Consider the following 102500-nt stretch of genomic DNA (forward strand, 5'->3'; position numbering starts at 1 on the left):
AACTTTAATTTACAAATTTTCTACTCAAACAGAAGTAGCTGAATTACCTGTCTGAATCTAAACATTTAAGTCCTTCCTCTGACTTTAATTCAACTCACTGTGCAACATTGTCACAACCCTAACTAGAGACAATAAGTTATTTGAAAAAGAGATGACCTTTGAAAGTCTAAAAACTCTTACACCAATTAAGAAATTTTACTCTTAATACATCAGGCTAGTTATCATAGTCTGACATATCAACACTTTGCCTCCCCAAAACTGGCATAGTGGTTTCCAGAAGAGGAGGCAATTTGCAAGAAAAAATGGGAAATTTTTAATTTTGGGTATAAATCAACACAGCTTTGAGTATAAACAATATGAACAACAAATTTTTCTACCATCTCACAAAACTAAAATTCTAATGAGTTTAAATAATGTAATTAACTAAAATAATACAGTATAAGCACAATTATAAGGCCACTGATAGGAAATTTCATTTCCCCCCTACAATTTCAACATTTTTATACAATGATAACACCAACAAAACTTTATGCTTTAATTATATCCTATTACCATAATACTGTACTTTAAAGGCCATATCTTTAGTATACAGTAGTAGTAATATGTTTAAAATCAAATTCAAAACTAGTTAAGCAGTTGTCAGAAGACATATTGCCATCTACCACCATAAATTTACTACTACTATTACTATATCCTTAAAACCAAAACCAGTGTTGGGAGGAGGGTACACCTATGTAAATATTAACCCTTTTACCCCCAAAGGACGTACTGGTACGTTTCACAAAAGCCATCCCTTTACCCCCATGGACGTACCGGTACGTCCATACAAAAAAATTCTATAAAAATTTATTTTTTCATATTTTTGATAATTTTTTAAGAAAATTCAGGCATTTTCCAAGAGAATGAGACCAACCGGACCTCTCTATGACAAAAATTAAGGCTGTTAGAGCAATTTAAAGAAAATATGTTGCAAAATGTGCTGGGGAAAAAATAACCCCTTGGTGGTTAAGGGTTGGAAATTTCCAAAGAGCCTGGGGGTAAAAGGGTTAAGTTTACACCAATGAAGGATACATTATCTCTAAAACTTTTGCATTGTTTTTACGAAACACGAAATAACTCATTAGTTTAATGCTGGCAAATAGGTCAAGTCTTAACAATATTAATATTAAACTTCCAAGTCTTCATATAATAATAATTTTTTTTCTTAGAAATTTTGGGGATGTCAGTTAGGACCAGATATTTTATTAATTTGATTTCCTCTGTCTTGAGCTAGATTAGTCTCTTCACATATTGTATAAGCAGTCTATTAAGTGAGGAATCTGCAGAATAATCATTTGCCTTTTTTGGCTTATTTATTTGGGAGCACATATTTATGGTTTACAATAAAAAAAAAAATGCCATTTGAACTATTGTAGCACAAATTAACTGATTTCATGACTATTAAACATTGCATATTAGAACTAAGATATTTCTGATTTGAGTCTTGCAGCATTGGAAGAAAAATTTTCCCCATTGCCTGTTGGTGGGTACCAAAAAGAAAAAAAAAATTGACAAGAGAAAGGAGAAAATAGAGACTGAGTTATTGTAAGTTACATTATTTCAAAAACAATTATTTCAATACTTACCTGATATTTCTTCGATTTTTCTCCACAATAGGAAGAGGTTTGACATAAAACCTTAAACAACAAGATTTCTCCCTGGTATGATAACACAATTCCCCATCAATACTAGAGGATGCATTATATACTATTTCCTATACATGAAGAGTGAAGTGTTCCTAAAAGAATTCTTTTTTTACTGTTTACTAACACACACTGCCATTCCTATTTTTAAAACAGAAAGCTTAAAAATAGGTATTCTGAAAACCTGGCAAGAAGCATATTGTCATACAGATCCAAAATGAAAATTTTTTATTGCAGCCCCCAAAAGTAAGACTTGCAAGATCCAACCACTGCAGCTCTAGAGGACTCGTCACTTGATGGGTACCTAAACACTGATCAACTAGAAAAGTATTCTGAGAGTGCAGACCTCTGCCATGGCAGCTTATTTCTCAAAATCAGCATGCCCTTCCCTGAATCAATTTAGACCATAGGCATATTTGAGGTTTATGTGACAACTACAGTATGTGCAAACTTGGGGTCAAGGTTAGGGTTAATTCAGTCGAACTTCTCTTAGACCTTGATTTTAGAATTTCAAAATTGAATCACTTCCACGTTTCGACATAACAATTAATCCCTGAAAATTTCACTACTCTGAAAAAAATTGTGAGCAGGAAGTTGTTCACAAAAACAAACAAAAGGGTGCAAAAACATAACCTCCACCCGACTTCGTTGACAGAGGTAATGAACAGAGACCCACCTGTTGCAGGGACTGTTGTCACCAAATTAAGTTTGTTATACTTCCAAATGAGTGCATGGGCCTCCAAAAAAAAAAAAAAAAAAAAAAAAAAAAAAAAGAGAGCACTCCAACTCTGTTGGTACAGAAAAAAGGTCCAGTGCCACTAAGGTCATCAAATCCTGACCACTTTAGTCCAATGCCAGGGCTGAAAGCTTGGCAGGCTGCTCCACAGATTTATCCCACTCCCATGAATTAAGTGTGTTTACAGTCAAAGTCAGAACCATCAACATTATCAGGAACTGATGAAGGACCAGGCCAAGACTAGCTGCAGTTAACATTAGTGAGTGTGGCACCATCAAAGCAGAGACAAATCTGTAGCTTGTATCCTTCCTTCTGTTGATCATAGTTGGGGACCAGCTATGGCCTGATACACACCAACCCAAGGTAGCCTCCTGCAAGCAAGCATGCAACCACCACCTCTGAAAATGCTAACTTTTCTATCTGGAGTAAGGAAGAGGAGGGAGCAGAACTCTTTCTGTCCAAGTAGGAATGGTGAAGGAGGGCGATAAAACTCCTTCAACACCTGGTTGCCAGGAAGTATATGCACCTATAGCAAGCCTGGCTATCCTGCTGCGGGCCTGCAAATGTCCTGGCTTCTGCGGTGAGTAACCATACTGATCATCTGGGTCATGACTTGGCTGGGAGCCACAGCTCAAGTCCCAACACACATAGGACTATAGGACTGGGTACAATGGTCATACCGTACACCTCTCGAAGAAGAGAGGCGAAATCACTAGGAGTCTTACAAATCCTCTTGCAATTGGCCTTCGAGGACTTCTTGAAAGAAGCACCAGAATAAGAAGGAAGAGAAAAAACTGGAAGAGGACGATGAGCGCAATCATTTCTTCCCCCTACCAGCCTTCCTCATAGGATCTGTAAGCATAAGAATCAAGGTCCAAGTAATCACGGAAGACGACATTCCCACAGTTGGAGGAACCACAGGGATTTCTCAGACAGGAACCCCAATAGTGGCGGTCCCTTACCCTTTGGAAAGGGCATCACTGGTACAGTACTATGGTCACTAGTACAGGGGTCATGAGTATAGGGGCTGGCAGTTGGATCATCATCTTGGGACTTGAAACCATTGATCTTACTGGCAGAAGAACAAGTATTTGAGGTACCTTTCAAGGCCTTACAGACACATGTCATACTAGCATTTGAGTCACTAGGACAGGTGCAATCACTGGAGGCTTCCTTTTCCTCAGCCTCCCAAATACCAGCATAACTGGTAGTAGATTACCGGCACAGGAACAGCATTGTGGACATCAGAAATGAAGTTGCCTTAGCTACCAGCACTCTTAAAAACTTCCTGGAATGCCTATCTGAAAGGCCTTAAGAAGGCCATGCCTTCTTAAGGTAAAATTCATTGGTAGTGATTAGCACTTTACCTGGGGAGCTCACTACATGCAAGTGCTGTACTAACTGGTGGAAAGCCACCAAACCATGAAAACTTGCTTACGTAGATAAGAGTTTTCATGGCTCTTGACATGTATTCGCCAGGGTACTAACCCGGGCATAATGCAGAAGATTCAGTGGCCTGCTCTCTCTATGAAGAGAGAAAAAAGCTACTGTATAGAACTTGTTTGGCATCAGATTGGGCATTGCCAAGAACAATGCCTATGAGGCCCTAGCTTTCCTTTTCTTCTTCACAGCTAATGCTTGCCTCAGAGCAGGAGGCACGATCTACACTTGGCACATGGGAATGATTGTGAACAATCATCCTACATACAAAAAGCACAGCGTATGTGTGGATTAATTGTTGGCTTAGCCACATACACGGGTACATCATTTACCTGTACTCTCATCCCATCCACGCCTTTGTAACAACAATCGAAGCCAGTAAGCAACCATTCAACTGAAAGAATGGGAAAGAATTAATAGCCTTGGTTATTAGGAACAAGGGAACAATAGTATTTATGTACTCGTTTGGGTTAAGTCAAAAGGGAATGTCTTTGACAGGAGAGTGGGCAGGGTTACTTGCCAGTCCTCACCCCCTTTTGTAAGTACCTTGTTGACAAAATTAATGGCTATTCCAAATCCACTGAAGCCATTCCCTATTCACTGGGACAAAAGGTGTGTGAATATATAAAAACAACCCTTTTTTAACTTTTTTGGTTACAAAATTAGGCTTCAAGAACAATGCTCACATATACATATCTCCTTTAGTAAATAATAAAGGCAATTATAATTGATGTCTTTTTACAGGAACTGTGCACACCATAACATAAAACATATCTAATTGAATCAGCTGAGTGACCTAAAAGACCTATAATAACAGCTTAATTCACCTTAATATTTTCTCATTTATATAAAACTGCTTGTGTATTTTAATAATTCTATATGAAAATTTTAATACTTGTATAACATTTACCCATTTTTTATGAAAATTTTGGTTATTACAACATTTGTTTACACAACCATTTAACAAATTTCACTGCTAGTAGGACCTTGATTTTTTACCTTGATTGTCCCATATCCTAAGAGCCTGACTGTATTGAAAAAAAAGGGTTATCATAATTTCCATGGTTTTTCTTCACTGAAAGAGACTAAAAGGATGATAACATATATAGTGATGCATATGTGTGAAAGAACCAATGGAATAATGTTAACGTTTCAAGCTACATTTTTCTTCAGCAGTGCAAAGTAAAGCATTGCTATTACATTGGGGACAAACTAGACTGTAAAACAGGTGTTAAGAAGGTATTGATAAAAGAGTAACTGATGCAGGAATGAAAGATTACTTCCATTAGAAAAGAGAGAGAGAGAGAGAGAGAGCAAAGACTAGTGACGAGTACAGGATATAAGGCGTGTACTACTATATAAAGCAGAAACGAGCACTAAAAGGAAGAAAGTGCTATTTTAAAACATTTTGACGATAGGATGTTAAGATTCCTCTTAAGAGAATGTTTGGAAGATTGTATATACATGTGGAAGTGCCAAAGATGTTGTTTTAAGAAATTAAAAAAAAAAACAATATCTCAAAACACTGAAATGGTTAAGACATGGGATGAGAAGGGATGGAAAACAATAGTAAAGATGACTAAAATGCACAGAACAGAAGAAAACTCAAGATACTAACTCATTTCACATCTAACCCCATGGAGGAACAACAACTGATAAAATGTTTACTATTATGATGATTAGGCAAGACCCAATTGTGTAGACATTGTAGGGTTTAACTTATAATTTCTGGCTTGCCTTCAGTTACCATTGTTCTAAGAGAAGATAGTTTAACATAAGAATATAACTTTAGCAATTAAGAAGCAAAACCTAATGGGGCTCTCAACCTTCAATAAAATGGTACAGTACTAATGTACATTGATAGTATTATAACTTTTCTTAGCCTACCTTTTCAACACTTATTGCTATTTCATATTGTAAGTATTTAAGTTAACCAACATATACCTATAATCATTAATATTAAGTGTACATTACAGTGAGTTCACAAATTTATCATCTGCTTTCAAACAGGTTTATATGTACTACACTTGTTATCTATAGGTTACTTCTAAAGTTTTCTAAACTATAAATACTCTGTTCCACATTTTTGTATGCATTTTTCAACATTATACTTGAATACAACATGAATGCAGTTTACTAACCTTTGTATCAGCATTTTTGTTTATATCATTAGAATATTATTTCTTATAAACGTTCTTCAAAGTTCTTATCCTTTTAAATTCAATGCATATTTGTGCATTAACCATTGATCCTATTGTGCACTACCCTTATGTCATGTACAGTGTTTTACAACTGAGTTTTCAATGGATTTCTAAAATATGATGAACATCTATACTTTTTTAACCTAAAGAGTTGGGGCTGTTTCTGACTTTTCCAATTCATTTGCCAGTTTTCCTGTACACTACAAACAAGCAATACAATACTGTACTCTCTCTCACACAAAACTGATATATTTCACTTTATAGGCATGTAAATAATAGTACTGTACTAATATCTTGAGGAAAAGCAACATTAAAACATATTTGACAGTTGATAACAATAATAAAAAGAACAAATTTTCTGAAGCCACATAAATGAAAATTAACCATCTGATAACTCGATCAGGGACGTTAATTAATTGGTAGGAATACAGTCAAGTATAACAAACACAGATGATGGTGTTAATTTATTTGATTAACTATGCTCTTCGTATCCCTCCAGAAGAAAGGTTAAATGCCCACTCTAAATGTTTGGACTACTCTGCAGATGTAAAATATTGCAAATGAAATGTACAAGGTTTCATTAAACAATAAGTAAACCAACCATTAGCCTTTCACCTTGCTTTTAAGTAGCTTCCCTCTTTCAGAAATATATTAGAATTAATGAGTTATTTATAAAAGCTGACATATGTAAAAAAAAAAACTATAAAATTCTGTATTGTTTCTGCTTACATGAATGACATAGATATACATTAAAATTTAGTTTACAATTAAATATGTTATTTTCATTAGTAAAATAAATTTTTGAATATACTTACCCGATGATCATATAGCTGGCAGCAGAGCTGACAGCTATATGATCATCGGGTAAGTTTAATATTGAAAAAAGCAGTTATTTTACCTGCCACTGCTTATAAAAGATGTAATAATAAAAAAATATTTAGATTCATAGAGAAAAAATGAACATTAGAATTTCAATGCAATAAAGTTTTATTTCTCTACTCTCCAATCTTAAGCAATTGCAACTAGAATAAATAAAAAACATATTTTCTCTAAGATTATGGAAAGATTTACTTTGGGCTCAATCTGCTAGTGTCTATGCTTTCTAAGTATGGAGGTGAGCATGATATAAGAAATATATGTATAGAATACTAATAAAAGATCACTGCAGCTCACATACTTTTTCCAAGTTATCAAGGAAACTAAAAAAATATATATATTTATCTTTTCTAAACCAAAGTTTCATAATAGTAATAGGAATAATAGTTTCATATCAAATAAAAATATGGTCTTAAGCCTAAAAGTACTGGCAACAATTCATCAAATGAAAACTTGCAAAAAAGTGGCATAATTTCTCAACTGGACATAATTGGCTGTACTGTTTCTAGTTAAGTGATGACATCATATGGATTTACGGAATTTGAGCCATACGGCACCAAATTGCATGAGGGGAAAATTTTGCTGTTACACTATGATATAAAAGTTAGATGAGGATGGATACCATAACGGAAGACAGTAAGCAGGAACAGATGTGAAGACTAAAATGTGATTGCAGCTAGAGACTAAAGGTATGATGTAAATACCCTTAGTAATGCCTACACTAACTGCACTAACCCTCTTGGGTTTAAGTCACATTGTTTCTTAGATTAAAGCCATACTATGCAAGGACAACTGATGTCATTAAGATTTTGTACTAAATATAGTATATATTATCATAGCATTTTAAAACTTCATTTATTTCACAGGATATATTACTAACAGTAAGCCCATTTTATGGTCATGAAATCACTACAGAGGCCTCAGTACTTCAAATGAGTGGGAAGATCCCAGCGTGCCAAGGTGGTACTGTAAAAACTTAATGCTTCAAGTATTTGACTGTCAGTTCACTCTGCTCTTGAATTTCCTTCATGATATGTGTGCTGTACAGTAATTTTATTTGAGTATTAAAGTGAATTTCCTTCAATTCTCTATACAAGTGAATACTGTAAACTGTATTTCATTACAAAATAAATGCTACATATAAATTTTACAGTTATTGGAGGTCGGGTGTGAAATTGGTTTGCTAGCTTTCCTTTGGTTAAAAGAGAAGAGCAACTAATGCTGGAATGCTTCAGATGCTTAGTTTGCTTTTTCCATTCCTTGTTTAGTGCTATTTATTTTCTTTTTTTAGCATTTTTGTTTGGTTCCATGTTTTAATTTTCAATTAAAGAATTTGTCTACTAAGCATTGTTACTTTTAAGAAATTTTTTCTTTCTTTCCTCTTTGTTGGATTTCCTTAATTGTATATTAATCATTTGCTGTATATAATTAAACTAATTTTAATGTTTGCAGTATGTTAATGCTCGAGAGCTTGGTCGAGGATTGAAACTGATAGACGAGAGTGGTCATGAATGGGAGGTAAATCAGTTGTTGTTGGCAGATGATACTGTACTGGTTGCAAACTCGGAAGAGAAATTTGGTCGATTAGGGACAGAGTTTGGAAGGGTATATGAGAGAAGGAAGTTGAGAGTTAATGAGGGTAAGAGTATGGTTATGAGATGCACGAGAAGGGAGGGTGGTGCGAGGTTGAATGTCATATTGAATGGAGAGTTACTTGAAGTAGATCAGTTTAAGTACTTGGTGTCTGTTGTTGCAGCAAATGGTGGTGTGGAAGCAGATGTACGTCAGAGTGAATGAAGGATGCAAAGTGTTGGGGGCAGTGAAAGGAGTAGTAAAGAATAGAGGGTTAGGCATGAATGTGAAGAGAGTTCTGTATGAGAGTGATTGTACCAACCGTGTTGTCCGGATAAGATTTGTGGGGAATAAAAGTAACTGAGAGACAGAATTTGAATGTGTTTTAGATGCAGTGTCTGAGGGGTATGGCTGGTGGATCTCATTAAGATAGGGTTAGGAACGAAGTAGTGAGGGTGAGAACGGGTGTAAGAAATTATATGACAATGTTGAGGTGGTTTGGCCATGATGAGAGAATGAAAAGTGGCTGTCTGCTATAGAAGGTGACTAATGCAAGAGTTGACAGGAGAAGTACGAGAGGAAGGCCAAGGTTTGGGTGGATGGATGGAGTAAAGAAAGCGCTGAGTGACAGGAGGATAGATGTGAGAGAGGTAAGAGTGTGTGCTAGAAATAGGAATGAATGGCAAGCGATTGTGACAGTTCCCGTAGGCCCTGCTGCTTCCTCCAGTCGCCTTGGTGGCTGCAGAGGTAGCAGCAGTAAGGGATTAAGTGTGTGAAGCTTCAATTGTGGTCGATAACGGAGTAGGGTGGGCTGTGGTACCCTAGCAGTACTAGCCAAACTCGGCTGAATCCCTCGTCAGGGTAGGAGGAGCGGAGAGAGGAAAGGTCCCCTTTGTTCCCTTGTTTTGATTGCTGGCCACTCCCCAAAAATTGGGGGAAGTGCCTTGGTAAATAGAAATAGATAGATTTGTGCAATCAAACTACTGTATACTGTAATGCCTGCTGACATTTATTTGAAATAATTAACACTGTGTGTCTCAAAAATTTTGAATTTGACTCTACTATACCTTTTCACATTGCTGTTGCCTTATCAAGGTGTCTCGTTTTTTTTTCTGTTTTCTTTCTTTATTTTGAAGACATTGAAGCTTTCTACACAATTCTATGAGTATGAAATGGGCTAGTTATAAGTAATAGGTTTAAATGGTAATAGTGAATTTTTCCTTTCATAAAATATTTTTTTTTTTTTTTGTACAATACAGTAATTTCCAGTAATGACACAAACTATGCAGTATGTTTCAAGATTATGACCTTTAACATTGGAACACCAGTTAAATGAATATAGAGCATTTGTTTCAAATCTACGAAACAGTAATCTTGGGTTTTATATCTTTATGAAAATTTGTACATATTTTTCTAGAAAGTTACTTTTAGTCCACATTTGTATTGTATACAGGGAATATATGCGTACTGTAAAGAATACTGTAAAGGTAAATATGGATAAAAGTAGTCAACTTGGCTGAACATGGGGCTAGAGCAGTTAGCATGGTCTACTACAGGCTAAGCTAGTTTAAAAATTTCACAGAGGGTTTAACCAGACTTTAAAACCCCTAATCAGGTTCGAGTTACCACTGTACCATTCGAAACTTATCATTAATTATATTCATGGTGATAAATTAATCAAATATAAGTAAAATACTAATATAGCAAATAATATGCCCTACTCTTCCTGATACCTTACGATGCTACGCTCGGTTATCTAATTTTCTTAATTTAACATCTGAAGCCCTTGGATAACAGAAACTTGATACATTCAACTCACTTGCTTAACAGAGTTAAGCGACAGGTCTAATACAAAGTTGAATCCATAACTTGTTGGAATATAATCCTCTTGCGGAACAAATATAAGGTCTAGAGATTAGTTCATTTATCCAAAATTAAATAGAATAATTAAAAATTGCCTTACACCAGGTGTTAATGTAAACCAGTGATATGATCTTATTTTTATGTGTAGATGAATATCTTTCTTGTGTAAAATGTATGAGTGAACTTGAACAGAACAGTTATCTCACCTCACATTGTTTTCCCTAAAGTTCAAAATCAATAATCAAATTTTGCCTACTATAAACTCAAAGAAGATCAATACTCCATGTATTTCACCTATGCCAACACCCAACTTAAAAACAAATATTGATTAAAAGTTACATTTATGAGGTGAAAAACTGATGTAATGACTTGTACAGAGACCTATAAACAAGTAGAATCAATATTAATACTGTAAAATGCAGAAAGGGACTAGAATATGAAGTTATGCTCATTTCAACAAGAATAAGTATTCTCTTATTGTGAAAATCAATGATGTGGGAACTAAAATAATTGAGATTGGACTCCCTTGACTGACTGCTAAAAACTGATAGCCAGTTTTGAAAAAGATTTAGGATTTCTGCCTGACTGCCAATTATGACTTTAGTAAAGTAATAAGTTTCCTTTCCATGTATGCATACCTGCTATTTGAATATTTTTGGTGTTAACAATGGATTCTTTCAGCACTGAAATTTCTTACTACACAGCCATAATCACTTTCAATACCTCTCTATCAATATACATCACAATGTATGCAATGTGTATATCCTCAACTAATAATCAGATATAACTTTAAAAAGGCTACAGTTAAGTATCCCACCATGAAAATCTCTTTAACTGCTGTGAAAGTCTGCATCTTTTGCTCATAAAATGCAGTACAGTATATGCAATGAAATCACTATACCAGAGTAGATGTCACAGCTACAAGCTAACGAAACTTTTAATACTTTTATTTATCATTTATAAGGCAAAAAATAAGATTGCATATCTGATTCTAAATATGAATTAGATACAGCTGCATGCTTGTACTGTACTTCTAGCACCCAACACCAAAGTGAATATTATACTGTAATAAGCAGTAACTGCACTATGACAACATAAAGGAACTTCATATGAAATGCAGTAGTAACAGCTGACTAGACAGTTTCAATACCCTTATCCCTTTGAGAAATTCACATCAGAATGAGCACAAAATTGCCTCACTTGGAAAGCATCTATTGGGGAGCAAAAAACTTCAAGTGCATTATAACAACTAGTAACAAGGCTACGTAGTCTACAGTATATTCAGTCTTCACCAAGAAAAGTTGCAGGATATGATGGCAATGTGCATCCTTTCTGTTGTAATAGCTGTTGAGCTGTCCAAGTGCCACAGTCTAGACACTGCTCTAAGGGTAATCCTCTGCTCATGGCAGCAAGGAACCCCCCAACGAAAGAATCACCAGCACCTGTTGTATCTATAATCTTTTTGGGAGAGATAGGGGGCACCAACTGTTCTCGAGCAATATTGTTGCTGATATATAGAAGAGGTTTGGGTCCATTTGTTACAACAACCAGCTTCTTCTGCAATATCTTATTTTCCGAAAATTCATTAGTAGTATCACAACACTCACTGTCTTTGCCATTTGAGATGCCATTACATAATTCTTCAATTATGCCATTAGAGCTTACACCATTACAATGGCTAAACTGGCCATCATGAGATATCTGATGAGTTCTATTCATTAATATGTTTCCATCATCAATGGAACAACTCTTCTTGTCCCTTTTTATTTTTTCTTCACCCTTAAGAACCCTGAGAGCCTTCCAAAGATCAGGAATAATATCTTGCCCACTTGTATGCTGCAATGTCAACTTTTCAACATCAACAAATCTGTCCAATGTCTTGTATTCCTCTGCATATCCAAAAAGTATATCTACAAATGGCAAAAGTTCGGCAAGCTCATTGGGATGGTTTTCACATACGTAGCTTCCACACAGGTTAAACACAAACTTTTTATCATGCTGCTTGGCATATTTGGCAATCTAGAAGAAAGAAAATTGAAAATAGTTTTTTATTTCTTCAGCAGTCAAATTCAGTTCTAACTTACAATATTCCTCTGAAACTTAAAAAGGTTGTTGAAGATCCTAATGAAAAAATACACAAGCATTAAGAGGGAGAAAAATTATTGCAATTGAAGTTTCTTAAAAATTACCAGGTGAAAAGAAATTTCTATTCCCAACTCTTAATAACTAGACACTAGTACAAAAAACCAGCACCACAAACAATTGCACAACACCTGGACAAGAATACATGTACTTGCTACTTGTTACCTTACTGAGAGTAAAACTATACATTTTGGGAATGTAAGGGAAGTTATAAAAAAAGAAGAAAATTTTCAGATATAAAAAAAACTATTTATTTGACTTATGCTTGTTACCTAAAGATACATATGAGCCACTTGTAATGTTTTTGACTACACAGACAAGAATTTCTTGACAATGGGATGCTCTTTATCTTCATTTGTCCATACATTATTCAATATCTTAGTGAGCTCAAATAATTGTTATATTTTGGCAACTGGAGGGAATGAGATTAATGGAAACCCCTCTAAATTTTAAGTTCAAATTTAGGGAACAATTAAAGGAATTAGAATTTAATGTCCTTAAATAAGATAATTTTCTTATTTTACTAATATTATGTATAGCCAGCAAATCATGCCAAACACTCTTACCAGTGTTAGGGAATGTATGACAATCAAACAACTAAAATTTAATGAAAATAAAACTTAGTTTAGGGTGATTGGAAAGAAAAAGTGTAAGAAACATGTTATTTTGATAATAAAATAAATTTTTGAATATACTTACCCGGTGATTATAATAGCTGCAACTCTGTTGCTCGACAGAAAAACTCTACGGAAAAATTCGCCAGCGATCGCTACACAGGTAAGGGGTGTACTCAACAGCGCCATCTGTCGTTCAGATACCCAGTACTCATTGTAAACAAAGAACTCAATTTTCTCCTCGGTCCACTGTGTCTCTATTGGGGAGGAAGGGAGGGTCCTTTAATTTATAATCACCGGGTAAGTATATTCAAAAATTTATTTTATTATCAAAATAACATTTTTCAATATTTAACTTAGCCGGTGATTATAATAGCTGATTCACACCCAGGGGGGTGGGTAGAGACCAGCAAAATATGTTTACATCATATGAGCTAAGAATTTTTATTTCATTTTAGAAGTTATCAAAATAACTAAACAAAATAAATAGGTACCTGGTAAGGAAGTCGACTTGAACAATTACTCTGCCTTTTTAAGTACGTCTTCCTTACGGAGCCTCGCGATCCTCTTAGGATGCTGAGCGACCCCTAGGAGCTGAAGTATCAAGGGTTGCAACCCATACAACAGGACCTCATCAAAACCTCTAATCTAGGCGCTTCTCAAGAAATGACTTTGACCACCCGCCAAATCAACTAGGATGCGAAAGGCTTCTTAGCCTTCCGGACAACCCAAAAACAACAATAAAAACATTTCAAGAGAAAGATTAAAAAGGTTATGGAATTAGGGAATTGTAGTGGTTGAGCCCTCACCCACTACTGCACTCGCTGTTACGAATGGTCCCAGAGTGTAGCAGTTCTCGTAAAGAGACTGGACATCCTTAAGATAAAAAGACGCGAACACTGACTTGCTTTTCCAATAGGTTGCGTCGATTATACTTCGCAGAGATCTATTTTGTTTAAAGGCCACGGAAGTTGCGACAGCTCTAACTTCGTGTGTCCTTACCTTCAGCAAAGCTTGGTCTTCCTCATTCAGATGGGAATGAGCTTCTCGTATTAACAGTCTGATAAAATAGGATAAAGCATTCTTTGACATAGGCAAAGATGGTTTCTTAACTGAACACCATAAAGCTTCAGACGGGCCTCGTGAAGGTTTAGTTCGTTTTAAATAGAACTTAAGAGCTCTTACAGGGCATAAGACTCTTTCTAGTTCATTTCCAACCATACGATAAGCTTGGAATATCGAACGATTTTGGCCAAGGTCAAGAAGGCAGCTCGTTTTTGGCTAGAAAACCAAGTTGTAGAGAACATGTAGCCGTTTCAGATGAGAATCCGATGTTCTTGCTGAAGGCATGAATCTCACTGACTCTTTTAGCTGTGGCTAAGCATACCAGGAAAAGAGTCTTTAAGGTGAGATCTTTCAGGGAGGCTGATTGTAGCGGCTCAAACCTGTCTGACATAAGGAATCTTAGTACCACGTCTAAATTCCAACCAGGTGTAACCAAACGACGCTCCTTCGTGGTCTCAAAAGACTTAAGGAGGTCCTGTAGATCTTTATTGTTGGAAAGATCTAAGCCTCTGTGACGGAAGACTGATGCCAACATGCTTCTGTAACCCTTGATAGTGGGAGCTGAAAGAGATCGTTCTTTCCTCAGATATAAGAGGAAGTCAGCTATTTGAGTTACAGAGGTACTGGTCGAGGATACGGATACTGACTTGCACCAGTTTCGGAAGATTTCCCACTTCGATTGGTAGACTCTAAGGGTGGATGTTCTCCTTGCTCTAGCAATCGCTCTGGCTGCCTCCTTCGAAAAGCCTCTAGCTCTCGAGTCTTTCGATAGTCTGAAGGCAGTCAGACGAAGAGCGTGGAGGCCTTGGTGTACCTTCTTTACTTGTGGCTGACGTAGAAGGTCCACCCTTAGGGGAAGTGTTCTGGGAACGTCTACTAGCCATCGAAGTACCTCGGTGAACCATTCTCTCGCGGGCCAGAGGGGAGCAACTAGCGTCAACCTTGTCCCTTCGTGAGAGGCGAACTTCTGCAGTACCTTGTTGACAATCTTGAACGGAGGGAATGCATATAGATCTAGATGTGACCAATCTAGGAGAAAGGCATCTATATGAACTGCTGCTGGGTCCGGGATTGGTGAGCAAAATATTGGGAGCCTCTTGGTCATCGAGGTTGCGAAGAGATCTATGGTTGGCTGGCCCCAGGTGGCCCAAAGTCTCTTGCATACATCCTTGTGGAGGGTCCATTCTGTTGGAATTATTTGTCCCTTCCGACTGAGACAATCTGCCATGACATTCAAGTTGTCTTGGATGAACCTCGTTACTAGTGATATGTTTAGACCTTTTGACCAGGTGAGGAGGTCCCTTGCGATCTCGTACAACGTCAGAGAGTAGGTCCCTCCTTGCTTGGAGATGTACGCCAAAGCCGTGGTGTTGTCCGAGTTCACCTCCACCACTTTGCCTTGAAGGAGAGACCTGAAGCTTTTCCAGGCCAGACGTACTGCCAGTAGCTCCTTGCAGTTGAAATGCATTGTCCTTTGACTCGAGTTCCATATTCCCGAGCATTCCCGACCGTCTAATGTCGCACCCCAGCCTACGTCTGATGCGTCCGAGAAGAGAACGTGGTTGGGAGTCTGAACAGCCAGGGGAAGACCCTCTCTTAGGTTGATATTGTCCTTTCACCAAGTCAGACAAGACTTTATCTTTTCGGAAACCGGGATCGAGACCGCTTCTAGCGTCTTGTCCTTTTTCCAGTGAAAAGCTAGATGGTATTGAAGAGGACGGAGGTGTAGTCTTCCTAGTGACACAAATTGATCCACGGATGACAGCGTCCCTACCAGACTCATCCACAGCCTGACTGAGCAGCGTTCCTTCTTCAGCATCTTCTGGATGGATAGCAGGGCTGGGGGCTGATCGTCTTGTTGTTCAGCAACGTCCTCATCAGAGGGTTCCTCATCCGAAACTGATGAGGAAACGGCAACGGAGTGGGCAACGTCTGGCTCGCTGAATCCGGTCGCACTGGTGGATGCGTGACGGAGCCGGACGCAATATCATGGAACTGCTGCACAGTCTGTGAACTGTCAACAACCATGGGTGCGCGAGGAAGCACAGCGTCAACCCGAGACTGTCTAGACCGTCTGGGTTGTGCAGTCAACACCCTACCGGGTTGCTGAGGTTGACGCACTGCGTCAAAACAAGTCACCTCTGCTGGTTGTTGAACGTCCTGAACGTCAACAACCACCTCCGAGCATCGCTTAACGTCAACGTGCGGCTGGCAACCCACACTGGGTCGCATCGGTGGAGGAACCACCTCAACTGGCAGACGCGAGTAGGTTACCTCAGCGTCAACAGGGCGCACAACCGACCGGTTGGAAGGTTGTTGGCCAGAAGGTTCTTCTCCGCATTTAAGTCCTCTATCAAGGACGCAAGCTTGGACTGCATGTCTTGCAGCAAAGCCCATTTAGGGTCTACAGGAGCAGGTGTGGCAACAGACGGGGTTAGCGACTGAGGCGGAACCGTTTACCATCCCTGAAAGCCTTGTTATGCGTGACATAATAGTACAGCAAAACTTCAAAGGCTCGACAACAGCTGTGAAGTTGACCTGTAAACAACTTGGAGCGTCCCCTGGCTAGGCGCCAGGGAGAGTCTACCAGAATTGAGAAGTCTATCTGGGCAGAGGCATGAACTCCCAAGCCGAGAACTTCTCTCGTGTCATATCAGACTCTCGCTCTATAAACCAGTTTAAAAGAAGGGAAAGCAAAGGCTGTATCCCCCAAACTCCTCCTGGTGAAAAACCAGTCGCCTAGCCAACGTAACGCTCTCTAGGAGAGCGAGAGAGCACTAGCTTAAAAACAACGGCTTCGAAGTAGCTAGGCCTAGTGTAAGCTCTGACGTTTAGGCGAACGAGGAGCAGCAGTTACAAAAAGATCCGGACGAAGATCCTTAAAAAAATCATCATGATTTAATTAAAGTCCATAGGAGGCTAAGCAGCTTTAGGCTCCTCTCCATCTGACAGAGTCCTCAAGGGAATATCAGTAGGAGGGAGAACAGCAACTTCCTCATCTACAGGAACCTTGTCCGATAAAAGCTGAGTCTCTCACTGGTGCATAGTAGCGGACCAGAACGCAACGTCATGTAACTGCTTGACAGTCTGTGAACTGTCAACAACTGAACTGTCAACCACAACAGGTGCGTGAGGACGCACAGCGTCCACTCGAGACTACTTTGACTGCCTAGACTGAGCAGTCAAAACAACTCTAGAATGCGGAGGTTGACGCACAGCGTCAAAACAAGTCAACTCCGATTGTTAGTGAACATCTTGAACGTCAACAGGAGCATCAGCCAGTGACCTAACATCCAAATGCGGCTGAAAAACCACACGAGACCGCATCGAGTGTGGTTCTAAACAACCTGACTGACGTGACTAAGCTACGCCAACGTCAACAGTAAGCACAAAGGAACGTTAGGTTGGCTGAAAGCCAGGATATCGATGAGATAAACGGCTAGACTCAACGGACTAATCGGCAGAATAGTCTTCCATAAGGGAGGCAAGCATATACTGCATGTTTTGCCATACAACCCCTTAAGGATCAACGGAAATGGTTGTGGTAATAGACGAGGGTAACGTCTGTGACCGCAACACTTTGCCTACAAAAAAAGACTCTCGGAGTCTGTGTTACGCTTTTGTTAGGAGGCAAGCAGTTATCCGATGACTGCATAGGGTCAGAGCTGTCCTAATGGCTGTAACCAGGACGCTGGACCTGTCCTGAAAGGACTGACTTTCGCTTAAGGGCTTCGAAACCTTGTGACAGGTTTCTTATGCGAAAAGCCTACGGATGGCGAGGAGAAACAACGTCTCTCTCGTCTTATGGTAGGGGAGATCTTGGTAAGATACACCCGATACCATAGAGGGAAAACGTCTGTTCGTTGGTCAAGGCCTCTCGAACCCATAAGTCGTTTGACATTACTTCTCCCCTGGGCTTGGGAGCATGTAAGAGGTCCCGGACTAGGTGAACGACAGGTACGAACAGACGAACCCTCGGACGCATCACTGTAACACTTTGCGCCTCGGACGCAACACTGTAACACTTTGCGCATATCACTTTATCACTTCGATTTTCTGTTTTGCACTTATTTCTACCTGAAACACGCAATTCTACCCTTCATTAAAAGGTAGTAATTGCGAAATTAGTCGTATAATGCAAGCTCATAATACCAGCAAAAAACAGAAAACATATTTTAAGATAAAAAGAAAAATCAGTGGCTGGGAAAGAGACTAAACACTAGTTCATATAACTACGTTTTCAATCTCTCACCGCACATAGCCTGGGGACGAGAATAAAAACCTAAAAACGTTTTATCCTTCCTCCCCGTACAGCGACTAGGGACGTGAGTAACACGAGAACAACGTTACCCGCTTGAACGGAACGTTTTCTCTCCTCTCTCTCCCTCCGTCTCTATCTCTCTCTCTCTTTCTCTCTTGATTTCGCACCTAAGAGAAGAGCCCAATTATATATCGTCAAAAAAACATGTTATTTGACTAAAGGAAAAAACTGAAAGGTTTTTCAAATAAAAAGTTCCTTTAAATTAGAATTTAAAACATTTAAGCTAAGAAAGAATGAACAAAACGTCAGAATCGATTTACTCTTACTGCAAAGTGAAACCGTGATACACTCTCTCTCTATCGTAACGATAGAGCGCATGTTGAACGTCCTGAACGTCAACAACTGCGTAGCATAAAAAAATAAACGTTAGTTCATCTTTGAAAACAGTACGAAGACTATCAAAGAAATTCTTTCATAAAATATTACATTTAAAAAGTTTTAAATCCTTAGCTCTTTAAAAGCTAAAGACGATATAAAGGGCTCAACGTTAATTAACTTCGGTTTCCAAGTTAGGACCGCCTACTCTCAGGAAAGGTCTATATAAACAAAGCATTAAAATTTATTTTTATATGTTTATAAAAAATGGAAAGTTAATCGAAGAGGCCTAATAAAGGCGGAGAGATATAAAATATATAGAGGAAAATCTATAACGTGATAAGATAATTACTAAAAGCCTAAACACACTTCCGTCTAAGGAAAGGGTCGGCCATTTAAAAGTGAAAGAAAGTCCATACTCTCTTTGTCACCATAATTAAATCTATCCAAAACGAGTTCAAGTTTTAAGATGAAGATAAAACACCTGCATAGCGAAAGCTCAAAACTAGAATAGTGTACTTCACCAAATAGTTGTGAAAACAAATCCAGTTAGCAACAGCGAATTAGTAGGTCTTGCCGGTAGCCCGACAGAGAGAAAAATGAGTTCTTTGTTTACAATGAGTACTGGGTATCTGAACGACAGATGGCGCTGTTGAGTACACCCCCTACCTGTGTAGCGATCGCTGGCGAATTTTTCCGTAGAGTTTTTCTGTCGAGCAACAGAGTTGCAGCTATTATAATCACCGGCTAAGTTAAATATTGAAAATAGGGTGATATTCAGATAAACCTAAATAACAACTCTGCCCCGATATCTAGTAAAATTTGCGATCTAGGCGTATCTGTTGACTGTAATTAGTCTTTCAATGCCCAAGTGAATAATGTAGTAAAAACTGCTGGCTATCATCTTAGAAACATTCCTTTTATAAAGTACCTAGATGAACATTCTGTAAAGTAACTTGAAGTAAACTATATTACCAGGATTTACTACTACTGTAATTCCATTTACTACAATTTATCAAAAGTGCAACTTAAGGAATTACAAAACATAATAAACAGAGGAGCAGGACTGATAAAAGGTGTCCTACCCCAAGAAAGGATCACCCCTACACTACAGTAATTGATTTACAATGGCTGTCTATTAAAGCAAGAGTAGAGTTTAAAATACTTAAGATAACCCATCAAGTTATCAAAACTGGACACCCAAAATACTAAAGAGAATTACTACATACTGTGCAGCCAATAAATAGTACTGACACGAGAATAGTTACAGATGGTTTCAAATTATTGGAACCTAGATATATGTCTACTGTAGACTCTAGATCCTTTAAATATGCAGCTCCAAGACTATACAATAAGCTCCCATTAGACATCTGAAAGACTGAATATATTAAGGCTTTCATAAGGAAACTAAAGACTTTCTTGTTCTCTAAGCGCCTCGATAGTGTGGATTTGCCAATAATCGAGCAGTATGCTGTGTGAAATGCTGACTGCCTTGGAATGAATACGATAAAATGACTGTGAAGGTTCTATTAAGAGAAGGGTTCCCCTGCTATATTGGACAAGAAAAGCAGCCCTTCAAGTAAAGTAAATAGTTGATTTAACTAAATTGACTGTATTGAAGAGAGTACCAGTAATCAGATTTAGGTAGTTGCTCTTTGCTTCCATAAACAACATTGTTAAGATTTTTCATAATTCTGATCATCCTTTACATTCAGATCTTCCTGGACAGTTCCATCCTGTTCGTAATACTAGTCATACAATTAATTCTAATAGTCAGGCCTTCTCCATCCTAAGCTTAAATACTACACAGCATTCTAGAAATTTTATTCCAGCTGTGACCAAGTAGTGGCATAATCTTCCTAGGTAGTAGGTTGGCCAGGCCATCAGCCACCCATTGAGATAATACCGTTAAAGAGTGTTACGGGGTCCTTCTCTCTGGTTACGGTTCATTTTCTCTTTGCCTACACACACCGAATAGCCTGACCTATTCTTTACATATTCTCCTCTCTCCTTATACATCTGACAGCACTGAGACCACCAAACACTTCTTCTTCACACAAGGGGTTACTGGCCTATCATTGTTCAGTGGCCACTTTCCTCTAGGTAAGGGTAGAAGAGACTCTCTAGCTATGGTAAGCAGCTCTCCTAGGAGAAGGAAACTCCCAAATCAAACCATTGTTCTCTACTTTTGAGTTGTGCCATAGCCTCTGTACTATGGTCTTCCAATGTCTTGGGTTTGAGTTCTCTTGCCTGAGGGTACACTCAGGCACACAATCTTATTTCTCTTCCTCTTATTTGGTTGAAGTTTTTAGAGTTTATAGAGGAAATATTTATTTCAATGTTGTTACTGTTCTTAAAATATTTTATTTTTCCTTGTTTCCTTTCCTCACTGGGCTATATTCCCTGTTGGAGCCCCTGGGCTTATAGCATTCTGCCTCTCCAACTAGGGTTGTAGCTTAGCAAATAATAATAATAATAATAATAAATAATAATAATAATAATAATAATCAGGTAGTTGAATCGATTGAACTTCAAAAGTTCATACTTGCAGCAAATACTTTCATGTTGAGCAGGTTGACGTATGTCTATTTATAGTAATTTATAAAATATCTGTTTTGATATTGTTACTGTTATTAAAATATTTTAATTTATCATTATTTCTCAGATTGTTTATTAATTTCCTTATTCCCTTTCCTCACTGGGCTATTTTTTCCCTGTTGGAACCTGTGGGCTTATAGTATTTTGTTTTTCCAACTAGGGTTATAGTTTAGCTAATAATAATAATAATAATAATAATAATAATAATAATAATGATAATAATAATAATAATGATAATAATAATAAGAGACTATGATAATGATAATAATAATAAGAGACTATGATAATAATAATAATAATAATAACAGACTATGAGTCTGGATTTTTATTCAACAAGTAAATATATATATATTTATTCACATACCTGTAATGCAGTGTTGAAACTGTGGGTAATAAAATACCCTTCAACATAAATAAAATCGGTTTCTTCTAGAACTGGAAGAAACTGGGAAGTGAAGATGTGCTCAGGTTCACAAACATTGGCAGCACCAATATCTGCACACAAACATCGACAAGCACCTAGGACAAGGGCTAAACATGTTCCTGTAGGTTGGTCATCAACTTCAACAAATCTGTGGACAAGAGACTAATTATAATCACCCTGATGTATTTCCTTTCATCATAATGCATATTACTAAAGTAGACAAAAGCTGCAGCTTCTTTCTAGATATTTGTAAGATAAAACTAACAAATAACAATTAAACAAAAAAACATTATAGCCAAACTGTATAACTAAAAAATTACAACTGGGAAAAATAGTTTCAGCTAACCCATAGAAACCCCTGTCAACATAGGACAAATTAAAATAAACTCTTCACTCAATATCATATAAGGAAAAGTGTTTGTAACATAAAACAGATTCCATGAATTCTGATGCAAGGAAATTGAATAAGATTTCATATTCTGATCTGGCTATCGAGATGCTGGTAGACCAGATCAAACCAGATTCAGTAGAGGTTCTTGCCATTATTTGAGGAGTAAAATTTTCTTTTTAAATATTGGACAACTATGCAAAGTTTGGCGAAAAAATTGACCCGTTAAATTAATATTAAAACTGCAAATAAACACATACAGTACTGATAACCTGTCTCAATAATGACAATGAAACTCCTTGAAGACTTTAAATGATTTTCAATCATAAAATATATAAAAATGAATAACAAATCACACAATATCAAACCTTATATAGTCGACCTCAATTCAACATCAAGATGATCAGTGGCCTAGTCATGGAATTTTTAATTAGGATATAATAAATTATATTCTCATATCTGTCTGCAGGAGCATTTTTGTCATTCCTCTTATGCTAGCATACATGTTACATATACATACATACAAACACACATGTACAGTGTGTGTGTGTATATATATATATATATATACACTATATATATATATATATATATATACACTATATATATATATATATATATATATATATATACAGTATATATATATATATATATATATATATATATATATATATATATATATATATATATATATGTGTGTGTGTGTCAGTATTTATACATACATATATACAGAATATATATATATATATATATATATATATATATATATATATATATATATATAATATATATATATATATATATATATATATATATAATATATATATATATATATATATATATATATATACATAACTTTTGTTATATATAACAAAATTATTATGTATTTACAATTAATTTTATATCAATAAGTACATGTGAATGGTGGAAAGAAGAAGTGAAGGTAAAAGTGGAAGAGAATAAGAGAGCTTTTGAAGAATGGCTGAAGAGTAATAATGTAGAAAAGTATGAAAGATATAGAGAGAAAAATGTGGAAGTAAAGCGCAAGGTAAGTGAGGCAAAAAGGGCAGCTGACCTGAGGTGGGGTCAGGGATTGGATCATGCAAATGAAGAGAATAAGAAGTTTTGGAGAGAACTGAAGAGAGTAAGGAAGGTTGATTCAAGAATTGAAGAAAGTAAGGAAGGCTGATTCAAGAATTGAAGAGACAGTGAAAGATGGAAATGAAAGGTTGTTAAAAGGAGAGGACGCAAGGAAAAGGTGGGCGGAATATTTTGAAAGTTTACTGAATGTTGAGGATAATAGGGAGGCAGATATAATTGCTGTTGCAGGTGTTGAGGTGCTGGTGATGGGAGATGAGAATGAGAGAGAGATTACAAGAGAGGAAGTGAGGAGAGCACTAGATGAAATGAGAGCAGGAAAAGCATCAAGTATGGATGGTATGAGAGCTAAGATGTTGAAGGAAGGGGTGTGACTGTATTTGGTTGGTGAGATTGATTAATATGTGTTTTGTGTTGTCAATGGTACCAGTAGATTGGGTTTGTGCATGTATTGTACCACTATATAAGGGTAAGGGAGATGTGCATGAGTGTTGTAATTTAAGGGGTATTAGTTTGTTGAGTGTAGTTGGAAAAGTCTCTGCTGACCTGCGGGGGAGATGGGACACTGCAGGAGGAGGAACTGCATTGCACTGCATTGAAAGGCATTCTTTTCTTGGCACTACCTCAACAGGGGGGAAACCAGAACGAGTCCGTATAGGAGATTGTCCTGTCTTCCTTAAAATTAGATGGTCACATTCTCTTCCTCCTGGCTTTGGGTTTGGCCTGTGGTAACTTGAACTGCAGGGAACTCCCCTGTGGTTCTGAAGCACACTCTTCCTGGGCCCTTTTGTACAGAGATGGGTTTATCCTTGCATGGAGGCTCCGGCAGGACGGGGTTTACTGAACTCCCTCTGGCGTCAGCAGGAGAGGAGCCTGGAACTAGAGGGGGCAACACTGGAATCCCGGGAATGTCACCCAAAGACTGGGAATGGGGAATGACTCCTGTCATAACTTGCCACATTATGTTACATGATACTCGAAGCCATGGGGGGTCGCTGGCTCCCGATGTGCTGGGAGGGAGGTCCTTGGGGCGGTATGGATCCCTAGGCTTTGAAAACACTGCTAGAATCTTAGCCCTCTTACCTGGAGGCAAGATCGGCACAAGTCTTCCCTTTGGAGGAGGATCTAGGCGTTGTCGTGTGGGCAACAATTGTCTTGGGGGAGATCGAGACACTCTGATGGGATTCTATCCAAGCAAGTGGTTTGCTCAGGGTAAAAAAAACACTCTCTGCAGCTAAAAAACCTGAAGGGATCTCGTCTGAGGATGAGGAGAACACCAAAGCGGGGCAAGACCGGTGTCGTGAGGATGGATAATTGCGAGACCTAGTTCTATCACGAGACACTACTACGTCACAAGATATTGACACGTCATGCGACGCTGATCTGCTGCATAATGCAGCAAGAGACCGAGCATGAGCAAGGGAACAAAAACCAGGGGGAGGAGTTACCACGGAACTTGATTCTAGGTCACACGACCCTAGCGGATCGTCATGACGAGAACCCGAAGGAACTATTTCACCAACATCTAATGGAAGATGGAATCCCTCACAAAATTTCGTCGTGTGAGACTACAGGTTTCACACAATGAGGAATATGAGGAGAACCAGAAGGAGCTACGTCATCAAAACCTGATAGGTGATGGGATCCCTCAGGAACCACGTACACATGACGAGAACCAGAAGGAGCTACGTCATGGAAACCTGACGGGAGATGGAATCCCTCAGGAATAGTGTCGCGTGTGACCACAGGGTTCATGCGACGAGGAACATGACGACACCCCGAAGGAACTACGTCATTGAAACCTAAAGGGAGATGGAATCCCTCCTGACTGCACGAGGAGGAGCACGTCCCGGATGGAAAGGGGTCACAAACTCCTCTACCCGACGGAGCCCCGAAAGGAAATGCCTGCAGAGACCGCCCAGGGGGGAGGGGGGGAGGGGAGGAGTCTGCTCTAGCTCTAGATCTACCTTTTCTGAGGGGGAGGATGGTTCACTCGGAGGAGAGTCACGCTAAAGGCAACGCTCTACCTATGCCCTTGGATAAGAAGTATAAGCATATCGTTTCCGCAGCCTGCAAGCGGTTTTCTCTCGGGAATGAGACGTGTTCTCCCGAAGGGGAACCCTGTCTTGGACTCTTCTGCCACTGCCACTGGTGGGTCCTCTCCACTCCCAAATGAATGAGTTCCAAGAGAAAGTCATTCGAAAGGGGACCATCAACACCCAGTGATGGCCACAAAGACAAAGTCAGAAATTGAGCTGGTGTTCCCAAGGGGAAAGGGGAGGAGCCATCCCCTTGCCTACAAGGTTGACTGGAGTAACTAGGCCTGCGCTGCTACTCGTACGATTCCCGGAAGGGACCAGCGGAGGAGCAGCTTTGGAAAGAGATCGGGGGATAGAAGAAGAATGCAGTTTCTTTGACTTCGAGGAAGACACCGAAGGAAAAGAAACCCGCTTGGCCTTTCAACGCCCAAACCCCTCCCACTGGGACACAAACCACTCCCTACACTCAGTACATATCATCCCTAGAACACCAGCGGCCCCGGCAAGCCGGACACAGCAAGTGAGAGTCCGTCTCTAAGGAGGACATGAAGGTACCGCAGGAGCAGCCTTCGGAACCAGGACAAGTATACACACACACCATCTGCAAAAAAAAAGAGATAAAGGTTAATATAAAGCAAAGTCAAAAGTAGGAGAGAGCAACAGAGTGCCTGTTCTCTACCGAGCCAGAAAGCAAAGTGGTTGCTCAGCCCAGGTGTGTGAGTGAACGGGGTGGATGGGCTAACCTTTACCCCGCCCACCCTTTAACTAGCGGTTGGAGTAGTTATCCCTCAATAAAATCATCATGGCTGATCTGTCAGCTTCGTTGAAAGTAATATAGTACCCCTATAAATAGCGAAGGGTTTGTATTTGCGCAGGAAAAACTAAGATTTTATCTATTAGAGGAGAGAGGTAGGTATGAAAATGTAGAGAGAAAAGCTATGAAGAGAGAGAGGCTTTTATATACCCTGTACTACACAAAAATAAATCTTTGTAAAAAAAATCTACACTGTTTAAAATATACGACAGAGAAAATATTGCCCACTCATTACTGAAAGTTTGTGCATGTATTGTACCACTATATAAGGGTAAGGGAGATGTGCATGAGTGTAGTAATTCAAGAGGTATTAGTTTGTTCAGTGTAGTTGGAAAAGTGTATGGTAGAGTAATGATTAATGGGATTAAGGATAAAACAGAGAATGCAATCTTAGAAATACAGGGTGGTTTTAGAAGAGGTAGGGGTTGTATGAATCAGATTTTTACAGTTAGGCAGATATGCGAGAAATATTTAGCAAAAGGTAAGGAGGTGTATGTTGCGTTTATGGATCTGGAGAAAGCGTATGATAGAGTTGATAGGGAAGCAATGTGGAATGTGATGAGGTTATATGGAGTTGGTAAAAGGTTGTTGCAAGCAGTGAAAAGTTTCTACAAAGGTAGTAAAGCATGTGTTAGAATAGGAAATGGAGTGAGTGATTGGTTTCCGGTGAGAGTGGGGCTGAGACAGGGATGTGTGATGTCGCCGTGGTTGTTTAACTTGTATGTTGATGGAGTGGTGAGAGAGGTGAATGTTCGAGTGCTTGGACGAGGATTAAAACTGGTAGAGGAGAATGACCATGAATGGGAGGTAAATCAGTTGTTGTTTGCGGATGATACTGTACTGGTTGCAGACACAGAAGAGAAGCTTGACCGACTAGTGACAGAATCTGGAAGGGTGTGTGAGAGAAGGAAGTTGAGACTTAATGTGGGTAAGAGTAAGGTTATGAGATGTACGAGAAGGGAAGGTGGTGCAAGGTTGAATGTCATGTTGAATGGAGAGTTACTTGAGGAGGTGGATCAGTTTAAGTACTTGGGGTCTGTTGTTGCAGCAAATGGTGGAGTGGAAGCAGATGTACGTCAGAGTGAGTGAAGGTTGCAAAGTGTTGGGGGCAGTTAAGGGAGTAGTAAAAAATAGAGGGTTGGGCATGAATGCAAAGAGAGTTCTATATGAGAAAATGATTGTACCAACTGTGATGTATGGATCGGAGTTGTGGGGAATGAAAGTGATGGAGAGACAGAAAATGAATGTGTTTGAGATGAAGTGTCTAAGGAGTATGGCTGGTGTATCTCGAGAAGATAGGGTTAGGAACGAAGTGGTGAGGGTGAGAACGGGTGTAAGAAATGAGTTAGCAGCTAGAGTGGATATGAATGTGTTGAGGTGGTTTGGCCATGTTGAGAGAATGGAAAATGGCTGTCTGCTAAAGAAGGTGATGAATGCAAGAGTTGATGGGAGAAGTACAAGAGGAAGGCCAAGGTTTGGGTGGATGGATGGAGTGAAGAAAGCTCTGGGTGATAGGAGGATAGATGTGAGAGAGGCAAGAGAGCGTGCTAGAAATAGGAATGAATGGCGAGCGATTGTGACGCAGTTCCGGTAGGCCCTGCTGCTGCCTCCGATGCCTTAGATGACCGCGGAGGTAGCAGCAGTAGGGGATTCAGCATTATGAAGCTTCATCTGTGGTGGATAACGGGGGAGGGTGGGCTGTGGCACCCTAGCAGTACCAGCTGAACTCGGTTGAGTCCCTTGTCAGGCTGGGAGGAACGTAGAGAGTAGAGGTCCCCTTTTTGTTTTGTTTCATTTGTTGATGTTGGCTACCCCCCAAAATTGGGGAAGTGCCTTGGTATATGTATGTATGTATGTATTACTGAAAGTTAGGCTCTTCACTGTCTATAAACAAACCTAGCATGGGTGTGAAAACATTAAAAACTCACAGGGAAAATGAAAAGTAAAGCCTTAATTCATCCTGTACTAAACAAAATTAATGCTTTAATATACCTTTTAATTTGTATAGAAAAGCTATACTGTTTCAAATATATGACTGAAAAATACTGCGGACTTGTTACCGAAAAAGAGGCTATTCATTGCCGATAAACGAACCTTTCATTGCCGATAAACGAACCATTTCTATGTGAAAATCTTCAAAATCCACAGGTAAAATGAAAAATAAGGCTTTAATATACCCTCTACTTTGTTAAAACAAATAATAAGACTTTAATATACCATCTACTTCGTTAAAACCAAAAATAAAGCTTTATTATACACCTTACTTTGTAAAGAAAAGCTGTACAGGTATTTGAGTATAATACCATGACTGAAAGTTAAGGCTCCCAATCCAAATAAGAAAGTATAATTTCATTAACGACCAATTCAATCAACGTCGGCTTTTTCAGTCCCCATCTCGTCATTGTACAAGGAATACCTGTAGCTAAGTAGATTTTTACAATTTATGTAAGACATTTCTTCCACTATAAACTACAACTTTTGCGAGAGAAGAGATCTTCTCCAACACTCCCTTCTGAAGGGCAGCTCCCTCGTCCGTGAGGCGATGCGCCAGAGGAAGGAGGTGTTTATCACTCCTCTCTTGCAAGAGGAGAGATCTTCTCCAACAGACCCTTCTGAGCGGCAGCTCCCTCGTCCGCGAGGCGATGCGCCATAGGAAGGAGGAGTTGATGAATCCTCTCGCGAAAGGAGAGATGTTCAACACTCCCTTCTGAGTGGCAGCTCCCTCGTACGCGAGGCGATGCGCCATAGGAAGAAAGAGGTTTGGTTAGCAAGAAGAGAAATTTTCTCCTGAGTCGTACCCTCAGGGGATGACATAAGACTACTCACCTACCCCTTTTTTAAGGGGGTTGGAGTACTAAGAGGAGGTGAGGGATGTCTTGCTTCGTGTGAGACCCTCGCCTCGCGCAATACTCTTGCTTCGCGCGAGACTCTCGCCTTGTATGTGCTTGCCAGCGTTTGCTAGTATCAGATGGCATTCACCGATTCTCGCAAGCATTTGTGAGCCCTTGCCAATGTTTGTAAATGCTGGAAACCCTGTACGAAAGCTTTCCGAGACAACAACCCTTTCATGTAAGACTTCGCTTTTGCATGGGTATCTCTCAGCCCTGGACACAACGAGTTCTTGTTAGACACCATGTTTCATGAAATATAATCCTTCTGGGTTATTTTCTCTGGCTTTGTTGCCCGACGAAATGGAGAGCTTACGATTATACTCTTACAAGGTTATAATCTTAAGCCTATAGTCCCTAGATTTTTAGTTTCTGCTCACGTTTACGAATGATAGCAAGTTCTGTACACAAGGTGGCCAGAAGAGTGTTGCCAGCTTTTAATTACATTTACGAAAGTTAAGAAGCCCCACCCACAAGGTAACCAGACAATTTTGTCAGCTACTCATTACATTTATGAACGATAGCAAGCCCCGCCACCCACAAGGCAGGCAGACAAACAACGAAGTTATAAGCGCCAAACTAGCTGTAGGTGTTGTTTTACACATCTTAATAATACTACAGCTAGTCGATGATCAAATTCCTTTGGCAATAATGTTGCAATTCCTCGCACATACATTATTCCCTCAAGCACTCTCTAACTCGTTGCCAAACATTTACCCGGAGGCAAAGAGGTTACGCATACGCGGCTGCAGACAGACATGCGCATATGGAGGCAAGCAATCTTGCTGCCGACGAGAACTACAGACCATCTTACAATTAGAACTCCGTTCTAATAAATCATTAGTGTTGATGGCTATATTCCTTATGGGGAACTAGGTTATGCATTACTCTTTTTCCTTCCCGTAACCAGACACTGTATATGAGGTCTCCCTTCATCCCAGGCAGTCCTTCCTAACTTACAATCAGAGGTCTTAGTTTAAAAATAATAATACTGAGACCAGACACTTCACATAAATGAATCAGTTTCCTGAAAGGGAAAATTTCAAACTTATTCCAGTTTTGCCGATAGAAGACGAAGAAATACAAACGTTTTCATCGTTCATAGGAAGAGGTCTCAATTACGAACGTTTATCAGCGTTCTCCACCCGAGTTCCGTACAGTGCTAATAATTCGGGCTACGGCCATATGTTCGTCCACCTTCTTGGTGTGTTACGAGTTCATAGATGGACTTATGCATACATTACCTGTAAAACAATAGATTGGAGATACATCTCAATATTACCTTTCGGAACTAGTTGTGTGCGATCGGTCGTTACCAACCAGTCTCTTGCCCATAAGCGATCACTGGGAGATTCGCTGTAATAACATCTTCCTCTAAGGAGTACTGGCTACTACTTGACCAACTCCCATTGCGTTGGTGGCAGTTGGAGGGGTGTATAAACTGTTGCACTTCCTGACATCAACTTGAGATGTTACTTGCTACGCAATCTCTATACCCCTCACGATTAACCGAGGAGTACTGACTTTGCGCTGGAAGGTCTAGGTCGCTTGTTCCACTCGATGGAACTTGCTAACCTTGGGGGGGGGGGGGGGGAATAGGGACAATCCTGAGGTATTGTTGACATCCTACTGGGTATTGGTTGACCAGGTAGCTCAGAGCCCTTCCCATTATCCGATGATGGGGAGGAATTCTTCCTCACAGGTGTTGGTACAACCTGTCTCCTGCTGTATGAACAAATGCCTCCTCCTGGAGGAGAGCATAACGCTACACTATTTTCCCAAGGAAATCTTGCACGGTGTTGCGCACATATTCATTGAGTAAGGTGGGCAGACAAGCTTGTCTGCTCGACTAAGAGAGGCACTTCACTTCTGCTATATGCAATGCTCTCTTGGGCGAATCTTTAAATCAAGAACCGCAAACACAAGAAGGATGGTCCGGTACAAAGCCGAGTCCTGCGTCACGGTACCTGGGCGAGCTGAGAAAGGCATGCACGGGTAGATCTGTTGCCCTTGAGACCTGGGGAAAAGTGCACAAACCGGTGCGCAATTCCAGTTCTCATCTTGCGGTTGGGCAAACTGGAAGGTGCACGTTATACCAGTTTTGCCTCACAATCATGGACTCGCCCCTCGCAATTGCACACAGATAGCAATCACATTTAAGAGTTGGAAGGTTCTGTTTTTCCAGCTCTCATTTTGCAAGCATCACTCCCAGCAGGACAAACTGGAAGAAGTGCCCAAGCCAGAGCACCTTACTAACCCTGTCCTTGCCAACGCTCGCCCTTGTGAAGAGGGATGGCAGGTAGTCTCCCCTTCACAGACCGACCATCCTCAGACTGTTCCACCTTTGGTCAAGACCATACTAGGTAAGGTCTTTCAGTCAAGGGATCAAGTACCAGCAGAGCTTTCTCCCGAGAGGCAAATTGCTAGCACCAATGGCAAAATGGCTTGGGCATATAGCATTCCTCGAGAAGTTAGTGCCCCACGGCTGGCTCCACAAACTGTCCTTGAGTATCCTAGTACCAGTGTGACCCGAAGAGAACAGAGGCTTGAGTTGGTTGGTGCTAGACATCAATCTCCTCAGAGGAGTAGATCTCTCTCCTTCCCTGGATGTGTTGGTCATCACAGATGCATTAAAAGAAAGGGGGTCATCTGTTACACCTGACAGCATCTGGGCTTTGGTCCGAATCCGAAAGGCGGTGCCACATAACCTACAGGAAACGAGGACAACCTGCCTGACCCTAAAATACTTCCATTAACTCCTTTCAGTGCATTATGTAGTGCTGATGAGCATCAACACTACAGTAGTGCCCCACTTCAACAAAAAAGGAGAGACCTTGTCACAGCGCCTATGCCTGCTAGCTGTGAAAATTCTCCTGTGGAGGGGAGGGAATTTGGTAGCCTTAACAGCACTCTTCATCCCGCACAAGAAGAACGTGCTAGTGAACGAACTGAGCAGGAGTAGTCAGATAGTTGGCTCGGAATGGGCAATCGACCTGTCCACAACGTCCCTAAACCGGAACTTACGATGTACTTCTCACCAGTACCCGTACCACAAGCGTTCTTGAAGGAAGCTTTTTAACACCTGTGGGACAAAATGGACGTCCATGAGTTCCCTTCCTCCTGCCTAGTAAGGAGGTTATTGAGCAGGGTAAGGGCATTGCAGATTGACCCTCTTAGCTCTGCTGTGACAGCATGCACAATGGTTTCTGGACCTTCTACATTTGTTCATAAAGGTACTGAGAGAGCTCCCTCTACTTTTCAAGCTACTCAGACAACCACATGTGAAGATTTTCCCCCAAGCGATACCCTTGCTATGTCTTTACACCTGGAGGCTATCCAGCAACTACTTGCAAGAGAGGCTTTTTGAAGCCGGTTGCTAGGCACATGGCAAGATACCTCCGGGAGTCGTCGTCTGTGGTGTATCACGCGAAGTGGTCCGTCTTTTGTGGTGGAGATTATGGACGGGGTATCTGTCCACTCAGTGCCTGTAATCCAGCAGTAGCAGAGTTTTTACTGTTCCTCAGGGGGAAAAACTCACTCAGTGTCGGTGGGGAATGGCTTACGTTCATCCTTGAACATTGTCTTCGAACTGAATTGAGTTAACATTTCCTCCTTGACAGAATTGTCACTCATACAGAACTTCGAGCGTTCCTGCCCTCGATCAAAAGTTAGACCGCCTCTTTGGAACGTTATCAGGGTATTACGTTCACGAAAAGGAGCCCCTTATGAGCCTCTACGCCAAGCCTTGGATAAAGACTTGACCTTGAAGACAGTTTTCATTTGGCCCCGACTCCTGCAGGAAGAGTCAGCGAGCTACAAGGTCTTCCATTTAACATCACCCATTCAGGGGGATGGATGGCAAATCACACTCAGTTTTGCACGAGTTTGTTGCAGACTCAAAATCCGTCCTTAGTGAATCCTAGCTGTGGGACCTTTCGGATTGGGAGTCTCAGATTAGTAACAGACGATACTGATCAACTGTTACTGTGCCCTGTAAGGACGATAAGGTTATATCTCATAAGGATGAGAAGAACTCGACCCCAGATCATCAAGCTGTTCGTCAGCACGGGGAGGACAAGAGGAGAATCATGAAGAACTCTATCTCCTTTGGATCAAACAAGTAATAGAAAGGGTACGGGCCTCAGACACCTTGACGACAGGTAGACGTCCCCGTACCCATGATGTCAGGGGAGTAATACTTCACAGGCATTCCAAAGAATTTTTCTGTTCAGTCAGCAGGTACTGCAAATAGGCAGGTGGAAACATCAAACAGTGTTCACCTCCTGCTACCTGCAAGACATAACCCACAGGAGCCTAGACACAACCTCAATGGGTCCTGTGGTGGTTGCTCATAATGTGATCGAAACACCTCAGCTCCTTTATGGGACAAGTATCAGATGTTGGAGGGCAGAGGTTACCCGCAAAGTAAGTCTAGGATGAATGTGGTAGTGACTGGCAACTTCCTACGTCATCTTCCCGTTTTGGGGTGCAGCATTTGGGGAACCATTCACAGCTGACCTCGTTCTTCTGTGGATGATTTTCATGCTCTTTGGACAACTTCATATACATGTATATATGTGTTATGTCCCCGTCCTCGTCAGGGGGAGGTGGGAAGAAATATACATTAGTAGAGGGCACGGCCCGAATAGCTACGATGAATGTTCCAACAGATTAATTCCTTATTCTCCAACAATGATTGCCCAGGCCGTTATCCTGCAAGGATAACGTGGTACAGGATCCCTCAAGGTATCACTATACATACAGAGGCCGTCCCGGGACAGTTGCCAGCCAGTTGGTTTGGACTTCCACCCACCTAAAGGCGAGTCTCCTCAGTAAAGAGCAGAAGGTTTGTATTTTGTAAAGGAACAAATGCCAAATTTTGAAGTAATTTCTATTTTTCCTAGCAATACAAACCTGGAGCTCTTTACACATACTGACTCGCCAGCACCAACCGCCTGAAAGTCCTGCCGCAATTACAAAAGTGACAGTTAGTCGCTAGTGCTGGTGTGAGCGGGAGGGTTAACCTATCCCGCTCCACCCTCCGCTAACTAGCGGTGGGTAGTTACAACCTGACAAAGTTTATAGGCTGCTTTTAGCTTTCACCGAGACAATACTCCTCAGTAAAGAGCTCCAGGTTTGTATTGCTAGGAAAAATACAAATTACTTCCAAATTTGTCAAGTTAACCCAAAGAACCACCTATATGGAATAAACATCAACTGTTTGAGTGACATAAAAAACTGAAAATAGCATGTGAGGCAAAGCCTTACCTCGTGTTGCTATTAGTCACCAGATGTCGCCATGGTGGGTGAGAGGCGTTGCCTTTTGAAGGAAAGAACGGGAATTTTTTTGATTGTTCGGGTTAATGTTGCTGTTGGGTCGGCTTGGTGGACAAAGCAATATGAACATCAGGGGAAGTTCATAGAAATAAAACTTCATACTAAATCCTTGCCATATTAAACTATGACAGGTAGCAATTGTATAAAGGACTGTACACTAATTACCTGTTGACTACGCCACTACTCTGTGTTATAGCTTTTAGCTTTTGAGCTTCATCATCCTTCCCAATGCCTCCTACAAAAACAACCCTTTCGGGTTCTCCCAATACCCAGCAAAAGACCCGGGATGAATTCAGGGCACATCCTCCAGCTGTATATTCTACAGGATACCTGGAAAGAACAATATTTATGCAATAATTATAAATGATGAGAAGTAACTGATCATTATTAACTGTGTGAGAGAGAGAGAGAGAGAGAGAGAGAGAGAGAGAGAGAGAGAGAGAGAGAGAGAGAGAGAGAGAGAGAGAGAGAAATGTCTGTTTGTATATCTAAATAATGTGTATCTACACTATGGTGTGCATTAATAATATCAATAATAAAATTTTGTATCACAGTTTTAATTCTATTTTACAGTATAAGATAAATGGACAATCATATTCTACAATTTCTGTAAAAGCATCATATCTTCATAATCCTTTATTAAATTAGGCTCTACAAATAAATATTATACCAAACAATTCTTCTTCACCCAAGGGGGTTAACTACTGCACTGAAATTGTTCAGTGGCTACTTTCCTCTTGGTATGGGTCAAAGGGACTCTTAGCTATGGCAAGCAACTCTTCTAGGAGAAGGACACTCCAAAATCAAACCATTGTTCTCTAGTCTTGGGTAGTGCCATAGCCTCTATACCATGGTCTTCCATATTCTTGGGTTAGAGTTCTTTTGCTTAAGGGTACACTCGGCCACACTATTCTGTCTTATCCAGGAGTCAAATCTAGGATCCGAAAACCCCGGATTCTGAGTTTTGGCAACAAACTCAGGGATGGAGCTGAAGATTACCTCTCCCCATCCCTTTGAATGGGCAATGTCATATGAGAGACCATAAAGTTCGCTGACTTGTTTGGCAGAGACCAAGGCGAGAAGGAACAGTCTTCCAAATTAAGAGGCGATCTGTTGCCTGGCGTGATGGTTTAAATGGAGGGTCCTTTAAGGACCAAAGAACCCGTACCACTTTCCAAGGGGAAGATCTCACTTTTGACAAAGGTCAGGTAACTTCATAACTCGGTATGAGTAGGAAAGTTCTAGCAATGAAGAAACGTCCATTCTTTTCAGTTTCAAGGTGAGACTCATGGCTGAGCGATAGCCTTTAACCTCTGAAACATAAAGAAGCATTTCTTCCCGCAATTACATGAAGAACTCCGCTATTGCTGGAATGGTGACATCGAGTGGAGAGATATCCCTTTCACGACACCAACCACAGAAGACGTTCCACTTCGCCTGGTAGAGTGAGGCTGAAGATTTCTGTAGGTATCCAGACATCCTCTTCGCAACTTGTTGCGAAAATCCTTTCTGCACGAGATGCTGGATAGTCTCCAGGCGTAAAGATGTAGCAAAGCTACTCTCTGGTGGAAAATGATGGCATGTGGTTGTTTCAGTAGATCGTGTCATGGAGGAAGTTCTCTCGGCAGGTCCATAAACCATTCTGCGTGATGCCATAGAGGAGCTATGAGAGTCATAGAAAGATTGACTGATGTTCTGGCCTCGTTGAGTACTGTTCTCATCAGACAACGATGGGAAGGCGTAGATGTCGATGTTGTCCCACCCCTATTGGAACGCATCTTGCCAGAGAGCCTTTGGGTCTGGGACTGGGGAGCACTATAGCGGGAGCCTGAAGTTCAGGGCCGTTACGAACAGGTCCACAGTCGGCAAACATCACAAAGTCCAGACTTTGTTGGCTACTAAATGATCCAAAGACCACTCAGAACCCACTATCTGTGATGCCCTGCTCAGATTGTCGGCAAGCACATTCCTCTTGCCAGGAATGAAGCACGCTGATAGTGAGACCGAGTGGACTTCCGCCCATCTCAGTATCTCTACTGCTAGATGGGATAGGGGCTGCAAAAAAGTACCTCCTTGCTTTTTTATGTAAGCCACTACCGTAGTGTTGTCGCTTGTCACCACCATAGAGTGACCCGCCAGGAACTGGTGGATTTCTTGAAGGGCCAGGTACACAGCCTTCATCTCAAGGAGATTTATGTAATGGTTCTTTTCGGACTCTGATCAGAGGCCTGAGGCCGTGTGGTGCAGCACACGGGTCCCCCACCCTTCCTTTGATGTGTCCGAAAACAGCATCAAATTGGGTGGAAGGACGAGAAGGTCGACACCCTTCAGCAGATTCTCGTCTGCCAACCACCATCCGAAGTACGTCCTTTCCTCTGGTCCCATGGGGATCAGAATGTCCGGGGAATCTAAGGCCTGATTCCAAGTGGACTTCAGTCGCCACTGGAGGGACTGTATCCTGAGGACGGGAATTCTGGTCTGATGGGAAGGCTTTGTATAGTTTGGTACCTAGAATCATGCCCAGGTATACCAATTTTTGAGTGTGCAGCAGGGATGACTTGAGGTTTACCATGATCCCCAGATCTTGGCAAAGCCTCAGAAGTTTGTCTCGGTGCTGAGGAAGGGTTGCCACAGAGTCTGCTAGGATCAGCCAGTCATCTAGATAATGAATGGAGAAGACGGATGCTGATCCTGTGGGCCAAAGATGATACGGGCAAACAGTCTTGTGAAGACCCGAGGTGTTATAGAAAGACTGAAACACAGCACCTTGAACTGGTATATTTTGTTGTCGGTGTTGAACCGTAGATACTCCCTTGAAGACGGATGGACTGGGATCTGCAAGTATGCGTCCTTTAGACCCAGTGTACACACGAAGTCCTGTGATCTTACTGCTTGTCTGACTGTGTCTGCCATCTCCATGCTGAAGTCTGTTTGACAAACTTGTTCAGATCTGAGAAATCGATGACTGGTCTCCAGCCTCCAGATGCGTTTTTCACACGAAAGTCGACTGAAGAAGCCTGGGAACTCGTCGAGGACCTCCTGATGAGTGCCCTTCTCCTACATAGTTTGGACTTCGGCCCAAAGGGCCTGCACCTTTGCTGATCCCATTGCAAAGGAGTTTCAAGTTTCAATTGGCTGGGCTTCGGAGGAGCTGGTGGTCTACAGGACCGTGATGTCAGGGCCCTAAGTAGGAAGGAGTCCAGGTGATATTTCCTCCACCTCTCCGCAGCCTGCTTGACGTCCTTTAGCTCGTACAGCAAGGAACCCTATTGAGAGGAGTTCCGGAGCCTCGCAATCTCTGCATTAGGGACCTGTTGGTGGAATCTCTCAGCCACCGTATCCTTTCATTTCAAGATGGTATTGGCCCTTAGGTTAAAAAACCTGGTGGGCCAAAAATTCATTGGTGTGGGTGCCTGAGAAAAGGAAGGTCTCCATAGCATTCCTGGTCCTTTCCTTTGAGAAATCTTTGGTCCACCTGTTTCAGCAGCTTTGTAGGCATCCCCCCACTGGTGGACAAGCCGGGGGATCGCCTATCCTAGCGCTTGCGGCTTCTGTCGCCACCTCTCTGCTGTTTGCCTCCATAGGAGGACTTGGGCCTTTCCGGTCCTTGATAGGAAAGGGCTTCTTTTGTTGCCGCCTTGATGGTAGAGGGTTTCAATTGGCTGGGCTTCGGGGAGCTAGTGGTCTACAGGACCACAATGTCAGGGCCATATGTAGGAGAGAGTCCAGGTGGGATTTCCTCCACCTCTCCGCAGCCTGCTTGACGTCCTTTGGCTCGTACAGCGAGGAACCCTATTGAGAGGAGTTCTGGAGCCTTGCAATCTCTGCATTAGGGACCTGTTGGTGGAATATCTCAGCCACCATATCCGTTTGTTTCAAGATGGTATTGGCCCATAGGTTCACAAACCTGGTTCAAGATTTCTGATGCCGAGAATGTGACCTGACGAGATGAGAGCCTCTCAATAGAGATTCCCTTAGTTAGATCCTTATGAGAGTGGTGGAGAGGTAATGTCGAGCATAGTCCATTCAGGTCCTCATAGTACCTCCTCTGGTGGACACACGAAGGTGAGAGGAGTTTGGTGGACGATCCTGAATGATAAAACCCAGAGTAGTCAGCAAGCTGGGAGGCAATCTTACGCTGAGCACCCCTCAACCCTCGAGACCAGAGCAGAGCCGCAAAGGACTTTGGGGGTTTCTGGTGCCCAAGACACAGTCAAGGACCATATCCTTGCCTTCCTGAGGGGCCATCTCTGGGTCTGACAACCTGTTGAGGGCCCTCATACAAGCCAGAACCTGCCAGAAGGCATGCTCTGACTCACTCTGGTCGTCGTCCGAAGTTGGGCTGGCAGCAATGTCATCATCATCCACTGCCAGGATCTCGTCCCGCGGTAGGTCGTGGTCGATACCTGTAAGCTAATGAAGCTCTTGAACCTCTCTGCGGGTCTTTGTATCCTAGAAGACTTTGGAGCTGTCATGGAATCCTTGACTCCCTTTTCGATGGGTGAAAAAAGGTTTATAAGACCAAAAGTCTGGGTGGGATGACCGTGACAGGGAGAGGACTAAGAACCTCTACAGGATCAGCAGAGAAAGTCTTCTCTGAAAGCTTCTTCCTAAGGGAACAGTTGCGGAGAGTCCGAAAATGACTCTTCCCTGTCAGCACTTCCCAGACGGGAAGAGGAGACATTGCTGGGTATAGGTGGAGATGGCTTCTCAGGAATAACCTCTGACCTCGTAGCTCTCGTAGGCCTCAGCTTGACTCTGGACAACGGTAACTTGTCGGGAACCTCTCTCTTCCTCTTCAGGTGAGACGCAGCTGTAGTTTGTTGCTTTGAGTCGGACAAAACGGTGGAGACTCCCCGGAAGCCTCCGCAGGGCGAAGAAGCTTGATACAGGGCCCGAATGTTTGGGCTACAGCCCTGACTCAGGCGCTGAACCAGGGCTGTTTGCTTATGGATATGCTATCCGACATTTCGCCAGATGGGAAAGAGGCCGACGGGTCCTTTCAAGGAGTCCTCATCTCGGACGAAGAAGGGAGCGGAGACACAGGTTCCTTCCTCGGTGCAGGAATCTTTGGGATCTTGAAACCCTTAAGCATGCCCTCTTCCTCATTCCCTGACGGTCGTGCTTTTATGCGTTTGCGGGCAAGGGAATGGGGCAATGGTAAATGGTGGGACCTGGAAAGGGTCTTACCTTCCTGCTGCTTGGAGGATGGTTACTCACCTTCGTGGTTAACCCCTGGTGGTTGCTGAACAGCCCCTGGATGCTGGGCTAAAGAACATGGTGATCGCTAATGAATTGCTTGAGGTTGGTGTGTCGTCAAGGTTTGTTGATGAGTCGGTGAGTGATGACAGGTTGACAAGCATTGCTGCGAAACTTCAGGTACAACTGCCGCAGCCTGATGAGAGGACTGGTAATGAACCGACAAATGTTGAGGCAGCCATTTGCACGCTGTAGGGGAGCGACACGATTGACGCACAGGCGAACGAGGCTTATGGGAACCCTGGGAAAAGCTTCGGTCAGCAGTCGGGTAAGAATGGTATGCTGGGTAGTGAGTCAGCGATTGGCGAGCAGGCAGTTTACGAGGTGCATGGCTCAACGAAGAGGTCTGGTGAGTGGGCGAACGCTGTCGAACAGGCTATTGAAGGTCCCAACGCTGGTCAGCAGGCGATCTGCGATTTGACGGCTCAGCAGGCGATTGACAAGTCGTCGGCTGGACAGATGATTTACGAGTCGTCAGCCGGACAGGCGATTTACGAGTTGCCAGCCAGACAGGCGATTTACGAGTCATCAGCTGGACAGGCGACTGATGAGCTGTCGCCCGGACAGACAATTCACGAGCTGCAGGTCAGCGGGAGTCTGGACGTCAAACTTGATGAGCAGGCGAACGGTGGACAGGAGCCTGCCGAGATGGAGATCGCTGTACAGGAACTCGGCAAGCAAGTGAACAGCGTGTACATGGTCGGCGAACACCTGCTGGACGCTCTGGCAACGAGATGTGACCCATGGAAGGGAGCACCTACTCCGGAGGAAATCGCGAACAATCCCTTAAAGGAGGAGAATAAACCACAGTTCGTTGAAAAGATGACAAGTCCACAGAGCCAGGCAAGAGTTGGGAACCAGAAGAGGCAAGCTGAGCAGGTTCCTCTGAAGAGGAGAGTTGCGGAGAAGAAGAATCAAAAAGACGTCTCTTGACAGAAGGTGAAGGGGCACCCCAAAGGCACTTCTCTCTGGGAATAATGAAAAGGCTGCAACATTCACGTCTGAGGTGTCAAGTATTTAACAATTGAAAAGGAGATACCTCATAAAAGTATGATTCTTCTTCTGTCTCATCCTCATGTCCGTGCCAACTGGCTTCTTCGCATTAACCCAGGGTTTTCCCGTACGTGCTCTACACGTAACTAGCGGAAACTTTACACCTCACTAAAACCATGCTATGCACGGCCGGCAGCCTAAGCAAGCTGTGTGTTTGTGATACTAGCAATGTGATTGTTTAGGTAAGAGTTCTCAGACTCATAGGATTCTTCCCAGGGTATCATAGACATTGCCCAATACCCCACTCAATCAGGGTAAGGGGACTCAACAAGTATTATTTCAATACCAGGCTACACAAGGGAAATGGTTTTATCTGCAGATAGGGGAGGCCAGCCTTTGCAGAGGATCCCGGGTGCCAATTCACCAAGAGCGGGGAACATGTAGGAAAGAAAGAGCCAGTCATTCTTATACAATCATCCCAGGCTATTCCCAGGTAACCTTTGCCTTCAACCCTCTGCTACTTGTCCATCAAGGAGATTAAGGTGTTTAAGCCACCTGTTGTGTAGCCACCACAGGACCCATGGAGAAAGCCTCCATGTTCCTTCACCGTCCACTACCTGCAAGACGTTACACGTCTTGCAGGTAGTGGACGGTGAAGGTCGTCTGAAGCTTCCACATGGCTGCTTGGAATACATGCGTAACAGATTAGTTTCTTTGGAACGACAGGGACTCTGCAATGATCGATATTATGAGCTCTGGGTCGTCGTGTTAGAGGAGGATTGGGATTCAGGACCAGGTCAATGACCCTGCGTATCCAAGCAGAAATGGTGTGGTTTGTGACCCTCCTCTTGACCTTTCCCATGCTGACAAAGAGTGCTGACACTCGGGGGAAAGCTGATGAACTCCTTACTAGGCATAGTAACAGTTGACCTGGATCATCGGTTACAGTACGAAGACTCCCAATACGGAAGGGCCCAAATCTATGGTCCGCTACTCCCGCAATTTGAGTCTTGATAATAAACTCAGAGACGAAGTCGAGAATTACCTCTCCCCATCCCCTTGAATGGGCAATGTCACAGGAAAAGACCATGCAGTTCACCAACTCTTTTGGCCAAAACCAAGGCAAGTAAGAACACCGGCTTCACGGTGAGGTGGCGATCTGTTGCCTGTCATAATGCTTTGTAAGGAGCACCCTTCAGAGACTAAGGACAGGAACCATGTTCCAAGGGGTAGGTCTAACTTCTACCTGGGGACAGGTAAGCTCGTAGCTTCGTATGGGAAGAGAAAAGTTCCATAGAGGAAGAAATATCAACTCCTTTCAGTTTAAAGGCAAGGCTCAAGGCTGAGCGGCAACCTTCCACTGCCAAAACCGAGAAAAGTATTTCCTCCCGAAGGTGCATAGGAACTCCGCTATTGTTGGAATAGTTGCATCAAGAGGAGAGATACCCCTTCCATGACACCAACACAGAAGACAGTCCACTTAGCCTGGTAGATTGAAGATGAGGATCATCGAAGGTATCCAGCCATCATTCTAGCAACTTGCTGCAAAATTCCTCTCTGAGTGAGGAGGTGCTGGATAGTCTCCAGGCGTAAAGTCGTAGCGAAGCTACAGCTTTGTGAAAGATGTTCACATGTGACTGTTTGAGTAGAGTGTGTAGTGGAAGGAGCTTCTCAGAAGCTCTGTTAGGAGTTGCAGAAGGTCTGGTAACCACTGCATGATGCCATAGCCTAGCTATGAGAGTCATGAAAGATTATCGGATGCTCTGCTCTTGTTGAGTACTCTTCTCATCTGACAAATCAGGGAAAAGGCGTAGACGTCGATGTTATCCCACCATTGTAGGAATGCATCTTGCCAGAGAGCCTAGGGATGTGGGACTGGGGAGCAGTAAAGGGGGAGCCTAAAATTCAGGGACATAGCGAACTAGTCCACAGTCGGGGAACCGCACAAAGTCAGGACTTCTTTGGCTACTAGATGATTCAAAGACCACTCGGAGCCTGGAGCCTATTATCTGAGTCGCACTGCTCGGATTGACTGCGGGCACATTCCTCTTGCCCAGAATGGAGTGGGCCAATAAGGACACCAAGTTGTCTTCTGCTCATCTCCTCTCTTCTGCTATATAGCACAGGGGCTGCAAAAGGGTACACCATGTTTGATGTAAGCAACTACTGTGGTGTTGACACTCAATAACACCACCAAGTGACCAGCCAGGAACTGATAGAACTCCTGGAGGGGTAGAAAGACTGCCCTCATCTCCAAGACACTCATGTGCTGGTACCTTTTGGACTCTGATCAAAGGCCTGGGGCCATGTAGTGCAGCACATAGGCCCTTACCGTTCTTTTGATGCATCAGATTCCACCTGAACTTCAGCCACCATTTGAGTGATCGGATCCGGAGGCGGCCGTTGGGTACTAGACGAGCCAGGGATGATAGGTGACCTATGAGACATCACCATTGCTGGACTAGAAGCTCTTCTCGTCTGAGGAAGGGTCTTGCTACCTTCCTCAGCCTCTGTTCCCTGTCGTCTAATGGGAAGCCGACTTTTTGTTGATCGGTGCTGTTCTGACTCAAGTTGTATTTACACATCAATCGTTGAATGCATTTTCCTAAATCCACACTGGATAGGTGATGAAATAACTTTCTTCTCCAGGTGTGACACCAGTCTTGCATTGCCCATTTTCTCCATGATCTTACATAAACAACATGCCAATGCAACTGTTCGGTAGTTTGCTGCTAAAAACTTAATTCTTACCAAGTTTTAAAAAGGCTAAAACAATGGCTAGTTCCCAAACACTTGGATAGCTAGGATCATGCCAAATTTTGTTAACAATGCTTAAAATAAATAACTTGGTATTAACAGGTACATGTTTAATCATTGCATATGGTATTCCATCAGGACCAGGGGCTGTATCGTTGCAATTAGCAAGTGCGGAATCAAATTCCCTTTCGGTAAAAGGATTTCTGGGCTCCGACCTGTGTCGCCCAGTGAAATGCTCCTTTAGCACACCATTTCTAAGGTATATAACTGCTATATATTACCAGAAAAAAAATTGCATAGGGATGCCAGGTTGAACCCAGCTCGCTCACCTATAAAAGGTGTCGATATATAATACTGGGGCGTGATAAATCACAACCAGAGGCCTCGCACCATTTAGATATCTCCTGTCAAAATCCCCGAACAGCGAAGTGCCGTTCCACCTCCCACCGCTACAGTACCAACAATCCCACGCCAGTGACGTCACTCCTTTTTTAGCACGCAATTATGATAACCTTATTTACCTTGTGTGTGTATTTACCGGGTTTTTTTCTGGATTTACCTCAAGATGTCGGACTCCACTGTCCCTCCATCCAAGTTAAGTACCAGATCTATGAGTTTTGAGATTTTGGAGGGAGCCTTGCCCTTTTTGATTATAGTATTCAGTTTTATTATTCACAACCTTTCGTAGAGAGGGGTCTCTCTCTCTCTCTCTCTCTCTCTCTCTCTCTCTCTCTCTCTCTCTCTCTCTCTCTCTCTCTCTCTGACCATCCAAGACTGGAAGATGCAAAATACACCGGAAGATGTATTAGCAACTCTCTGGTGGATATACGAGGTGCCTCACACTGAGGGACCTGGGGGAACCCAAACAAAAAATAAGGCAATAAGGCTCTCTCTCTCTCTCTCTCTCTCTCTCTCTCTCTCTCGTTCGTTCTTAGCGATTTTCAATAAGTCCTTCATACTGATTGTTTCTCGTTATGAACCTTACGGATATCCACGGTTTACACACCGTTTTAATTTTTATTGCCTGGTTTTTAGGATAACAGTAATTACATATACGTGTGCGTATTTTCGGTAGGTTGGCATGCCTGATCACCTTCGGCGTTCTATTTCACATTTTATTACAGTACTTAGTTTACTTACGTTCGCACGGCACGGACTTGCTTATCTTTTTAACGTCATTCGTTTGCTTGCATTAGCTCGAGGGGCTTTCATGAGTCAGATATTACATTTTAGTTTTCATTTTGTTAGAACTTCACTGACCCTATGTTATGTTGGTAGCCCTGCCTACTCCCAGCGGCTCTATGTTACGTTGGTAGCCCTGCCTACTCCCAGCGCCGTCAGGCTTGATTTCTCCTGTCTCGTGTTTGCTCCCTCATTTGTTTTACGATTGATGTTTAACTATGTTATTATTATCATCATCCAGCATGCCTTCCTACCTTATTTTACCCTACGTTATGTTTATTATAGTGTTATTAGTCCTTCCGAGTGATCATATCAATCGTGGGTCTGGCAGGTTGGTATACCTGCTATCGCCCCACTCCTAGCCTCCTCCCGCCGTTACCCCACCCCAGGGTTCCCCCCCTCTCTCTCTCCGATCGAGTTTGAGTCGCTTTATAGCGCAATGTACCCCTCCCGGGGGCATCCGCTTTACACGGGCAGTTCCAGTTGTTCTGTGAGGCATATTATTCATTAACGTACATTACTTTTCCCCACTACTCTACCCGGTCGTAGTCGTTTTCTTTCCGTCGCTCGTTTGGCCGACGATCGGCGGGGAGTTTTCGATTCGTTCCGTGGTACCTTGTTATGTTATTTAATATTAAGTTGTGTACGGGCTTCTCCCTCTTGGTCCCGCACTTCACGGACCCTTTTAAGATCACCCCCCCCCTCTGTCATGCACCTCACGGACCTCATATAGATATATATATATATATATATGTTTAAAGACTTCCTTTACGGGATCCCCGGGAGTAGCTTTTATTCATTACCATTCGGTCGAGTTTTTTAGTTGAGCCCCGGAGCCAAAGTTATTCATTATTACTTGGATTCCCTTTATATTTTAGTCACGTTTATCTATTATATACGATCCTAGTTCTCAACCTTGCCTTCCATGATATGATCACGACTACGGTTTGACTTAATTTAATTCATTAATTTAATTTTGTTTAATAATTCTATAATCAAGTAAAGCTGTTATTTGATTTTTTAAACACCGGGGTCCCCTGGGGGTCCCCTAATTTGCCTTCTTCAATTTTTGAGGCACTTACATATGAATAGTTTTTATCATTTATTTGATATATAAAGAAGATTTATATCATTATTTTGGTATTGATATTTAAGCAATCCGGATCTCACGGTCCCGATTTGCTTACATTCAATATACAGTACTTTGTGGCTATATATAAAAGATTTATATCATTATTTTGGTATTGATACTTAAGCAATCCGGACCCCACGGTCCCGATTTGCTTACATTCAAGACACTTTATGGCTATATATAAAAGACATGATATTGATATATAAATCTTCTATCATGATATTGATATCACTTAAGCACCCGAGGCTGAGCCCCTATTTGCTTTCCTTCAGGATTCCTAATGTATATATGGAAAACATTTTTATCATGATATTGAAAGATAAATCTTTATCATGATCTTGATATCATTCAAGCACCTGGGGCCCCCGAGCCCCTATTTGCTTTCATTCAGGACTCCTGATGTATATATATACAAAAATTTTTATCATCAGGATTCCTGATGTATATATATAAAACATTTTTCCCTCTCATTCAGGACTCCTGATTTATGTATATGGGTATAGAGAGATATATATATATATATATATAAAAAACATTTCTATCATGATATTGATGTAAATTTTTTAGCACGATATGGCTATAATTTAGGAATTCGGGGCCCCGAGCCCCTATTTGCTTTAATTCAGGATTCCTGATGAATACATATAAAACATTTTTATCATGATAGATTATATATATATATATATATATATACTGTATATATATATATATATTAAGCACCGGGGCCTCCAGGCCCCTAATTTGCTTTCCTTTAAGATACTCATGTATCTTTTATTTTACAGACTGTATGCTGTGCATTGACGGCATGTGCCGCTGTCATCTTCCAACCCTGCGGCCATGACATGTGTCATTCACACGCCCACTGTTCTGTCCGAGTGGATGACTTAGCTGTATGGCATCCAGACGCTTGTGTAGTCTGCTACACAATGACCTCCACTCTAACATCTGACTCGGTGAGTACATTTTCATTAATACAGACTTTCGGGAGTTAACATTAATTTTAAACATTAATTTTAAGGCCACTAGTCCTCTGGACTTCCCACATGCCTTTCACTTAGTGTCTACGAAGTCCTTGGACTTCTTCAGTTTCTTTGGCACAAATATCCCTCGCTAATAGTCTGTTCTCTTTCAGTGGTCCCAACTTGAGAAAGATACAGCTCGGGCTACCCTCAAGATCTGGATTGACGGGTTCGCCCGCAACCTGAAGGCCACACAGCCTTATATCCTCCTGGGAATGGTGTTCCCGTCTCTACCACATGCTAAAACTTCACCTGCGGTCCCCGAAGAATTGGCGAATCCTTTCATCGAGAGGTTCGAATCCCTTCTTCCAGCCCCGAACCAAGAAGAGACAGGCGGCACCCTAACTGAAGACGTCTCTACCCTCAACCTCGATGTGGAATCCATGGCTCTTGACGATCCCGACGCAGGTAGGGACGTAGGCGAGTCAAGTGGTTCTCGGGCTAAGATTCCTATCCCTAGCCCGGCTTTCTCTTCTCCTTCAGAACACTCCTCTTTTCGAGGTTTTCCAGGGACAACCGGGACTGGTCTCAATCCCCGGTCTTTTATCCCCAAGGTGAAGGCTCATCGTAAGAATTTATATACGACCCACAAGTCTTCCAAGGAACACAGCTCTTTGAAATCATCAGCTTAGAAGGCTAAATCTCCCTCCACCAGAGTCTCTTAAGACCCAATTGCTGTGCCTTCAACCTCTCACGGAGTATCTCCGTTCTGGCACCTGTTTCCCCCCCAGCGGAATCATCTGGCCGGTTTACTTTCTGAGAAGATGTTTGCTCGTTTTGAGTCGATACTATCGTCTCATACGCGACAATCACAAGAGAGAATAGTTTCTATGAAGAGCCTAGTTAAGGGACTCATGCGCTCGGGGCTGCCACCGCCACAGCAGCAATACCCCATCCCCGACGCCTCCAAGCTTCCCCCTTTCAATAAGAATAACCCTTGGAGGTTGGCAGTGCATGCCCCCTTCTCGGAGGGTATGTTGTCCATCGGAGATTTCGGTACCCGGCTTTTTGTGGATTATGAATTCTACCCGCCGGGTCTTGAATTCCCCTTCCTCGGCTACGCTCGCCTCAAGGAAGAGGCTCTGATTAGATTGGTTAAGGGCCCAGAGGAAACTGTAAAATTTCCTAAAGAACAGGCACAGTCTGTCTTGGTCGGCGTGTTCAATGAGTGGGATTGCTTGAACACTATGATTACGGCCTACAAACGTTCATATACTAAGTTTGTGGCCGACGACCAGACCCCTACCCCATGTGCGACCAAGATCATAGAGACGGTCTTTCAGCCTGTCAAGGAAGAGAAGCCTTTACCTCACCTCAGGGAGACCGACTTACCCTCCCTTCTCTTTCCGGGAGACAGTGAATGTTGGCGGAACGTCCCAGCTACCTTCTCGGTAGGTAAGTTGAGCCCGGACTGTGCCTCGACGCAGTTCAGCGAACGGCTCCCCAACTTCCCGGAGTCTCTCATTAAATTGGAATATGAATCGAGGTGTTGATTCAGCTGATCCCTTAATTCAGTTGCCCTTTCGGAATTGACTGTCGCCACTTACAACGAGGAGGACCTCCTTAAGGTCCTCACTAAGTCACTTTTGCAAAACTTTATGGCTGACGCCTATGATTTTGCAAATGCCAGGACCCATCGTCGACGACACGTTCTATCCGAAGCCACAATTAGGGACGAACCTAATAGGCTCATCAAAGCTCCAGTCTGGGGTGCGGATCTTTTCAACCAGGGGACTTAGGTAACTCCGTCCTTAGCGAGGCAGCTAGAGCCAACCAAAACCTCAAGGTTAGGTGGGGCCTGGTTTCAAAGAGGAGATATGAGCCTACTTGTACCCCTATTCAAGGTAGGAAGAGATTGAGACCCTTCCAATCTTCCCAATTCAGGCAACCTCTGCAAGTGGTTCAACCAGTCTCAGTTCACGAAAGAACTGCGTTCCTTCACAAAAGATCTGCTACTAAAGAATGCAATCCAAAGTATACGTCGCTTGAGATTTCACGGACGCTTGTTCAGCGTGCTAAAGAAAGCCTCAGACAAACGGAGAGTAATCCGGGATCTGTCTCGTTTAAATTCCTTCATTCGTTGCGACAAATTCCATATGCTTACCGTCTCGCAGGTGTGGACCTTACTTCCCCGTGGGGCCGTCACCACCTCCATCGATCTTACAGATGCCTACTATCACGTTCCAATAGCAAGGCATTTTCGTCCTTTCTGGCTTCAAGCTAGGCAAACAAGCCCATGCATTCAAACTGATGCTATTGAGGCTCAACATACCACGCAGAATCTTCACCAAATTAGCAGAGACAGTAATTCAAGAGCTCCGGACTCAGGGGATACAGGTAGTGGCCTATCTAGACGATTGGCTAATCTGGTCAGACAATGACCAGATTTCCCGCCTAGCAACGACAAAGTCCTCACCTTCCTTCGGCAACTGGGATCCCAAGTCAACCTCAGGAAATCCCGCCTGGTCCCGGAGACCAAGTTTCAATGGCTGGGACTACAAGGGGACCTGTGCTCCCATACGCTGTGCCTCCCCAAAGCCAAAAGGAAGGTGATAGGGAGGAATACAAACAAATTTCTCAGGGGAAAGTTGGCCTTCCGAAGAAGCCGAGAGTAGATCCTACGTTCTTTACACTTCGCCTCCATGACAGACATCATCCTGAGGTCCAAACTCAGGGACATAAACAGGGTGTGGCGCTCCAGAGCAACCGCAATACGCTGAGACAGACGTGCTCGCCTTTCCCCACCCCTGAGAAAAAGTCTGCAGACTTGGAAAGATCAAGAATCTTCCCAAGTCGGTTCCTTTACAACACAAGAAAGTTCAAGGGTTATGGTCACCGGTCTTTCAACAAATACACATCAACGTCCTAGAAATCATGGCAGTCTTCCTCACTTTAAAACGTCTCAACCCAGCCAGGAATCTCCATATCAGACTGGTTCTCGACAGTGCAGGCATAGTACACTGCCTCAACAGAGAGGGCTCCTGATCAGCCCAGATAAACCACATCATGTTGAAGTTTTTTCCCTTGGCGGCAATGCACAAGTGGCACCTGTCACCTGGACCCTCAGGCTTATGCCACGGACCCTATGATTCTAGACTGGAATACCTGGAAGACGATTTATCTGTTTGCTCCGGTGAATCTCCCGCTGAAAGTTCTGCACAAACTCAGATCCGTCAAAGGTCGAGTGGCTCTCGTAGCCCCCAACTGGCCCAAGAGCACTTGGTTCCCCTTGTTGCTAGAACTAGGTCTCCGCCCCCAGCGGATTCCCAATCCGGTGATAACAAAGACAGTGCAAACTCGCAACGTGTTCGTTTCCTCAAGGATTCTGAATGCCCTAACTTTATGGAGTTCATGAAGTTCGCAGCCCAACGTGGTACAAATATAGATTCTTTGAATACTATTTTCCTGGAATCTGACAAAAGGGACTCTACTCTCCGTCAATATGACTCAGCTATCATGAAATTAGATGAATTTTTGAAAGATTCCCAAGTTGAGACAATGACGCTGAACCGAACTCTGACATTTTTCAGAACTCTCTTCGAATCTGGCTTGGCAGCCAATACCATTACTACAATCAAGTCAGACTTGGGAAAGATCTTCCATATTGGTTTTGACATTGATCTAACGGATTCATATTTCTCATACATTCCGAGAGCTTGTGCCAGGCTAAAACATTCAACTCGCCCTAGCGCAGTTTCCTGGTTTTTGAACGCTGTTCTTAAGCTAGCCTCTGACACCCAAATTGGATCCTGTAACTATAGGGCATTATTAAGAAAGTCACTTTTTCTTTTGAGCCTCGCCTCGAGCTCCAGAATCTCAGAATTGTCAGCCTTATCTAGTGACCCTGGTCATATAAAGTTTCTCTCTTCGGGTGAGGTTCCTCTCTCCTAACAGTTTTCCTGGCTACAAATGAAGAACCCCCAAAACAGGTGGTCTCCCTGGAAGATTGTTCCACTTCCTCGGGATCCATCCCTGTGTCCAGTTACCACCCTGAAAGCCTACTTAGGCAGAACTTCCACTACAACCACAGGGCCCTTATTTATTAGAGAACACGGAGGAACTATTACCCTTAAGGGAATCATACAAATTCTTTATTTCATTAAACAAACTGATCCTGCATCATTCCCACTTGTCCATGATATTAGAGTTGTGGCTACCTCATTTAAATTTTTCCACCTTATGAAATTTGATGAGCTCTCAAAATATACGAGTTGGAGGTCCCCTAAAGTTTTCAAGCGCCACTACCTAAAACCTTTAGAAGCTCTTAGATTTGCCACAGTAGCTGCAGGGAATATAGTTCCTCCTGAAGGTACTGAGTCCTAATCACGTCTTGCTCTGTCCTCTTTCCCTCCTGCCTGGCTTACCTGTTGTTCCTACCTGTTTTGTTACTAGACACCCTTATGGTGTATTATTTTATTATTCAATTGTTCAATTTCACGAAATGTTTTCATTACACTTGTTCTTAATCCCCGAGCTGATTTTATTTTGCGTTTTTGATTACCAAGCTGGATTCCCACTATTCATATCTGTTGCATTTTCCCTACAGGTTTCATTATTGATTGTTTCCCATGTCTTTTTATCACTGTCATATACATGTTGATCTAATTTTACGGGTTTCCACATCCCTCTTTTTTTATATTAAACTCATCAGCTCTGTTATTTTGTGTTATTCTCTCTTCAGGTAGTTAGCCATATTGAGTCCCCATTCTCTGGTAAGATTTCACTGGGCGACACGGGTCGGAGCCCCGAAAAGGGATTTTGACGAAGGAAAAATCTATTTCTGGGCGAGAGACCCGTGTCGCCCAGTGAACCCACCCGTCCCTCCCTAATTGGGCCCCAATCTGGGGTGCTATAAGGAGAGACGTCACTGGCGTGGGATTGTTGGTACTGTAGTGGTGGGAGGTGGAACGGCACCTCGCTGTTCGGGGATTTTGACAGGAGATATCTAAATGGTGCGAGGCCTCTGGTTGTGATTTATCACGCCCCAGTATTATATATCGACACCTTTTATAGGTGAGCGAGCTGGGTTCAACCTGGCATCCCTATGCAATTTTTTCTCTGGTAATATATAGCAGTTATATACCTTAGAAATGGTGTGCTAAAGGAGCATTTCACTGGGCGACACAGGTCTCTCGCCCAGAAATAGATTTTTCCTTCGTCAAAATCCCTTTATTGAAGGATTCCTCCTTTTCCGTTGCAAAATTTAGCATTTTCCGTTCTTCATAGCTTTTATACTGGTAACCAGGAGCTACTTTGCACTTACTTGATACATTGGAAAATGGTATTTTCATTATAAAATAAATTTTTGAACATACTTACCCGGTAGTTATATATATAGCTTACGTCCCTGACGTCACGGCAGAAAATTCAAAACTCACGCCAATCGCCAATTGGATAGCCAGGTGTACCACCCCTGTGCCCTAGCGAGGTACCTGGGAACCATTCCAGGAACCCTCATATATTCCATGTCTCTTGTCTCTTAGAGGGGAGGAGGGTGGGACTTAAATTATATATAACTACCGGGTAAGTATGTTCAAAAATTTATTTTATATTGAAAATACCATTTTTAAACATAAGACTTACCCGATAGTTATATATATACTGTATAGCTGATTAACACCTTTGGTGGAGGGTTAGAGACAGCTAGTATATCTGGAGTCCTGCTTAAGAGTTAAGGGTTCGTACCTGATAAGGAAGCTGACTTCAATGATACTCAGCCTCATTATGTCTGCTAGCCTTATGAGATCCAGCGGTCCTCCCAGGGGGCTGAAGATCTCGTTGGGACTGTCAAACCGGTGTACAGTATATACCTCATTATGACAGAACCTCCTCCAATAACCCGTTCCGGGCGCTCTCAAGGAACAAATTTGACCACCTGACAAAATCAATGATTGTGGAAGACTGACACAATCTCCACAAACAAACATAAAAAACAATTAAAAGTACCAAGAGAAGGAAAGGATATTGGAATTATGGGAACATAGTGGTCGATCCTTCGCCCACTATTGCACTCGCTGCTACGAATGGACCCAAAGTGTAACAGTCCTCATAACGAGTCTGAACACCTTTCAAATAATATGATGCGAACACAGATTTGCTCCTCCAGAAGGTTGTGTCCATTATGCTTTGTAGTGATCTGTTCTGTCTGAATGCTGCCGACGTTGCTACTGCTCTGACTTCATGAGTCTTGACTTTTAAAAGACCAAGGTCTGATTCATTACAATGAATAAGTGCTTCCTTAATCAAAAGCCTGATAAAAAATGACAAGGCATTTTTAGACATCTGTAATGAGGGCTTTCTGACCGAGCACCATAAAGCTTCAGAATTGCCTCGTATATCTTTCGTTCTCTCCAAGTAGCATCTCAGAGCTCTTACCGGGCATAAGACTCTTTCCCACTCTTCTCCAACCAAATCCGTAAGATTTGGAATCTCGAACGCTTTTGGCCAAGGTTGAGAAGGGCGTTCGTTTTTGGCAAGAAAGCCTAATTGTAAGGCACAGACAGCTTTACCATCACGAAATCCAATGTTTTTGCTAAACGGAAGTATTTCACTCACTCTTTTGGCTGTTGCAAGACTAACCAAAAATAAAGTTTTCATAGTAAGGTCTTTCATAGAAGTTGAACCCAGTGGCTCAAACCTGTCGCTCATAAGATACTTCAAAACAATAGCCAGATTCCAGGCAGGAGAATCTTGGTTTCGTTGTTTTGTAGTCTCGAAAGACTCAAGAAGTTCTTGCAGATCCTTATTGTTAGAAAGGTCAAGGTTTCTATGTCTGAACACAGTTGCTAACATGCTCCTATAACCTTTAATAGTAGAGGAGGAGAAATTGCACTTCCTTCGAAGGTGGAGCAGGAAGTCCGCAATTTGAGCTACAGAATATACAAAGCGAGATAAAAAACAAGCGGGATTCAACAACCAAAGTTTTGTACTTCACCAAAATAAGATCAATATTGACGAGAGCAGAATTCACGTATCGCCGCTAGCAACGGCAGAGAATATATGAGGGATCCTGGAATGGTTCCCAGGTACCTCACTAGGGCGCAGGGGTGGTACACCTGGCTATCCAATTGGCGATTGGCGCGAGTTTTGAATTTTCTGCTGTGACGTCAGGGACGTAAGCTATATATATAACTACCGGGTAAGTCTTATGTTTAAAAATTATCAGCCAATGCATTGCTAACCTCAGTTGCTCCACTCACATACTGACCATTCATCTTCAACACTGGTGGTGGTGGGTGGGAAGTGAATTTGCATGCTATCTTTTATACTTTCCTCCACACAGAAGAGGGTGGCGTTCTACTGTTAATGGATAAAACAAAAGACATCCAAGACTGGCGCCTAGCTTCTTTCATTGCAAGACAGAACTGTGCTCTACATTTCTTGTGCAGTATATAAATTCTCCTCAGTACAGCGTCTGTGCAATCGAGTTAAGGATCTTCTTGTGGCTCTGTGCAGAGCACTTAGTTCTGAAGACCACCAAGGGAGTGGTTGTCGCATGAATAACCCTGTTGTTTTAGGAATTGAATTGACTCCTGCTGTATGAAGAGTTTAATTCAGGAAGTCTATGGCATCATCAACACTTTCAAACTGCTCTGCACTCCCCTCGATCTCACTTAGCTCGCGAAATTTAATCCAGTCCGCCTTGTCAAGATTCCATCGTGGCAATCTTTGTAAAGGTGGACCATTGTTGGTGTTTATAATGATTGGTGCATGATCACTTGTATGCCAATCATCTAGTGTCTTCCAATTGAAATTGAGAAGGCAGTTAGAGCTTGCAAATGAAAGGTCAATGCATAAGTACCTTTATGAACATGAAATTGTGTGGGCTCTCCTATATTAAGGAGTAAGACATCCTCATTTTCCACAATGGATGATATAATATCGCCCCTGGTTTTTGCCAATACATCAACCATACAGGATGTCTACCATTCAAATCTTGAAGTACAAGAAAAGGTTGAGGGAGTTGTTGAATCACCTCTCCTAAATTAACATACAAAATGTTATCATTTGGAGGCAAGTACAGAGAGCAAATTGTATATTTTCTCCCCATATCAATCTATACAACCACTACCTGCAGAGGTTTACGAATAGACAAAGATATTTGGGGACCATCCCGACGAACTTACATGAGACTTCCGCCATGGCTCCCTACTCGGTGATCATATGGTGTCCTATGACTAATATATTCGTGAGGACAAGGAGTATTATCTCTCTCCTGTAGACATATAATTACGGAGGAATGCTCATGAATAAGGAGTTCAAATTCTTCATATATAGCCCTTAAACCCTGAAAATTCCATTACAAAATGGAGGAAAAAAAATATGGTATCTACCAGCTGATGTGCAACAGGTAAAGCAAGTTCTTCCCTGTGAGTGGAAGGAGCCAAAGGAGCAGGTCCCAAAGGTCCTGGCCTCACAATTGTGTCCTACAAACACAATGGCGAGGTGCGGGAACTGAACAGCCAGCGTACCTAGCATCGTCTTGCTCCGAGGAGATGGAACAAGGCATGAACATATCCAGCACTCGTTTCCTAAAGCCCCGTGGAGCAACCAATTTGGTGAGGTGAGGATGGCCTCACTTGCAAATGAGACGGGTGCTCAACCCCTGAAGGTAAAGCTAGGTGCTTCAAGCACTGTGGGACCTCAGCGCACTGAGCAGGCTCAGTCAGCTTCTGGATTCACCTTGAGAGGATCTCCTGACTGGTAACCCTGAGGGGTACTAGTCAGCGACTGCTCTCGTTCATATGCCGAAGCAGTATAAACGAATAGCAGAAGAGGAGGCAGCTACAGCATGGGGAACAAGAAGCTCTGGCATTTCAAACACCGCAGTCTCGAGGAAGAAGAAAATAGTCAACTCTTGGGAAGGCAGGTGAGTGCTTCTCCTGTCTCCTTCGCTGTAGAGCCTCCAAAAGCTGTTCCTTAGAGGGGGAACCCGAGATCCCAAGGAAGGCCAAAGCTGGCGCATAGCGTCAGCAGCAAGAGACTCCCCTGATTGAGCAGTCAATGGGGAGGGAACAAAATGCTGGAATAAGAAGTCGAGACTTCTTCACCTTCGGAGAAGACCCCAAAGGAAAAGAATCCCTTTTAGACTTCTTTCATCCTCTACCGAACCGTACCCACTGAGAGGATGGCCACGCCGGACAAAGGACGTGAGGATCCGTCTCCTTAACCGACATGAAGGTGCCACTAGGGGGCCCTTCCACACCGGAATAAATACGCATTGTAATGGAACTTCACAATACACAAGCAAATCAGAAAAGAGAAAGCAAAACAGAATTACATCCACTTTATTTTAAAGGAATGTTAGGGTTAACAGAAGAGAGTGACGTACCATTTTCCACCCAGCTAAACAGTAGGTCGAATTTTCACAGGGCCAAAATAAAAACTGACAATTTCACCTGTGTGTGAAAGGGGGGTGATAGTCTAACCCTCTGCTAACCAGTGGGGGTTAGTTATAACTCACAAAATAGTTTTATGGCTTGTTTTCAGTCTTTGCTGAAATACATATCCACTGTAAAGAGCGAAAGGGTTTGTATTAGATGTTGGAACAACTTGGATTTTCAATTGGCCAACCAGCCAGATGCGATTAGCATCAGATGAAGAAGTGTGCCATACAGCATCTGATGCTTGTATCATCATTTGCATGATTTTTTCATTATCAACTACACTAGTACTGAAGCTGTGCTAGTACTGTATTGTACAAATACCTTTATAAAGTATAGTAATATAAACTACAATACAGAGATAGAAACCAAATGAAAACAAAGTAGTACTGAGAGTTATTTGGGGTGCAGTTGACTAGTCATATGCAGTGGTCATTTGTTTCAAGCAATTATGAGTTTAATCACTCTAGGACACTAATATTATGCAGTTTTATGCTTATCATGGGTGTCTCCATTACCTAAACTTTGCAATAATGAAGGGCTAACAGGTGAGCGCTCACCAATAAGTGAGCAGAAGCGTTCATGAGAACTTGAGTGTGCACTAACAAGAGAGCACATGAGAATAGTAAAGCGAGCTATCCTGTACTGTTCAGAAGATCTCTCTTGTCCTCTGCAATGGGCCCATCGCTGGATAAGTTGAGGGCATCCCTTGTGCTTTAAAATGGAGAGGTTGATCCCATGGAGGAACTGGAGTCATCCTTGTCACACTAAACATGGAAGGGGGGAAAGACTCAAGTTGGTTACACAAAAGGCACTCTCTCCCCTTCATCATTAGAAGGTTGGCAGCAACACAGGATTCCACTGCAGAAGACAAGCTCTAAGGAACTGGGATGGGAGGAGAAGGGGCTTGAGGACGTGCACTTCCCTTAATAGAAATCATCATCAAACTTTCCTTTGCTGGAGGGAACAGAACTACAGAAGTTGAGGATAATCGATCAACTGCACTTTCAGGAGTCCGGGCCTAGACAAAAGGGGTCACATCAGTCACTTCCTCTGCAGAGACAGCAGCAGCTGCAGACTAAGTAGTGCTAGATGTGGTAAGAACTTTCAGTAGCTTCTCTGTAGATGGCATGCCTATTAGGGCCAAGGAAGGCAGGACACAGCATCCTTATGGTGATGTCCTTAGCAGCATCATCACCAAGAATTGCACCATCAGGCTCACCACAAGGAGAAAGGGGATTACTTACTTCTCTAGCCTAAGTAGATAAGAGTGCTTCATGTGTAGCTTGCCCCTAGGGGAGGTTGGAGTCATCATCCCTTTTCGTAATCCCACAGGAGGGACACAGAGAAGACTCAGAAGCTCAAGTAGTCTAACAGAGGTTAAGAAGAAAGGTCTTGTGGATTTCTTCAATTTTGATGAATATCCTGAAGGAAAAGAATTTTGCTTTGACTTCCTCCTCCTTCCCTTACCATACGCTAACCACTACGAAGGCAGCCCTTCCCCACATTCATTTTAGGGAGATGACTGCATGCAGTCATGTCCCCTGTCAGAATGAAACAAAGAATGGGGGTCCACATTAGTCCTTCTTATGAAGATTTAAAAGATATACAATATTAATAAAATGGGCACTTGCTGCCAAATACACCTGTGCAGGACAGCATGCACCCACGTGGTTTCTTTAATGACATCTAAAAACACTCACTCTGAAAAAAGAATAATTAGATGAAAACAATTGCCAAGTACTGTAACATAGAGAATACGTCCATACTGCTTAGTGGTTGAAGTCAATGTGGCTACTCAGTGGGGTGGCAAGGGGGTGGGGCTTCCCAGCCACCTGCAACTGCCAGACCTCATTATAAACTTTAACAGCTGAGATCCAAGTTTGTTAAAATCCCAGTCCTATTAATGGATGAGGGTTTATATTAAAGTAGGAACATTCATTACTATCAGAATAAAAAGATTCTATTTTCAGCATAAAATGGTCTACCATATTACTAATTATAAAGTCACTGTACTACTGTATTTATATTTCAAGAATGACAAAAATAGTATCATTTTAAGAAATAACTGAGTTTATTACATACTCTTTGGTAACTAGATTGAATAGAGCTCGCTGCTTCTCATTCACCTCCAGCTGTCCATCAACAGGAAGTTGAAACTTATCATGTAGACTTCTGTCTTTAACAACTGCAGTAATGTCTAGCAATGGATTGCCAAACGACACCAAGAGAGGACGCTTTCTTTCATCACTCTGTGAATACAGCATACAAAAACATCTGTAAGTCACTCAATATAAAATGAAAAAATCACATAACACACCAGAAAACATTTAAAGCGCACAAGTATTTGCTGACCAATTAAAGCCCCACTGTTTATTCTTTTTATAACCAGAAAAAATCTTAAAAAATTAAATATCTCACATATTTCGTTAATTGGTTCCAAAACACCCAACGCAAGTTGATTTTTGACGTGTCAGATTTCCTTAAACACATAATGAATACAAAAATGGACTTGCACCCGGTTTAACATTTTATAAAATTCAGATACAGCACCTACATATATAAGCTTCCAAATGAAGTGCAGTACTATACTAAAATTCTGTACTGTGTAGCAGTATAGTACTGTACCTTGGTTTGAGAATATCTTTAAATATAAGCACATTAGTATGCAAGCATACAAAGACAAATCTGTTTACAAGCACTATATCGGTTTGTGAGCAAAATTTTTCCCCAGTAACCAAATCTTTTATAGACACGTACTAACGAGACTAGCATGCTATGAGCAGACAACAGTCAATCAGTGCCCATACACCAACCATGTAGTGTTCACATGATGTTTAGTATACTTCTTTTTTTTTGTATGGCTCAAATTCCCACTGCTCAGACCTTAACTCTTCCACTCTCCAGGCAGCACTCATAGCAGAATCATCTATAGTATCGTGCAAGCGTCTTCAGAACTGTTCTTTGTAGAACAGTGACTGTGTGTTCTTTATTAAATTGTAATAACTATTGTTAACCGTAGAGTTAACAATACAGTAAAGTATCTAGACAATGGCCATCAAGATGTTTAAGAAAGATGGCAAGGAGATGACTACCTCAGCGGTGATATAACAAATTATCAAGAAGTCTGGAAAAAATTTACAATTGTACAATGTCCATGACTTGTACAATTCTGAATAAAGAAGATATCAAATAAAAAAGCGCTGCTGACATGGGCAAGATATTGGTCATGTTCTTAAAAACTTAGAAAAGAAGCACTTCGTAGGAGATACGATTACCAAGATCATTATTAGTGAAAAGCAAAAGTATTATATGCAGACCTTAAAAAGGAGACAGGTATGTCAGCAGACAAAGAAAAAGAAACATTCTAGGCAAGCCATAGCTGGTTTAAAAATTTTAAGAGAAAAACTGGCATCAACAGTGTTGAGCAATATGGTGAGGCTGCAAACTCCAATGTCAAGGCAGCAGACACATTCCTTGTAGAATTTCCGAGCCTTACACTTTGCAACGAGTGTTTGAGTCGAAACTAGCTTGTTCTGAAAGAAAATACACAGGACCTACTTTACAGGAGAGAAAAAAAGGCAGTCCCAGGTCACAGTTCCATTATTATCATTATTATAAAAGGAGATTTACTGGCCAAATGAGTTAAGCTCGACTGTTATAGAGCTGATCGGAATAAATTCTAGAGAAAATATATATCAAATTAATAGATAAAAAAAAAATAGCACAGTAAATGTTATGAAAAATTACAAATTTTAAAGTAATTTAACCATAGTTAAACTCTGCCCTCCCCCATCTCCTACTTATCCATTAAGGAGCCTGGTGTTTAAACCATTTATTGTGTAGCCACCAAAGGGTCGACGGAGAATGTCTCCTTGTTCCTGTGGGTCAAGTCTTGCAGGAAGTGGGCGGTGAAGGTCATCTGACACTTCCACACGCCGCAGACAGGCCTGTGTCAAGAGTAGTTTTCATAAAATGCCGAGGCGTACTCCTGCCCCTAACGTTATGAGCTCTCAGTTTCCTCTATGAAGAGGAGAATCAGGATGCAACGCTCAGTCCAAACCGAGAACGTGTTCTAGGTGATCCTTCTTTTGACCTTCCCCGAGCTGTAGTCTCCTTGAGGTAAGGCCACCAGTTTCTCCCTGGCATAGTAGCCGTTGATATGGATCATTGGTCATACTACGAAAGACTCCCAATCCGAAGTGCTTGAATTCTGGGATACAAGCTGCCAGGAAGGATATCGAGTATTACCTGGCCCATCACCGTAAATGAGAGATGTTGGCAGCCAATGAGGCTCACCGACTCTCTTGGCCGAAGATCTGCTGCTTTGAGTCCTGGGACGTAGGGGGCACCCTTTGGGGACTGAAGGATGAGACCAACGGCCCGTGAAGGTAGTCTCCCTTCCAACTGTGGGTATGTAGGTTCGAAACTCCGTATGAAGAGAAGCGACGAAGAGGAAAGGTTAATTCCTTTCGGTCTGAAGGCGAAGCTCAAGGACGAGCAGTGGTTTTTCGTTGCCGAGACCGAGAGAAGCTTTCATCCCGAAGGTAAACAAAGAACTCCTCTATTACCGAAATAGTGGCATCGAGGGGGAGAGATACCCCTTCCACGATAACAACTACAGTCTACTTGGCCTGGTAGACCGAAGCTGAAGATCAATGCAGGTATCCAGACATCCTATTTGCAACTTATAGCAGAAAGGACTCTCTGAGAGAGGAGGAGCTGAATAGTCTCCAGCCGTGAAGTCGCAGCTAAGATACGGCTTTGTGAAAGATGTTCACATGTAGCTGTTAAGAGTAGATCGTGTCGCAGAGGGAGTTCTCCCGGGATCTCCGTCGGGAGTTGCAGAAGAGTCAGCTGGGTGTGACAAGTTTGTTGGGCAAGACGAGACTGCCGCTGACGAGGCCTGCTCCGAGGAACAAGGGCAAGGAATGGAGGAATTCAATCTCCGTAGGATATCTCTGGATCGCCGTCAGGAGTTGTAGATGGGTTGGCTGGATGTGACACATCTGCTGGGCAAGACAAGTTTTCTAGCAAGACGAGACTGCCGATGACAAGGCCTGCTCCGAAGAACAATGGCAGGGAATGGATGAATCAAATTCCTGCCGGAGGAATCCCTAGAAGGGAGACCAAACAGGTGAAGGAAGTGCTTCTTGTGGATGGGAATAGTCGACTACAGTCTACTGCCACTGTCAGCGATTTTTCCAGCAAACAGGATGATTGATAAACAGTGGCTAGTGGAGGGACTCTCCATCGGAAGGGGAGTGGACGAATCCAGACCCAAAGGAGCCCAAGGGAGACAGTGCAGGTTGAGAAACACAGGAAGTAAGAGGTAAAAAATTTCTTCGGCATCAGTTTCGGCAGTAAGGTAGAGCACGCCATTACTCTAGGCAAGGTCTCTAGTGCTCATGAATCTAGATGGGAAGACTCTCTAGAACAAGCCTTGTGCGTAGCAATAGAGGGCTCGCCTTCCTTGTGCAGAAGTTGCCCTATCACCTCACTAGGTGGTAGGGTACGCAACACTGTGCAAGACTCTTCCGCTAAAAATTGGACAGAGCGTCTGCTCTCTAGCGCATCCAGAAGAGAAACTCTTCGACTCTTCTTTTCCCCAAAAGAGGAGAAAGGTACAGTCTTCCTTTCTCCTATGGGAGAGGATGGGCAGGTGGAGGAGAAACCATAGAAGCAAGCTCTCGAGAGCTTGTCCTTACATAGCACGTAGCGCAATGCTGTGTCTGCAATGACGAGGAAGACGGATCGCAGGCAATCGCCATGCACCATCATCGTCTAGCTCCAAAACCCTGCAGTCTGATGGTCTAGAGCGGGTCTAATGCTCTTTGGTGGAATCCCCCGGGGGGGGGGGGAACCACTCAGGAGAAAGCCGTCTCTCCTGCAGGCGGGACGGACGATCAGCCCATTTTGTTTCCGCCGGCAAATCTCCTTGCAGGCGCGGAGTTTGCTGAGCAGAAGCTGTTGAACGGGATCTATCCATCGAAACACCACCTGGTGAAGAACACGCCACTCCCTCGGAAGGGAAGATTGTACAATACCTGGAGGCGGACCTCCAGACAGCTCACTTCATCTCCCTTCCGGCTAAACAAACTCAATCAAAAGATCGATTCCACGAACTGCCCTCAAGATATAGCCGAAGCTAGTCCCTGGACTCGCCACAAAGGATCTCTCAAGTCACTCCAAGGAGTACTTGTCAGCAACTGCTCACACCTGCCAGCCAAAAAGCGAATGTCGGGGCGAGCAGAAACTGAGATCAAGGCAGTCGAGAGCGCATGAGTCTCTTTTGGCCATCGACCTATAGAGCCTCAGGGGAGAAGATGGGAATCAACTCTTGGGGAGGATGTTCGCTCCCGTTGCGTGCCCAACCACAAGACCTCTTGCAACCTTTTCTTGTATGGGCATGCCTGTGAACCCCAAGGAAGGCCATAGAAGACGACCTGCTTCGTCAGAAAGAGGATCCCCTACGGCAGCAGCCGGTGCTGCCCCTCTAGAAGCAATAGAGGTTCGGCTCGCAGGGTCACATGGATGCAACTCGTACTTGTCTGACTCCCAGGGGTAGTCATGGAGAAGTCGAGTCGACGGAGAACGATGGCGAGGTTTCTTCAATTTCGAGTTTGACCACGAAATTGATTGTTGGCGAGGTTTCTTCAATTTCGAGTTTGACCACGAAATTGATTGTTGGAAGTTTTTGAGGAAGTAATGAAAATTTTAAGATAGAACATGCCTATTATTCAGTATTGATAGTGAAGTCAAAAGAAAAGCCAGGAATGATTGGAGAGAATATTTAGAGAGAAAAGCATATGAAGCCGACATTAGCTATGAATTCAGGGAGTGGCTATGGTGTAAGAATCACTCAAAGAATTATTAATGAAATCTCTACAGGGCAAAGAAGAAGCATATACCCTTCAAAAAGAGAGATGGTTCTATTATAACAACAGAAGGTTAAGAAAGGCAACGTTGGATGGAACTCTTTAGTGAGGTCTGGAGTAGGAGATATGAAGAGAATAATTTGACGGATATATCTGAAGCTGAGGAAGACACTGATGTGCCCATGAATGAATTCAGTGTGTTTGAAGTTGAAGATATCATTAAAAACCTCGGGAGATGAAAAGCCTTGGATACGATGGATTAACTGCCTAGATGATATTGGCCAAAAATGAAGTGACCCCCAGAATACTTACAAGATTATTTTGTAGAATGTGGCATGAAGAGTCAAAACCTGATGAATGGGAGCTAGCAGCGTTGGTGAAAATGCCAAAAAGGGAGACCTAACTGATTGTAATAATTACGGGGGCATCACACGTACGTTAATTGTCATAAAAATATATAGTACAGTATGCCTATTCTAAAGAGACTAGAGAGAGAGATTGATGAAAAGCTGAGAGATGAACAAGCAGGATTTAGAAAAGGAAGAAGTTGCACTGACCAAATTTTCATTCTGAGACGTACAGCAATGCGTAGAAAATAGAAATCCACTTTTGATGGCATTTGTGGACTATGAAAAAGCCTTTGATAGTGTGCACCGGCAACTTTTGTGGAGAGCCCTGAATTATCATGAAATTCCTCTTGAATATGTAAATCTGATCAAGTCTGTTCATGAACATAGCAAATGCACAGTTAATGTTAGTGGAGTCCTATCAAATGAATTTCCAGTGAACAGCGGAGTACTCCAAGGGAATGTGTTTTCACCTATAGTGCTTATCCCTCTCATAGATTTTGTAATGCATAGAACAGTTGGGGATGGTGTAGAAGGATTGGACAGGATTGGTAATAGGAAATTAGCAGACCTAGAGTATGCTGATGATGCTGTCCTTATTAACAGAACACCACAGGATTTGCAATGCTGAAAGCATGAAATGTCACAGGATGTTCAGCTCAAGATAAATAGGTGAAAAACACTGATGGTGAGAACGGAATACGCAATGGAAGATGAAATATCATGGGAAGGAGATAGTATTAATGAGGTAGAATCATTTAAATACTTAATAACTACGATCTCTAATACAGGGTTTTTAGAATTTGAGTTTAATGAAAGATTGGAAAAAGCAAATCAGACAATGGTTAGGTTAAGTAAAATTTGGAAAACAAATCACCCTAAATTACATATAAAGATCAGACTATACCTCAGTTTAGTGAGATCAACGTTACAGTATGGACATGAGTCATGGTATGACAATGAAACAATATCCAACAGATTTTCTAGATTTTAAAACAAAGGGGAAGCATAGATGGAGTTGGTTTGGGCATGCTCTTTAAGCTACCCGAGTGAGATTAGTTCACTAAACGTTTAACTGGGCTCCACAAAGTACTAGAAGAGTTGGAAGTCCCAGGCCTACATGGCTGAGGACTATGAAGTGTGAAGTAGGAAATGATAAATGGAGAAGTATTGATTTAAAAGCTCAAGGCAGAGACAACCAGCGAAATCTAACTGTGACCCTTGTGTAAATAGGCATAGAAGATGAAGATAATGACTTATTTCGCCAGGCTCCTGAGCTACAGGCTGTCCGATTTCCTATCAAAATTGAAATAAGAGTATGGTCATGAGGTGCATAAGATCAGGTTGTACATTGAGATAGTGGTGCGTTCAGCTTGCACGCCCACGCGATCACAAGTAGGGATGGCAGCGCTCTCTATGACATCAGCACGTACGCATGGGGTATGTTTAACACTTGTGGCTAAAACATGTGGAGCAAAAAGGTTGGTAGATAATGATAACTTTTACTAGAATCTGTTGAGAACATGGCTGTGGATGTCTCAACACTAACTAATAAATATAAAGGAGCTTTCTTGACAAAGCCAAGCAGATCTTTCTGGAGAAAAATTATGCTGTGGGCCTCTCTCTGTATGAGGCAAACAGGACTCATTAAACAAACAAGCTGGGGAATAATATACACCTTCCAAGAGCGCAGCCTACATACAGGAAGAGATAACGTTGTCATTCATTACAAGATGTTCTCGGCTCTGAATGAAGAGATATTTTCTATAATTTGACTGGAGAATCCTCCAAATGAGAGAAACCGCATGATATTTGCCACTGAGCGCACTCATGGGAGGAGATGGTGATCAACATAATGTGGCACTAAAGATACCTGGACAGGATCATGTTCACACTGTACCAAGCCTAAAGCCAAAGGATCCAGATTAGGAATAAATTTATGTTTACTATACCCAAAGGCGACAAAAAATCAATACATTTCACTAATCTGAAAACAGCTGTTATGGCCGTAATCCTCAATTACCAGAGTTACAGGGAACTATGGTAAAGAAGGATTGGAGTGGGAGACATCGTGCATCTCATGAAGAAGCTTCTGTTCCTTGATTTCTTGTGGCAGGCACAATACTTTTCCCACTGAGAGAGTGGCCATTCCCAACTAAAATCACATGGAGAATCTAAAGAACACAGCCTACCACGGCATTTTTGGCATAATGCCGGGCACTCTGTAATCCCACATAGAGCCATGATCGTTGCTTGAGAGACCTGTCAGCGACAACGACATGGAGAATGTAAACCTATATAAATGATTCAGAAGTTTGTATCTACATAGGAACGGAATAAAATCACCGATATACAAATTCAACAAAGTAGTGAGTTCAAAGGGTTGAGCTGTAGCTCTGTGCTCCACACTACTTTTAAATATGGACTTTGCTTCCCATTACCAGATTAAATATATAATACACAAAACTACCATAACCTTTTGTTACTATCATGATACAGTATATTGATTAATAGCATTAATTAAATTGTAAATTCCAATACTGAGCCCCTTTGTGTCAATAGGCATAGGAGGAGATGATGATGATGAAAACTTAAACCTATAAATAACAAAAAGGTTTAGAATATAAAACACTGGGCCCTTCATTCTGTTCGAACAAGTAACTTATGAAACGCATCACCTATCAGCTTATGTCTAAACTATCAGCTAGGAGGAGGTTCGTGTGGCAGGTGCTAAGATGATGAAACGAGCAAAACGATTTTATTTTATTAAAATATGTAACTTTATTAATAGAAGTTGGGGTGTATGTATGAAAGCGGCCACCTGTATGTATTACTGTATTGTCTAACTTAGAATACGGCAGTGTAAGGGAGGTCGCAGGGGGGCGTTAGCCTCACGTTAGGTAAGTAGGTATGGACATGGCTTGTAGGTTAGGTTAGGGAGGAAAGTTTAGGTTAGTTGATGTCCATTTTTAATGAACGCGTGAGGAACTGGCCACTGATATGCAAAGGCTCCTAGAAGTTTCTACCAGTAGTATATGGATCAAGACATTGTAAATATTAACAAGATCTATTCAATTATGAGAGTTCCAATGTCCAAAGTAATATTGCACTATTCTATAAGAAAAGGTAGTTTTTTTCCTAGGTTACATTGCCCTGTAATACACTACAATAATACCCCAAACAAAGGCTAGGCTCACTTTTTATCAATGTAACTTCACATTCCGTTGATACGACTCCAAGTGTCATTAACACAGTCATCGTCTTTCCAATGGATTATCTACAATATATAGCTTCCCGGAAATACTATGTTGTTGTTACTTGAAAAATAATGATTACTTAATCTTCTCTTAGTAATAGAACAAATGAACAGTATGCAAGAGCTAAGGGGGGTTGAGTAAAAACATAAGAGATCTATGTCAGGTTAGGTGGGGACACAAAATTAGTAGACATTTTTTTTGAGTTCCATTAATACGGTGATTAAATAAATTTTTCGGTACCAATACCAATTTTTCTTTCTAACGTGACAATTGTACGTTTACGAAAAAAAAACTTCATGAAGAAAAGTCGATTGGAAGGAGCAAATTGTAAATAAAGATACATAAAGTCACATCAACGAACGGTTTAGTTGTAAACAATTATCAAAATTACTGAATATTACTTACCATGTGTAAGCTATTTAAGCTAGGTCATCCAACGTAGGGCAATCTTCATTATAAGGAAAAAAAAACAGCCAATGAACTACTCAATAACTGAACAAGCGTTCTATAACATGCATGACAAACAAGAGACGTGGATAACTGCTACTTCGCTCTTAATTAAAATTAACGGAGTTAGGTGCACCTGGTATGCAATGTCTAAGTATCGATACACATTAATGAAGTCAAGAACAACTGAATATCACACTTGATCATTGGCACGCGTTTTTAACCTTCAACCCGGTATGAGTGCCCTTGGTGTGTGTGCCACTTACGAAAACTGAAGCAAACGTCTATCAATAACTGCATAGGGTAGTTTCTAGCAGCCGACGATTCACAGAACTATCGTCATTACCATTCGTTCAATTACTCATTTACATATAAAACAGGATCTGATATGACATCCTAGGATGGCATAAGTTAGGATATCTCAGAAAACTTTCTTACAAGACAATTCTTTTCCTTAAATAGGGCATGCGTTAATGACAGGAAACAGTAGCAGACAGACAAGGATAATCTCGAAGACATCCCACAAACCTGAAGTGACATAACGAAAGGAATGATGTAACCCTGCAGAGAAGTAGAGTGGGTTGGCAGATGAACTTGGAAGAACTCTTAGGTTCACCGGTGCCTAACGTACACTAAGTGGGTTTAGACTTGAGTCAGACAACTCGGGCTCAGACCAGGGGTGCCATGCGTACGATAATTATCATACATGTACGACTATTTTAGGTCCTGTACGGTGTACGATACATACCTTAGGTATATACATATGTGTGTGTGTTTAATTAAACAGTTATACTGTAATATTTTGAAATAAGTCAATCATGTAACTCCTTGATAATTATATTGAAACCATGTACGGTAGTTTTGATTGAAAAACGACAATTTAAGGCTAATGTACGATAAACCAGTCGAAATAATCTGGCAACTCTGTCTCAGACTCACTGTCACACTCTCACAGAAGGCAAAGGGTCACAGCGGACGTCAGGAGGGCTTTGTTTACAGCCGTTGCCTGGCAACGCGTCATTGTGATGGTTCTCAACTCGTTCAGGCTTGCTAGAATATCATGTGCGTTCCATTAGGCTGACTAAATTACGTAATGGAACGATGAATGACTCAACCTGATAGCAATGTGATGGTAAAGGATAAAGATTCCATAGTTTTTATTTTTTTTTATTTATGAATTATATTTTCTCATGCAAAAAATTAGATTAAGCTAAATCTATACATGCATTGGTCATTCATAAGGGCCTATTTGATATATCAAGTAGGTAAGCATATTATTATTATTATTATTATTATTATTAAGTAAGCTATAAGCCTAGTTGGAAAAGCAGGAGGGTGTTATAAGCCCAAGGGCTCCAACAAGAAAAAATAGCTCAGTAAGGAAAGGAAACGAGGAAATGAATTAGCTACAAGAGAAGTAATGAATACGCTAATTAAGATGAATCATTTTAAGAACAATAACATTAAAATAAATCTTTCATATATAAACTATAAAAACTTAAAAAAGAATAATGAGAGGAAGAGATATAAGATAGAATAGTGTATCTGAGTGTACCCCCAAGCAAGAGAACTCTACCCCAAGACAGTGGACGACTATGGTACAGGGTCTATTAGCATTACCAAAGACTAGAGAACAGTGGTTTGATTATGACATGGCACAGACGGCGGAGGTCTGGGGACCATCAACCACTACACCACCAATAAAAATCGCACCCTTTGATTCGATTTCCTGGAATCTGGCGGCAGATTGTAGCCACAACAAAATCATATTTTTTGGAAATTTTTTATGTTATTAATTGCATAAATACCTGCTTGAAAAATTTACCAAAAACTTACTAACGATGTTAATTCTTTGCTATAAACTCAATTCACTATCGATCAAGTTAAGGATATCAATTTTCGGTAAATATATGATACTTTGATTTCTAGCTAAATACATGAACCATAAATTTTTCTCACTTGCTGTCTTGTATTCTATATGTAGGTTTACGCTTACGCACTTTATTGCTACGGGCAGTTACGGCGAGGGTTCGCAAGAAACCGCCAGAAATAGCACCAAAAGGTAAGGGCTCGGCCACACCAAGGGCGACTAGCGGCACGGTTAGCGGGAAGGGGTTCCGCGGCAAATTGAAACCTAAGGTATCTTATGTAGGTGGCCAGATAGGAGGTGCGAGAAGCCTCCAACCACTGCAGCTGCCGCCAGACTATGTTTCATGTTTTAAAAAATCGCGGTGGTTCGAGCGTCTTCAACCAAGATTACACCATTTTTCATCAGTTCCTGGAGGGGTACGCGTTCAGTTGTTTGTTTCCAGTCATAACTAATCAACAATTTATTGGGAGATGTTTCGGAGACCAAAATTAAATTAAATAAATGGAAGTTATGGCAATCAACTGCAAATGGATGGTAATAAAATAGTGGGTAGGCCTACACCTTTTTGTGCTTTGCAACCTATTTAAACACCATTTAGTTATATATATATATATATATATATATATATGTGTGTGTGTGTGTATATATATATATATATATATATATATATATATATATATATATATATATATATAAGATGAAGTAGAGAAATTTCAAATGTAAAAAGAATCGTATGTAATTTACATTTAAACAATATATCTTATACAAATGCTAGTTAATTCTGGAATGAAAGGGACAATGATTTTTCGTGAACTTTATCATATTTGAAGCAATTATAATACCTGGTAAGAGAGAGATTGAGGTTGTCTATAGTTCGACGTTTGTTTTTTTGAGCCTGAATCTAGGAAGGATGTTGCCATCAAAACACTTGTGAAATATGTAGATATTCATTAAATCTGTCGCCGTACAAATGAGAATGGCGACGTTAATTTCAAAATTAACTTATTTTCCCTTCTCTGTTTATTAAAATCGTGAATCCAGACTCTTGTGTATTTTATTGTTCAGATTAAAACAAAGATTTTCAATCGGAAGTAATTTCCTACTCAAATACCATCGTCATGTTTACGAGGAAGGCCATCTTCGAAAGCTGTGAGTGAAGAGGCAAGAGAGGTGTCGCGGTTCTGGTGTGGCCACCCAACATTTTGTCGCTGGCCTGCCGCCCGAGTCATGCCGCTACCGCGCCGCTCATCGCGCTTGGTGTGGCCGAGCCCTAAGAGCGTCGCTGTCGATGTCTGGCGCGGTCCGCCAAACTAAGCCTAATATCGTACAGAGCCGCAAAGATTTTAAACGAATTTAAAATCTTGTGCAGCATCTGCCGACCTGATGAAGTCACACAAAACCGTAAGTGATGTGGTATCACTACAAAGAAGTAAAAACCCGCACAGCTCCGCATGGTGACGCGCCACACGCACCATACCATAGAGTGCGCGGCTGGGTGCAGGTGCTTACCTCTTGTGCGGAAGTGTTACGGCAAAATGTTACAGAGGCTTGCGGCACTCGTGCAGTACCCTTATTGCGCCTTCGTACATGATTCATAAATGGCACGCACATGTTGCAGGGCGTGCTGCGTGATGTAAGAAAGGTTATCTTAGGGCCCGGCCAGACCAAGCGCGGCTAGCGGGGAGGTTAGCGGTAAGAGGTTCCAGCTGATAATTGAAACCTTAGGTATCTTATGTAGGTGGCCAGATAGGAGTCGCGGGAAGCCCCGCGACTCCTATCTGGCCACCTACATAAGATACCTAAGGTTTCAATTATCAGCTGGAACCTCTTGCCGCTAACCTCCCCGCTAGCTGCGCTTGGTCTGGCCGAGCCCTTAGGCTTTTAATTGTCAGAGACTGGTTTACATTTCACTACAATCCCCTTGCTCTAATGACAACTGCTGTGATTGAGGAATTAACTAAGGTCGTCAGAAGGCAGCCGCTATTATCGATCATGGCTGCGCTGTTTACACATGTTATGTAATTTTGGTTTTGGAATATCAAGATTTGTTTTTGAGAGCAGAGGCAATAGGCATGGGGGAAGTCAATGCATTTTCTTGGCCAAGTCTGAAGAAAAAATGAATATCGAAAAGGAAGGATATTATATGTTACTAGATGAAATATAGACACAGGAAAGATTATGTAGACTTATAAATAAACCTACAGGCAAGTTTAAATATTGGAAGGCATCTCTCTCTCTCTCTCTCTCTCTCTCTCTCTCTCTCTCTCTCTCTCTCTCTCTCTCTCTCTCTCTCTCAATATTTTTCCTACCCTGTCAGCTTGTAAGTCTGTCTAACATCTCTTTGTGTTTCTTATACTCCGAAGTGCATTTACATAATTCAATGGCATAAAAACGTAATATGTTTCGCTTTGTCAGTTTAACTGTCTAATGGATTGTCTATCAGCTTGTCTCTACCGAGAACTAACGGTAAATATATTAAATTACCTCGCATCCATGACGTCATCGAGTTAAGAAAATAACACTGTAGCTGGTGATATGCATAAATGTCATAACAAATCTGATTAAATCAATTAATAAACTTATGAATACGACAAGATGTAAACTATTATTGCATGTTATTGAGAAATCATAATAGTTTTTGTTTCAAATCATCCCTGTAACATGTAGTAGCAGTATTGTTCACGTTCTTTGGAGAAAACTGTTTTGCTTAGCTAGAGTTTTAAACTACCTTACCAATCATGAGCCCCTTGACCTTGTGTAAGACACTTTTAAAAATATGCTAACTACTTCATATACCTACATAGGTTCACCAGCCAAGCCTTATATATATATATATATATATATATATATATATATATATATATATATATACATATATATATATATATATATATATATATATATATATATATATACAGTATGTCATCATGAACCTGCGCCATAAAACTACACCATTCGCAAGACACTGCAATGTCACCGCAACAACATGCCATAACATGCCCGTCACACATCACACCAAGTCGGTTTACTGGCGGTGTTTTGCGGACCCACGCTGTAACTGCCCGTAACACAAAAGTGCGTAAGTGTAAACCTATCTTAAGCATTTCTGACCATGATTATTGGGGCAAACCACCCGTTCATGAGTTTTTGGACCCCCTTATATAAAGACAATTATGGAGGACACCAGTAGGAAACCACGTTTTTTGGGTTGGGAAAAGCTAAAAACGAGTGATTTGCAGCAATAATAATGCAAAATGAACACAATGAAATGCAAAATAAGCACAAGATATCCAGTTGGAAAAATATATGGTTCATGCAAGTGGCTGGAAATTAAAGTATCACAATTCTCTATGATTCACTAAACGTTCATCTAATGGTTTTTGCTCCGCCGTGGCTTGCTTCGCTCACAATAAAGAAAAACACCAAGATTCTATGTACTGGCAAGTGGTAATGTTGAGCTGTGCTCGCAGTCCCTGTGGCTCATTATTTTGGGGTTATTTTTTACTTGACTTTCACATGAGTAACAAAAGTTATACACTAAACAGAGCATTTTCATCACAATCAATTGCCGACATAGATGAAATTGCTAAATTTCGAAATAGATTGTACTTCCCTTAAGTTCCCTCTTGGAGATGTCTTCACGTGATGGTGGTTTAACTCAAATTGAAGGGGAGGGTGGAACAATGGTTGTTTTATAACAACATCCGGGAACATGTGCATAGATATTTGGAAGCTCGCAATTGGTTAAAAGAGCCAGGTAATGATTACGTCATACAAAAAAAAACAGAAAAATGGCCAAGCAAGTGCAAGCAACACATACACAATAACTCACCATCAGTCTCCCAAAAGTAAACAAATGACCTAGGGTGAAAAATAGACCACATTTTAATCCACCAATATGTAACTTGTTATGCCCCAGCCCCCATTAAACATACAGTATAGAGAAAAATAGCAAACTAGTCAGTACTCGTCCATTTCTCAAAGCGATTTTCAATTTTGCTAGTAATTAAAGTATCGTTTATCAACCCAATTTTCTAAACATAATGTTTTACTTACTATTTATCATATCTAGCATTTGTTTTTCAGTTCTAATTTAAAAAAAATAAAAAATTATAGTTTACAGAAGACAATTATCAAATTTTTCAATTGATAATCAAGTTATTTGTCTTTGGTTTTAGACTATGGTGATAAGGTATGAAGATGAAAATCTCACAAACAAAGAAATATTCCAAAGACTTAATAATGCTGCATTGGTCATGAAAAATCAAGGTTTTTAAGATGTCTTCTTATTAGCAATATTGTCCTTTGTTCGTCCAGATTATCAGAAGCTTTCACCCCGGACGTGAGTTCTTAGACTTAAGGCCGATTCACACAACCCGTTTTCTTTCCGACAGGCTGGCCGTCGGTTAAGCAGTGTCTAGCTTTCTTACGTGTATTCAAATGCAACTGTTCACACGACCCGTTAGGCTGACGGCGGCCCTCGGTCGTCAGCCGTCTGAGTCGGCTCGGTTTTCTTTCCAAGAAACCTCGGCCGGTTTGACAGGCGTTAGCCACCCGTCCCAACCAACGGTTGGATGATGTTTCGTGTGAACGAGAACCTGTATCATACCCGTTCGTTTCGTGGCCTACAACCCCAACTTTTTCTCATAGTATAGAGACATAGAAATTAGTTAGTTTGTTGTTGACACTATGTACGAGAGGTTAATTGAACTTTTTTAAGGGTATGTAGAGATATTTGACATGGCAATCAAGATGTATAGAAATAATTTACATAAAGAAAAGATATGGAAAATGACTGGAGTGGCATTAAATAAAACAGGTGAGTTTAATATAATTTTAATATTCTTGGCATGGTTCATAAAGTTTAATGAAGTTGCATAACTTATTTCATCAACACAGTTATCAACCAACATCTTATAGTGTCAAAATTATCATAATTTACTCGGTCCTCACGTGACAGAGTCTAAGTAAACAATAAAAACCCCGTGCGGGTAAACATATGGAACGCCTCGTGTGAATGTACAACATTTTGACAGAGGTTAGCCTCTGGCCAGCTTGTCGAAAAGAAAACGGCTCATGTGAATCGGTCTTTAAACGTCTCAGCCCCCAGTAGCTATCTATCTATCTATCTATCTATATATATATATATATATATATATATATATATATATATATATATATATATATATATATATATACATGTGTGTGTGTAAGGAATAGAAAAGACAACCTTTGGAAAATGAACCCCACAACGTACAATATGTAAAGGACTCTGTCTAGAGAAGAAGATCTTGCTGTGTTACTAGAAAATATGATATGAATAAATTGGGATGTAGCAGGATTGGCTGAAATTAGAAGAACTGGGATTCTTGTATAGAATTAGAAGAGGGTCATAACTTTTCCTTCAGAGGACATGAAAGGAACAAAGAAAATAGAGTGCTTTTACTTATCAATATAAATCCTACTGGTAACATAGAAGAATTTTGTTGAGTGGGAACTTGTTCCGGGAATGTCTCCCTACAACATTCAAGAACGATCAACAGGGGAAGATAAGAGCACTATCACTCAAGGGCCCAAACACCCTGTTAATAACTTTGATGATGCAGGTCACAAACCTTCACTCTAATGGTGGAATCACACTAGTCATTTCTTGTCCGAGGTTTTCGTCAACCTTCAGCCGATGGTAGTGAGTGAAAGTGTATTAGCGTCACACTACGATATCACAGTTCGAGGAGCAAATGGGAAAAGTTAAACAAAACTAACCAGCTGATATCATCATGGCGGCAAGAAATTTTCTAACTTTTGTAGTAATATGTGTTACTGGTATATTATGTGAATTGAAGAATTCTACAACTACCACAGGATGAACAGAGCAGATTTTTATTATCTCTTGAGGCTTGTTGGGCCCTAAATTGTCAAGCAAGAGCACGTCCTATTTACAGCCGAGATCTTGTGAGTTTACATCTGACGCCATGCTCGCGGTTTAACGTGCTGCTTCCCTCATGTGATATTTCATGTATTCTAGTAAGCAAGCTTTGCAAGTACTGTGGGGTTTTGTTAACAACAACAACATCATCAGCGTACTCTTGTCAACTAATTTCCAGTTACCAATCCATTCCAACCCTTCTCCAACATCCCCAACAGTTCTATGCATTACAAAATCAATGAGGAAGATAAATAACATAGGTGACAACACATTCCCTTGGAGTACTCCGCTGTTCACTTGAAATTCATTTAATAGGACTCCACTAACATTAACTGTGCATTTGCTATGGTCATGAATACACTTAATCAAGCTTACATATTTGAAAGGAACTCCATAATAACGCAGGAACTCTGTAATAACGCAGGAATCACTACACAATTGGCCGGTACACACTATCAGAGGCTTTTTCATGGTCCACAAATGCCATCAAAAGTTGATTTCTATATTATACACATTACTGTGCCACATGCCTTAAAATGAACATTTGGTTAGTACAATTTCTGCCTTTTCCAAATCATGTTTGTTCATCTCTCAGCTTTTAATCAATCTTTCTCTCTAGTCTCTTTAGAGTCAGCATACTACATATTTTCATGATTAATGACGTAAGTGTGGTGTCTGTAATTATTTTAATCAGTAAGATCTCCTTCATTTTAGCATTTTCATCAACACTTCTAGTTTCCATTCATCAGGTTTTGCTTCTTCATGCTACATTCTACAAAATAATCTTGTAAGTATTCTGGGAGTCACTTCATTTTCGGATAACATAACCTTTCAGCAGTTATACTATCGTATCCAGGAGCTTTCCATCGCTTTAGTTTTTTAATGATGGCTTCGACTTCAAACACACTGAAATCTTATATATATATATATATATATATATATATATATATATATATATATATATATATATATATATATCTATATATATATACTATATATATATATATATATACTATATATATATATATATATATATATATATATATATATAATGATAAATTTTGCACTTTTAGACATGTTTTTGATATTCAAATCAGCTACTATATTTGAGTTGATTCCCCCTTGGGTCTCCGATCCCGAGGTATAGAGAGAATCCAGATATAAAGAGGATTAAAATATAAGGCTTATTTGAATATATATATAATATATATATATATATATATATATATATATATATATATATATATATATATATCGTATATATATACTGTATATATATTTTTTGATATATCTATCTATCTATCTATATATATATATATATATATATATATATATATATATATTCTGTATATATATTTTTTGATATATCTATCTATCTATCTATATATATATATATATATATATATATATATATATATATATATATATATATATATATATATATCGTGTACCGACTTTTCGTCCGATGTCACTTCGTCCGACGACACTTCGTCCACGTCTTTTTGTCCATTGCCTTTTCGTCCGGTGGACTTTTGGTCCAACGACATTTGGTCCAATTTTAAAAGAAAAAAAAAACCCCTTAGCCAATCCATAACATCCTCAATAGAAAATTAAACCTTGTAAGGACCTCTTTCTCCCTAGTTGTTCATAATAATATTTGCCATACTCCAAAGTAGAGGAGTGAAAATAACTATCTACGAAAGTAAGATTAAATGGAAGTGTCAGACGGTATAAAAAAAAAAAGAAAAAAAAAATGCCCAACAAAACTACTCCTTGCGGAATAATAACTTTTTAGCGTAGCTGATTCTTTTAGTATTAAAGGTAAGAAGTGTAAAAACTAACATCTGAAGTGAAAATAAAAAAAAACCAAAGTTGATAGTTCTCATAGTAACACATGTGAAATAATGAATGATTAAGAAAAAAAGAATTCGAATGATTGTGTGAATGTGCTCTGAACACCGCTGCCATTTCTCACACATCCGGTATTCTTTTCCCAGTTTTAGTCGAATGAAATTCGTAGAAATAATTTCTTTCACCTACTACGTTTCTTTTCTTCTCCGTTGATTGTATGAACTTTGCCATTTCGGGATGGGCAGATTCAGAAACTGAAGTACTAAACTTGCAGAACACACACACACACACTATATATATATATATATATATATATATATATATATATATATATATATATATATATATATATATATACATATACATATATATACTATATATATACATATATATATATATATATATATATATATATATATATATATATATATATATATAGAGAGAGAGAGAGAGAGAGAGAGAGAGAGAGAGAGAGAGAGAGAGAGAGAGAGAGAGAGAGAGAGAACGTTAAGCATGACTAATGGAGTAATTAGAAAATGAGCATATTACTTTATCATAAAAGTCAATAAGGTATAAACTTTTAACACAGAAGTGCAGTAAACGGTAATAACAATCCCTTATAAGACTGGTTTTCTTTAGAAATTGGACCAAATGTCGTAGGACCAAAAGTCCATCGGACGAAAAGACATTGGACAAAAAGTCGTGGACGAAGTGTCGTCGGACGAAGTGACATCGGACAAAAAGACCACCCACCATATATATATATATATATATATATATATATATATATATATATATATATATATACAGTATATATATACAGTATATATATATATATATATATATATATATATATATATATATATATATATATATATATATATATATATATATATGTTTGTGTGTGTGTGTTTATGCAAGTTTTTTTCGCTGTGTTTATTCTTTAATCATGACTAAATTGTATGTTTGTTGATGCAGCCAAAGGCAGCATGATACTGTAGCAAACTAACAATAAACAATGGTGAGAACTAAATTTCTACCGAGCGACCTTGATAAGTTATCGGGGCAAGATGGCTGTCGTATACATGTATGTTGGCTCAGTTCTTGAGCCATCTATTTTATGATATCTATGCTATATTACAATAATAAGTACAGTTCAAACTTAGATGCATTGTACCTATCTATTAAGGATAGAGTGCCCGCAAACTTATTTTGCGAAGTGAGCAGTTACGAACCTCTAACTAGAAACCTAGGCTATTGAAGAAACTAAAACCTTTGGTACTATTTTAAATTAGATAATTATCTTCTAAAACGTTTAAGATTTTCTCCCTTTGTTATAAATATTTCTGATTTTGTCAGACTAATTTTGTTTACGAATGATTTAAAATTAATAATAGAAATGAATTCGATTATTGTTTTTGATTAGCCTAAACTGCAAGAGAATGAGATATGGCAAGAAAAGAAAATTAGCAGACTTCAAAATTCTCGCGAAAAAATAATCCAATTGCAACAAGAAAAAAAAAATAATAAAATAAAAAGCGTAGAGTTATCTTGAAGTTATGGTAGAAATAATTCAAACGTGACTTCTCAACATATTTCATGAACATAAAAATAAACGAGAGTATAATAAATGGAGAAAGATACATTGCGGTGTACTCATAGCCTATAAGATAATATTTATAAATTTTCCTTAAATGCAAGGGAAGTATGCATGTTCGATATTCGGAACACCTTAATTAAATCTGGCAACAGAGGGCAGGCAGCTCACATGGCAAGCTGCCATGACAGTCTACATTGAACAGGGGGAACACCTCTGTGCTGTCATCAGTATGATTACAAATTTTTTGTCACCCGCACTTCTGCTCGTATTGCTGCAACGTTTATAGTTGATTACTCTGAACGGAAATTACTGCAGAGTCCACGAGTCGTCGTGCTATGGTCCACATTGATATTCTGTGACTAACAGATATCCTTCACTCACACCGTGTTTCTTAGGTAATCCTTGAATATGGGAGGGAAAAGCATTTACATTTCTGTTTGTTTCTCTGGGGTAGCTGAATATTTTATAAAGGTATTAACGTAGACAATGCTGCCAGATACCTTTTTTGCTGTGAAACGTCTGATATTGTCATGCTGAAACCTCAGTTACTCTTAGTATTTTAAACTATCTAGATCTATGATGCTGTATGAATGTAAACTGATGGTTATTTTCTATATGTATAATTGTTATAAACGTAGTCAACTGAACACCTAAATTAAAACAAATGATAAATCAGAAAGCTGACATTTTACTAGAAAAGCGTCTTGAATGACAGATAATCTTAAGCCTTTATCACTCAAGCCCCAGGCCCAACATTACAATGTAGTAAGCGTTAGTTATAACACTTTTTTAAATGTTTAAATGAAGCAAAAATAGAATTAAGCTATTCAAAGAGAATCATCTTCATAATAAGATCATGTAATAGGTTGATTTCTCACCAACTATACTGTTTGTGCTGTTTTGCATACTCATAAGAAGGGATGTATTATCTATATCTAACAAGTCCTTGTGTGAAGAGGAAAAATGCAAATGCAGAATTGGTTAAGTAACAGTAACCTGAACTGACGACACTGGTTCCTTATCTGATTTCCAGGCTGTCAGTCAACGCTCGAAAGAGGTATTAAAAAAAACAACTTTGATGAAATATATTCTAACTAGAGGGGCACTCAGTAGAGATTATTTCTCAACCTTTTGCTTGACCTTAACATGTATTAATTGGCGTGGATTTTCATACACTCAAATATGAACCAAGTTTGAAATATTTATGACAAAGATGTCCAAACTTATGGCTGATTACGTGAACTGGACATTTTGCTTGACTGTGACCTTGACCTTCCAAAATTTAATCATTTCCAGCTTTCTACATAACAGTTAATCCATGCAAGTTTCATTACTCTACGATTGAAATTGTGGTCAGGAAGCTGTTCACAAACAAGCGCACACACTCAAAAAGGGGCAAAACATAACCTCCTTCTAACTTCGTAGGCGGAGGTAATTAGGAAAAGGAAAAGACTACCTTTAATCAAATTCACATTGATGGCAGTGTTACATACCTCACGACTGTTAATTCTTTGGGGAGTGAGTTCAGAACTGATTATAATGGTAATGGTTTTATCTGAGTTTACCTGTTATCTAAATCTGTCATGATGCTATGGTATTTATGTAATCTAGCTTAGATTTATCACGTTATTAAGTGTCATAAGGATATCAAAATGTATCTTGTCAAATCTCTAATCTGTTATATTAACTTGTTATAATATTCCATATTAGTAGGCCTATTGAACAATATCTAACCTATTGTGCATTGTGTATTATTTTGTATTACGACAGGCATTCAATTATCCTCAAATGTAGTTTTATCTTTTTTTCCCTTGGTGGGTTTTTATGTTCTAAAAGTGCATCTTTGAGTTTGTAATGGCGGGCGATAAACATCAAACTGGGTTAGAGCGTTATTGTGTTACTCATATTGTTACACAAAACCTCCCCACTAGAAATTACTAAATATAAATAAAATTAGACAGGGAAGGTTTCCAGACGGTCATAATCAAGCAAATATTAAATATCATAGCATTACAAGATTTTGCTTCGTCGGTGAATGCGACAATGAATAATGTGGGATATTATTCGAAAATGAAGATTGTCAATGACTTTATTCAAAGTGAGATAAAAGAAATATTATTCATATGATGAAAATATTTATATCTATTTCAGTACTTATGCAGCAATATACTACAAAAGACAAATAAACTCTTTAGACTTCTCACTTATTATAAAATGAATTATTATTCTATAAAAATTTTTCATGTTAAAATCCAGTTGAAAGGTTATGCAAAATATTTTCCTAGAATGATTGATTATCTGATACTTGCTATAACGTAAATATACAGATGATATTTATGTTACAGTGTTGTTTTGGAACTAGCACATTATACAATTATATGAAACTGGAATATAAACAATATAAAAAATAATGGAATTATCCTGAACACACTTTCTTTGTAAATATTCTAAGAAAATAAAATTGTAAAAATTCTAATAATCTAAAAATAAACAACAATATTTTTACACCAAAAACAAAAACATATGCCTCATTAATGTGCATCCATATGGAAAATAACATCACATTTGAAATTTTTAGAAAACTGGAAACTTCTATTGACTATGCCATAGAAAAATAATTGAATCACAAATAAACAGGAGAAAATTATATAATTCATCTTTTCAAAATATACCTCAAACTAGGAAAGTCCTCACATATAAATATCAAAGAGAACGACGATAGCACTAAACCTAACAGCATAAAATCTCATCAATCAATCAAGTAACTACTATGATTTTTACTTAATATTCCGAAATAGTCTGCCGCAATGGTGTGCTTTCCTGTAATATTTTTCACTCAAAAATTGGAGCTTTGGATTGCCATTACCAACTTCACAATTCCTGATCCATGGTAGTTAACCATCCTAAATTTTCATTAATTTTCACTTGTTTATGAGTATTTTATTACAAGTGACATTGTGTGCTAGGAATAAAAGTTCTTTATACTCAGTTACCGCCTGGAAGGTTATATTACCCCCCCCCCCCTTTCGCTGGAATCTGGCATAAGTCCTTGATTGCCTTGGTTTGCTCACCCTAGGATGCTGTATGACTTTCCAGTATTCTTTTTTTTCTGAAAAACTCCTTTCACGTTACTCTCATAACACTCATAGCTCCTGGGTCTACCATTGTTCTTTGTCAAATTTGATCAGCGCATTCAGTAGATGGTAATCAACACAAAACCTATTTGATCATTAATTTTTCTTTATCATCATTGTCAGTGAACAGTATACAGAAGGGGATCTTTTGATGTTTCTTATGTTCAGAACCTCTTCAAATTCTTTTTGAATGAGGGTCCTGTTAAAATATCAATCTAAACATATGATTCTCAGTGTTGTCTCTCTTATAATTATTTGATAATAACTTTGCCACCTGACAGCAGCGAATGCCAACGGCGGTCGTTCACATTACCAAAATATAAACAGATCTGACCTATATGACGAGACTAGGAGTGTACTGTCTCTCCGTGACTCCGTGCTTTAGTTGGACTTTAAAACTCAGCAAGTGTTTATGCGTGTTTTATTAATCCGACTCATGAAGGTAGACAGACGGCATTTAATGTATTAAGAAGAGGAATATAAAGCATAACTAAAAACATTCTTTGACTGTTCCTAGCTGCATATAATAATGGATTTAATCTTGCCATATCTGGCTGTGCTACTGTTACTGAAAGTTAAATTTGAAAATTTCCGATGCAATTTTACTTAGAGTACCGATTTAGATGTAATACCTGCCTCTTCTGCTGCTTGTTTAGAAATGTCCTCAAATTAGGATGTTGGTAGCCTACATTTCTTCTTCCTTTTGTAGTTGGAGTTCTATTTAAGCTTCATCCTTTGTAGGTAGTAAGTTGGCCAGGGCACCAGCCACCCGTTGAGATAATGCCACTAGAGACTTATTGAGTCCTTTGATTGGTCAGACAGTACTATATTGGATCCTTCTCTCTGGTTACGGTTCATTTTTCCTTTGCCTACACACAACGACTAGTCTGACCTATTCTTTACATATTCTCCTCTCTCCTCACACACCTGACAACACTGAGATTATTAAACAATTTTCTTCACCCTAAGGGTTAACAACTGTACTGTAATTGTTCAGTGGTTACTTTCCTCTTGGTAAGTGTAGAAGGGACTCTTTAGCTATGGTAAGCAGCTCTTCTAGGAGAACGACATTCCAAAATCAAACCATTGTTCTCTAGTCTTGGGTAGTGCCATGGCCTCTGTACCATGGTCTTCCACTCTCGTAGGTTAAAGTTCTCTTGCTTGAGGGTATACTCGGGCATAATATTCAATCTAATTTCTCTTCCTTTTGGTTTGTTAAAGTTTTTATAGTTTTTAAAGGAAATATTTATTTTATTGTTGTTACTGTTCTTAAATTATCTTATTTTTTCTTGTTTCCTTTCCTCATTGGGCTATTTTTCCTGTTGGGGCCCCTGGGTTAATAGCATCCTACTTTTCCAACTAGGGTTTTAGCTTAGCAAGTAATAATAATAATAATAATAATAATAATAGTCTTGTGTAGTGCCATAGCCTCTGTACCATGGTCTTCCACTGTCTTGGGTTAGAGTTCTCTTGCTTGAAGGTACACTCAGGCACATTATTGTATCTAATTTCTCTTCCTCTTGTTTTTTTTAAAGTTTTTATAGTTTTTAAAGGAAATGTTTATTTTAATGTTGTTACTGTTCTTAAATTATCTTATTTTTCCTTGTTTCCTTTCCTCACTTGACTATTTTCCCTGTTGGGGCCCCTGGGTTTATAGCATCCTGCTTTTCCAACTAGGGTTGTAGCTTAGCAAGTAATAATAATAATAATAATAATAATAATAATAATAAAATGACTGTCATCTTATTCTCCATTGAACACTGTTGCACTCAATCATCTTTCTTCCTATCAGACACTCCAATTCACATCCCTCTTATCATAGAACGTCATGATCTAAAATCATAGAATTAACCTCTTCGTTGACCTCTTCACTATATCAGCTGTGAATTAGTAGTCCATACATTTTTTGTCACAGTAATGCTTTAGTAATGCTTCTGAAGTCCTCGTGTTCTGAACAAACTCTCCGGGTTTAAAGGTTTAATGGCCGCTCATGAATGGCATGGGCAAGGGACAGTGACATTGTTTCAAGCAGGACAACGCCATAGAAACTGATCGTATTACATATGATCAGCACCCAAGGCCCTCTAAGCAATGGCTGCTGATGACTCAGCAGATAGACCTTTAGGCTCCCCCAAACCCCCATCCTTAGCTCACAAGGATGGTGAGGTTGCAGCGATCAAAGGAACTAACGAGTTTGAGCGGGACTCGAACCCCAGTCTGGCAAGGACGCTACCGCCAGGCCACCACAACAATGAAAAAGTTCCTTTAAAGTGATTCCCCAGCTCAAACAAACAAGGGTAGGTGCTACATACACCAAAACAATTACCAGCCCAAAACCACCTGAGAATCTGTATGGTTCTTCTCACTGTCTTTTCATACAGCAACGTTAATGGGGGAAATTTCATTGTGTGATGTTGGCATTTTTGAGGGGGGTATACAAAAATATTCCAGGTAGATGCAAACACAATGACTTGGTTTCCCCTAGCACATCTTGTTTAACATGGACTTGAGAAGATCAGTCACCCAATTGTTATCTATAATAGTTCTGCTGCCTCTATTACTATTATTATTATCATTATTAGGTACAACCCTAGTTGGAAAAGCAGGATACTATTTATGTCCAAGGGCTCCAACAGGGGAAAAATAGCCCAGTGAAGAAAGGAAATAAGGAAATAAATAAACTATATGAAAAGTAATAAAAAATCAAAATGAAATATTTTAAGAACAATAACAACGTTAAATGATCTTTAAAACACAAACTATAAAAACAGACTTAATGTCTCCCTGTTCAACATAAGAACATTTGCCCCAACTTTGAATTTTTGAAGTTCTACTGATTCAACTACCCGATTAGGATGATCATTCCACAACTTGGTCATAGCTGGAATAAAACTTCTAGAATATTGTGTAGTATTGAGCCTCATGATGGAGAAGGTTTGAGTTTTAGAATTAATTGCCTACATAGTATTACGAAGAGTGTGGTAATTTCTGTGTAAAGGATGGTCAGAATTATGAAAAATCTTATGTATAATGAACTAATTAAACGACAGTACCAGAGATTAATATCTAGATCAGGAATTAGAAATTTAATAGACCGCGAGTTCCTGTCGAACAAATTAAGATGATAATCAGCAGCTGAAGACCAGACAGGTGAACAATAATCGAAACAACGTAGAATGAAAATTAAAACACTTCTTCAGTATAGATTGATCACCGAAAATCTTAAAAGAGTTTCTCAATAAGCCATATTTTTGTGCAATTGAAGAAGACACAGACCTAATGTGTTTCTCAAAAGTAAATTTGTTATCGATAATCATATCTAAAATTCTAAAAGAGTCATACAGTGGTAAAGAAATACTATCAATGCTGAGATCCTAAACCTACTTGCAATTATACTTTGAGTTGTGTTAGAACTCAACTTCATGCCCAATAATTTTCACCATGCACTAATTTTAACAAGATCTCTATTAAGGGATTCAGGAGATGGAATTAATGCAAAGAGAGTGGCATCACCTGCACATGCAACGAACTTGTTTTCTAGGTCAAACCACATGTTATGTGCATAAAGTACAGTATAAAAAGTAATGGTTCAAGAAAACTACCCTGAGGAACACCAGATATCTTATAGTCAGATTATGCCTGTTGCCTGTTTTTGACACTGGAATAAGGTCCAACGAAGTTTACTGCTACTCTTTTCAATGACTGCCCACTAAATTATTTGTTTATCAATGACACTCTGCTAGTATTTTCGGTGTAGGCTAGTCTCTGTGCAAATGTCCCAAGATCTGAATATTCTGATGAATTCTGAGAACATTCCTAGCCAATAGATGGAGAGATGGACTGGAAGTTTCCCAAAAATGAACTTGTTCTCAAGAATGATTCCAAGAATATTTAATAAGATATCCAAGAATATTAAATGAGATATGTGTAGTGAAATAAGTTATTACTGAACAGACCTTGGTGGGGAGATCCACTGTCTAAGACCTATTTACCACATCTTTGGATTTCATTAGGGTTCTTTTTTCATTCTCTATAACTTGTAATAAAAAAAAAATTCAAGATAATTGCCGATCACAGGTCTACACCCATGGGATTGGAATGATGGAAATGTAGTAGCAGCCCATAATTTCTATAATCAGCCAACTTATTTCTTGACCAAATAGCCTACGTTATGTACAGTTATTCTATATAAACTCCAATAGGCCAAGAATGTCACTAGATTAGCTCATGCTGCATAAATTTTTCAAAACTCAAAGGAAAATCTGATCTTATATTCCTGTGGCTAATATAATACCCTTCAGGAACTGATCAATCTAATCTACTGGTTGAAAATTTGGTAATGACGCTAGAAAACGCTCTTTCATCTCTTAAAAGTCTTAGTTACAAAAAAAAGTCTTAGTTACAAAAAAAAAAAAAAAAAAAAAAAAAAAAACATTCAAAAGTGGGATTAATGTAAAGACAGGATATTCAACTTTGTCATCAGAATAAAGAGATTTCGGTACATGCACCCTGGATCTCGCGAATGCCAAAGTGAATGTGCTCTCATTTTTTTTTAATGGATATTCAGATATTTTACCAGCAGGTAATTAATAACTTAGGCTAATATTTGAGTTATAATATTGGGCAGTAGTTGGTATGACAGGAGCTACTACTCCCGCCATTAACTAATGAGGATCATTACCAGTTCTCAAACAGCTGCAAATATGATGCCTTCTAACCATCTTACAAAAAATAATAAGGAACATAGTCATTGAGTATTCAGCTACAGTCTACAGAAAATTAATAGGCAGAATACCATTTGGGCCAGACAGTGAGTCATACAGCCATTTGAATTAAGCAATGAGGCTCTGTGATCGAGTCGACCATTAATAATGTAGATCCAAGAGGTAGCCGCTGTTGATATTGTTTTTTTTTTTTTTTTTTTTTTTTTTTTTTTTTTTTTTTTTTTTTCAGTTTATTACCTGGGTATGGTGATCTATGTAATTGGATACATTCTTTAACCAAAGGTGATCATTAGCTTTCGGTATCTGAAAACCAGTCTTACAATAGTTTTTGAGTCAGGCTTTGTCGTTAAACGGGTAGTTCAACAATCGAAAAGGAATTCAACTATCAATTTTAAGTGTGAATGATATAAAAAGTAATTCCAGTCTGCACACACACACACGCACACACACACACACACACACACACATATATATATATATATATATATATATATATATATATATATATATATATTTCTTATAATGTTCTCTTGGGGTGTTTGTAACAAAGTATATTTTTCCAGAATATCATGTATCTATTATATTGTAGGATTTTTCAATAATCAGTAAATATTATATAGACTATGCGTAGAAATAAATATACATTTACAATTTCCTTATTAGAGGAATTGATAGCGCGTTCATTTAAATGTAGCTGTTTAGTCGCTGTTTGTTTTTTAAACTACTGACGTCGCTGACAATTGTCCAAACGATCTGTCACGCAATAGTTGAGTCAAAGGGGCTCGGTTATACAAGATTGTTCTTGTTTCTGTATACAAAGGCCTGCCGTTGCAACCTTTCTCTAAGAGAGAGAGAGAGAGAGAGAGAGAGAGAGAGAGAGAGAGAGAGAGAGAGAGAGAGAGATCGTCACATCCTTTAGTGTATTGATCCTGTACGGTTCATGATGAGACGTGTTTGCAACGAAGTTTGCATTATTTAATGAATGCTAGAATGTTCGATAGTGTTCCAGTTTTGCCAGGTCAATAGAAATTTATGCATTTCTACAGAAATTTGGGGAAAGATACAAAAACCACTATTTTTCTTCAAAACCTAAATTGACAGAAAATCCAGCACTTTTACAGAAAAATCAAGGTTTTTTTTTATATGTGATAATGTGAGCTCAAGAAGTCTAGAGGATAGTTAGCTAAAGCAAAATGATACCTGAAGTAATTATTATTATTATTATTATTATTATTATTATTATTATTATTATTGTTATTATTATTATTATTATTGGAATCTAAGCTACAACCCTAGTTGGAAAAGCAAGATGCTTTAAGCCCAAAGGCTCATACAGTGCGGAAAGAACAATCAAAACAAAATAGCTTAAGAACAATAACAACATTGAATTAAATCTTTCATAAACAAACTATAAAAACTTAAAATAAGCAAGAGGAAGATAAACAAGATAGAACAGCGTGCCCAAGTGTACCCTAGAACAAGAGAACTCGAATCCAAGATAGTGGAAGGCCACGGTACAGAGGTTATGCCACTACCCAAGGTTAAAGGAAAGTGGTTTGATTTTGGAGTGTCCTACTCCTGGAAGAACTGCTTACCATAGCTAATGAGTCTCTTCTACCCTTACCAAGGGGAAAGTAATCACTGAACAATTACAGTGCAGCAGTTAACCCCCTGGGTGAAAAATTGTTTGGTAATCTCAGTGTTGTCAGGTTTGTGAGGACAGAGGAGAATGTGTAAAGTCTAGACCAGACTATTCGGTGTATGTGTAGGCAAAGACAACAGAGCTGTAACCAGAGAGAAGGATCCAATATACCACTGTCTCGCCAGTCACAGGACCTAATAACTCTCTAGCGGTAGTATCTCAACGGGTGGCTGGTGCCCTGGCCAACCTACTTATAGGTATTATTATTATTATTATTATTATTATTATTTGCTAAGCAACAACCCTAGTTGGAAAAGCAGGATGCTATAAGCCCAGGTGCTCCAACAGAGAAAATAGCACAGTGAGGAAAGGAAACATAGAAAAATGAAATATTTTAAGAAGAGCAACAACATTAGAATAAATATCTCCTATATAAACTAAAAAACTTAAAAAAAAAACAAGAGGAAGAGAAATAGGATAAAATCGTGTGCCCGAGTGTACCCTTAAGCAAGAGAACTCTAACCCAAAACACTGTAAGACCATGGTACAGAGGCTATGACACTACCCAAGATTAAAGAACAATGGTTTGATTTTTGAGTTTTTGAGTGTCCTTCTCACAGAAGAGCTGCTTACCATAGCTAAAGAGTCTCTTCTACCTTTATCAAGAGGAAAGTAGCCACTGAACAATTACAGTGCAGTAAGAAGAATTGTTTGGTAATGACAGTGTTGTCACGGGTATGAGGACAGAGGAGAATATTATATAAGGAATAGGCCAGACTATTCTGTGTGTGTGTGTGTGTGTGTGTGTGTGTGTAGGCAAAGGGAAATGAACCGTAATCAGAGAGAAGGATCCAATGTACTACTGTCTGGCCAGTCAAAAGACCCCATAACTCTCTAGCGGTAGTATCTCAACGGGTGGCTGGTGCCCTGGCCAACGTACTACTTATATTATTTAGGTACAAACAAACAATGGACGAACTCCTTGTAATGAACATACGGGATACATGGGGATATAGTTTTTGTGTCCTAAGACCTAAGGATTATATTCGAGTAAAAAGAGAAAAAGAAAAAAGAAAGAAAAGTTGCAAGACAGTCCGACAAAGCATCATCGTCATAGTTCGTGTACTATTCTTGTACGGTGCGATTTCAAACGATGGCGTTGATCATGACGATGTAAGACTACGTGTTTTCAGTAACGTTGAAAAGCAAAAATTGATTTGACATCGCATATTGTGAAAGAAGCCTATTTGAACAGTTTGACCTCTCTCTCTCTCTCTCTCTCTCTCTCTCTCTCTCTCTCTCTCTCTCTCTCTCTCTCTCAAGAAGCCTATCTGAACAGTTTGCCCACCTCTCTCTCTCTCTCTCTCTCTCTCTCTCTCTCTCTCTCTCTCTCTCTCTCTCTCTCTCTCTCTCTCTCTCATGTGTAAGTCCGTGTTACCAGATCTAGAATAATTTTATGATTTTTGCATATTGTGAGTGTATTTTTTTGACTAGCATAGTTGTTAGCATACTCATTAAATCAGCATACATCAGGGCCATTTGGCATAAAGATGGTATAATTTAAGAAAATTGAGAGAAATGGCATGAAAGTGTTTAGTCAGTAATATATATGTATATATATGTGTATATATATATATATATATATATATATATATATATATATATATATATATATATATATATATACACACACACATATATATATATATATATATATATATATATATATATATATATATATATAAGACGAAAGAACCGTTATGTGGAAACAGGTGAAGATATCATGTTAAGCCATCATGAGATCTGATTAACCTCGGCGAAGAAAGAATTCTAGAATAAATATACTGCCACCGGAAATGATAAATAATGTTTACATATCCTTTTTTTTTTTTTTCTAAACCCCGGATGTTTATCCATTATTATCTGTAATGAGATGCCGTCATGATAATCTTTATTTATATGTGGCTGAAACGTTCTTTCGTTTATTGTCAGACTGACAATGATCTGGAGGTTATGTTGAAACCGTCAGTCATTTTTGTCCATAATATAGACGTGTATCAACCAAGTATATGGAGTGTTTATGACTATATATATATATATATATATATATATATATATATATATATATATATATATATATATATATATATATATATATACACACACATATATATATATATATATATGTGTGTGTGTGTATATATATATATATATGTACATACATATACCAAAGGCACTTCCCCCAATTTTGGGGGGTAGCCGACAACAACAAGAAACAAAACAAAAAGGGGACCTCTACTCTCTACGTTCCTCCAGCCTAACCAGGGACTCAGCCGAGTTCAGCTGGTACTGCTAGGGTGCCACAGCCCAACCTCCCACATTTCCACCACAGATGAAGCTTCATACTGCTGAGTCCCCTACTGCTGCTACCTCCGCGGTCATCTAAGGCACCGGAGGAAGCAGCAGGGCCTACCGGAACTGCGTCACAATCGCTCGCCATTCATTCCTATTTCTAGCACGCTCTCTTGCCTCTCTCACATCTATCCTCCTATCACCCAGAGCTTTCTTCACACCATCCATCCACCCAAACCTTGGCCTTCCTCTTGTACTTCTCCCATCAACTCTTGCATTCATCACCTTCTTTAGCAGACAGCCATTTTCCATTCTCTCAACATGGCCAAACCACCTCAACACATTCATATCCACTCTAGCCGCTAACTCATTTCTTACACCCGTTCTCACCCTCACCACTTCGTTCCTAACCCTATCTACTCGAGATACACCAGCCATACTCCTCAGACACTTCATCTCAAACACATTCAATTTCTGTCTCTCCATCACTTTCATTCCCCACAACTCCGATCCATACATCACAGTTGGTACAATCACTTTCTCATATAGAACTCTCTTTACATTCATGCCCAATCCTCTATTTTTTACTACTCCCTTAACTGCCCCCAACACTTTGCAACCTTCATTCACTCTCTGACGTACATCTGCTTCCACTCGACCATTTGCTGCAACAACAGACCCCAAGTACTTAAACTGATCCACCTCCTCAAGTAACTCTCCATTCAACATGACATTCAACCTTGCACCACCTTCCCTTCTCGTACATCTCATAACCTTACTCTTACCCACATTAACTCTCAACTTCCTTCTCTCACACACCCTTCCAAATTCTGTCACTAGTCGGTCAAGCTTCTCTTCTGTGTCTGCTACCAGTACAGTATCATCCGCAAACAACAACTGATTTACCTCCCATTCATGATCATTCTCGCCTACCAGTTTTAATCCTCGTCCAAGCACTCGAGCATTCACCTCTCTCACCACTCCATCAACATACAAGTTAAACAACCACGGCGACATCACACATCCCTGTCTCAGCCCCACTCTCACCGGGAACCAATCGCTCACCTCATTTCCTATTCTAACACATGCTTTACTACCTTTGTAGAAACTTTTCAGTGCTTGCAACAACCTTCCACCAACTCCATATAACCTCATCACATTCCACATTGCTTCCCTATCAACTCTATCATATGCTTTCTCCAGATCCATAAACGCAACATACACCTCCTTACCTTTTGCTAAATATTTCTCGCATATCTGCCTAACTGTAAAAATCTGATTCATACAACCCCTACCTCTTCTAAAACCACCCTGTACTTCCAAGATTGCATTCTCTGTTTTATCCTTAATCCTATTAATCAGTATTCTACCATACACTTTTCCAACTACACTCAACAAACTAATACCTCTTGAATTACAACACTCATGCACATCTCCCTTACCCTTATATAGTGGTACAATACATGCACAGACCCAATCTACTGGTACCATAGACAACACAAAACACACATTAAACAATCTCACCAACCATTCAAGTACAGTCACACCCCCTTCCTTCAACATCTCAGCTTTCACACCATCCATACCCGATGCTTTTCCTACTCTCGTTTCATCTAATGCTCTCCTCACTTCCTCTATTGTAATCTCTCTCTCATTCTCATCTCCCATCACTGGCACCTCAACACCTGGAACAGCAATTATATCTGCCTCCCTATCATCCTCAACATTCAGCAAACTTTCAAAATATTCCGCCCACCTTTTCCTTGCCTCCTCTCCTTTTAACAACCTTCCATTTCCATCTTTCACTGTCTCTTCAATTCTTGCGCCGGCCTTCCTTACTCTCTTCACTTCTTTCCAAAACTTCTTCTTATTCTCTTCATATGACTGACCCAGTCCCTGACCCCACTTCAGGTCAGCTGCCCTCTTTGCCTCACGTATATATATATATATATATATATATATATATATATATATATATATATATATATATATATATATATATATATACGCACACATAATACATTAGGAGAGTATGCATATCACGGACAGCTTAATCAATTCTTGCTGAAGAAATGTTTGGTAAAATTCACAAAGAAAATAGAAACAACTGGTTTAGTTACACCACCAAGGAAACCAAATACCAGTCTTAAAAATAGACAAGTTTATGATTTCTTTATCTTGGCCGTGACGTCATAGCTGAGACCTAAAAAATTTCATGATGTTCACATCAAATATATCTTTTTTTCACCAATATAAATGGTGTCATGGATATTCAAACCTTGTTTTATAATTTTAACCTAATTTCATCATCATCATCATAATCATCAGCCGTAACTAGTCCACTGCAGGACAAAGATCCCAGACAGGTCTTTCCATATGCGTCTGTTTATGGTCGTTCTACGCCAGTCTATACACGCAAATTTTCATAGTTTGTCAATTCGCCGTCTCCTCTTCCTTCCCCTGCTTCTTTTGTAATCTCTAGGCACCCATTCTATTATTTTTAATGTCCATCTATTGCCTGTCATTCTCATTATATGTCCTGCCCACGTCCATTTCTTCCTCTTCTTCTTCTTCTTCTTCTTCTTCTTCTTCTTCTTCTTCTTCTTCTTCTTCTTCTTCTTCTTCTTCTTCTTATTATTATTATTATTATTATTGTTATTATTATTATCCAAGCTACAACCCTAGTTGGAAAAGCAAGATGCTATAAGCTTTAAGGATATCCTCTACTTTAGTTTGCTCTCGTATCCATGTTGCTCTTTTTCTGTCTCTTAGTTTTATTCCCATTATTATTCTTTCCATAGTTCTCTGAGTTGTAACTAACTTATGGTCTAAGGTTTTAGTAAGGCTCCAAGTTTCTGATGCATAAGTTTTTTTTTTTTTTTATCTTTTATCATGGAAATACAATTACATTTTCTTAACATACATTTTTTTTTCTGTTATAAAGAAATATTCCCTAACAAATCATATTTTATATTTTTGTATATACATTATAACATCTATTAAAATATGATAAAATTACATTTTTATTTTATTATTTTTCTAAATATGTTTTTAAGTTAGAAACATACTGATTTGTGAAAATATTTTTAACATGATTCTTATATCCAATAATATTTACATTAAATGTATTTAACAGTTTATTCTTCATACACTTGATAATTTGTTGTTCAGCACTTATTCCCAATTGTCTTGCCATCCAGATAGTTGAAATAAAATCTGCTATTATTACCATTGCTGTATTTTCATCTCTTTTTGAGTTAGCTTCAAAATCTAGTTTTATAATCCTTAACCTGTTATTAGTTTTCAATTTACAACATTTTCTAAACAATTCGAATACCCAGGACAACAAATCCTTAACCAAAGGACAGAACTATACCAAATGCATGTTAGTTTCTATGTGTCCACAACCGCATTCCTTAACATCTTTTATTTTCATCATAACTAGCCTATCATTTGTACTTAGAATTTCATGAACATACTTAAACAAAACTTCTCTACTTTTATTTTCTATATACTTATTATTTACACGTAAATAATAAGTATACCATCTGATTAAAAGTTTTCTTTTTAGAGAAAGTGGTATTTTACTTTTCTTAGTCTTATTTTGTTTACCAAAAGCTCTCCATTCTATGCTTATCCTTCTTTTAATTTCAGTCTCATGTCCTGGGGAAAGACTTACTGTCTATCCTAAGTACGTATATTCATTAACAATCTCTAGTGGCTCGTCCATAACTCTTATTTGCTGTCCCTGCATTTTTATTGAACATTATCTTAGTTTTATTCATATTAATTTTCAGACCTACATTTCTGCTTTCTATATGCAAATCTTCGATCATCTATTGCAATTTCTCCCATGGTTCACTAAATAGAACTACATCTTCTTCAAATTTTAACTTGTTAAGGTATGTTAATGTTAATTTCTATATTTTACCAATCTAAATTCTTAAAAACTTCTTCTAGGCATGTTTTGAATAATTTAGGAGAGATGAGGTCTCACTGTCTAACCCCTTCCTCAGTTTGAATGTTCTCACAATCTTTATATAGTTTTAGGATTGCTGTACTTCCTGTGTAGATATCTTCAAGTGTTTTAACATAAGATTCATTTATTCCTTGTCTTTAAAGTGATTTCATTACTGCTGAAGTTTTAACAGAACCAAAAGCTCTCTTATAGTCTATAAATGCCATACATAGTGGTTTATCATACTTTGTTGATTTCCCTATTATCTGGTTAATTACATGGATATGGTCAGTTGTTGAATAGACACTTCTAAAGCCTGCCTGTTCTTTTGGTTAATTAAAGTCTCGCTGTCTTTCTATTCTGCCTAAGATGATATTTGTAATATCTATATATTACTGAGAGTAAACTTGTTGGGCGGTAAATTTACAGGCCTTTTGTGCCTCCCTTTTTGTGAATTAGTATAATGATATTTTTTTTTCAAAGCTGTAGGTCTAGAAATTACTAGCAGACATTTTGTGTAAAGTTCAGAGAGTTTTACTATGAAATTTCCTCCATCTATTATTAAATCAATTGTTAGGCCATCTTCTCCTGCTACTTTGCATCTTTTCATGCCTTTAATACTTTCTTTACTGCTCCTACTGTTGGTACCAGCTCATGTGTTTCATTATTTCATTGGCAAATCTATTTCTTATAGCACTATTGTATAGCATTGTATAGGAATCCTCTGTAATTTTTATCACTTCATCTGTATTTTTTATAATATTTCAATTTTATCCTTCAAAGGAAATAATGTATATCTTTTGATATCCTATTCTGAGTCTTCTTTTCATTAAGCTGATGCTTCTTTCTTTCTTTGGTGTTTCTTCCATTTTGGCCTGATTGTATATACAAATATTATGGATTTTTAGTTTGTTTATTGTTTTTGATAGTTTTACTAATTCTGTTTCACCTATCTTAGTTTTTACTCTTATTTCCAATCTTTTATATTATTAGATTTTTGGTCTTTTCTGATAGTTTTCCTTGATCTCTTGTGCTGATTCCAATACAAATTTTGTTTAAATCACTATTCGTTTCTTTTTTACTTGTTTCCATTTCATCATATAGCTTGGAGTATCTATTTTTTATCGCTAAACTAAACTCACAATTTCTAACGAAATCTAAACATAAAATAATTTGGTCATTTGTATCTTTTGCAATCAATATATCTAAAAAATATGATAAGATATTTTTGTTTGTAAACATACTTTCTTCCCGGCTCAAATCTACGTGTTACATAATGTAATACTGAAATGGTTTCAATTAGTGAAAAAGGATTTCGCAAAAAGAGTGCACCAATAACATACATTTAGTTATTAAAAAGGGTTTATTTCTCGATAATTCATTCAGTATTTTTCTCGTAATCTTCAGTATAAAATGACACACTGGAACAGGATTTATAGACGTACTTCTGGTCTCTTGTATGTTTGTGTATTTTCACATGACTGCATTTTCCACTTCATCAACATAAACATAACCATAACTGACATTTTTCATATCCAATTATATAATACAATTTAGGTCACGTGCTCCATTGCTGGTGGCCTTGTGACCTGGCGTGACCGTGTATCGAGCGGCCTTTGCCTCTCCGTCACAGAAGCTTTATTTATAGTCTGACGGAAAAGAGATGAGCTCAGGCGATCCCTAAATTCTATGAATTCTAAGCAAATAACCGCAGTCTTCAATCATAGGATAACATTTTGTTAGCTGGGTCCCTCTGCCACCTACAGTAAATACTGTACTTCCGTGTTTAGTCTTGGTTTTTTTGCCGGTGTCCTCATTATCATTATTATTATTATTTTCATTATCAACAAGTCCTTCTTAACCAAGGTCTGGATTTTAGTTACTGGGAATGAATCATGCACCATCGTTAATTCCAGTGATGTCTGGAAAATTATTATAAAGATTATGATAGAAATACCAATACGTGTTCTAAAGTTCTCGTTCCAAATATCCTAATTAGATTTATTCATAAGAAAAAAAAAACAATTTTAAGCCATTATGAAATATCATAATGATAAAAATATCATTTCAAAAGTCCCAAAATATATTTTTGAGAAACTTTATGGTATAAATGGATAACGGATGATATCATGGAACCTTTTTTTTTAACTCTCGAGGAGCCGAAAAAGGAGAATGCTTGAAGAACTAGGCTTTGCAGAGAACAAAGGAATCGTTAGTAGATAAAGATAGAAATTAGCATTAGAATGGCTTCCGTATAATTTATTAGAAAGCACTAGATTAGTTCCATTCACTAGTTTTAGTATGTTATTCTAAGATATGCTTAATTAACCTTAGCATCCACAAATTTTAGAGATAATATCTATCAAATGAAATAGCCTGAGTCATGAATCTGAAAAGTACTAATAAAAATGGATGAGATAAAATCGTTGCAGTTACTCTAGACTAATCACTGCAAGGAAGCAGCTCTTTTAAGAGGACACTCCAAAATCAAACCATTGTTCTCTGGTCTTGGGTAGTGCCATAGCCTCTGTACCATGATCTTCCACTTGCTTGAGGGTACACTCGGGCACACTGTTCTAACTAATTTCTCTTCCTCTTGTTTTGTTAAAGTTTTTATAGTTTATATAGGAGATATTTATTTTAATGTTATTCTAAAATATTTATTTCTTCCTTGTTTCCTTTTCTCACTGGGTTATTTTCCCTGTTGGAGCCCGTGGGCTTATGGCATTCTGCTTTTCCAACTAGGGTTTTAGCTTAGCAATTAATAATAATAAAATGCAACTTTAGAATTGTCTTTGGTTATTAACTATTGATTGCTTCCTGCATACTGAAGTCGATGAGGTCAAGATCTTCATCATAAATAAACGGCAAAAGTTCGAATATTTATAATAACATCCGCAGTGCGGATCCAGGATTTTGGGAAGTGGGGGGAGGTGGGCGTGAGCTGTGTATTAAAGAAGGGGGTGGCGAGCGTCGAAGGTCTAGGGCGAGATTTATATAATTTCACCAGTCTTTTGGGCAAGTTGGGGTCCTTTTATGGTGGTTAATATGAAAAACCTGAAACCAATAATCTTTTTTTTTTTTTTCGATGGAAACCAGCTCCGGATGTCTCTAATTGATTGAAATTGGTATGTATAATACATCCAGTTTCAATAGTTAGAGAACACCTATTGATCAAAACTGAAATATAGATCATCCATACCATTCTTTACCGCAAATGTTAAATCGTCTGCTATACTTGCATATAGTTGCACACTGATAGTTAAACTAATAAAGTAATGTATAAAATTTATTAATAAAGTAAAAGTACATATTTGTCACAGGTAAGTGGAAATTTATCCTGATGTACATGTTTCGCAAATGGTAAACTAAGTAAAGACTTTGTCATGCTAACATACTGTACTAGGTATTTGCATATTACGTACACAGTAAAGTCAAAGAGCAAATTCCAGTCTATCTTTGTCCTCTAAAGCAAATATATGAATCACATTTATTTTAGTATCCGAAAGCGCATGGATAAAACCTAAGTCAGAATGTCTATCAGCAGTCATAGTTGTTCTGAGATAAGTTTTCCATCTTCTAAATGTCGAGAAACATCGTTCAGCTGTTGTTGTTGTGATTGGTGTTGTCACTCCACTTCGGAGCAGTGTGTGTAGGCCTATATTTGGGAACAACATTTCATCACACTTCTGTAAAGTTTAATAGCGGTGTTTTTTGGTGGGTCATTTATATTCATCCACAATTCCTGCCAAATCTCCTATTCACACAATACCTTATTTCTATGTGTGAACATAGCATCCACATTTGTAAGAGGCTAGATCAAATACTGCTGTAGATGATGAATTAGGATTAAAATAGCAAACTTTAATGTTACTGCATTGTTGCTGGAATCGCTACTACAATTCTGCTAAAATATAGTCTATATGTGGAATGTATAGTGCTAAACGAAAATACTTATCAAATTGTCAGATAAAGAATGAACGTTTTTAACAAACTCCTTCCTTGCCACCTGCCGCTTTTTTAGCTATAGGCTTTACCAAGATTGTTTTTTGGTATGTTTTTTACTTCATTCCCTACTATACCAAATGACTGCTCTATATCAGACCACCTGTTGTTGAGGAATTTCATTACATTTGTTATATAACTTATAGTTCTGCAAAGTTCACTATAGTTTTTCTGCAGCATGATTAATCACTGGAATGTTGCAGATAAGATATCTTTCATAACACACAAAGAAACTATGAAACCATAATCACATATCGTTTTTGGCAGTGTTAATGATTTAGCTGAGACTTTCATATCATTACCTGATTCATAAAGACGTAGCAAATATCTGATAGCAGGTAATAATTCATAAAATGTTAGAAGGCACTCATTCTTCTCTACCCATCGGGTAGTGCAGTCTTAAGAGGGCGCTTTTGGGTCTCATCGCCAATGTTTTCTTGTATTAGAGTTAGAAATGAAGCAACTCTATTAGCAGAACGATTGATAGAATTTATAGTCTAGTTATGGTGGCGCCCTTAAGAGTGGATTTTTATCAAACATCAATGTCAGCAAAAATTAACACTTATGGTAATAATATTAATAGTAGCTTTTATTGCTGCTGTTGCAGCATTAGTAGTATAAAGAACTGATTTTCAGAAATCAGATGTAAAATCTGATTTCTGAAAATCAGTTCTTTATACTACTAATGCTACAACAGCAGCAATAAAAGCTACTATTAATATTATTACCATAAGTGTTAATTTTTGCTGACATTGATGTTTGATAAAAATCCACTCTTAGGGGCGCTATTCATATCTGATAGCTGACGGGGATTGCTGCACCGCCCCCCACCCCTTGCTCCCACCCTCGAAATCCGCTACTGAAATTGTTTCTTGTGTTTCATAGTAACCAGTATCGATACCAAATTTAGGAATACTTTCTTTCGAGGAAACATATATGAATATAAATTTTTATTCTTTTTCAATTATATATCTTTGAAGACGTAATTATTTCCCGTACAATATGCATCCCCATACTAATGATATTTAATTGTTATGTTATGTTTAAATGATTTTGACTGGAAATTTACACCCAAACTGTAAAATGAAGATTTTAAAACATTGTGACCGAATCATTACGAAAATTCAAACGGAAATGGTATTCATTTCATTCAAAATATTTTCCATAGATAATGGCTTAAAAAATTTCAGGTCCTGGGTTGCGTGGAATTATCAGAACTTTTATGTAAAAGATAAATTTATTTCTGTGCACCTGTTTCATTTCCTTCATGTGCTAATATTAACGAGGACTCTTTTAAGATTTTCAACAACCACAGGTTTATATTCAGTTGTTGAGATCGATGTAAAGAGAGTGGCATCATCTCCATAAGCAACAATATGGTTTCAAGACCAAGCCACATATCAAGCCTATTTATCATAAACAGTAAAGGGTCAAGGACAATGCCCTGGGGAACATCAGATATTATATTCCGTTAGTCATTATGGTGTCCATCAATAACTATTCTTTGTAATCTGTTAGTTAACATGTCAATAATCATACTTGAAAATTGTCTGCCAACTCCTATCTGTTTAAATTTGGAAATAGGGGTCTGGTCAGCGATTAACATGTTCTAAAGCATCACCAAATTCAAAACCAATCATCTGAGTATATCTGTAGGACATTCGAAATTGTAAGAATATCAAAAGCACCAATCCCCTGGTAAAAGCAAAACCGCATACTATAAAGAAATTAACCGAAACTGTTATTTACCCTTGCCAAAGTCATGTAATTACTGATTTATGAAACCTTTGGAAATTATGACAGAAAATAAGCCTTCTTCAATCTGGTGTTGTCGTTTTGAAACTGACACCTCTTTAAGGATCATCATTATTATTCACATATTTTTTTTTATGACATTTAAGATTAATCTTTTCAATATATTACCTCGCAGTATCTTATATTTTGTTATTTTCTTTTTGTTTTTGTTTTATAAAGTTTAAGAATTCTCCTTCACTTCATTTTATATATTTCCCATTTTTAACTTCAAAATTGTAATGGCTGTTTGTTTCTCCATGAATTTTTGTTGTACTTCTTAGTGTCCACTAGTAGGCTATACTTCAATATTCACTGTCAATTTCTATGAATGATATCATACTATTTCAGCCATGACACAAATACTTTCTCCAAGCAAGAACTCAAAACTTATATTCCAAAGGCAAAGAGAAAAAACAAAACATTGCTTTTTACTAGTACAGGAAAGCGCTCTTGTTATGACGGATGTGTAACCCATAATGTATACTTGCTTTGCATGATAACAGAAAGAGAAATAACTGGAATCCATGACTAAAGCGCCACAATAGGACGAAAAAAATAAATATTAGTAAAAATGAATGTAAGTTTAAAAAGTTGTGTTCTGTAAACTTTTACAGAATAAAATCAATGAGTAGAAACTGCAAATATTCTTGTATATTAGACCGACGATATACTTTGAAAGTTATAAGCATTATGATTTCGGACGTAACAAGAAAGTAATCAATTATAAGTGCTCACGTAATGATGCACATGTTGTGCGGAAGGGAGTGGTCACTCCATGAATCATGGATTCATACAATCTGAAGTAAAATGTATTGCCAGCCTGGTAAAGTTCATGGTATGCTGGTAGGCCTACTTATAAGCAAAGTGGAGCCGGCTAATTGCAAAATACTGCCCCCACCCCCCAAAGAATTTTGAAGGACGAATCATTCACGTATATAAAGTGGTTCAGATAAAACTAATGAATATTCATGAAGAAGGAGTTATAGAAAACGTTGAACATTTTTTAACAATTCATGTACAAATTATTCGGGTAGGCCCCTTCAACTGCCTATGATAATAGGGAAGTATATATAAAAGAGTTTATTAACCATTAAAACCTTAAGTGATTCACTTGGTAAGATTCTAAAAAAAAAATGGAAAAGTATGAATAAAAAGTTAATTCAGCCAGTTTCACCAGACACAGATTTTCTTGATTTATTATTAACGACAGTCAATGCAATTATATTCCTGCAACCAAAAATGGATTACAAAATACAATAACTTTTAGATTTGAAAGAGCAATTAGATGGTGATATCAAGTAACAGGAAATACCATTAAAGAAATTATTCTGATCGATCTTCAAATCAGTTGATTTCTATTTCCGCCTCTGATAAGAACAAGGACAAGTTTTCAACAACCGGACGAGCAGAGAGAGAGAGAGAGAGAGAGAGAGAGAGAGAGAGAAGCTGAATAACTATATTCATTGACAGAGATGACCTACAAAAACATACAAAAAAATAAAAAATATTTTGATACAGATTAATAACGTAACATTATTCAATAGGACAGGATTGGAATATTCTGAAAAAGAATTACTGTACTAGCTTATAAAAAACAAAAATAAAACTACTATAACAAATTATTTTATCAAAAAGTAAATAATTACTGTGCTAGTTTATCAAAGAAAAAAATACTGATAGAAAAAGAAATAATTACTGTCCTGTACTAGCTTTTAAAAAAGAAATACCGGTAATTACACTACTAGCTTATGAAAAATGACTATTATATTAAAAGAGAAATTATTACTATACTAGTTTATGTAAATGTAATTACTGTAATAGCTTATAAAAAAAATACTAAACTAGATTATAAAAAAGAAATAATTACTCTACCAGCTTATAGAAAAATTGATAATCTACAAGGATATTATGAAGAAATAAATACAAAACTAGCTTATCATAAAAGAAGTACTTATTCTACTAGCTTGTCAGTAAAAGATATTTACTGTAACAGCTTATTAAAAAGAAATGAATATCCTAGTAGCTGATAAAAAGGAATAACTATTGTACTAGGTTATCAAAAAAAAAGAAAGAGAGAGAGAGAGAGAGAGAGAGAGAGAGAGAGAGAGAGAGAGAGAGAGAGAGAGAGAGAGAGAGAGAGAGAGATAGCATACCATCTTATCAAAAATATTAATTACTGTACTTGCTTAGAAATAATTACTGTATTAGCTTATTAAAAAGAAAAAGTTACTGTACTAGCTTATTATAAAAGAAATAATTACTATATCATGTTGTAAAAATAGATATAATCATTGTAGTAGCTTATCAAAAAGAATTAATTGCTCAACTGGCTTATCATATAAGAATGACAAAATATTCTTTATAATATATAGATCAATACACCTTATCTTTCTCAAAATCTCCAGGTTTGGCACTTTTTAATTCTGGGCTCAATTTTTCTCAAATTTTAGATAATGACTCACTACTCTATTTTCACACACACTCAGACACACATTTGTACTAGGTGGGCGGTTTGACTAAAGAAAGGCTCTTGAAATCTGTAAAATTTGTAAAATATTTATACTTACAGTATATGTT

The 102500-nt window shown here is 39.5% G+C and overlaps 1 protein-coding gene across 2 annotated transcripts; it reads right to left on the reverse strand.

The window, feature by feature from the left end:
* Positions 1-9881: 9881 nt before the first annotated feature.
* On the reverse strand, positions 9882-67730 carry LOC137634934 (uncharacterized). 2 transcript variants are annotated; one of them, XM_068367497.1, is made up of 5 exons: positions 67596-67730; positions 58224-58390; positions 34579-34743; positions 21790-21997; positions 9882-12389 (listed from the first exon to the last, which is right to left on the reverse strand). In XM_068367497.1, the coding sequence occupies exons 1-5, from the start codon at positions 67605-67607 to the stop codon at positions 11652-11654; spliced, it is 1290 nt and encodes a 429-aa protein (XP_068223598.1). In that variant the 5' UTR covers positions 67608-67730; the 3' UTR covers positions 9882-11651. The 2 variants fall into 2 exon arrangements, with proteins under 2 accessions (XP_068223598.1, XP_068223599.1); XM_068367498.1 differs by lacking the exon at positions 67596-67730 and adding an exon at positions 67026-67325.
* Between the last annotated feature and the right edge of the window lie 34770 nt (positions 67731-102500).

The sequence above is a fragment of the Palaemon carinicauda genome, chromosome 45, assembly GCF_036898095.1.
Source record: "Palaemon carinicauda isolate YSFRI2023 chromosome 45, ASM3689809v2, whole genome shotgun sequence".
Taxonomy (NCBI): domain Eukaryota; kingdom Metazoa; phylum Arthropoda; class Malacostraca; order Decapoda; family Palaemonidae; genus Palaemon; species Palaemon carinicauda.

What these genes read in the sequence shown, in the direction of transcription:
- LOC137634934 (XM_068367497.1), bottom strand. An exon ending in AGTAGTGGCGTAGTCAACAG is followed by an intron (nt 21,998 to 34,578) that starts GTAATTAGTGTA and finishes TCTTGTCCACAG; the next exon opens with ATTTGTTGAAGTTGATGACC. An exon ending in GTTTCAACACTGCATTACAG is followed by an intron (nt 12,390 to 21,789) that starts GTATGTGAATAA and finishes TCTTTCTTCTAG; the next exon opens with ATTGCCAAATATGCCAAGCA.